Source organism: Mirounga leonina, unplaced genomic scaffold, assembly GCF_011800145.1.
Source record: "Mirounga leonina isolate KUSES-001 unplaced genomic scaffold, KU_Mleo_1.0 Mir_165, whole genome shotgun sequence".
NCBI lineage: Eukaryota > Metazoa > Chordata > Mammalia > Carnivora > Phocidae > Mirounga > Mirounga leonina.
Genome location: NW_023270415.1, coordinates 42073273 through 42217451, shown reverse-complemented (window position 1 = coordinate 42217451; position 144179 = coordinate 42073273). Strand labels below are relative to the sequence as shown.

Here is a 144179-nt window from a genome sequence, read left to right as displayed (position 1 = left end):
CCAAGATCATTAAAAAAGAACCAAGAAGTTCATCTAGCCCCAGTCAGACCGATATGTCAAAATTAAGCACAACTGATGGAAACCCAGAGGCACCGACAATATGGTGTGCAGAAGATTCAAGGGTCAGATCCTGACCCCCAACACTGGGTACAGGAGCAACAAGAAAACAAAGCACATGCTGCCTAGTGGCCTTTGGAAGTTCCTAGTCCACAACATCAAGAAACCTGAAGTGCTACTGATGTACAACAAATCTTACTGTGCAGAGATTGTAAGCAATGTCTCCTCCAAGAACCCCAAATCCATTTAGAAAAAGCAGCCCAACTGGCCATCAGAGTCACCAATCCCAATGCCAGGCTGTGCAACAAAGAAAATAGCTAATGTGCACATTATATTTGTGTTAATAAAATCATAAAACTACAAAAAAAAATTTGTTTATCACTCTCCACTAAAAGAAACCAGGGCTCCTTGGAGAAATGGCTAATTCCCAGACTGGTGCAGGGAAAGAACAGGATGAGCCTGAAATATTTGTCTTGTGAGTAAGGAAGTGCTCATAGCATGAAGGGGATATATCAAAAGGACACAGAAGCCAGTTTGAAAGGCCTCCTACTGGTAAAGTCTGGGACAATTTGAGCATCAAAATGATAGTAATGGATTAAGACCCACTGAACAAACTGGAATCCAGGAGTTCTCTCTTATCAGTTAAAAAAAAATAGGTGGAGGGAAAAGAAAGGTCTCCCTTACGGCAGAATGTCAACAAATACAGAAAGAATTATGAAACTACAAATCACAATCTGCAATCACCACCATAATAAACTGAGGCAAGAAATATCAGTACATTCTCAAACTAGTGGGTAGAAGTGGAAAGAGAAATGGGTTTTACAGAGTCTTAAAGTACCGGTCCACAAAATGCTTGTTAATTGCATTAATAAAGGGTGGGGGAAGGAAATTTATAGTGGAGAAACCTGGCAGACACCATCTTCACCAAGTAATCAAAATTAATAACCACCAGTAATTAGACAAGTCAACATGATAGGCCACACTATAGGTACAATATGAAGAACACAGATGCGCTGCTTCTGTAATGCTCCAACCAAAAATACACAACCTGGGTCTAGTCCCGAGGAAACATTAGAAAAACCCAAATTGAGTAATATTTTACAAAGTGACTGGCTTCTAATCTTTAAAAATATGGATATCATAAAAGTCATGGGAAGACTGAGGTACTATTCAGATTCAAGCACACTAGAGAGAGATGATCACTAAAAGCACACATGATTCGGACCTCGATCCTTTTGCTATAGAGAATGTTACCGGGACAAGTGGCAAATCTTGAGTAGGGTCTCTAGGTAAAGGATATATGGGAATTCTTTGTACTATTTTTGCAACTTTTCTGTAAGTTTAAAATAATCTCAAAAAATGTTTTATTAAAAGCTCCTTAATTTTTAAATATCTACAGGCTTAAAAGAAAAAAACTCAAAAGCAAAGTCAGAAGATAAATGACCAACTGAGGGTAGCAGAAAAAGAGAAAATAGACATTAGGAGGAAACACAACTGTTCCTAAGTATATTACTTGGGATCATCTGTTTGCATGGGAATACTATGTACGATGAACGAGGATTCTAACTCAGTGTGACTGTTGTCCCAAATTTAAAATGGACCATCTTTCCTGACACACAGGGCTCTAAAATTGTAAGTATCCCTGGTTCTAGAATCATCTTCAAAAGCTATGGAGTTCAGTCTTATTAATGCTCTACCACACTACTAACAGTTGTGGAACATAGCTCCATAATCTATGCCTCAGAAGTTTCATGGAATAACATATAATTTTAAAAGGGGAGAAAAAAAACTGAGATTTACACAGTGCACATTTGTAAAAGGACAGATATACAGGCCCCACTTTATGTACCTTCCAGATTTGCTTGCCCTCACACCATTCTCAAGCCCTCAAGCACCAGGGCCTCATCTCCTAGGGTCTCAGCCTCCCCAGGAGTGAGGACAAGGTTTTAATAAAGCCATCACAGGGTCCTTTGCAGAGGGTCCACAGGAGCTCCAGTGCCCAGATCTAACCAAGGGTCCAAGGCTGTGTTGCGGAGCAGAAGATCTGCCTTACCCAGCAACCACCCAAAGAGGCCAGCTAACACAACCCCTAAGTCCAGCAGCATTAACACTTCATGGGTAAACTTTCATGGAAAAGGACTCCAGATGATTCCAAAGTGTGGTGGTTCCACACAGCCTATCTGGAAGACACAGCTCTTGCCTGGTGATCATAAGGTGCTCTCTTATGAGGCTGTGACAAGCTGGGTAACACCAGCCAGCATTTGTTTTCCCCCTGTCCCACTAGGATTGCACCTCTGCTAAATCTTTAGGATGCAAACTCTGGCTCAGGCTCCATTTTCTAGAAAACATATTAAGACAGTACTTTTTTTAATTAAACAAGTTTCTTCACAGTACTTCTACAAGCCTTTGACATTCTGAGGTATGTCATGGGTCTCCAACAATGCCACATTGTGTGCTGCAACCCAGTCATACTTTAACAGAGAACCCTTTTTTGGAGAACATCTTGCAGAAATAGGGCCCTATGGAGTGAAAATCTGGGGAAAACCAGGGTTGTAGACTTCTTTTATTAAAAAACTCATTAAATGAATTTGATTGTGCCACAAATTTAATCTTGTCTTTCAAAATCTAGCAATAAAATGTGCAACTAACACTATTATTCCTGAACCCAGGTTGTAAAATCAATGACAAGATGAGGACTCTAGAGGGTCAGAGGATGTGAAAATACTTCATAAATGACAATTGCATACTTACAACATAGAAATTCCTACCATGTGACAGACAAAAGTCAGCCTTTACATACCATTCAGAGGTGGGCATTATCATCTCTATTATACAAATGAGGAAATGGAGGCACAGAGAAGTTTGTTAACTTGCCCAAGATGACAAAGCTAGGGAGTAGTAAGTACAGGATGTGAACCCAGAGCCTGCATGCTAATTACTATATCATCCCTACATTAGGATTAGTTCGTACATTGCACTCACTCCTCACAAGGAAACGACATAAATTTCTTTGTTCCCACTCAGCTCAATAGGATACAAATAAATCAGGCTGTTGAAAGAATCCCAAAGCTTTGATGCCCAAAATTGTTATTACCCTTATCTTTGACTAGTTCTGCCTTTACAGCAAGCTGGCACCAAAGAAGGGCATCCCTGTCTGGTAGGATTTGCTCCGGTAGGTGTGCCTCTCTAGGTCCTGCCCTGCCATGTGGCTTCCTGCAGCCTCTTTCCTACTCAGCTGGAATCTGCTCCTAAACCTCATATCCCTTCAGGTGTTCACCAGATGAACAGTTAAGGGGGCAGGAGGGAGTAAAAGGGACAGTGAAGAAAAGAACCAGAAGTGGAGGGAGTGTCTTACATCCAGCAGAAGATGGGGCTAAAATCCTGGCATGTAAGACTAAGAATATGAGGAGGACATAAGGGAAGTCTCCAAAGAAGTAGGTGTGTGATTTAAGGCAACCAGAAAAGCGCCTGGGTGGCTCAGTCCATTAAGCACCCAACATCTGATTCTTGATTTCAGCTCAGGTCGTGATTTCAGGGTTGTGAGATCAAGCCGTATGTTGGGCTCCCACTTAGTGGGGAGTCTGCCTGTCCCTCTCCCCGCCTCCCCCATTATGCTCCCTCAACCCCCTCCCTTACCCCCCCAAATAAGTAAATAAATAAATTTAAATAAATAATAAAATCTTAAGGTAACCAGAGAATAAGCAGGAGTTAGGGGGTAGAACAGAAGAGAAGAAAGTAGGGTCAGTCCCTCTGGCAATCAGGTGCCTCTGCCGTTTAACAAAAATGTTTTGGCACCTAGAAAACTCGTAAGTACATAGCAGGAGAATAACCAGGGCACAGTGCAGAGTCTTTCCCCATTTTTTTAAGCACAAGTGTGACTTATCTGTAATGTAGGAATGTTGCACGGGAGAAGCATAGGAACTGGAAAGCTCACTCGCTAAAAAAAAAAAAAAAAAGGACTTCGGACAAAGAGATCCAATCCTATCAGCCTCATCACTGTACAATTCTGAAATGACCTTGTTAAGTCATAACCTACACATATATCCATTTTCTGAAACTCTATGTATGTACTACCTTAACTATAATAGACAAAATAATTTGTGTTTCAATATGTAAATGCTTGTGCAGGATTATAGAAGAAAACAATGAAATAGTCTGATACATGTATTCGTTCCTTATGAATGTCTGCTTTTGAGAAAACATCAGAAGTCATTCTGTATGGGAAGGACAAGAAAATGAAAGAGAAGGTACTGGTGCATACCAAACCATTATACACTTACCTCTGCCAACTTCATATCTAAAGACAATAAGGAAAATGAGGGATTTACCTTGAAGATGAAGACATTCAAAAGTGTGGAAAATAGGATAGTATTTTATATGTGGAGCAATTCTACATATTCCAGGGACATCTTGCATTCTTGGACTCTGCCTACTATACACTAGTGGTGCTTCACAGTAATGCCCCACCCCCCAGATTTCAGAAATGTCCGCCATGAGAATCACTGATCTAAAAGTCTTTACCAGAATATAGGCTATCCTCTTGAATTTAAGTGTACATCCACCTTGACCATTGTGGAAGTTGGGTTCAACAGCAAGATTTCTGAGTTCTTTTGGGAGGGTATGTGGAAAAGGTTATTATAAATAAATCTATACAACAAATGCAAAATGAAAAGCTGTTGATTCTACACAGTCTACTACACGATCATTTATAAAACTGAAACAGCTTAGTAGTACCATTCTTTTACTAAATTATAAAAGATATGGTTTCTGCCTCCAAAAGGTCAAGATTTGCATATTCTGATTCAAATAAGCAGATAAATACAAGTCTTTCATGCTATTCAACATCTTGCACCTTGGACCTTTTATGCTAAGATTCTTGGGAAGTTCAAAATCTTAAGAGTCAGAATTCTTGTGTGGGAGAAATCATGGAACAGGAAAAGAAAGATACTGAGCTACTATTATGCACCAGTTGCTAAGTAGGTTGTTTTACATATAACTGAAAAGTTTACTTTGCTCATTTAATCTCACCACACACTATGAAGTGGGAAACCTCATCCTACAAACGAAGAACCTAAGGCTTAGTAAGGTTAAACAATTTGTCCAAGTCAAACAGATTACTTCACAGCAGAGCCAAGTTCCAGGTTACCATCCAGGTCAGACTCTAAACCAATGCTAACACCAACCATCACTAGCACAGAGAAATTGAAGGAAAATCACTATGGAAAACAATATTGAGCTTCCTCAAAAAATTAAAAATAGAACTATGATATGATTCAGCAATCCCACTTCTGGGAAATGAAAACAGGATCCCAAAGCAATATCTGCACCCCATGTTCATTATCATATTATTCACAATAGCCAAGGAATGGAGATAACCTGGTTGTCTGTCAATGGATGAATGGATAAAGAAAATGTGGTATATATAAAGAGTTGTATTCTATTCAACCATGATAAAGAAGGAAATCCTTCCATTTGCAACATGAATGGAACTTTAGGGCATTGTGCTGAGTGAAATAAATCAGATACAGAAAGGCAAATACTGTATGATATCACTGTGTGTGGAATCTTGAAAAGCTGAACTCCAAGAAACAGAATAGAATTAGTAGTTACCGGGGGCTGGGGGAGGGCAGTGTTGGCCAAAGAGTACAAACTTCCAACTATGAAATAAGTTCTGGGGACCAATGTACAGCATGATGATTATAGTTAATACTGTGTTATATACTTGAAAATTGCTAAAGGAGTAGGTCTTAAATTTTCTCACAACAAAAAAGAAATGGTGATTATGTGACACAGGTTAGCTAATGCTACTGATGGAAACATCTGCAGTATTTAAGCCTATCAAAATCAATATGGTGTACACCTTAAACTTACACAATGTTAAATGTCAATTATATCTCAAAGCTGAAAATTTTTAATAAAAAAAATTGAAGGGAAGAGAGGCTGACATTTTTATAAGGTCTCATCTATAAGCCATCTCCAGACTTGCATTTCTCAATCACCATCTTCTTGACCAAAGAGAGGTAGACAAGGTCATCGCCAAGATGAAGAACTCAGAAAGACAAACACTTGATCAGGGTCACATAGCAAGGGTGTATTAAAGGTGAGATTTTAAACTCAAATCGTGTGCTTTTTACTACATCATGTTGCTGTCTTTCAAGGAGTGTCACATCCATGGTCATTAACTAAGCTAGAAGTTGTTTTTAAGCCCTTGCCTGAACCTACGGTAGAGGTTAGAATAAAGAGCCACAGTCATTTCTTAGAAAATTTGTTAGATCACCTAAGATGACAAAACCATTTTATTATTCTCAAATAAAAAAGACCATTGTGGGGCGCCTGGGTGGCTCAGATGGTTAAGCATCTGCCTTCGGCTCAGGTCATGATCCCAGGGTCCTGGGATCGAGTCCCTCATCGGGCTCCCTGCTCCTTGGGAGTCTGCTTCTCCCTCTGCCTCTCTCTTTCTTTCATGAATAAATAAATAAAATCTTTAAAAAAAAAAAAAAGACCGTTGTTTGCACAAGACTATTATTTAAATAGGCTTATGGCTCCATGGTCTACAGACAGTCATTTGGTTCACCTTGGGTAATGTCCTGATGTTAAATGGTAAGAACTGGGATAAGATTTTCAAAGAGTGCATGGAGGTTTTGAGTCATACTGTTCCCTTTCTTAGGATGTGAATAATGTTGATTTTCCTGCAGTCTCTTGTAGTCTTTTGCAGCACAGAGATCTGATCAGTGTGAGCTTCTGACTGTTCAGTCCTTTGAGGTTTATCAAAACCCTACCACCCAGAGTCTCTGTGCAGGGCCCATGGCTAATACAAAAATATATGTGCCTGGTTGCCTACTGTCCTGTCCAAAGTCATGTCAGGGAGCAAGAGATGAAAATTACATGGACTGGAACTCTTCTACACAGTTGGTAAAAACATAAGCAGGTACAACCCACTAAACATTTTGCAGTTTAGTAGAAGGTCCTACTAAACCCAAACACATGTATGCCTATGACCTAGGACTCCTGAGTATATCTCCAACAAAAATGAGTGGGTCTGAACACTGAAGACTTGAATGTCATTAGCAGCTTTGTCACAGTATCTCAATACTGGAAACCAAAATATTCATCAAGACTAGAATAAGTAAGTTATGGTATATTTATATAATAAGATATGACAATAAAAAAACTAATACTTTCAACAATATGGAGAAATATCAGATATATTAAGTAGAAGAAGCTATACACAAAAGACTACACACTATAGGATTCCATATATGTTTAAAAATAGCCTAAGTGAGGGGCACCTGATTGGCTCAGTCGTTAAGTGTCTGCCTTCAGCTCAGGTCATGATCCCAAGGTCCTGGGATCCAGCCCTGCATCAGGCTCCCTGCTCAGCAGGAAGCCTGCTTCTCCCTCTCCCACTCCCCCTGCTTGTGTTCCCTCTCTCACTGTGTCTCTATCAAATAAATAAATACAATCTTTAAAAAAAAAAAATAGCCTAAGTGAATCCATGGTGATAAAAATCTAAACAGTGGCAGGGTGCCTGGGTGGCTCAGTCGGTCGAGCGGCTCCCTTAGATTCAGGTCATGATCTCAGGGTCCAGGGATCAAGCCCCGCATTTGGCTCAGCAGGGAGTCTGCTTCTTCCTTGCCCTCTCGCCCGCCCTCAAATAAATAAATAAGAATCATTAAAAAATCCAAATAGTGGCTACTTTATTACCAATGGGCACAGGGAATTTTCTGGAGTGTTAAAAATGATCTGAGTGGCCATTACATGGTTATATACACATGTAAAAATTAAATTTTAATTGACAGGAAATTTAAATGCTATGTACATATTACTATATGGAAATTACAGGGCAATTTAAAAAGTTCAATAGCTGTGTAAGATTTAGCTTAGAGCTGTCACAAGACAGTAAGAAGAGTTGCCAAGAACACTGTACAAATAAGCACTGTGAATACAAATGAGGCGAGGGCACTCCATGGCCAAGGTAGGACTTGAAGGCCTCCGTCTAAAAGGTAAACTTAAGCTAGTCTACATGAATAGGTACTGTTTGGACTGGTAGAAACACTCAGTATGGTTTAATTTTCACTAACCAGTAAAGGTTCATTGGCCCCACTATTGGATTCTTCCTTGGAAATCAGGGCTTAGTTAACATGGAAGGCTTGAAAGTCTACAAGGTCTTCTGATCCATCTGCCTACAGTTTCTCAAACTTCAGCATGCAATTCAGTTATGGGGTTGGGGGCAGGGTGGCAGAGATGTTAAAATGCTGATTCCCAGGCTCCCAGTTTTCTAATTTGATGACTCTGGCTGGGATGGACTCTGACTTTGCCTTTTTAACATGCCTATCTCAGACTTGCTGTAAGTCCTAATAAAATAAAAAGTAACACTGGCCACACTCTGAGGAATATTTTATGACTGCTGCGAACCAGCCCCACGCCATCTCGACCCAATTCTGAAAACTCTTACCGATCAGTTCTGATCTTTACTGAAATGAATGAACTAAAACTTATCTTTATGATGGTCTAATCAGAAGAAACAACACTTCTGGCCGTGTGCCAGGAGGAAAGACAAAACTGATGTTCTTGATTGAAAGTTACGGTTGGGATAGCTTGAAGACAGTTCCGCTGTTGCATGCGCAAAAATAGACAAAGGCTTGTCGGATGGCTACATCCATCTTGGCTATGCCTTTCACGCCCTTGTCATCCCCGCCCCGGCAGCACACTCTAAACTCTGTATAAAAAGGTGTGACTCATATAAGACCTATTTTTAGGATTATACCTAAACTGCCAACCACACCTGTTTTGTATCTTATCCCTCCTGTGCGTTCTTCTCCACCTGCCCTGCTCAGACATCTCTGGCTGTGTTCTTGTCAAAATACTTTGATATGAAACATCTTGTTGCTCCTGGCTCTGCCATTGGTCCTCATTCCTGCTGCATGTTTCCTGCTCCTCTCTGCCTGGGCATATTCATGACAACACCCAACACTCAACTTAGGACTTCTTTACAACAGGCTACCCCCAGGAGCAGCTCTACCTGGCTGGGACCAAATCTAGTTGGACTCCTTTGCATTTAGAGAAAATATTCTTAAAGATTTATGAACCCAAAATACATAGCTAAAGTGAAAACACGAACACACACAGGCAAGAGTAATCATCGGTATCCAATAAAAGTTGGTTTCACTTATTTCTTTGCTGAATATTCTAATCTCATTATGTGTCCTTTTCCAAGGCATTCATCAAGGATCTGTAGGTTTATAGCTACTATTGCTAGTTGCTGCATAAGAAGCCTTAACAGATACAATCTTTAACCTCAAGTTCTTATAATCTAGAATAGCCCACACCTAAGGGAACCAGCCTCAAGGAACATTAGGCACAGACCTTTTTTTCTTTAGCTGAAATCCTGTCAAACATTTCTATTAGACAAGAATGAGACGACCAGTAAGAAGATAGCCAAAGAGTGGTTGCCCATTCATTTCCTTCACAGTGAGATAGGAAGCTGGTACAATTTCTCAGAAACATACATATTAGTAAATAAAGTACTCTCAGTATGTGTGAGCCATGTGGCAAGCTCAGTTAGTGCTCTGTGAAGAAGAGGAAAGACCATGACTGAAGCAAGTTCATCTGGAGAACAAAACCCAGTAAAAAGATCAACTCCCTCTGAGAGAAGAAAGGATTCACTGAGAAAGTATTTTAATAGCTTCCTGAAGAAATACCTCTTACCAAGGAGATATTACAGGAGAGTTCCTCACTTTGCTAAGTTTGAACTATTTTAGCATCTCTAAGTATAAAATATTAAGTAATCGGGGCGCCTGGGTGGCTCAGATGGTTAAGCGTCTGCCTTCGGCTCAGGTCATGATCCCAGGGTCCTGGGATCGAGCCCCGCATCGAGCTCCCTGCTTGGCGGGGAGCCTGCTTCTCCCTCTCCCTCTACTGTTCCCCCTGCTTGTGCTCTCTCACTCTCTCTACCAAATAAATAAATAAAATCTTTAAAAAATATATTAAGTAATCATAAATACGGTTACACGCTTTAACCAAAAAAGATGATTGGTTGACATAATAATCAGCATAAAATCAAAGAAATGTCTTTGTTACTGTGCCTAAAGAACACACATCCAATTACACATAAAGAACCCAATTCCTATGTCAACTAGAGATGGTTACACTAATCTAAAGAGAAACACTGGGAGCGCCTGGGTGGCTCAGTCATTAAGCGTCTGCCTTCAGCTCAGGTCATGATCCCAGGGTCCTGGGATCAAGTCCCACGTCAGGCTCCCTGCCCAGCAGGGAATTGCTTCTCCCTCTCCTACTCCCCCTGCTTGTGTTCCCTCTCTTTCTGTGTCTCTGTCAAATAAATAAAATCTTTAAAAATACAAAGATAGAAAGATAGAAACACTGAAGGGCCTGGGTGGCTCAGTCAGTTAAGTGACTCTTGGTTTCAGCTCAAGTCATGATCTCAGGGTCCTGGGATTGAGCCCCAGGCTCCACACTCAATAGGGAGTCTACTTGAGAGAGATTCATTCATTCATTCTCTCCCCCACCCCCCCAACCCTTCCCCCTAGTTGCTCACTCCCCAAAATAAATAAACCAAAAATAAAGTGAGAAACACTGCACAGGACTGAGCTCAATATATCAAGTAGCTGGCTTAATAAGGAAGAGCCTAGCTGGCCACTCACATACAGGCAAGGCAACAATGCAGGTACCAGAAGACAAACAAAGGGCTCCTTTCTGGCCTATTCAGGCAGCTGTCCAAGCACTATGCTGGGTATCCCCAGCAGGATACGCTGCTGAGCTATATATGTTCTTATGGGGTTTCCAGAGGGCAGGGCAGCTAAGACCCCTCTAGGAGAGCTACAGAGCTGCAAGGAGAATGTGAGAAAAAGTAGAATTAAAAGGTTTGTATTTGTTTTATTATCCCCTGCCCCATGTAAGGCAGAATCATTAACCTCATTTCCAGCACACTTCTCTTGACCTACCTGTAGGATCAAGCAGATATGCAAAGAGGAGTAAGAAGGCCCAAGAACCAAAGATAATAATTCAGGCATAAAGAAAATGAAGCCACTATCAGCCAAGAATTTCACCAGAAGGAAAAAGTTCAATAACAAGTGTACTATACTTCCTTGGGCAACAATCTGGTGACAAAGACAAATATTTAACCAGGCATTTTGGGGAGATAGCAGGCCTTGAACAAGACAGTCCCCTGACCACCCTTGAGACTGCAATCTAACAGCAGATATATAAAATGCATAGTCTGTGTAAACATAGTTGATGAAAAAAATAATCTAAATTAAAAATATAGGTATATTAACATAGTGTATTAATTTCAGAGGTAGAATTCAATGATTCATCAGTCTTCTATAATAACCAGTGCTTATTACATCATGTGCCCTCCTTAATGTCCATCACTCAGTTACTCCATCCCCCCATCCCCCTCCCCTCCAGCAACCCTCAGTTTGTTCCCTATAGTTAAGAGTCTCTTATGTCTTATCTCCTTCTCTGATTTCGTCTGGTTTTATTTTTCCCTCCCTTCCCCTATGATCCTCTGTTTTGTTTAACCTCCACATGAGTGAGATCATATAACTGTCTTTCTCTGATTGACTTATTTTGCTTAGCATAACACCTTCTAGTTCCGTCCACGTTGTGGCAAACAGCAAGATCTCATTTTTTTTGATGGCTGAGTAGTATTCCATCATATATATATACACCACATCTTCTTTACCCATTCATCTTCAAAGGATATCTGGGCTCTTTCCATAGCTTGTCTATTGTGGACATTGCTGCTATAAACATTGGGGTATAGATGCCCCTTTGGATCACTACATTTGTATATTTGGGGTAAATACCCAGTAGTGCAATTGCTGGGTCGTAGGGTAGCTCTATTTTCAACTTTTCGAGGAACCTCCATACTGTTTTCCAGAGTGGCTGCACCAGCTTGCATTTCCACCAACAGTGTAAAAGGGTTCCTCTTTCTCTGCATCCTCGCCAACATCTGTCCTTTCCTGACTTGCTGTTTTTAGCCATTCTGACTGATGTGAGGTGGTATCTCATTGTGGTTTGGTTTGTATTGCCTGGATGCTGAGTGATGTTAAGCATCTTTTCATGTGGCTGTTGGCCATTTGTAGGTTTTCTTTTGAGAAATGTCTGTTCATGTCTTCTGTCCATTTCCTGATCGGATGTTTTGTTGTTTGGGTGTTGAGTTTGATAAGTTCTTTATAGATTTTGGATACTAGCCCTTTATCTGATGAGACATTTGCAAATATCTTCTCCCATTCCGTCAGTTGTCTTTTGGTTTTGTGGACTGTTTCCTTTGCTGTGCAAGAGATTTTTATCTTGATGAGGTCCCAAGAGTTCATTTTTGCCTTTGTTTGGAGATGTGTCTAGCAAGAAATTGCTGCAGCCGAGGTCAAAGAGGTTGCTGCCTGTGTTCTCCTTTAGGATTTTGATGGATTACTGTCTCACATTTAGGTCTTTCATCCATTTTGAGTCTATTTTTGTGTATGGTGTAAGGAAATGGTCCAGTTTCATTCTTTTGCATGTGGCTGTCCAATTTTCCCAACACCATTTGTTGAAGAGACTGTCTTTTTTCCATTGGACATTCTTTCCTGCTTTGTCGAAGATTAGTTGACCATAGAGTTGAGGGTCCATTTCTGAGTTCTCTATTCTGTTCCATTGATCTATGTGTCTGTTTTTGTGCCAGTACCATACCGTCTTGATGATTATAGCTTTGTAATAGAGTTTGAAGTCTGGAATTGTGATGCCACCAGCTTTGGTTTTCTTTTTCAATACTCCTTAGGCTATTCAAGGTCTTTTCTGGTCCCCTACAAATTTTAGGATTATTTGTTCCAGCTCTGTGAAAAAAGTTGATGGTATTTTCATAGGGACTGCTTTGAATGTGTAGATTGCTCTAGGTTGCATAGACATTTTCACAATATTTGTTCTTCCAATCCACGAACATGGAACGTTTTTCCATTTCTTTGTGCCTTTCTCAATTTCTTTCATGAGTATTTTATAGTTTTCTGAGTACAGATCCTTCGCCTCTTTGGTTAGGTTTATCCCTAGGTATCTTATGGGTTTTGCGTGCAATTGTAAATGGTATCGACTCCTTAATTTCTTTCTTCTGTCTCATTGTTAGTGTATAGAAATGCACTGTGCATTGATTTTATATCCTGACACTTTGCTGAATTCCTGTATGAGTTCTAGCAACTTTGGGGTAGAGTCTTTTGGGTTTTCCACATAGAGTATCAGGTCATCTGCAAAGAGGGGGAGTTTGACTTCTTTGCCAATTCAGATGCCTATACCTATATTTTTAATCACAAAAACTGAGAGGCCTGTTGAATGCCCCTTTCCATTGGATTGATTCCATCTAGAAAGACTTGACAAGAAAGGTCAAATTCATTTAACTGAAGAAACTCTGGCAGAATACATGAGTTTGCCATCAGAAGGGTAGATGGGGTAGGACGCCTGCGTGGCTCAGTTGGTTAAACTTCCAACTCTTGGTTTTGGCTCAGATCATGATCTCATGGGTTGTGAGATCAAGCCCCACAGTGGGCTCCACACTCAGCAGGGAGTCTGCTTAAAGATGGTCTCTCTCTGCCCCTCCCCCTACACGGTCTCGCACACACTTGCTTGCTCTTTCTTTCTCTTGCTCATAAATTTAAGAAAAAAAAAAAGAGTAGATGGATGCTGGTTTGGGCAAGGAATTAGAAGGTACAAAAGAAGAGTCAATAGGCTTACAATTAGGAAGGCACTCTAGTCTGGTCCTCAGCACTATTCTAAGAAAGGAACAGACTCAAAATGACGCTTGGAAGAGTCAAGTCTTACTTCTGAGAGCAGGACCAATTAGAATGGAGATAGCTAAGAGCAAGTTGGGCAAGAACGAATGTCAGGAGTATTACGGCTCCATGCTAACTGTTCTTGGTTACCTGTGAAGGGCACAAGATCCCCAGCCAATACCCCGCTACCCTCATTCCCTTCACGTCACTGCCCCAACTCAAGGATCTACTGGAGCTTCAGATTAGCTTTCCTAGGATATATAAATGCGCCCTCACTTCCCCACTACTAACGTATCCAACTTTGTCTCTCACTCCACCCTAAGGAGGGCTTCCCTTCCAGCCAGGGAAAGCTCTCCTAAGCAAGTCTTGATCATTTTCATTCCTTGGAGTCAAGTGGACTGGAATTTCATTATCAACTCCAATACATGCTTTTAAGTGACTTTAGCTTTAAATAAAGGCAAAAAAAAAGAAAAGCCTCTCACTTTGTAAATTAATAAAGATTAAATGCTTTAACTGTGTGTTGTTCAACATTTAACAGTGACTGTCCAACAATATTTAGTTTTCTTACCAACTGGCTTTTCCATGTACATCTCTTCTCAGCCATCTTCCTTCAGGCCTGGAATTACCACTTCCCACCATCTATTCCACAAAATCCACATAAAGCCTGAGCTCTCCTAAGAGATATGCCCTGGCAAAGCCTTTCTTCATTATACTGATTCTTCAACCTTCATCCCAGAACCCCAGAATGTACACACAGTGAGTTCTCAGTAACTGCTTGGGTGATTTTAATTGATGGATATGGGACAAACTGGTGAAAATGCTGCAGGATAGTAACAACTACCTGTTACACTAACTGTAAAAGAAGGATTTAGACATTTTAATAAATGATCTACACTTGGGTGACCTTTAGTCATGCTTTCCCAAATAACACAAGAGTGAAACACCCCTTTTGCTAAATTACAAGAGTAAAGAACTATTAGGATAATCATCCCATAACAAATGCCAGAAATAAGGTATTATCTTTATTTAATTTTATGGAATTTTCTGAAATATATATTCTAGCCTTGCAAAAACAAAAAAAAAGGTATTAATATTGCTTAGATTTTACTAATCCATGAACCCCTGGGAAAAAATCCCAAGTTTATCCTATAATGGCAAGTGGCCACCTTTTCTGTGAACATGAAAGAAATTCAATTTCTCTAGACACTTTTTTCCTCTGCTACCAGTGAGCTCCAGGGACTGGTAAACTCCTGAAGGAAAACCATAAAAAAACCATAATCCAGAGAAAACAAAATCCAGCTAGTTAAACTATCACCAATAAGAAGCATAAACAGGAACAATTTTCAATTGCTTGGAATCAAAAGCTCAATTTTAAAAAGCTTCAAAACAAGAGTTTACTGTTTCCTGGACATCTGCAGTTGAAAACACACACACACACACACACACACACACAGAGTCCTGGAAACTGCTGTGGTTTATTTCATACTGAGTGATTTCCAGGTATGAAGGGAGAAACTGGAGCAGAATAAAAAAATGAAATGAGCATAAACTAAAAGTTTTTCAGGGTCATATTTACAATACACCTTTCTGGTAACTCTGCACATAAATGTAGCATGTGGCACTATGTGCTACTTGTTTGAGAAAAGCCTTATGCTGGGGACAGCTTTGGCAGATTTACCTCTGATAAGTTCCATACAAGATTTATAGCTCAGAGACCCTTGGGAGAAGGGCCTGGCTTAATATTACTTGTCATTGTCCTTCTGTCTGGAGCAACAAGCAGAGTAAGAGCCTTTGATGGTGAGTGCCATAGCTTTAGGAGCAGAACTGCCAGGCAGCTGTGTGTGCTTCCCAGACTGTGGAACAAGCAATAAAAAGAAAAAAGCAAGAAGAGAATTGCCAACTTCTTGCAACATGGAGCCATAACTGTAAGAGCCAAGCTGGTCATTTTTCCACCCAGCCAGCCCCAAGGTTGGCGTCTGACATCAGTGTGGAGAATGACATCAGAGAGTCTCCAATCACCTGCTTGACTGACAGCCTCGCTCAAAAAAAATGCCAGGGAAGCCAGAGACCCAAGAAAAGAGGTAGGGGCTGGGGGAATTAATTTTGTTCAAAAGGCCCTCACTATTTGTCAAACAGACCACTAATTCAACCAACTGAATAAAGCCAGACTTGCAGAAAAAGATGAAAAAAAAGTATTTTCAGAAGAAAAAATAAGAGTAGCAAATTTAGGTTTAGGTGTATCTGCTAAAGTTCCTAATCTATAAGCCAGACAAACTGACTTTAGGTGGTGTTATAGATTAAATGTTTCTGGCCCTCCAAAATTCATATGTGGAAGTCCTAATCCCCAGTGTGTATGTATTTAAAGGAAGTAATTAAGGTTAAATGAGGTCATATGGGTAGAGCCCTGGTTCAATAAGATTAGTGTCTTTATAAGAAAAGACACCAGAGAGCAAGCTTGCACTTTCCCAGTGTGAAAATGCAGAGAAAAGACCCATGTGAAGCCAAAGCAACCATCTATAAGACAGGAAGAAAGTTCTTACCAAAAACCAAACCCTAACAGAACCTTGATCTTGGACTTCCCAGCCTCTAGAACTGTGAGAAAATAAATTTAAGCCACTCAGTTTGTAGCATTTTGTTATGGCAGTTCAAGCAGACAAACTCCAGCCAATGGAAACAACAGGCTCGCAGAAATGACTAGAAGATGGAGAACGAGCCCAGAAACTGGCAGGATCCAAGTCAGCTCCAGAGAATGAAGAATCAGGAATGGAGCACTGGTCAGGACACCACTGCTGAGATAAGGTATTCCAACTGTTCTAAGTGCCAGGAGGATGTATCCAATTATCTAAGCCTAAGTCATGTGTAGCTCCTGGTTATACCAAGAGGGAGAGAAAGTGTCTTGTCTTCCTCACTTCCATAATGGCCTGCTGACATGTATATCATCCCAAGACATCACAGTGGGGCCAGGTCTGGACTCAAAAGGAAATCAGGATGTTTCTATGAAGGGATAATGGATGCTGGGTAGTCGAAGAATTTTTAATGTCCACTAAATAACTTCACAAATTCCTGATGGGCTCACCATTCTAGTATGCACATCACATGTCTGAATGGGATTTCTATGGCTATAGATTCAGAGATAGTGACTCCTAGAAGAGCCCCTGCCCAGTGGTAGAGCTACAGGGTCAAACTTCTCTATAGGTCTATATGTTGCCTATCTCTAACTTTCTGATTGAAGACTACATGGTACTTGGAATCCTTGATCAAAATGTTGATGCTAAAGGGCACCTGGGTGGCTCAGTTGGTTAAGCGACTGCCTTCGGCTCAGGTCATGATCCTGGAGTCCCAGAATCGAGTCCCGTATCAGGCTCCCTGCTCGCAGGGAGTCTGCTTCTCCCTCTGACCCTCCTCCCTCTCGTGCTCTCATTCTCTCTGTCTCAAATAAATAAAATCTTTAAAAAAAAAAAAATGTTGATGCTAAGAAGAAATGTTATTGACTACTATATACTATCATTCACTCATCAGTTACATCAAAATACCTTCTGATTGCCCAATTACAATGTTTATTGAACAACAATGCATCAATGTTTTGCAAGTTTTATCCATAGGGCTTCTCCTCCCCTCACCCCCCCAAGAGATGGAGACAGAAAAAGACATAGACACAGGGCAATTATAAACAGTTCTATAGCTAGACAGAGACACAAAGAGAAGCAGAAAGAAACTGAAGGAGACAAAGAGAAAAGAGAGCCTGAGCAGATAAAATAACTGGAAGAGAACAAAAGTGGTTGAGATAGGCATCATAACAACTCACCTAGAAAGTTATGAGTGACTGTTTCCTTTGCTGTGCAAAAGCTTTTTACCTTAAGTCCCAAAAGTTCATTATTGGTTTTTTTTTTTTTTTTTGCACAGCAAAGGAAACAATCAACAAAACTAAGAGGCAATTCACGGAATGGAAGATATTTGCAAATGACATTTTGAATAAAGGGCTGATATCCAAGATCTATAAAGAACTTATCAAACTCAACACCCAAAAAAAAAAAAAAAAAAAAAAATCCAGTCAAGAAATGGGCAGAAGACATCAACAGACACTTCTCCAAAGAAGACATACAAATGGCTAGAAGACACATGAAAAAACGTTTGACATCATTAGGCATCAGAGAAATACAAATCAAAACCACAACAAGATACCACCTTACACCAGCTAGAATGGCCAAAATTTACAAGACAGGACACAACAAGTGTTGGCATGGTTGTAGAGAAAGGGGAACCTTCTTACACTGTTGGTGGGAATGCAAGCTGGTACAGCCACTCTGGAAAAGAGTATGGAGGTTCCTCAAGACATTAAAAATAGAGCTTCCCTATGACCCAGTGATTGCACTACTAAGTATTTACCCCAAAGATACAGATGTAGTAAAAAGAGGCACATGCACCCCAATGTTCATAGCAGCAATGCCCACAATAGCCAAATTGTGGAAGGAACCAAGATGCCCTTCAACAGATGAATGGATTAAGAAGATGTGGTCCATATATACAATGGAATATTACTCAGCCATCAGAAAGGATGAATACCCAACTTTTGCATCAACATGGATGGGTCTGGAGGAGATTATGCTAAGTGAAATAAATCAAGCAGAGAAAGACAATTATCATATGGTTTCACTCATGTGGAACATAAGGAACAGAGTGGAGCACCACAGGGGAAAGGAGGGAAACCTGAATGGGAAGAATTCAGAGAGGGAGACAAACCATGAGAGACTCTGGGAACCAAACTGAGGGTTACAGAAGGGAGGGGGGTGGGGGATGGGGTAACTGGGTAATGGGTGTTAAGAGCACGTGCTGGGATGAGCCCTGGGTCTTATATGCAACTAATGAATTGTTGAACACTACAACAAAAACTTATGATGTACGATATGCTGGCTAACCGAACATAATTTAAGAAAAGAAAGTTATAAGTAAACAATGCTTCTAGAAGACAAGGAGGGCTCTAGATGAATTTTCTCAGACACACGAGGCTCTGTGTCTCAAAAGTTTGAGTGATTTGAGCCATTATTTCCTCCACACTCCTCCCATAATCCCCATAGCCCCAAATTCCACTCAGCCAAGAGAATGGTAGTGGTGAGGAGACAGAAGCTCAAAGGCTTTGCTAAGTGATGCCCTGTATCAGACATCAAAATGTTTGATGGCCAGAGCCTGATTTTCTGCAATAAAAGAACACAAATAGACAAACCAGACTGGAATGTCAGGTTCTAACCCTCGCTGAACGAGTTCCTAAGAAACACTTTGTTCCAGGGTTTTTCTCCTAGATTATGTGGGTTGTTTTGTAGGGTCTTTCTGCCCAAAAATCACAGCTTATTTACTCTTCAAAATGGTCTGTGAAGTCAAAAGCTCAACAGTAAGAGACAAAGTAATAAAGTAGTGGAGATGGAGTTCCCATTCTTTAAAACCTTTGAAAACAGGAAAACCTACAAACTACGTAGGTTGAAAACAACCAGAGTGTAAATTAGCCACATGTGAGCAAGTAGAACATTAGTATGAACTAGCTGCACCAATATCCATGTACGTAGGAATGGCCTGGATAGAGGTCTTTTTTTTTTTTTAAAGATTTTATTTATTTATTTATTTGATAGAATGAGAGAGAGAGAGAGAGCATGAGATGGGGGAGGGTCAGAGGGAGAAGCAGACCCCCTGCTGAGCAAGGAGCCCAATATGGGACTCGATCCCGGGACTCCAGGATCATGACCTGAGCCGAAGGCAGTCGCTTAACCAACTGAGCCACCCAGGCACCCCTGGATAGAGGTCTTAAGTGTGCCACTTGTCCTCACCTGTTCCATCTGTTCAATCTATTGTGTTCAGCCTGTGCTTCACAGACTCCACAAATTTTATTACACACATTCAATAAACTCTCCTATGCCCACCTAGAAGCCAAATCCAGTTCTTATAGTTCCATTGAGAACTTACTTTGATTCTTCTGTTGCTTCATACCGCTGACCAGTCTGCCTTTCTTCAACTTTGTCCTTCCAAGACTCGACTCCCCTCTCCTCGTGCTCTTCAGGCTCTCTGCCTCTCCTCCTCAGACTCTCCAGCTGCTCCTTTTCTACCCCCACCTAATGCTAACAATTCCTGAGCTCTGTCCTTGGCTTTTTTCTTACTCTCCTACATGTTCTGACAATTTCATCCATACCTGTGGCTATAAATACCGACTATACAGTTTGTCAGCTTTATCTCTAATGGAGGTTCCATTCCCAAGTTTCAGATCCAGATAGCAACCATCTACTAGACAATATGTTCCTAAACGCCTCAATTGTAACGGGCTCAAAACTGAAGATCCCCACCCACAACCTTGCCCCTCCCCTAGTTCAGTGAATGATGGCACAACCTACTCAGGCATCTGCAAGTCATCAAAACCTCCCCCTTACATAATTGGTCTTTAAGTCCTGTCATCCCACCTCCAACATATCAAGTCCAGCCCCACCTTTTCATCCCCACTGCCATAACCCAGCATTGAGCCCTCAGTCTCTTCCTTCTTCTCCACTGCCCACCCTACCTCCTAACTCACCCATTCCAAACACACCAGAGTAATATTTCTAATATTTAATTATGATTCCCACCCACTCAATATTCTTCCTATGTCAAACACTGATAAAATCCAAACACCTTTGTATGGCAAACACCAAGCATAGTACTCCTGGTTACTAGACCACCGTACCTGCCTTCAGTTTGCATCACACTGTACTGTGGGTTGCGCTGCCTCATTGTGCCAATTTCATCTTTATGGGACCAGGGCTTAACACAAATGCCTGAACACAGGGTTCAAAAACACCAATGATTACCTCAATGGATGAATGAACCAATACCTCAAATTTCCCCTTCACAAAACTTCCCCTATACACAATATTTTTGTTGTCCATACCTTAATATCATGCTAAAAACAAGATGCTCAATTTTCTTTTACCTTAAGAGTTTTAAATCACGAAGACCTTAAGTGAGCACCTAAATCAGTGGTTCTCAACCATGGATGCACATTAGAATCACCTTAAGAGTTTTAAGTTGACTCTAATCCTGACCAATGAAATCCAAATTCAGCTTTTGTATTTACTGTGGCTATTTGAGTGTTTTCATTGGAAAGAAAAAAAGAGAGAGAGAGAGATCCAACATTCTTTGAAGAGATTCACATCATGCTTAGAGAACATTTTATACATGGTAGCTTATATATTCTAAAAACAACCCATGAAGTAGAATCCTCTATTTATAAGGCATCTGAAATGCAGAGAGATTAAGTTACTTGAATGGGTCACCCAACTAGTATGTGGTGGGTAGAGGACTGAAATCCAGAGTTGTTCCAAAGAACATGTGCTTTCCTCTAATAAGACCCCTTATTGGCAGTGTGCAATAGGACAGGACAGGGAGAAACAGAGGGAGGGTTGAGGGAGGGAGAGAAGGAAAGAAAAACTCTGACATTGGATTTGAATGTAAGGAACAACCCACAGTCATCCCGAGTCAAGTGTGTTAGACTGAACCACCCAACTGGACAAACTGCTTTGGAGTTTTAAAAACAAATGTGACCATTTGGCAAACGCATAAGTAATAACTGTTTCAAGCAAGAATTCTAGACAGATGCTTGTGAAGGTTAATTTTATATGTCAACTTCACCATACCATTAAGCCCAAATTAAAGATTATTTCTGGCTTTATCTGTAGGTTTCCAGAGGAGAGTAGCATTTTAACCAGTCGACTCAGTGAAACAGACTGCACTCCCCATATAGGTAGACATCATCCAATCCCTTGAGGGCCTGAATAGAACAAAAAAGGTAAAGAAAAGTAGAGATTTGCCACCTTTATCTTCCTGCCTGCCTACCCCCCTTTGCTGAGACATTGATCTTCTCCTGCTCTTGGACTGGGATTCACATCATTGGCTCCTCTGCTTCTCAGGCCTTTGTTACTCAGATTAGAATTATACTACCCACTTTCCTGGATCTTCAACTTAAAGATGGCAGATGATGGAACTTCTCAGCTTTCAAGATGTCAGTCAATTCCTCACAATATCTATAAATACATGCACACCCTATTGTTTCTGTGGAGAACTCTAATATAAAGCAAAAATTAGAATATGATGAGAAAGACATTTACATAGTCTCCAAGTATCTCCCCCAAGAGACTTATTACAAAGGGAAAAGTAGCAACTTGAGCAGAGAAGCCTAGCAGACACTACCTTAACCAAGTAAGCAAGTTAGTATCTCCAGTAATCAGCAATGAGACAATTATTATCATGTACCTCCTAATATAGTATGTACCAAGAAAGCAATCACATCAGGTCTATGGTATCCTTACCAAAAATGCACAACTTTCTGATGAAACATCAGAGAAACTAAATTGAGGGAGAATCAACAAGGTAACTGGGCAATCCTCATCAGAAGCATCAAGATCATAGAAGACAAAGACCAAGGAAATGTTCCAGGTTAAAAGAAACAAAGAAAATACAACTAAATGTAATGGTCCTTACCTGGATTCTGGACCAGAAAAAGGACATCAGGACGGTTTGTGAAATTTGAGTAGACGGTGTAATTACACATATTAATGTTAATTTCTTTTGATGATTACAGTTATAAACAGTGTTGATATTTGGTGAAATTGGATAAGGGTATGTGGAATCTATCTTTACAACCTGTGAAATTAAAATTTTAAGTTAAAAAATGTTTAATTTAAAAGCTTGAAAGTATGATATAAAGCTACAAGACAGGTTTTCACCCATGAATCTGAATTCTGAAAGGAGTACCAAATTATTTTGAGTAATATGGGTAACCTATGCCTCTCAAGGTAAATACATTTTACTGGGAAAAAAATACTCTTACATGTATAAGAAGTAACACTTGTTACATTACCAATCTTTTTATAATCCTTTATGGGTTTGTTTTTTTTTCTTAACACCCTACAGAGTTTCTCTCACATCCACTTCACTGGGTACCACTGACATATAAGAAGCTAAGTGACTCCCATGGCTCCCAGGGCCAGTAAACAGCAGAAGTGGAAGTGGAAACAGGTGTCTGCTCCTCATTCAGGGCTCCTTCCTCTAACCTGCACTGCCTCATGGGGTCTTCCCTCTGGAGAGCACCAAAGGCCCATATCCCAAGGAGTTTCAGAGATACCAAAGAAGCTGAAGTAAGAGGAAAGCATGACAGACACCACACTTGTGAATTACCATGATGGAAGGTTCACAAAAACCTTTCCATAATTAAGAGGTTATTTTTTAAGTAGCCAAACATTTTATGTTTTGGGAGAGGAAAGAAGTTAATCTATCCTTTCCCCAAGATCTTTAATGAGTGTGATAATAGTTAACATTTGTTGAGAAATTACTATTGCCAAACATTGCTCCAAGTTCTAATATGTTAGTTCATTTAATTCCTGAAACAACCCTACATTGTAAATATATTCTTCTTTCAGTTTTATAGATGAAGAAACAAATATTGAAGAGTTTAAGCAACTTTCCCACAATCACACAGCTGGGCAATGAAGACATAGCTCAGTTAAATCAAATTGATCCAGGATCTTTTTTTCCAGCATTTCTAGAAAGTTTTTGCCTCTTCCTACAGACACTCTCCAGTTTTTCTATCTCCCTTCCAAATTCCACATCCCCTTCATAAAACTGCCTTCCATCATCACAGCCTCTCTCCAGATTTTTGAGGAATTGTTTCAAATACTGAAAGCTAGAACATTGTTCTGTCCATCACACTTAAAAGACGTGCGCTCTGCCCAAAACCACACCAGAGGGCATAGGATGAGGGAGCAAGATAAAAATTATATATAATGTCCCTACACTTCTAGGTGCTTTAAGCTCTTCAAAGAGCTCCTTTTACAAATAAAGGGGGTTTTTTGTTGTTTTTTTTACTATCTTCAGGAGGAAGAAAGGAAGTTATTCTCTTTGTTCATAAGGATCTCTTGTGTGAATTATCCTTTATTAGCCACAATTGGATAGCAATCCTACATTGCCAATGGTCAGGATGTGTAATTGAACAGGGATCAGGTCAAAAAAATACTTGATTTGCTTGTTCACAATTATTATAACCATTCTAAGACATTTCTCAAATGAGACCATTAATAAACCACTTGACTAGCAGTGTCTCTTCAACAGGATTTCTCCTTGTTATACAGTGATATCCCTGACCAAATATTAGTAACAATTTTGAACCAGATTTTCAATGGTAGTGATAAGATTCTCATTGACCTTAGCCTTCTGTGACCAGTATCAGCAAGTTCATTCTGGGGTTGGCAAACCTCTTAATAATTCCTGAGGAGATCAGACCTAACTCTCAGCCTTGTCAGTTCTCTATGCCCAAGTTCAGAAGCTAATTAGTGAACTGATGACCTCTCAGAGCAGGTTCATCCTCTGCATTCTCCTGCTACCTGCCATTTGTCTATGCAAACTCATTTCAGTCAAAAGACTTCACAAGTTCCCTGCACTGTGGTAAAGCATTTCTTGGACAGGATGGCTTATAGACGACAGACTGTACAGAAAATAGATTTTGAATCCTACCACTCCATAAAATTTCCCAGATAGTTGCAGGAAAAAAAGAAATCCCAGTATTGCTCATAGTCCCACATGGTACTACAGGTCAAGACAAACAGTATGTGGACCATCAAGCTTTGTCATTATCCTTATATACTCAGGAAACTGAATAAAGTTTGAAGCAGTAACTTTTTGCCTGCTATGAGACACACACACACACACACACAAACACACACCCCTTGCACTTCCTGTTCCCTCTTCTTGACTTACATTAAATCCAGATAGAAAACTCAGCAAACCTTATAGGAAAGGGGAGGCAGCAGCAATGGTAGAATACCAACAATTAAGAGCCCACAGAACCCTGATTTTATCATTCTATATTATATTCACGTTTCATATTTTTTTAAAAAGATATTTAGCTTATCAGTGCTGGGAGTATTTCTTAACATGGATGTGGGGGATAATTTGTTGTGATTGAGGAGGGAAAATGAAGCTGCTCAGAGACTTTTAGACAGGACTCACAAGTCAAATCACTTTTCTGATTCCTCAGTTATCATTCCAAGCGCCAGGGCCACAAGCATTCACTCTGTAGTATTTTAAGGCTAAATCTCCACTGAATTCTGCCTGCCTCAGCCAAATTTCCCCAGGTAATGCAGACCCTCAGAGGACATTCATAAGAAGTGAATGGTGCCAAATCCCCAGGCAAGTACTGATGGTTCAATCTTCCTACACGACAAAAGACACATCCCCATCATGATTCTTCCTCAAGATGAAATAAGATGAAAATAGGTTTCCACGAGGCTATAAAACCACACCATGTTTAGAATCTTTCCAACTAAAAATCCAGAGATGAAGTTATTTATGTTGAAGAAAAACATCTAAATGTTACATTTTTTAAATCTCAACTAAACTGAAAGCATCTCGTAATCTCTCTGCAACCTGCGTAAAATCCTTTCCATCTCAGAGTCTCCCATATGCAGGAATCAGCTCACAAAAGGTAGAGTAGACCCCACTAACCCATGGGGAATACATTCCAAGACCCCCAGTGGATGCCTGAAACCACAGATCATACCAAACCCCATATGTTTTTTCCTCTACATACATATGTACAATAAAGTTTAATTTGTAAGTTAGGCAAAGAGATTAATAGAACAATTAAGATATACTGTAATAAGTTATATGAATGTGGTCACTCTCAAAATATGTTATTTTACAGTACTCACCCTTCTTGTGACGGTACATAAAATGCCTACATGAGGAGATAAAGGGAAGTGAATGACGTAGACACTGTGATGTAGAGTTAGGTTACTATTGACCTTCAGACGATTCATCAGAAAGACGATTATCGGCTTCAGACTGCAAATGACCACGGGGAACCTAAACTGCGGAATGCAAAACCACAGATGAGTGGGGACAACTGTACTTGCGGCTCAATGCCTCAAAAATCTAAAGTTCACATGAAGGTGTCTTTTTCCCCCTGGTTCTTACCTTTTCTTTATTTTCTTCCCACCCACCTGCCCACCATCACCACCCAGACACACTTCTCACATTCCAAGGCTCTGGCCTTTTCCCTCCTGGACAATCTAATCATCATGATTTATATAGAAGCTGGTGGATGGTAGAAACTCAAGAACCCTGTGCCCCTAGGAATCAAGTTAAGCTGACATCATTGTAATGTTATCATAGACATGAACAGAAAGACTTCAAGCTTGTGTCTTTTCATTTCCCATCTAATCCTCCATAGATCCCCCCAGCTTCTCAGAGGTACTTCAGCAGTTCCACAGAAAACGATTCACCGAGAAATAAGGAAACTATGAAGGCATACTGTCCCTTGCTTCTATCTGGAGTACTTATTAGGGTTTCTCCTACATTTCATCTGATGAAAAAAAAAAAAAAAGTACTATGACTTAAGAAAAAGTTTGAGAGGGCGCCTGGGTGGCTCAGTTGGTTAAGCGACTGCCTTCGGCTCAGGTCATGATCCTGGAGTCCCGGGATCGAGTCCCGCATTGGGCTCCCTGCTCGGTGGGGAGCCTGCTTCTGCCTCTGACCCTCCCCCCTCTCATGTGCTTTCTCTCTCTCGTTCTGTCTCAAATAAATAAATAAATAAAAATCTTTAAAAAAAAAAAAAAGAAAAAGAAAAAGTTTGAGAACATCTTATATGCCACGCCAGTTTTCTGATTTTACAGATGAATAAATGGAGGCCAGAGGAGAAAAAGAGGATTAAAAGTAGAAAGTTCTTGATATCTATAGAGGAAGGCCATATAAGTAAAGCCTTATAAAGATTATAAATGGTCTTGGGTTAGAGCTGATTTCATAGACCTTTACAGCCTTAAGGTGGTGGGTATATAAAGATCTTTGAGGGCCCTTGTCTCCCCCTGTGAATGTACTGCCTCCATGGTAGCCCCCTCAAAGCAGCCAGATACTGAATTGACTATTGTGGAGAGCCTTGGTAGGCTTCCCAGAGCTCCAGCTTCTTAAGGAAGTCCAACAAATCCTCATAATAGGGAAGGACTAAAAATGGATGATGGAATATTTTACAGTAATAAAAAGAATGAGGATAAAAAGACCTTCAGAAGGTAATGACTGTTGCTCTGGGCCTTGACTGGACTTCCCATCCTCACCCTGCCCAGGGATCTCCACTGCCCTCCACCCCCAGCAGTGACCTGGGCACAGGGACCTGGGGGGTATCTCTGGGTGAAATGACTTTCCTGCCCCCAGCCAGGCTTCAGTGTGTTGATCCAGCACCTGGCAGGCACGTGTGTGTGCAAACTGAGTCACAGGGCAGAATCCCTCTGAGGCTGGGTGACTCTACACTAGGCCAGAGAGTGTCTCTACATCCATGGAAGCGAGATATTAAAGAGCAAAGTAAACATTATAACAAGTCAAGAGAAAGACAACAGAAGGGAAACAGGTTATATTTTAGTACCTTTAACAGCACTTTTTTCCTTCTATCTGAACATGGGATGGGTTACGGGCTGAACTGTCCTCCCCAATTTATATGCTGAAGTCCTAACCCCAGTACCTTCAGACTGGGGCTATATTTTGAGAAAACTTCTTTAAAACAGGTAATTAAGTTAAAATCAAGTCCTTAAGGCGAGTACTAACCCAATATGACTGGTAGCTTTATAAGAGGACATTGGCCATACAGAGAGACATCAGGGGTATACACACACAGAAGACTGACCATATGAGGACAAAAGGGGAGAGAGGGAGGGAAAGAGAGAGAGAAGGCAACCATTTGCAAGCCAAGGAGGCCTTGATAGAAACCAACCCAGCTGACACCTTAATCTTGGGACTTCCAGTCTCCAGAATTATGGGGAAACAATTTGTTGTTTAAACCACCAGTCTGTGGTACTTTGTTATGGCAGCCCTTGCAAACTAATATAGGGCCCCACATTTTCATTGTGCACTAGTCCCTGAAAATTATGTAGCCAGTTCTGGCTTTTTAGTGGATAAATTAAACCCTGCTTTGGGACGATTTAACCCAGAACTATAGAGGGAAGGAGATTCTAAGGAATGTAACTCCTAGCTTATCCAAGCTGGCAACCTAGCACAGAAAAGCAGAAAGTTTCCTGGAAAGGCAAATACATATTCTTCTATGCCATGGCAACAGTATATGTGGAATGCTGATTGCACATTTAATACTTCCCTGGACAAAGAGGCAAGTATGCAAGTAGATCTATGTAGACATACGTATTGCTGAAATAAATTTCAGTTTACCTGTAGTTCAAGGTGTAGAATCTGGCAAAGAACCTGAGCACTGCCATAAGGACCTTTAACTGAAATTACGTCTTGAGATTTCCCAATTGAGTCTTACAAAAATAAAAAATAAAAATAAGGTTTCCTTGCTCTAAAACCATGAACCTTGTGAACCTACATACAGGACTTGACACATATGCTCCTTGTTACCAGGGCATATAAGTAGCCAGGACATCCTAGCTACAAATCATTCCTTTTATTTTACTGTTAAACTTTGTTTCCACATGCTCAACAAGATTGTATGTTCTATAGCTATGTTGTAAGTTTAGTTTCAGTTGTTGCCGGAAGCACTGTATTAGAAATTAAACATTTTTAGTACTTACAAATGAGGAAAAGAATTATCTCCAAGTTATAGTCCTACTAAAAACATTAAATCAGGATAATACATAATTTGTATATATACATGAAATATCTCTAGAAAGCCATGCAGAGGGGAAATTGGGGCCTGGTAGAAAGGGGTGGGAGACTTTGTCAACCTCTTTGTGCCTTTTGATTTGAATCACCTAAATGTATGCCCAGATTGAAAAATGATTTTGTTTAAAAGAGTCCCAGTTTCAAAATCTGCCTTCAATTTTTATTTTAATATCTGAAAAATCTATGATTTGTTTTCTCTTTACTCTCCGTGGGTACCTCAAATCCCCCTTCCTTGAGGAAAAGAACCATATGTCCCTCCATTTGATTTTATGATAAACTTGTTGCTGGCTTTAAGTTCAACTGCCTGAGTTCACAGTATCCAATAAAGTCGGGCAGAGAAGATAGCTGCTTCCTGAGCTTTTAAAACACTCCGCTTTCACATCTCTGGCTCCTTCACATCCTCTAACCTAAGGCTGCCAGATCCTTCTTTCAGTACCCTAGCCAAATGCATCATGGTCCCACAGTGGTCATGCAGGAACCATTCTTCCAGGGAAAATAATTAGGGCCCAGTGCTTCATGTCCTTCTGATGCCCAGTCAGGATGTATCCCAGGTCAAGCTAAGACTTCCTTCAGTTAATCACATCCCAAGAGCAACTGAGATCTAAAATTTATCACCTCTCAGCAAATATAGCAGCTAAAAGCATACTATTCTCACTTAAAATAGGTGTATTCAGTACTTTATGTTCTAATAACTTTTTGTGGGTAAGGAGGTGGGAGTAAGTGCTGGGAATCTCACCCTGCAGTGCCCCCTACTGGTCATGTTAAGAAGAGGTTGAGGGAACAGAGGGAATGGTAGTGACTTTCTAAATGTTGCTGAGAGAATGACCCTGTCGTAGGGTTGGGGTTTTTCTCCCCTCAACATACCCTACAAATTGGGTATCATTTCAGTACCTACACCATCCTGGTTACAAACTTATAGAAAATACCTATGGGTCACATTGGTGATGACCCAGTGTCAATAGAAAGGAGAGGAACTTTAAACTACAGCGAGAAAGTAGAAGAGAACCCCTCTAGTGAGGGTTACAGAGTGCCTCAAATCTTAAGAGCTGCCCCATCCTGGCTCCCAACCCAGACTGGGTGGCCACAGTAGGACATAATGTCGGTTTCATCTGCCAAGAACTCTATACTGAAATTCTTCTTGGATTTTGTTCCCCTCATGAATTTTCTTTCTCTTTCAACATGCAAACAACTCTGGGAAACTTAAATGCACTGGTTTTACATTTGCTTTAGTGTGATCTCCTTGAATCAGATTGGCTTTGACTAACAACTTGGTTTGGGGTTAAATGGGACTGAAGAGTTTTAAGACTTGCATTAAGGAGTCTGGAGCATGTTCAAGAAAAGACCCCAGAGGCCTGGGGTCCAGGAGCCTTTGGGTATCCAGGGGCGGCAGAAGGACCCTGGAGAAATTCTGTTTACAGCCCAGTCTTTGTGAAGACTTAAACCTACCCTGGTGAAGCAAGGTGTTCAGATGGGGCTACTCCCATCTCCAAGTGCAGGCTGTGCCCCAAAGCTTAGAAAATAGACACTAAGGCCAGCCCCACAGGATTGCAAGGGGGTGAGCAAAGAAATGGTTTTTCCAAAGGGAGCTCATCACCCACCTCTTGACAATATAAAATGCAACGTATTCATTAGGAGCGGATAAAGCTAGGAGGTAGTAGAGATTTTCTTTTAAGAGAGTTGGTACTCCAAGAGTCCTCATCATGGACAAGGAGGAGGTGGTGCCTCCCCTGAACCCCTCCCTTATGCCAAGTGAGGAATTCTTCAAATGAACTTAGAGTTTGTCATTTGTTCCCTGGAGACTACAGGCCTGACACCTCATCTGTCCCTCAAGTGTTAAAGGTAAGAGACTAGCTGGAATATCCTGCCCGGTGACAAGAAGAAGGACAACAAAGGGAAGAGCCACCTTTTTAGAGTTCCGTGTGGCAAAGATGTTCAGGGGTTTCCTGTTGGGCAGCCTTAAACATGCATGGAAGAGAAAAGACTTGGGTTATCTTAAATAGGTCCTCTAGATGATCCCACCAGAGGGACATCACAGGGAGTCAAGAGTTGAGGAGAGTCACAAACGTCCAGCTGCATGAGCCACTGCCCATAGCAAGGGATGACCAAATGCTGACTCGAATCCCCGAAAATTCACTGAAAGCCTCCCTCTCCCTAAGAGTCAGCATTAGCGCTGCAGCACCCAACCCACCCAAGCACCTCAATGCCAGATTACCACTGTTCTGTCAAATAAGACCTTCCAGCCCCTTCTCCTTCCCTCCTACTGCCACCCAGGGCAGTAGAGGAGGTGCTGAAGTAAAAGAACAAGGAGAGGAACAGAGGAGCCAGCCAAGCCCTCCCCTTCTCTCCACACAGGCTCCCAACCCAAAGAGCCTGAGGTGGAGGGAAGGAAAAACTTGGCTTTAACAGGACTTTGCAATAATCGCGATTATTCCTTTAGCTATTAATAGATAAGGAAGACACAGGTTCAGGTCCCAGAGGTTCCCCTGCACTTGGAATAACAACACTGGAATGCATTCTGTGTTTTTTCCCCTCCACTTAGAGGCATATAAACACCCGAGACCCCTCAGGGTATCTCATTTAATCTTCTCGTCTAAGAAATAAGACGGGAAGGATAACAACTAGTATTGAATAGCATTTTACAAACCACATTCACATACGTAAATACTCCATTTTAAAGAGGAGAAAACCGGGGCACCTGGGTGGCTCAGTTGGTTAAGCGACTGCCTTCGGCTCGGGTCATGATCCTGAAGTCCCGGGATCGAGTCCCGCATCGGGCTCCCTGCTCGGCGGGGAGCCTGCTTCTCCCTCTGACCCTCCCCCCTCTCATGTGCTCTATGTCTCTCTCATTCTCTCTGTCTCAAATAAATAAATAAAATCTTAAAAAAAAAAAGGGGGGGGGGGGAGAAAACCAAGGTTCTGAGAAATAACTTACCCTGGGAGCAAGCATACCATGAAGTGAATTTGAACCCAGCCTATCTGATTCCAGGATACTGACTCAGGGTACCATTTGTAAAACTCAGCTTTCAGCTTTTCTGGAAAAATTCTGGAAATTTCAGCGGATACAACGGATTTGGTGTTTTACTCCCTAGCTACTGATCTATAAATGTAATCGACTGGCTAAATACTAAAGGCCGAGCCTACCAGCCAATAAATGTCCCTTCAAGACGACCATAAAAATACTGATTTTCCTGTGCCTTCTTGAATTCCTTAAGACACTCCTGAGACTTGATCATCTTCAGTTCCTCACAGACAATTAGAAGGTCCCTTCTACTTTGTCAAGCTCTGGACCGCTACATCATATCATGGTTCCTCAGAGCCTGCTTCTCCATCTCCGGATCATTTCACTACAAAGACGCATAGGACTTCCAGTGTGCTGTATTCATCCCCAACCCACAGTAAGCTTTGATTGTTCCTCAAAGCTGAAATAGGGTTTTTTCACACTAACAAATCCCCACACATATTATTTCCATAACAAATACTTTAAAGCTACAAATGATTTTTAATTACTTAGGTCTAGGATACAGCATTCACATTTTCTCAAACAGCATGGCAGATTTTATTAATTCAGATTATTGGCCAGTTCCCCCTTCTCTTTCCTCAAAAAGATGAAGAGGAAGGAAAGGACAAAAAAGAAAGAAAGGCAGTAACAGCCTAGTGCAGTAATACAGAAAGATAAAAATTTCGAGTCAGGAAGGAGGTTTAACACTCATCCATTCTCCTGGGGTACCAAGCTCAGGTGGATGGAACAGCAGCTTCTCTCCTTGCCCTTCACACCTCACAAGAGAAACTAACCTTCACTTCCTGGCGGCCCCTTGCTTCATGGCCTGGAGCCTCACCTCTACCTATTCCCTTATCATGGCAACCACTCCAGATACAGCTACTTCCTTCTTACTTACACCAACCTCTTCTTAGCAGAGAACTGAAGACTCACAATGTGCTTACAGCCAATTTTTGGTCCAAGAGGGGAGCCCAGAAATCATCTGCAACTTTAAAAATGCCATGGGGTGGGGGAAATGGAGAGGCAGGATTCACTGATGTTGCCTCCACTCCTGCCTTCCCACCAGTGACCCTCAGAAAACAGACAAGAGTTCCATCCCTGGCTTTGCTTAGGACCTCAGAACAGCTCTGACACCAGGTAAGCCTCAGAAGGGCCAGAATTTGGGCTGGCGGGCTTGTCTGCCACATCCACATTCTGGAACCTGGGTCCAGGCATTTCCCTCCTGTTGGTTCCAAAAAGCAAACCCCAGACTCGCTCACTTTCTAGTCCTCCCACCTTTGTCCTGCCAGAGCCTGGTTTCTTTCCCTCAGCTTCAGGGTTTTGAACCTTAGCCCTATACTCCAGTAGGAGGCCCAAACTATTTTCTCTCACTCACTGTAAACCTTGCCTCTATCCCTGGCTTCTGCCCCTCCAAGTTGAGCACTCACCTATGCTCTCCTGGCATTCAAACCTCAGCCTCCCCAACCATGATCTCTCAGCTCCAGCAACACAGAAGAGCCTGTTTTATACATGTGAAAACCAGGTACAGCGAGCTTGAACTGCCTGCCCAAGAAGGAAGCCTGACTATCTAACCCAGAATCTCATCACCTGAACCAGTGGTTCTCAAACAATAGTGGGCATCAGAATCACCTGCAGGGAATCATGAGCTTGCTGGGGCCCAATCCCGGAGTTTCAGATTGAGCAGGCCTGGCGTGAGGGCTGATCGTTTGCATTTCTAACAAGTTCCCAAGTGATGCTGATGTCTTGGGACCACACTCTGAGAACCATGCATCTATACTCTTGCTTCTCTCCTGCTGTCTGCATTTAGCACAGGCCAATTAAATCATAATCATTAGAGGTTGAGACCAGACATTAGTATTTTTCAAAAGCCCTTCAGATGATTCTCATGTGTAGCCTGGGTTGAGAACTATAAACACACCCTTACCACTCAAATCACAGTCCGCCATCAGCACCAACGTCACCTGGGTCTACTCAGGCCTATTGACTCACAAGATCCCCAGGTGATTCATATCGCTTTAAAGTTGAAGGAACACGGATAAACACTTTACCGCCTCCCAGTTCCTCTCTAGCTGCTCAGCCATTGCCAGGGATCCTGGAAATCACCGTATCGATTTCAACCAGAGACAAAAATTGGTAAAAAGATATGAAGAGATGTATCGCAAGGAATTGGCTTCCAAGATTGTTGGGCTAATTAGGCAAGTCCTAAGCCCATAGGACAGGCCATCAGGAAGAGAAGGCTACACAGCTGAAGGTGCTGTCCCAGGCAAAATTTCTTCTCTTAGGGAAGCCTCAGCTTGGCCTTGAAGACCCTTCAATGGATTAAATCAGGCCCACTCAGATTATCTGGGATAATCTCCCTTAGAGTCAACTGACATGGGCTTTAATCCACAAAACACCTCCAGAGCAATACCGAGATTCAAGTTTGATACATAAATCACATAAAACTGACCACTGCAACCACTGAGGATGTTTGACTTAGTAACAGAGCCCAGAGCTCGCACCTTCCCTTTTATGTTCAACCGGAGCAAACAGATCGACATGTCTTTACCTAAGCGCTGATGACAATAGGGGTCAGTGTGACTAAGTCATAAAGTCCGCCTCCTACAACTTTCATCATTGTGTTTCCTTTCCCTAGGTGTTCATAAATCACCATAATAAGAAGGCATTAAGAATCTTCACCTTCTCTAAAAGGGGCTATCAGCTTATAAAAAGCTACAAAGGGTCCTTATCACTTGTGGGTCTGGACATTTTTTACATGTCTTCTAGTCTGTAAATTTTAAATAATTATTACCTCTATGAGCTGGACTCCGGACTTCAAATAATGCACCCTAAGATTGTGTGACATTTTTTAGCAGCCCTATCACATTATTTATTTTAAGCTTGAAGTGTACTCAATAATTCTCCATGTAAATTCCTAAAAGGCTGGATTTCCCCCAGTCCATACCTGTACAGTTAATTATTTGAGCCCAGTTTGAAACTTCCCATTTCTTCCTTTATTCATTATTTAATAGATATGCTAAGTGCAAGACATGCAGTCAAGGAACTTCCAGTCAGGTGGGTGAGCAAAACCATGTGAGAAATAATGTAATAGAGGTAAGTACAAAGTCAAAGTCCTTTTTGTTAATTTTGACTAATTCTTACAACCTACAAAAATTATAACTAGGGGAACTTCTGTTTTCAACTGTATAACTACCCACCCCAGCTTCATCTTAACCACAAATTTAATAAGCATGTTTTATATTGTTGTCCAAATCATTACTAATATTTTAATAGCATTGGTTGATACTTCAGAATCAATGCTCTTTGTGTTTAATTATCATAGCCAGTTGAATAGCAGTGCCCAAAAAGGTATGTCCCCATCCTAACCCCTGGAACATGTGCATGTGACCTTATTTGAAAAAAAGGGGCTTTGCAGATATAATTAATTTGTAAGGATCTCAAGATGAAATCATGATGGATTACCTGGGTGGAGGGGGCTCTATATTTAATGACAAGTGTCCTTATAAAAGACACCCAGGGGAGACAGAGAGAAGGGAGGGCCATGTGAAGACGGAGGCAGAGATTAGAGTAATGCAGCCAGAAGTCACAGAAAGCATGTAGCCACCAGAAACTGAAAGAGGGAAGGAAGGAGTCTACCCTAGAGCCTTCAGAGGGAATACAATCCTCCAGATACCTTAATTTTGAACCTCTGGCCTCCAGAACTGTGAAAGAATCCATCTGTTTTGTTATAAGCCACCAAGTTTGGGTGATTTGTTATAGCAGTCCTAGGAAATAATACTATATGTTTATCCACTACCTATTATGCATCTCCTTGTTATGTATGTTAATAGCAGTTAGATATTGTGTGAAGAGGGCCATCAAAGGAGCATACAGACCCCAGGGACACAAGGTAGGGAGTCAGGTTAAAGAGGAGAGCAATGAGTGACAGGAGTTTTGATTTGACTTGGTTCAATGGGCAGCCATAGGCTCTTGATTAACGCTGGGTTTTTTAAAGGTTAAACTGTAAATAATGGTGGTACCTATGGGTATGAAAGCAGAGAGGGGTTTCTGAAGTCAGAATACCATTAGACATACAGTTTCAAGAATCCAGACATTAGATGAAGGCAGTGTCAGAGGAAAAACCAATGGGAATTAATATACAAAACAGAGAATTTCAACCAGATATCAAAATCAGAGCAGGAAAAAAAAAGCCTCTGTCCAAACTGAGAACACCAGAAAGAAAAGCTAGCCTGATGGGTAGGTTTAGCCAATGTCCATTTGCATATCCCAGGCCTGCACCTTGTTGACACCTGAACAAATTGCCTGGATTTTCAATATCAGTGGGAGAAGTCAGGTATCTATCTCAGTAGATAAAGAATATCTTTGCCCTCCAACATAGTGATTTTCCATTCTGGTCTTTCACCTCTCCTCATTCCACCTCTCCTCATACCACCTTTCACCTTTGCAACTAGCAGTCACTCTCCCTGGGACACTCAATAACTATGAAATAACCCTAGTCCAGTCATGAAAACAAGTTCTGATCCATGTGTCCAGTGACTGGACGTGTGTCACCTTAACAGGAGCCATGCAGCAGGGATCATGAAACTCAAACAGTTGGAACTCAAAAACATGTAATTTGCTCCACCTCTCTGCTAATGAGATTGTTCATCCGAACTTATACGGTAGAGGAGCATGAGTGTCATGGAATTGGTAGATGTTTTAGCCCAGTGAAATGAAGAGCTGTGACAAGAAACAGGATAGCAGGCAGGTGAGAAGGGAGACGGGCAGGCATGAGCAGCGCCCATTAATATTTGTTGAGCACATTTACTCTAAGCTTAACAATTTTTAACTGCAATTTGGTTTAACATTTCTTTAATTTTATAAAAAATGTATTAAAATTTTGTTAAAAGTACGTGTAGTCCATAAGAGAAAAGAATCCATTAAAAGAGCATGCAGTAAAAGTTGTAGGATTGAATCAGACCCAAAATCAGGGTCAATCAACCAAGGTGCTGGGACAGAACTATATAGGGTTGAGGGAGGACCCCTCACTAAGAGCATTAGTAATAAGAATCAAGATAGAGTTAATTCATTTCAGAAATGTTTACTGGGTGCCTCCCATGGTAAAGAATTATTCGCACACAAAAATAAGTGCATGGAAAACTGGTAAAATCTGAAAAAGATCTGTGGATTGTACCAGTGTCAACTTCCTGGTTGATACCGTACTCTAGTTAGGTAAGATGTTACCATTGGGGAACACTGAGTGAAGGACCTCTCTGTACTATTTTTACAACTTCCTATGAATCTAAAATTATTTCAAAATAAAAAGTTTTTTGAAAAGGTATTTGAGAAAAGGAGTGTTACTGTGAGTCTGATCCACCCAAGATAGAAGGTGATCTGACTCTGGGAAAATCATCAGACTTCTAAGCATATCCCTAGAAGGAGGAAGGGTGATCCATGCAGCTTCCTCAGAGTCCTAGAAATCAAGTCTCCTCCTTGGCAGCTCCTTTAACTCTTCCCAGGATGCCCACACCAGTGGCACACATAAAAAGCCATGGCAAACACTGGACTCCGCCTAGGAAATTCTTCCAGAATCCCTCTGCATAGCCTGCTTGGAGCCTTCTCACACATCACACATGGTTCTCAGTTCTCTTGGCTTCTCACCTTGGCTCCCTCTTGTTTCCCAGGGTGCAGCTGGTAACAGTGCCCCAGACTCTTGGTACTGACCTAAGACTTTGTGGAACAAGACCCAGACATCACCTCTCAACAACAAACACTGATGTGTTTCTGAAAAAGAAGACTGAGGCCATATGACCTGGAGTCCAGAAGGACTTGTTCCCTATCCACCCAATCCAAATCATTTTTTTTAATGTTTTTGTTCTGGTTTTATGCTCACCCACCAACAACTGATCATGACGTGGACTTTCAAGTGGATTTTCTCGCTGGAAGGAAGTAACCAGAGAAAATAACCATTTATTATCACAGTTATTACATCTCTTTTTGCAAATACATCAATTTCCATTCTGGTTTCAGCAGGACTTAAGTCAGTCCCTCAGTATAGTACGTATGACCCCAGAGCCAGGCTGCTTGAGTTTAATACTGGCACTGCTCCCACCAGTTCGGAGACCTTGGATATTACCACATACTTGCTACGGGACCTCAGGCAAGGATCTCATTTCTCTGAAGCACTTTTTGTTTCCTCATCTGTAAAGTGGGCATAATAACAGAATTTACCTCATAGGGCTACTGAAAGCATTTAACAGAGGAACACATCTAAAGTACTTAGAGCTGTGCCCACACACAGGAAGGGTTATGTCGCCATTATTATTACTGCCTGGAAATTAAGAAAATAAATGTTGAGGCCCGTAAAACTAGAAGGCAGACCCTATAACCATAAGAACTGAGTTACCCCCAAACACTGATACAACAGCATCCCCAAGCTGAGAAATAAACCAGCTTCAGAGACTTCCCTTGCCCCCAAGTCCTTATAGAATTGGTAGTTGGTCTGCTTGGTGATAAAGACACAAACCAATGCTAAGTTTTGCCCTTCAAGGTCAAAAACCACTTGGCAAGTGATTCAAGGCAGAGAAATGATCTGGTAGTTCAGACAAATCTGTTATTCTGATGAACTGATTCACACACATAAGAAGAGTTCCAAGGACAATCCATGTAATAGTATCTGAGAATATCTCCCATAGCAGGGTTTTGAGAATAAATACTGCTTGAGAAAGAACTACAGTGAATCACTATTTGTGTTGACATGGGGCTAAGGGAAGTGACACTGTTGCAGGCTCTGTCTATATGATAACAGACCAACTATTCAAGAAAGTTGACTGAAGAAACTAATAAATCAATCATTCATCCAGTTAACTTGCCAATTTAGTAAAAGATTCAGTTAACTTCATGTTCAATTCAGTCAGAAGTATTCAACATGTTTTTCTATAACCACAGATTTTACCTGTTGCTCACTTGCCAAAAAAATTAAAATGGCAGTTCACCCAGGGAAAGATACAAAGGTTCAGTGATTACATCATTTCATAAAATTACCAATACAAACAAAAATTAGGTATGGAAAGAGCCTAGAAAGCCAAGTCAAGTTATAGCAGCTGCCATATCATTATTGCCCCCAAATGTGATTCTGGCTAAGTTGCATAAACAAAAGACATACCTTAGAGGCCAGTCACAGCATAATTAATAAATACCAAAGTAACAGCTGAGTCAGAGCAGATAATAGGGTAATTAGGCAGGGACACCTGGATGGGACTGATTCCCTTAAGTCAACTGGGAAAGTGGTACAGCTGCCTCCCTGGAGTGACACAGACATGGCTGAAAATCTCTTCTGTTTTCCCAACTGGGAGTCACAAATGCAAAAGTCCTATGTCCAGATCTAGAACCTCAGAAGTTGGCAAAAGAAAACCAGAGATAGAAAAAAAGAATACATTTCCAGGGATCAATGTGACCTAATAGAACTCATCCTAACTGTCCATTCATGAATGTGTCGGGGGTTTGAGGGGTAGGTTGGAGAATGGAGCTAGAACACAGAAGTGCCAAATAACAGCCAAGACATGCTGGATGCTTACTACGTGCCAGGCACTCTTAGACATTAACTGCTTTATTTCTCAGGAGAGTAGTGTAATCAGCTCCACTTTACAGATGAGGAAACTGAGGTATGGAAAGATTAAGTAACTTCCCCAAGATCCCCAGTGAATAAGCAGGAGAGCTGGGATATTTTATCTAGGCAGTATGGCATAGGAGTTTATTTACTTGAATACTATATTATAGGGCCAAACAAAAGAACCCCCTTAAACAATGCACTATGGGGTCAAATGAGAAACAAAGGAATCTATCAAGTCCCCTTTGCCTTTGAAGTGCCTCCAACAAGGAGGCCAGTGTTTGCAAAGAGGCAGTCATTTGGACCACTGGAGCAAACCCAATGACATCTTTAAAAGACTGGGAAGGGGGAAAGTTAGGAAGAAGTTGGTATTGTGAAAAAACACCACACATCACTCTCCCTTTCACAAACCTTGGCACAGCCTCCACAGGCTGACCACATCCACAGGGTTCCATGCCTCTGAGGCATGGCAGAGATTGTCAAGTAGCTTCCTGGCAGCGCAGAAGAAAGGTCAGACTTACAAATCAACAATAATGAAGGGCAACTGCCCGCCTGCAGCCCTGCCAGGCCCTGTGAACTGTTTGCAGCCCCTAGCACCTGTGGGGCCCAGGGCGAGGCGGGCAAGGCCCCCTTTCCTATTTCAGAGAGATTTTTGGAAGAGGTAAAGGGTGATAAAGCCTGTTGTGCATGGAAAAGATCTCATCACAAGGAAAAGCTATGTCCAACTGAAAGGGAAAAGTAATTAGTATAAGCAAATAATGGAATACTCTGGGAGCAGAGAAACAATGAGTACGTCCCTCAGGAACAGTCAAAAAAGAACCAAAATGGAGATAAGTGCAGTTATTTAGAAAGAGAAAAAAAAATCTATTTTAAAAAACCATCAGACCTATACCCAGTTGCATTTTAAAACAGCTGAAATCTGAAAGTGTATTTGCAAAAGCTATTGACTGGAAAACCAGAGAGGTGTCTGCTCAGAGTTCTCATTGGACCCCTGTAAGGAAGATGAAGGCCTATTCTGTCCTTTATCCTCAGAAGCAGAGTGTGCCGAGCAGGGAAAGGCAGCACCACCCAAACCACATGGGCCTTTTAATGGAAGAAGGAGGACAGTGACGGCAAACCAGCTGTTTCTCACTGGGTTAGAAAAACTTCCACAAAACCTTTTAAATGACAGAACCCACTGAACACACCAAAGAGAAAGGTCCCATTGCTGTGGGATTGGAGAGTATTTTCTCCTCTTCCTTGTAATGACTCAAACACTGAGGGATGCCATACAAAAATGAAGAAGCAGAGGGGGGCAGGGAGGATCCTGATGGAACTCATGTATGCAACATATGGAATAAGTTATTGAAGAAAGTGGCTCGAACAGAGTTTCTAAAAGTTGAGGAGGGGCGGCTATGCTTCTTTTGGAGACAGAGAAGATTGAGGGCGTGGTGAAAAAATAGCAAAACGGGATTAAGATAAACCAAAAGCAGAGGAGAAATATTGGGCCAGATGAACTTTCACCTTCCCTAAAATGATTTATGTACTTATGAATAGCTGCTAGACTAGACTTGATTTCTGGGGGTGAAAGTTGCTGGTGAACCTGCACGAATCCAGCATTTCTGTAGGAATTCTCGGCAGAGCTACAGTTCTACAGGCAGACCGAACATCAAACTTTCATGGTGATGAGCTTCAGGATTTATGGGGGACCAACCACTACTAAGTCTCAGACCTGAGCACCTCACTCTCAGGAGAGGAAAAGATGGAGGGGAGGGAGAAGTGGAAAGAGAGAGGTAGAGAGGCTGATTATACAGAAATCTGAGGAAAGAAGGGCTCCCTTTTTTTTTTTTTTTTGGATGCTCTGGTCTAGTCTTTTTCTCTGTTCTAGAAAAGAATAGTTTCTGTCTCATTTATGACTTCGAGGTATCAGAAGTCAAGAGAGACCCAACTAGATCTAACCAGTAGCTTCCATAATAGTTTGGGCCAGAGAGAGTTGGGCAGAATAAAGATTGTTAGCCCACTGGTGTGTTAAATGCCAGTGTATCTAACTAACGACTTGTCCACAGCGCAAAGTGGGAGCCAGGATGGCAAGGAAATACAATGTAAGATTGAGAAATTTGGTGTCAGGTGTCAGGTACTGGATGGGGAGATTGAGGGAATACAAACTTGTCAAGTTTAAGGCCCAAGGAGTCAAAGGTTTTGATCCTGAAAGATTTACTAAGGGTTGAGATCCATGGAAGGATTCATGAAATCAATGTAGTCCATTTTTCTCCAGAATTAAAAAAAATAATAAAACAGGATAGAAGAGAACAGGCTAAGATAGGATAAGATATAAAATAAACTACAGTAGACTATACTAAAAGAGTGAATTACATTCTGTACTAAGAATAAATATTGTGCAATGAAATTTTTAATTCAGGGGTGTTTGTATGTGTGTGCGCACATGCACCAGGTCTTTATATAAAATACCACATCTTACCATGTATATTTACCAAAAAACTTTGAAACCACTGGTAAGTAGAGGCTTCAGGGGAAATGGGGGAGGGGGGAGGAAAGAATTGTAAAATTCATGAAAACTAGAATTCTCTGCAAATGCCACAATAGTTCTAATGCCCTCCTTGAAGAATGGAAGCCCAAAGAAACAAAATAATGTGCCCCAAGTTCAGGGTTCATAACAATGCAGAAACTGGTATCTTCATGCCAGTATTTGTAAGTGCCTAACATTAAGTTTTTGATTGCCAAGGCATCCATTTCAAAAGACATCCATCTTAAATAAACATATTTTCAGCTGTGTGACAAAGCTACCAACAAAACAGCGAGATAAGGAATTAGGCTTCCCCCCCTCCCCGCCCGGCTTCAGAAAGCCCTGGGTAACCCAAATAACTGACCACCTGAGTGACCCTGCTTCTCCCTTCCCACACCCTAATTCCTGCTCTTATGCTTTAAATTAGCCAATAAAGAGTAAACTTGCAAACCTTAGACATCCTACCCTCAGTCCCTAATGAAAGCAGAATTCATTCTCTCCCTCCTCTCCCTCCCTCCCTCTCCTTCTCTCTCTCTCCACCTCACCCTTTTGATTTTGACTTCACTGTGTGGCCTTTGGGTGTGCCGTATACCCTTCAATAAACCCTGATCCTCAAAATTCCCTGACAGTTTTGCTAAAGTGGGTCCCACGATCAGAATAAAAACTACAAGGGCCAGTGCAGCCACGACATTGGCCCAGGCTGGGGAAATGTCTGCAGGGGCTCCCTACAAATAATACCAGCTGGGCCTGGCAGGTGCCACAAGCATTTTTAGCTGAGAGCATCACTGAATAGGCTGGGACGACACAACAATGCCAGTAAATGCTTTTTTTCCCCTAAACTGTAAGGGAAACAGGTTGAGAGAGGAGGCGAAGGAGGAAAGGGAGGCACTGCAGACAAACCTCTGCTTTGAGGACTATCTTGGGTTGGTTCGACCACTAAGGTGGACAACAGATTTGTAATGACAAGACTCTGTTCTACCACCCATCTAACTTGGACAGTCACTCAACTTCCATAACCCCCAGTATTTTTCCTCTGTAAATTGGCACCAAATAGTTGAACTAAACCCCACTGAGTGCTACCACCATCCATTTCCTTCTGCTTATTTCCTAACAGTAACCAGACTTTGTTCACCTCCTTCCTCTATGTGACCCAAGGGTAATGGACTCCACATCCAGCTCCAAGACTGGATCCTGACTGGTCTATGCCGATCATAGTAATCCCACCCTTCCTTGCCAGTAATTGGTTCAGGCACCCAAGCCAGTCACTGTAGGTCATCCCTCCATTCCCCTACTCTCTTATGCAATGGACACATTACCTACGCTGGCTAATCAGAAGAGAATGACTTCTCTTCCATGGTTGGGTGAGAGATTTTTCTTCTTTTCAGCTAGACATGAATAATGAAATGGGTAACTCCAGTTGCTACTGACAGAGTTCTTATTACCATGAGGAAAAGTAGCCTTGGCTGGAGCTAATGCCCTGGATGAAAGAGTGGAAAGAGAGAACTAAATGAATCCTCACCAACCTGATGGGGTAACAACCATGAGATCACCACACCTCTGGATTTACAGTTGAGACAATTATAACTTTCCTTATTGTTTTAATGCAGTTTGAGTCAGGCTTTCAGTTGCTTGCTGCTGACTAAACCATGATGTGGTAAGGCTAGAGTGAAGATTAAATTAGATATCTATGTAAAAACATGTTATAAACTGCAGAAAATGGCAGCCTTTCTCAAAATTATAAAGTTTCAACTAACCTAGATAGAGGGTTTTTTAGGAAAAGTCCTTAACTACTATAAGCCTCACCTCCTTTCTTTTGGGATATATTTGCCCTCTGTCTTGACCTCTGAACAGGAACTGTATTCTGTAACAACACCTAGTGCATTATCAACACTTAATAAATGCAAAATAATGTTGTGTTAACTACAAATTGCCAGCAGATGTTCTTAAGGCTTTGGAACCTTCAGGTGAAAATGATTGCACAAAATAGTAGTTTAATTATTACATCATCCATCTCAGTAATGGAGAGTGTCTGTCTGTCTCAGCACTGAGATCTCAGGTTAGACTGTTGCTGCAGGGTTTAAGACTTCGTGCTCAATGAGGTCCCTAAAGGCAGGTTTTGGGAAGAGCTAACAATCAGCTTCTCTGTACATTATCATCCTGAATTATTTTGTTCAAAGACAAAGCTCAGCATCCAAAACAAGATGTCAAACAAGAAGATGTCAAAAAAAAGTTTCTGGCTGAAATGAAGTTTAGGAAGACAAGTACTCCCAGCAGTGCAGACAAGTAACCAGAAGCATTACCCAATAAGTGGTTAATAAGAAGACAGAATGATAAGGTTCTTTAGAAGAGCTAGAAGGAATAATCTCAGGATTCCTGCACCCTCAGAAAATATTCCTCCCATCCAGTGGATTTTAATCCTGTCTGTAGATTAGAATCACATGGGGAGAGGTTTTTTGGGGGGTGATTAGTACCATATGTCCCTGAACCCTACCCCAGCTAATTAAATCAAAATTCCTGGGGGAACACCAACATCAATATCACCAATATCACCTAGGAACTCATTAGAAATGCAGAATTTCAAGCTCCACTCAAGCCCCATTCAAGACCCACTGAATCAGGATTTGCATCTCAACAAGATCCCCAAGTGATTCTTGTGCCCATTAAAGCTGAGAAATGCAAGTTCAAAAAACAAGGAAGCTTATTTTTACTCTCGTAACAGTTCCGGTGCTAACAGTGCAGAGTAGCAGGGAAGCCTAACTCCAGAGAGTCATTCAGTGACCCAGGTTCTTTCTTTTATCTTGCTCTGTCCTCCTAGGACATTGCTAACTACTGCCTGGATTACTACGGGTCCAAACGGCAGCAGGGGAAGAGAGCGCTGGAGGAGAACCTTTGATTGCCCTGAGGTCTAACACCAGTACTATGCAATATTGCTGCTCTGAAATTAGTCACAGGATCACATCTAACTCAAAGGATGTTGAGAAATCTAGTCTACTTACATGTCTAGGAAGGAGAAGAGGACAAGTTTTGGTGAACAAAGGTAAGTCTCCATGCTGGACACATAGTAAGTGCCCAATAAATGACAGCCATTATTACAGCTATTATCATTAACCAGGATGTATGTTTTACTAGCTTAGAATACAAACAGTGTTTCAGAGAGGAAGTGGAAGAAAGTTCTAGTGGGTTGAGGTATCGGTGGGAGCAGCCGGGTGGCGGGAGGAGCCGTTACAGGAGCTGGAGCTGTCGATTAAGCTGATCAAGATGACAACTTCCCAAAAGCACCGAGACTTCGTGGCAGAGCCCATGGGGGAAAAGCCAGTGGGGGAGCCTGGCCAGGATTGGTGAAGTCTTGGGCAAGAAGCTGGAGGAAAGGGGCTTTGACAAGGCCTATGTAGTCCTTGGCCAGTTTCTGGTGCTAAAGAAAGATGAAGATCTCTTCCGGGAATGGCTAAAGGACACATGTGGTGCCAATGCCAAGCAGTCCCGGGACTGCTCCGGGTGCCTTCAAGAGTGGTGCGACGCCTTCTTGTGAGGCTCTCTTGGGGAGCCCCCAGTCCCTAGCCCCAGCATTGAGTCTCCAGGGTTTGCAGCCGCACGGGGACTCCTCCCCTGTCCTCTACAAAGGAAGAGATTGCTGTTGTTGTACTCACTTCTGATGTACTTCAAGGTCTTTTGGGAGTTCTCTCCCCTCACCATTTCAACTTTTTTGAAATTCTCGCTCTTGCATGCATCTCCCTTCTTCCCCTCCCAGTTTCGTGTCAACAATTATCAGCTTTTCCAAGTGGATTACTGGCCCTTCCTTCACCCCCTGCCCCCACTGGTCTGTTTTATGCTATTTGGCTCCTTTTTTGGCAGAATAGTCACTGTCCTTGTAAAGTTTTTTAAATCAATAAAGTCAGTGGCCTTCAAAAAAAAAAAAAATACAAACAGTGTTTCATTTATTTTATTATTCTAGTGAATTGCTTGAGACCCAAAGACCTTACCAGCAGGAAGTCTGGAAAGCCTTCCTTAAGGCCTTTCCCATTCCTCCATCCCTATACAGTCCAACATCCTAGAGCCTTTTTCAGTTCTAACGGGTCAATCATACTTCCAAATGCCAGATGAGAGAAGTAACGAGAAAGTTTTATCAGCTCACCAGTACCATTGCTTTGGTGGTTACCTCATGGGCATAGCAAACACTGGCAAAATTACTGACTTCTACTCAAGACCAGTTCTATATATACCAAGGGCTATGGTCAAGGGGCTTCCTTTGTCAAACCATAAACAAAAATCCCTTGATAATATTACGCAGGGGCAAGAGGTGTCTACTGGCCTTACATTTTTACAACTCAGAGAGGCATTCATGTGACTTTTCCTATTATAATAAAAATCTGCTCCAAGGCTGCTGCTGGATGTTAAAGAGGCTGGTACCATTTTAAAAATCTCATCTCACCAGTTCTCAATAGCATTTAACATCTCCTCAAGGCAAGTGTCATGATTTCTGTTTATTGCTTTAGAAAGGGAAAATTTAAAAGACTCCTTAGTCTCAATGACCACAAAGCCAGCACTCAAAACCTAGTCTTTCTGGCAAATAATAATAATATCTGACATGCATTAAGCACTTTTTATTCACCATGTACTATTTAAGTTTTTTTAATTATGTTATGTTAATCACCATACATTACATCATTAGTTTTTGATGTAGTGTTCCACGATTCATTGTTTGCATATAACACCCAGTGCTCCATTTACTACGTGCCCTCTTTAATACCCATCACCAGGCTAATCCATCCCCACACCCCCCTCCCCTCTAGAACCCTCAGTTTGTTTCTCAGAGTCCATAGTCTCTCATGGTTCGTCTCCCCCTCCGATTTCCCCCTCTTCATTTTCCCCTTCCTGCTATCTTCTTTTTTTTTAACATGTATTATTTGTTTCAGAGGTACAGTCTGTGATTCATCAGTCTCACACAATTCACAGTGCTCACCATTGCACGTACCCTCCCCAATGTCTATCACCCAGCCACCCCAACCCTCCCACCCCCCACCACTCCAGCAACCCTCGGTTTGTTTCCTGAGATTAAGAATTCCTCATATCAGTGAGATCATATGATACATGTCTTTCTCTGTTTGACTTATTTCGCTCAGCATAATATCCTCCAGTTCCATCCATATCATTGCAAATAGCAAGATTTCATTCCTTTTGATGGCTGCATAATATTTCTTTGTGTGTGTGTGTGTGTATACCATATCTTCTTTATCCATTCATCTGTCGATGGACATCTTGGCTCTTTCCATAGTTTGGCTATTGTGGACATTGCTGCTATAAACATCGAGGTACACGTACCCCTTCGGATCCCTACATTTGTATCTTTGGGGTAAACACCCAGTAGTGCAATTGCTGGGTCATAGGGTAGCTCTATTTTCAACTTTTTGAGGAACCTCCGTACTATTTTCCAGAGTGGCTGTACCAGCTTGCATTCCCACCAACAGTGTAGGAGGGTTCCCCTTTCTCAGCATCCCCGCCAACATCTGTCGTTTCCTGATTTGTTAATTTTAGCCATTCTGACTGGTGTGAGGTGGTATCTCATTGAGGTTTTGATTTGGATTTCCCTGATGCCGAGCAATGTTGAGCACTTTTTCATGTGTCTGTTGGCCATTTGGATGTCTTCTTTGGAAAAATGTCTGTTCATATCTTCTGCCCATTTCTTGATTGGATCATTTGTTCTTTGGGTGTTGAGTTTGATAAGTTCTTTATAGATTTTGGATACTAGCCCTTTATCTGATATGTCATTTGCAAATATCTTCTCCCATTCTGTCGTTGTCTTTTGGTTTTGTGGACTGTTTCTTTTGCTGTGTAAAAGCTTTTTATCTTGATGAAATCCCAATAGTTCATTTTTGCCCTTGCTTCCCTTGCCTTTGGTGATGTTTCTAGGAAGAAGTTGCTGTGGCTGAGGTCGAAGAGGTTGCTGCCTGTGTTCTCCTTTAGGATTTTGATGGACTCCTGTCCCACATTTAGGTCTTTCAACCATTTTGAGTCTATTTTTGTGTGTGGTGTAAGGAAATGGTCCAGTTTCATTCTTCTGCATGTGGCTGTCCAATTTTCCCAACACCATTTGTTGAAGAGACTGTCTTTTTTCCGTTGGACATTCTTTCCTGCTTGGTCGAAGATTAGTTGATCATAGAGTTGAGGGTCCATTTTTGGGCTCTCTATTCTGTTCCATTGATCTATGTGTCTGTTTTTGTGCCAGTACCATACTGTCTTGATGATGACAGCTTTGCAATAGAGTTTGAAGTCCGGAATTGTGATGCCACCAGCTTTGCTTTTCTTTTTCAACATTCCTCTGGCTATTCGGGGTCTTTTCTGGTTCCATACAAATTTTAGGATTATTTGTTCCATTTCTTTGAAAAAAGTTGATGGTATTTTGATAGGGATTGCATTAAATGTGTCTCTCTCTGTCAAATAAATAAATAAAATCTTTAAAAATAAATAAATGTGTAGACTGCTCTAGGTAGCATTGACATCTTCACAATATTTGTTCTTCCAATCCATGAGCATGGAACGTTTTTCCATTTCCTTGTGTCTTCCTCAATTTCTTTCATGACTATTTTACAGTTTTCGGAGTACAGATTCTTTGCCTCTTTGGTTAGATTTATTCCTAGGTATCTTATGGAGCTGGTTCTTTGAAAGAATTAATAAGATTGATAAACCCCTGGCCAGACTTATCAAAAAGAAAAGAGAAATGACCCAAATAAATAAAATCATGAATGAAAGAGGAGAGATCATAACCAACACCAAAGAAATATAAACAATTATAAGAACATATTATGAGCAACTAGATGCCAGCAAATTAGATAATCTGGAAGAAATGGATGCATTCCTAGAGCTGTATAAACTACCAAAACTGAATCAGAAAGAAATACAAAACCTGAACAGACCTATCACCACTAAGGAAACTGAAGCAGTCATCAAAAATCTCCCAACAAACAAAAGCCCAGGGCCAGATGGCTTCCCAGGGGAATTCTACCAAACATTTCAAGAAGAATTAATACCTAGTCTTCTGAAACTGTTCCAAAAAATAGAAATGGAAGGAAAATTTCCAAACTCGTTTTATGAGGCCACCATTACCTTGATCCCAAAACCAGACAAAGACCCCATCAAAAAGGAGTATTATAGACGAATATCCTTGATGAACATGGATGCAAAAATTCTCACCAAAATACTAGCCAATAGGATCCAACAGTACATTAAAAGGATTATCCACCAAGACCAAGTGGGATTTATCCCTGGGCTGCAAGGTTGGTTCAACATCTGCAAATCAATCAATGTGATACAATACATTAATAAAAGAAAGAACAAGAATCATATGATCCTCTCAATAGATGCAGAAAAAGCATTTGACAAAGTACAGCATCCTTTCTTGATCAAAACTCTTCAGAGTATAGGCATAGAGGGTACATACCTCAATATCATAAAAGCCATCTATGAAAAACCCACAGCAAATATCATTCTCAATGGGGAAAAACTGAGAGCTTTCCCCCTAAGGTCAGGAACGCAGCAGGGATGTCCACTATCACCACTGCTATTCAACATAGTACTAGAAGTCCTAGCCACAGCAATCAGACAACAAAAATAAATAAAAGGCATCCAAATCGGCAAAGAAGAAGTCAAACTCTCACTCTTTGCAGATGATATGATACTTTATGTGGAAAACCCAAAAGACTCCACCCCAAAACTGCTAGAACTCATACAGGAATTCAGTAAAGTGGCAGGATATAAAATCAATGCACAGAAATCAGCGGCATTCCTATACACCAACAAGACAGAAGAAAGAGAAATTAAGGAGCCCATCCCATTTACAACTGCACCCAAAACCATAAGATACCTAGGAATAAATCTAACCAAAGAGGCAAAGGATCTGTACTCAAAAAACTATAAAATACTAATGAAAGAAAATGAGGAAGACACAAAGAAATGGAAAAACGTTCCATGCTCATGGATGGGAAGAACAAATATTGTGAAGATGTCAATGCTACCTTTGCTTTCATTCTAACACCTAGCTGCAATTCCTACTCCCCGTCCCACAGAGTTCTCATTATCGATCCTTTTTTCTTTCTCCTGAATCTAGATTAACTTTCTGAAGGTTGAAAATCATAAAGCAAAAACTAATATGAAACAAGGAGGGACGAGGGAGCTGTATTCCCAGAACTGTAGAATTGAAAGGCACATTTTAATGCTCAAGCCTCAAAAGAAAAGCTGGACTACTGAGTCTTCAGAGGCTTGATGGGTTTGAACCACATACATTAGCACTTGCCTCTTCAGGCCGATCTGTTTGTTGGTTGCTATATGGATGGTAATAAAATACCTTGCTGGGTGGGGCCAAAAATTGTATTACACTCTTAGAGCACATCTGTGAATACGGACCTCCTGAACAAATGACCACAGTTCACTAGGCTTCTGTGCTGTCAGAGGCTGCTTCCCAAATCCCAACTTTGAACCTAGCTCTTCCATATGGACACAAGGGGGTCAATGAAAAATAGTGTCCGAGGGGCCCCCAAGCATGAGAAGTTCTGGCAAAAAGTGACAGGTTTTATCCAGGCTGCTGAAGAGAAATGTACTGAGACTGGAAAGACTAAGGAGGTGGATGCCTTCGGAACGTGTCTGTGGATCAAAATACACCCTAACAGATTCTTGAGAGAGCCCCTGGCGGCCATGTTAACCTTGGCATTGTTATCATGAAAAGGTTATGCTCATTTCTGGCACCTAACATCGGACACATTGACAGCAACGGGGTTGATGGAAGAGGAAAGAATCTGTTTTGCAGTAAAAAAAAAAAGATTTAAAAAAAAAAAAGCAGTTCTCAGATTTCTCAGGCCATTTGAAATCACGCCAGAGAAATACTTGATTTCAGCATTCTTAAGCTCTCTGCAATGATGCTGCAAGTGGTGTCCCCCACGTGTGATGATGTATTTTGGGGCCAGAGTTTTCTCAAGACGTTCCAAGCCTGCAGGCTCCTGATCCTTTTTCAAATTACAAAGATGATAGTATCCCAGGGAGGGTTGTGATTAGTCTAAACTCTCCACAGCTGTGAGAGATGAATGCACAAATTCCAATAAAGATTCTGCATGTTCTGGACTGAGTTTACCTACATGACATCGAGGCCTAACTGAGGAACCACTTAAAAGAACCGGAGCTGCCTCAGTGCTATTCTGTTTCTGCCACAGCATCAGCTGCTGGGGGGCTGGCAATTGTTCTGGAAGGATGCCTCCCCTCACACCACCATCACTGCCCAGCAGTGGATGTTCATTTTAGAAGGTCTGGGATGCGTGGGAGTAAAGCAGGGCTGGGAAAATTGAACCCAAGTACATGGGAATTTAAAGAGGCCTTGCAATTCATTATGTGAATAGCCAGGAGGATTATAAAACACCTTGTAACTGAAAGGGTTGGCCTGGAGCTGTGCGGGACAACAAAACCAGCCGTATCACCACCCCTAACTCATTTAGAATGGTGCTAGCAAGAAGGCAGGCTCAGCGCTTTCTGCAGTTACTTGGAAAAGCCAACAGGGCTTTATTTTCTTATTCTGGACACTTTTTCCTAAAATACTTCCTTAGAATACAAAGTAACATAATAATACACAGCATGCTCCTTTACCATGTTTAATAATTGTCTCATCTGAAAACACTTGGCTATTCTCCTTTATGAAACAACTGACACTAGGCATGCTTTCCAAAACTGTGAAAGACTTAGGGGGACAAGGAATTTACTACACTGTCTACACATATTCGCAACTATAGAGATAATAAATAAGATTCCTCACCTTGGAAAACAAAAAGAAAATACCAAAGGAATATTTAATAGTATTTTTTTTTAAATCTTCTGTGATCTGCAGGAATGTATACACAGTCATTATGTACATATGTGATATGTGACATTTCTCCTTGTAGACACTGAACTTGTTTTCTCTCTCTAAGGCAAACCAGAAAGACAACACCACTAATGTCAAGAGGCCCAATGAAGAGTTGAATGAGCTGTAAGCAAAATTCTCAAAGCACCAACCCCTGGATGATCTATCTATACATGGTATTTTATTAAAATGAGGATGGGAGTGGAAGAAGAAGGAAACAAGCTCCAAAATTTTCTTATAATCATACAAACAAAACACAACTACAAGCATTTCCACTTTTAACTTTTCAGTCCTTCATGCAAATCCTCTACATGCGAATAGATTCTCTCAACTACTAGCCATATCACCTCAGATTTCACCATTTCTAGAGAAAAATCAAATTATTAATTTAAGCCTGTTAAACTGGATGGTAACTATGCATTACTCCCCCTGGAACCCATGTTGCAAGGGCAACTTCAATATCAAATGGCTTATTCCTGTCTTTCTGCTGGAGGTCAGTTCAAAGTACAATCACCCAGCAAGGCAACTTGGAGGGGAAAAATAGTATCTTTTAAAAATTGAGTAGGAAATCAGACAGTATGTCAGCATTCATATGGCTAAAACGAAGCTGCAGGCTAAAACAGAACAGCCCTACGGATAAGAGGAGTGTTGCCTTCCTGAGAATATTCAAGGTTGGTCTAATAGTAACATTAGCGGTTGCTGGTAGATGCTTGACAACCAGCTCATATGGAGAAAAAACCATGTTTTGTAGCATTTGCAATGTCCCTGGTGTAAATACACCCAGGAAGGCTGACTTCAAACTACCCAGTGACATCCCTGAATGGGAAGTTAAGAAGAGATTCACAGTAACAACCCATTCTATAGTATTTCAGACACAATAGATTATAACTAATCTCAACTGCATAAATTATAATAAAATGTGGGGAAATCACTAGACTACGGTGAATTTTGAGTATTACTTTTGTTTTTAATGTCATTAGTTTAATTGTAAGTTTATATAATTTAGTCTTAATTAATGGTTGCATTTAACAATTGGCTTCCAAAATGCATAAAAATGTAAAGGTGGGCTCTAGTGAGCAGGTATCATTGGTTCCAGCACACCACTGCTCTTTGCTCTTCAGGGACATTAAAGACATTTTGAACACGCAACAAACCAAATAAACGAAGCTACTAAATCACTTGGATCAAACTATTTTCAGGGTTTCCAGGGCGGCCAACCTCTTCACTACCCCACTTTAGAAATACTCAAAGTTCAGGTTACACGGTTTGTAGTATTTACAGGAATATCATTAAATAACAACACCTTGCATTTGTATCACACATTACACTTTTCAAAGTAGGGCTTTAGAGCACGATGGGACAGTCTGATCCTGCCTAGTCAATTTAAATCGGCGGGTAATAATAGCATTTTAGTGCCTTGTCCATGAAAAGAGAGTCCTGGGAGCTGTTTGTCCAAGAGAGAGGCGGAGGGATGGAACTGAGAGCCAGGCAAGGAAGCCTAGAGCTGGCCAGACACCCCTACGTTCCAGATTCCCTCCTGGAAATGGCTCCATTACTGAGAAAGCAAGTGTGCGGTAGTACCAGGCTTTCCTTCCTCCCTCCTGTTTTCTGACTCTAACTAGAAATCTGACTAGAACTGTTTTTCCTGATAGAAAAGAAAAGGATTGGCTTGGACGGTATATGCTCAGAGAGTATCTGGAATAGCTAAAATTATTAGAGTCGTAACATTCAAATATGCTCTTAACTGACCGAACAGCTTTATAATGTTTTTCTCCTCCTCAAAACATACCTGTTACACCGTAGACACTTGTGTGAAGAGTCTACATAGATCTCACTGCCAAAATTAACAGCAGCAGTAGTCGTGGCCGAGTGGTTAAGGCGATGGACTAGAAATCCATTGGGGTCTCCCCGCGCAGGTTCGAATCCTGCCGACTACGGGAAGGTTAGCTTTTGCGGTCGATACTTGCTTTCCTTTTGGAGAGCTCTCCCCAGCTTTTCCCGCAGATTATTTAAAGAATTTATGAACGCTTGGAATACAACGGGGACCCCAAGGGGGCCATAAAAGGAGCGAACGAGGGAGCTACGGTGTCGTGTGATTGTGGTTACAACCTGGGCCCAGGAGGGGGAGATGGGACAAAACACGCCAATCTGCAACGAAAAAAAGCAAAGCGTCGCGAGGTCACGCAGAAAGGGACAGCTCCGACCTCTGGCCCCAGGGGTAGCCCAGCGCCACCAGAAGTCGCGGACCCACGGCGTCCTTCTGCTCGAGCGCGTTAACCCCAAAGGTCGCGAACGCCTGGGCCGTCTTGGGACGGCGAACGCATGCGCGGGCGCGGGCGCGGGCGCGGGCACGCTCGGCGGGTCCTCGCGTTGCCCCTGGAAACCAACCGGCGCTGCCGCGACGGGAACGGGGGAAAGACGTAACGTTTCAAGATGGCGGAGGACTTGGACGAGCTCTTGGATGAGGTCGAGTCCAAATTTTGCAGACCCGACCCACCGAGACTGGGCATAGTGCAGCGGCCCAGAGGCTGCGGCGGCGGCATCCTCAGCAACGACCGGAACCGAGCCGAGGCGAAAGAGAATCTCAGGTTAACAGGCGGGAAGGGTGAGCTGTCCTGGTAAAGCCTGCTCCACGCCCTGAAGCCGCCCTCTGCCCACGATCTCCAGCTTCTGTCCCTAGTCGGGCCCAGATCCTCAGCTCCCCACCCCCGGGATAGCACACAGGAGGACTTGAGCGTCTCTTACCAAGGCCCAATTCGGCAACCCGGGCAAGCCCCAGTGAGCTAGCCCCGCCCGTGAGAGACCTCACCCAGTCTCTTTCACCCAGACGGAGCCCCGGGGGACCTAATGGAGGTGGGGGGAGAGAGGTGCAGCTTAGGGGCCCTCCCCTGAGCCCCGAGAGGGCCTCTCTGACCAGCTCTGTCAGCCTGAGCGGTTCTCATTCCAGCCCCCCCACCCCCGTCAGGTGTTCGTTCCCAAAGAGAACCTCAGCCTATCGCCTCTGACCCAATTCCCAAGCAGAATAATCCTTGGGCCGGTTGTTGGAGAAAACGATTCCGTTCTCTTCTGTGTCATCATTAGCTTTTTTTTTTTTTTTTAACTCAGAGAATTGAATAAGATTACATTTATGATAAATGGTTAATTATTGTGAACACTGTATTAATCCAACCACCCCCAGTTAAGGTCCCAGGGAATCTCGCATCCAAATTGAAATTTGAGATTTCTTAAATATTCTGGTTTTTGATCCAAAAAACTACCTTTCAAATTTGTTAATCTCTTTGATTCCGTATAATCATAAAAGGACTTCCTTTTTCCTCTCATTTTCTCCTCAATCCCAAAAGGTCAAAATTGTTGCATCAGAATGCATATTGTCCTTCAAAGTGATGACTTGGGAGCCTCTGCAGTAACTCTGTTGGAAATGTTTGTGGAATTACACAAAGGCAGCTTTGGAACAACCCAAGAAAGTCATTCTTGTCAATTTATGCCTGCATCTGTGGTTTGGTTTTGTTTGGTCTTGGTGTTCGTGGGCATGATTTCCCAGAAGTCTTTACCAACAACATTGGTACCCAGTTTATCAGATATAACCGCTAATGGCATTGTTTATAAAAATGAACCCTTGGAAGATAAAAACATTGAGAAGATTCTGAAGTTCAGAAATGGAAGTTCTAAAAATTAGTTGAGTACGGGGCAGCATTCTAAAAATCAAGTGTAGAGCCAACTAAAATGACTACTTTGAAGGGGCTAATGCTTTCTTGACTGAATGTTTGTGCAAATATCACTCTCATTAATTTGTATGTTATTGTCTGGTATGCTGGAGGTCCTTATGTACTCATTCCCAGTACATCCACCATCCCCATCCCACAAGCAGTGTTACTTTGCAATTTCTTTTGTTCTTTTTATTCATTCCTTTTGGGATGGAGAGAATTTATCTAAGAGCCTTCCAAAGCCTGTTCATCTTAGGAAAACTAGTGTGCAGAGGGATAGGATGTCTTGGAGCAGGCTCCTCAAAATGGAAACGGCTGCTAAGGTGGATCCTTTTCAAGAACAGGTCCTTTTATGCCTCTCTCCATAGCCACTTATTGCACTACTGAAATCCATCCATAATGTTTCTAGCATCTCACCTCACCTTACTACATCAGATTTTTCAGTAATACATTTATAAAAGCGGTAGCAAGCCAGTACTGTTGTTATTCATGTGTTAAAACTTTTCATTTGGTAATGTAATTGTAAATTATGCAAAAAAAAACAGCAACGGCCCTAAACCTAATACCCAAATACAATCCCTACGTGGTATATAATGTCAAATATAAAAATTTTATCATGAGCCAGAATTGATATTTAAAAATTAGGAATCGATTTATATTATGAATTTATTAACAGGAGACTATCTACCAACTGTAAAGCAATGCAGCTGTTATCTCTTTCCCTTATAAGAGTTAAAATACTGAAGTCTATTAAATGATAGGTCTGCAAATAATAAAATAAATGACCATGCAACATCTGGATACCAGGAACGACTGCTAATGTAAGAGATCAAAACATATACAAGTTGTTGAAGTGTTCAAAATGATAAAGAGAAGTACATGATTAGTTTAAAAAAAAAATGCTGTGAGTTGAACTGCATAGGACTAAAGTGGTTCAGGATGATACAGATGGGAATATTTACAGATAATATCATAATCTCCTAGATAATAGTTATAATAATAGCCAACATTTATTGAGTCCTTTCTATATGCTAAGTGCTCTGTATGTGTTATTTCATTTACTCTCCCCAACCCTATGACGTGAATCATATTATCTCCCTTTCACTGACCAAACTAAGACTTAGTAAAAGAGTTACTTGCCCAAGGTCATATTTCCAAGTCTACCAGGATATTGTAGATCTAGATTTAAGCTTTTATATATACCTTTCACATTTAATTGTAGGTTTCAACTGTTTAATTTTTTTTATTTAGAGTATACCTTTTATTTTTGACAAAAACTATATTTTTAATCAAGATTACAATAAAAGAAGCGAAGTTGAGGGGGAAACCAATAAATGTTTATTAACCTTTGATTAAGGTTACTGTATTATAAGGACACCTGGCTGGCTTAGTTGGAAAAGCATGTGACTCTTGATCTCGAGGTCATGAGTTTGAGCCCCACGTTTGGTGTAGAGATTACTAAAAAAATAAATAAACTTTAAAAAAAGATTACTGTATTATAGCATCAAAAGATTAAAAGAGGGACGCCTGGGTGGCTCAGTCGTTAAGCGTCTGCCTTCAGCTCAGGTCATGATCCCAGGGTCCTGGGATTGAGCCCGCATCAGGCTCTCTGCTTAGTGGGAAGCCTGCTTCTCCCTCTCCTACTCCCCCTGCTTGTGTTCCCTCTCTCGCTGTCTCTCTCAAATAAATAAATAAAATCTTTAAAAAAAAGATTAAAAGGAAGTATTATACAGTCCTTTAAAATTTGTATGCAGGGGGTGGCTGGGTGGCTCAGTCGTTTAGCGTCTGCCTTCGGCTCAGGTCCTGATCCCAGGGTCCTGGGATCGAGCCCCACATCGGGCTCCCTGCTCGGCGGGAAGCTTGCTTCTCCCTCTCCCACTCCCCCTGCTTGTGTTCCCCTCTCACTATGTACCTCTCTGTCAAATAAATAAAATCTTTAAAAAAATAAAATAAAATTTGTATGCAGTCTCATTGAAATGATGGCATTTCTACAATAAAGCATAGGCAGTTGTATGCATCATGAAATTGTGTAACAGACCAGAATCTTAATAAATTTGGATCCCTAATAGTATTTATTGGTTTGATAAAGTTTGAGTGTATCTGATTCTTGAAATTGTGAAACTGCGTGAGGGACTAGAACCCAAAGAGTATGTTGTGAAAACTAAAGGAGGGGAGAATTTCAAGAGGACAACTTAGCAACCTGCTGTCATAAAAGAAATTGAAGGAATTGGTACCTAACAGTGTCAGGTGTTTCTGAAAGGTTAAAGAGGATTGGAACTGAAAAGGGCCATTGAATTTAGTGATGTGGGCAGTATTGACCTTTGAGAGAAGAGTTTTACTGTAGTTGAGGGTTATAGGGGCCAGAGATAGAATATTACACCTGGAAGAAGTTATAAATAGTTGTCTAGATCTCCTTTTTACATTTAAAATATCTGAGGTTCAGAGAGATTAAGGAGTTTAAAGTAGGTCAGTAGTTCTCAACCAGTGAGGATTTTACCACTCAAGGGGCATTTGGCAATGTCTTGGCATTTTTAATTGTCACAACCGGGGAAGGGTATATATGCATCTACTGGCATCTAGTGGGTAGAAGTTAGGGATACTGGAAAACATCGTACAATGGACAACAGCCCTACTTCTTCCACCATACACACACTAAAGAATGGTGTGGCCCCAAATGTCAGTGGTTGAGAAACCCTCATCCAGATCACCATCCAATACACTTGTAAGGCAGTAGATCGACTTCAGTAGTAAGGGGGAGCAGCTCAATAGAGTTTTTTGGAGTGGTTTTTTTTTTTTTTTTTTAAGATTTTATTTATTTATTAGAGAATGAGAGCACGAGAGGGAAGAGGGTCAGAGGAAGAAGCAGACTCCCTGCTGAGCAGGAAGCCCGATGCGGGACTCGATCCAGGGACTCGATCCAGGGACTCGATCCAGGGACTCCAGGATCATGACCTGAGCCAAAGGCAGTCGCTTAACCAACTGAGCCACCCAGGCGCTCCTGGAGTGTTTCTTAAAAGAGTAAGTCTTGGGGTGCCTGGGTGGCTCAGTCGTTAAGCGTCTGCCTTCGGCTCAGGTCATGATCCCAGGGTCCTGGGATTGAGCCCCACATCGGGCTCCCTGCTCTGCGGGAAGCCTGCTTCTCCCTCTCCCACTCCCCCTGCTTGTGTTCCCTCTCTCGCTGTGTCTCTCTCTGTCAAAAAATAAATAAAATCTTTAATAAAAATAAATAAAAATAAGTCTTGTGCATACTTGTAAGTCAAGAGAACAAGCCAGTACTGGGTGGAAGACTTTAAGGATAAAAGTTAGGGAGGGAACAACTGAAGAGGCAAGCCTGGAGGTAGATGGAATCAGACATTCGGTATTAAGCAGCACTATCTGGTTTTTCTTACATTGGGTTAATTACTCCAAGCAGTAACAAAGAAGGAGTATAATCCTCAAGAATTTTCAGAGTAAATACATTTCTAAAGTTAGAATCTGACTAAAAAACTTGTCTTCTAAAACAAATATTTTAATGGTCTAATGAAGTTATAAAGTTGATGTGAAGCATCTGTAACATATAAACTCTAAAAAGAGTTCATCTTGTTTAGTGTTAGGTGTCCGGACTGCCCTAGATTGAATTCCAAGCGTCTCCTCCCACTAGTTGTATGACCTTGGGCGAGTTTCTGAATCTCTCAGTCCCTGCTTCTTCACCTATATTGTAAGTATTCAGTAAATGTTAGCTATTAAATAGAGGTTTTGCAGAGTAACGGTTTGTATCAATAATTCTGTGATGGCTTTCCCTGCACAAAATAGAAAGGTAGTTGAGATACTCTATCAGGTGAATATTGCTCTTTTTTTTTATATTGATCATTTGATTATATAACCTCCAGCTTCTGTAGTAAAAAGGTACAATTATTTGACTTACAGTGGAACTCTTAGGGAAAAAATTAGAAAAAAACTCATTAAAATTATCTTTGTTTATAATTCTCAGGTTCTACTTAAAATGGTACATATTTTGTGTTCTTTAAATAAGTCCATAATTTATAAAGTGCATGCCCAGCTTTCTCTTGAATATAACGTATAGCTTTAAATGTCTTTTTTTTTAAAGATTTTATTTATTTGACACAGAGAGAGAGACAGCTAGAGGGGGAATACAAGCAGGGGGAGCAGGAGAGGGAGAGGCAGGCTCCTGGCTGAGCAGGGGGCCCGATGTGGGGCTCGATCCCAGGACCGTGGGATCATGACCTGAGCCGAAGGCAGACGCTTAACCACTGAGCCACCCAGGTGCCCCCTTAAATGTCTTATTTTAAGTGTGAAATAGTAACGTATGTATGTGAATTTGTACCTGATAAACTACATCTTTGTCTCAACAGTCTTCAACTATGTCCATAGAGGGAAAATAATTAACATCACAATTATCCTTCTGTTATCAACTGTAATAATAGACTATTTAAGCAAAATTCTTCTGATACTGACTTTATCTGTACTTAAGCTTCAGCTGTTTTGTTTTCAGATCAGCAGAAACATTTGAGGAAGAAGATGATCTTGACAGTCTTATTAATGAAATATTTGAAGAACCCAACTTTGACAAAAAAACCTTTGTAAGTTAAGTATTATAAGTGTGCAGTAATTCTTTTCATTATTTCAAAACAAGTTTAAAATAGTCTGAAAATGTATAGAATACACAAGTATCTAGTCCTTTGAATTCTGAAAAATACAATTGTTTTAAGGGAATTATTCCACTTAGAGTTGTAGAAGAAATAAAATATTAAAAACTCTCATGTAATTTGCTGTTCGTTTCTTAGCAAGAACGAAAAATTAGAAAAGCTGTTAGAGCAGAAGTCAGCTCACAGATGAAGTTGGTTATTTTATTTATATATTCTAAGAACACTTTTCTAAAAGACCAAAAACAGCTTTTATTATAGGAATGTGCTTGATATCTCAGATGCAATGCCATTGCTGTTACCCATGAACCAGTGAGTAAATTGTTAGTATTTTAATGTTTAAATGCTTTTGTATCTATCAACTTTATAAAAAGCTCATAAAACAGTGTAACAGCCAACTATGTATTTACCACCCATAGTGAACATATCTTAATGTTTTGTCATATTTGCTTCTCTGGATTTTTCCTTTAAAGAAATAGAAATTATAGATATAGTTTAAGAACTCTCCAAATCCTACTCTACTGCCTTCATTCCCAGAGGTAACCTGTCCTTTCCATCCATACTTTTATTTTTTAATTATACTTGTATAATCATAAACCATTTTAACTGACAATAGTCCATTATGTGACTTACCACAGTTTATTTATCCACTTCCCTGGTAATAGACATTTAGATTGTACCCAGTTGTTGCTTTTTTTTTTTTTTTTTTAGATTTTATTTATTTATTTGACAGCACAACAGGGAGAGTGGCAGGCAGAGGGAGAGGGAGAAGCAGGCTCCCCACAGAGCAAGGGAGGCCCGATGTGGGACTCAATCCCAGGACCCCCGGGATCATGACCTGAGCAAAAGGCAGTCGCTTAACCAACTGAGCCACCTAGATGCCTCCCAGTTGTTGCTTTTAAAACAGTGTTTCATCGGATATTTTCCCATGTGTTCTTTTACCTACATACAGGAGTTTCTCTAGGATGTGCAAACCTAGGGGAGGAATTGCTAGGTCATTAAGTGTGCTTTATCTTCCACTTTTCTACCCATTGCCAAAATGTTTTCCAGAGTGACTATATCATTTCTATTCTTCTCACCAGCAGTAGATGAAAATCTGTATACTTTAATTTTTTACCAGTGTGGTGGGTGTAAAATATATTTGTGAGATTTAAGAAGAGACCAAATGGAAGTCTATATTACAGAGACCACAAAGAAGAAAAAAAAATCTAAGAATAAATATAATACCAAAGAGGTTTTTTTTAAAGGGGGAAGATTAAAGCTAGATAGACTAAAAATCACTAGGCGGTGATGGTGGTAAGGATATGCATATGAGCCACTTTTATTTTTGTCAGCCAGACTAAAAATCAAATGACTGATACAGAGCTTAAGGTCTTTATTTCTCTAAATTTAACATTTTCAGTTCATAAGCAGGTGGTAAATTAATAAGCTGTGTGATTAACACATCAACATAGTAATAATGGTGTTGAATACTCTGCAAACAAGAATGCATCATAAATGCTAAATAGCAATGCTAATTTAATTAATAGAGAAGACTACATGATGTTCTTGTTATTCATGGATCATCTGAACAATTCATTATTAAGTACTACAGGATGTGTATCTATATATGAGGCACTGTCTCTTTAGTTCAAGACATTTCAGAAGGAGAAGGAAATATTTCTCTGCTTTAGCTTTAAAATACACTAATTTGAAATAAGAATAATTCCTACAATCATGAAGAGGTAAACGTCTATGTACTTCTGTATGCTCCCTTTTTTTAGTTACTATATCCATTCTCCAGACTGCAAGGGAAAAAACAACCTGAATAAATTTCTGGAGAAGAGCAGGTCTGTTTCAAACATGGACTGGGTGAGGAAAAGAGGTGTCTGTGAAGAGGTGTGCATGCCCACCTTGTCCAGACCAGATTATGCTCTTGAGAGTACTGCTTCCTCCCCCATCACTCACGCATTCATTCTGTTGAGTTTCTGAACTGCTCTCAGACCCACACAAGAAAGCCCAAGAATGACAACAAATGCCGCAGTGTGCCAGCTTCGAGCCATAAGTGGATGGCACATGAAATACTCTTCTCAAAAAAAAGATGCACATTATTTTTTCAGACCTGCACCAAAAATTTTTCCAGTTCTAACATCAAATAAGAAAGTTAAGAGAAATTGTAAAATGAAATATTTTTGCCTCCATTAAATTTCCTCACCTACAAGGTAAGATGAAGGCATGTCTCTGCATAGTTTAAATTGCCTTTTCTCCAACTTCCTTTCCTTGGCGGTGGTCCTAGTATGTGGTTGGTTTATGCTGTTTGGTACCATACGCCAGTTAACACTTAATAAATGCTTACTAATGATGATGATGTTATGTAACCATATAGGAACTACTGTGTAGTTGTGACTAGGTAGGTCTACAATTTCCTTGAATGTCTATTGGTTGATACCATTTTATTTGATCAAAATTAATATTCCTGAAGTTACCCAGCAGTTTGGTTAGTTTATTTTTAGTTCAGGTGAGTACCATTCACAGCCTTTAAAAATGAGTCCGAGGTTTTTTTCCTCAATTGAATTTTTCCAGGATGAAGTTTTAAATAGCAGATCCTTCATATTAAATCACTGAACTTGGTATTAACTGAAGAGTTATAAAGTGACTCTAAATCTTAGCATGCTAATAATGGCAGTATATCAATTTCCTAGACTAAAAGTTAGCCGAGTAATTTACTAATTCCTCAGGGAGGTCTACTTCCCTTTTGCCTTTAAAAGGTTTTGATCATTGTTTTTATTTCAGAAACCTTAAAATGATACAGAATTTTTATTTAAGTCATTTAAAAAATATTCTTGTTATAAAATAAAGAATATTAGTTTTTATGTTAGAATTCTCTAAGTTACCCTTGGCCTTTTATTGTTTTGTTTTGTTTTGTTTTTTAACAGAAATTAAAATCTAAATCTTCAGTTAACACATCTGTCAGAGCTTCCATTCAAGGCCTTGGTAAAAGGTAAGTTGAGATGGCTTTAGTGAATTACACACACTAGTGAGCAAACACCATGAGCAAAGCCTTATAGATTTTGTTACCATTTAAACAACAGTGACATTGAACAACAAAGCACTGGTTGGCTTTCAGGAGAAAGACCAATAGCAGTATCTTCAGTGTTCTTATGGTCTGTGACCCCTTGGTGTAAAAGAACTTGAATGGAAGATTATTGCTATTGTAAATAATTTTCTGCCGTATGAAAAAAAAATAAGTGTGAACAGTTTCTCAAAATTAATGTTCTGTTATACTCTTCAGTCTTTACTTTGTCCCTTATATTGTTTGGCAAACACATTTTTTGGTGACTCATTTTAACTCCTTGAGTGCTCCTGAATGTATAGGTTATATCCAATAATGCAGGGATCCTGGAATAAACGCCTCTTCTTTGAAATAATTGGCCTGCTCAGGAAAATATACAATTTGATTACAAGAATATAGAGTCAATGAGGCCAAATTAACTTCTCATATTTTTCTGTTGTAATTTTTTCCTTCCATCTATCGAACCTGTCTAGTTGCAGCCCAGTGTACCTCGGTGGAAGCACTGCTCCGTGCGGAATCGGGACACGTACTTCACAGAGGTAGGATGTCAGAAATAGATTTTCTTGAGGCGCCTGGCCAGCTCAATTAGTTAAGTGTCCAACTTGATTTTCGGCTCAGGTCATGATCTCAGGGTTGTGAGATCTGAGCCCCATGGCAGGCTCCCGTCTCAGCAGGGGTTCTGCTTGGGATTCTCTTTCTCTCTCTCTTCCTCTCCCTCTGCCCCTCCCCCTGCTTGTGCGTGTGCGCATACACATTCTCTCTTTCTCTCTCAGATAAATAAATCTTTTTAAAAAAAAGAAATAGATTATCTTTTTTATTAGGTTTTTCACAGTTGATAACCCTGTTGTTAAAATGTAGTTCTTGGCATCCATCTATGTCAAAATCAGACGTGTGTTTTATTAGCCAGTCTAAGAACACTGTACTGAAATGTTTGTTATTCTGGGCAATAGCTTTTGAAAGCTGTGATATTGGGTATATGGTATATACCCATTGTGTTGATGCCCATTTCTGAGCCCCACTTGAAATGCTTGGGTCACTCCAGTGCCAGCCTGCTTTCCACAGGACACCAAGAGAGTGAGCTTCTGCCTTGCCATTTTTGCCTTCTGGGCAGTAGAAGCCAGTGGAGAAGACAGGCGAAGCAATGTGGCCATGCGGACACGTGATGCATTACCCACCATCTCGGCCAGCATGAGAAAGCTGGGTCTTCAGTACTCAGAAAGTTCTCAAGCATAGTCGCTTGATTTTACGTATTTAAAATGCAGAAATCCTCCTTTCTTTGTCACTTCCCCATCCCATACACCCACTATCTCACTCCTCACCCCTTTCAGGGCAGTCTTGTGGTCACGATACCACCTACTCCATACTGCTAGCATATTCCATTATCATTGTCATAATGTAGGGAAACAGATTGGTTTTAAGCATATCTTTCTGTTGTCCTGATACTGTTGATTCTATTTTTGCAGAGGCCTGTTTGCCTAGATTATTATATTTTGTCTAGTTATTTCTAAAACACTTTTTTATTTTCTGTTAATTTTTTAAGAAAGAGAAGAATGAGATACATGATTGCATGTTGACCATGTTTTAGGAGGAATAACGGTTATATTGAATAATAGAAGTAGGATCTGAAAAGACGTTGGGGTTGTGGTGGTGCTGGCCTAGATCCTAGGAAACCTAGGAAGAAAGACTATGGGACCAAAGGAAACTTGAGAGTCTGGGGAAGCCTGTATCGGAAACAGCAGGCAGCAGACAGGCTAACAGAAGCCCACTAGGGTGCTGCCTGCTGTAAGGGCTGTAAGTAACAATTGACAGCACTTGAATTATTGTGTGTTGAGGGCTAGCTATACAAAGAATCAGAGACACAAACTGGCCCTTAGAGAAGAGTATAGTCAGGTTGCTGTCAATCCTGACTTACCGGGTGGAGTCACTGGGACTTTTCTCCGTTTTTCCAGACCATACCCCCTCCAGTCCCAGGTTCTTTCCAATCACCTAGGAACTGCAGCAGCTTCCCTGTTACCATCCACTTCCTCTCTCGCTTCACTCACATACAGCATGAAGGATAATATCCCTAACTTATTCTTCTGAGCACATCTCCCCTGTTCAGAGGGAAAATGAGAGTTGCTGTTTGTCTCACATTAACTCTAGGGTTATTTGCTTTACCAAATTGTGTTCTTTCTCTTCTTGGTCCCTTCACCTCCAGTGAGAACCCAGGTCAGATAGTCCACTTCCAACTAGAACATTTGTTATCCCCTGCTTTCCACTTACATCTTTCTGCTTCTGAGTATTTTTACATTTATTCCCTGTCTGGAATGACCCTCCTCTCTAATGTATGTCCTCACTGTCTTATCTGCTTATCTACAAATTTATTTCGTCATTCTATTTGAGCTTCTTTTTTCTTTTCTTTTTATAATATTCATTGAATGCCCAGCATGTCCTAGGCCCTGCGCTAAATACTAGATACCAAAAGTAAATAAATGAATAAATAAAACCCTAGCCAGGAGAGGAAGTGGTAAAGAGGTGAATGATGACACCCTAGAGCATGAAGAGAAAGCGTTCTGATGGCAGAATGCCCAAGTTCAGATCTTTCATTGTGCCCCTTATGAGGAGATGTGAAACCTTTAGAGAAGGTATGTGTCTTCTGAAACTGGTTTCCTCACCCGTAAAAACTGAACACACTCCACGGAGATACTGGGAGGATTAAATGGAATAATACATTATAGTATGCCTGTGGTGCAAAAGACAGCGAAGATAGTTTGAGTAATAGTTTGCAGTTATTCGTTTGTCTTTTCTCATCTGTCAGTGCTGCCTTCTCACTGTGTTCTCCCTCGGTGCCCAGAATCCTATATTCTCCTACTACTTTTCCATTTTATCTCAGGAAATATGTATCAGTGTTTACTTACAGAGGTCTTCTAATTTTTAAAATGGTCTCAGGGCGCCTGGGTGGCGCAGTCAGGTAAGCATCTGACTCTTGATTTCTGCTTAGGTCATGATCTCAGGGTCGTGAGATTGAGCCCTGCATTGGGCTCCATGCTGGGCCAAGGAGCCTGCTTAAGATCTCTCCCTCTCCCTCTGCTCCCCCGCCACGTGCGCTCACTCTCTCTCAGTCTCTCTCTCAAAAAATAAAAATAATAAATAAATAAAAATGGTCTCTAAGACGATCCATTCTGGTTTACTTTCAAAGAGTAAATATTTCATGAGGATTTTCTTTTATATAGTATTTTTTACATGTACTTTGATTTGGTTCTAGCACAGAAGAATCTTGCTCCAGATGGAATTTAAGTGGACAGAAGAATGGCCTATTTTTGTTTTTTTATTATTTTTTTTTTAAGATTTTATTTATTCATCAGAGACAGAGAGGCAGAGGGTGAGGCAGGCTCCTGGCTGAGCAGGGAGCCCGATGCGGGACTCGATCCCAGGACCCTGGGATCATGACCTGAGCCAAAGGCAGACGCTTAACCGTCTGAGCCACCCAGGCACCCAAAAATGACTTATTTTTATAGCGTGAGGGTCCTTTCACACAATATTGATCCATGAGCATGCCAGTATCCATCAAACTCCTTCCTACTTTCTGCACAGCTACAAGATGAAAAAACACATACTGTTTGCATATATATGCATAGGTAACTGTGTATATTCACAGGTCTTTTCTTCCACCCCATTACAAAGATACCCTTATGGACCAACCTCTTCCTAACACAGATCTGCACCCACAGAAAGATAAGCCTATACTTGTTCACGTGCACGTAAAACATTTTATGTGTGAAGTACTTTATACTGTCCAGAGCACTTTTTTATAGATGCTTATTGGTTTAGCTCCACAGGGAAAAAAAAAAAAAAAAAAAAAGATGCAAATAGAGCAAGACTTTTTTTTTTTAAGATTTTATTTATTTATTTGGGGGCGCCTGGGTGGCTCAGTTGGTTAAGCGACTGCCTTCAGCTCAGGTCATGATCCTGGAGTCCTGGGATCGAGTCCCGCATCGGGCTCCCGGATCGGCGAGGAGCCTGCTTCTCCCTCTAACCCTCCCCCCTCTCATGTACTCTCTCTCTCTTTCATTCTTGCTCTCTCAAATAAATAAATAAATCTTTTAAAAAAAAAAGATTTTATTTATTTATTTGATAGAGAGAGACAGTGAGAGAGGGAATACAAGCAGGGGGAGTGGGAGAGGGAGAAGCAGGCCTCCCACTGAGGAGGGAGCCCGATGTGGGGCTTGATCCCAGGACTCTGGGATCATGACCTGAGCCGAAGGCATACGCTTAATGACTGAGCCACCCAGGTGCCCCTTGGAGCAAGACTTTTTAACCCCATTTGATAAATGAGGAAATTGAGACACTGGTGTTAAATTCACTGAACACATATTAATTAACCACCTGCTTGCTAGGTCCTACATAATACATAATGTGAAGGGAAAGTGCAGGGTACAATAAGCATAGATAATTAGCACCCCAGCTAATATGAAGGGCTAGAGAATGCTTTCCCAACCAAATAACATTTAATCAGATTACAGTATGAAAAATAAGTTAGCAAAGAGAGGAGACCATTAGAGCCAGAGGGCACACAGTGTTAGATGATCCCTGAGCTGGAGTAGCAGAGGGCAGCCAGATGAGCTGCAACATAGTGAGTGGGGGAAAGAATGGCTCTTGATGGGGCTGGAGAGGTAGTCGAGGCACATTTGGTTTGGGGTCCTGTAGTCCTCTGGAGGATTTTAGGAAAAGTGTGTCATATGCAGTGGAAGCCTTTAATTGTTTTGGGGGGTGTGTTTTGGTTTTTGTTTTTGGCAGATGGGGTGACAATCGTATTTGTGTTTCTAAAGAAAGTCATTTTGGCTGCTGAATGGAAAATGGTTTGGAAGTTGGAGGGGCAAGACAGGAGAGGACACAGGGAGAACAGTCAGCAGGTAGTAGTTACAGTGCTCCAGGAAAGAGACGGGGATGGTAGCTCTGACCTGAGTAGTGACAGTAGCTGTAGGGAAAAGGTGTCATATTTGTGCCATTTAGAATCTAGAATTGACAGAACTCAGTGTTTAAATGGCTATGGGAAGTAAAAGAGAATGTTCTCAAGAATGACTTCCAAGTAATGTGCCTTACCAAGATCACAGAAGTTATTACAAACCAAGGACTCAAATATGTAACTTGTTCCTGGTCCATTATCCTTTCTAGTATACCAATTTACAGAAGGCCATGTAACGTATGCAAGAGGGAAGAAACTTAGCTGTTTTTGCTATTGTGGCTACTGTTATTTTCCAGCTGTCCAAACAGCAAGGCTTCCTAGACCACTGTGTAGATCTGACAGGATTTAACTGAGAACCAGAGTCTGGGCAGAAGACTGTATTGGGCTGTATTTTGGGCATTCCCATCAGGAACACCTTAAAAATAGTAAAAAGTTGTTATGTATTAGGTGGACAAAAGGACAGAGCTGTTGGTGACACCTTTATATTTGTATTCCTCCACATTTTGGAAGAAGAATCCTGACAATTTATCTTTCATTAGAATCATGCCCTTTTTTAGACATCCTCTTATATGTATATAGTTATGGAAGAGAAATATATTTAAGCCCTGAAAATAAGCACTAATTTACATGCCCAGGGCATAAAGGAAATTGAGTCTATTCTGCCTATTTTCCATGTGTTTTATTTGTTTGATTTCTAGATAAAGCTCTGGTTTGGGAGTACTGCTGAATGATTTTAGAGTGTAAAGATTTGAGTCTTTTACCCAGTTGGTGGAAAGGAGAAAGAGTAGTAGCAGGAAGCATGGTGGCATTAATAAGGTATAGATAAAATCAAGGCATTATTTTCAAGCCAAATCGAATTTTACTCTCCTATTTTTTAAACTACTTGTAAGACTGGATTATTCCATAGACTGCTACTAATTATGATCCAATAGAGTGAATCGTAGCAGCAGAATGATTTCTTAGCTGCAAGTTAGTTTTATTTTTCTCACAGGGCAGTGTTTGTAGGAAAATGTGGTAGTGTGAATAGATTTGAATAAACTACTAAATTTTAAATTAAATTAAAAAGCTGTATTTAACATTACGGTTGAGATTTTACACATACACAACGTCAGGAAATTCTAAATTATAGTTCCCACAACAGCAATAATTTAGCCAAATTGCACATATGTATTAAGGCATTAAAGTTAACACTCTGTGCAATCATGTAATAAACTACATATGCATAAGAAAGCAAGTTATGGCAGCTTTGGGAACCATCATTTTGCATTTCCTGACTTGTACATTCAAAATCCAATTTCAAATGTGTACAAATGTAATTGTGTTGAATTGCCATATGTACAAATACAACTCTATAAATTGCTAACAGTTTGAAAGAAAATATGGAATTGTTTATGAAACTGGTATAGATTTTGAGTGCTTAGTTATTTTTATGATTAATAATAACTTTTAAAATAAAAAGCATTTATTTTCAAAGAAATTTTCAGGCCAAAAAATATTTGCAATTTTGAAGTTACCATATCTGAATTTTAGAGGGAAATAAGTGGAAAACCATCTAATGATGGGGCTTTTAAATTATTTTTTATTGCAGAAGTATTGAATGCTTATTTTAAAAATAAAACAATTTAAAAATGTATAAAGAAAAAGATAATAATCTTCTCTCTCCTCCATTCCCACTACCCCTGAGGCAGCCAGTGTTAACTGTATAGTATATAACCTTCCACATTTTTCCCCATGTTCTTACAAACTTACAAACACCTATACAGGAAATTTTTTTGGTTGTTTTTAACAAAAATAGGCTCCTGCTATATATGTTAACTGTGTACCTTGCTTTGGACATCCCTCTAGGTCAGTAGATAAATCTAATTCTCTTTATTGGCTACCTAATATTCTATATGTATTGCATATTATTCAGTCTTTTCCCTTTATAATAGGTATCCAAATGGTATCCTGGTTTTTGCCACCTTAGCAATTTTGCAGTGCAGTAAAAATTCTTGAGATAAATGGCTTATAGACTGATGTGTTTGGGTTTTTTTTTAAGATTTTATTTATTTATTCACATGAGAGACACAGAGAGAGACAGACAGACAGAGGGAGAAGCAGGCTCCCAAGGAGCAGGGAGCCCAATGCAGGACTCGATCCCAAGATCCTGGGATCATGACCTGAGCCGAAGGCAGACGCTTAACCATCTGAGCCACCCAGGTGCCCTGATGTTTTCATTTATATGTAATAGGTTCCCAAAAATGGGGTTGCTAGAGCAACAGCTAAGGATAATTTTAATTTTAAAATAGTGCTAAGGTTTTTCCCAAAAGGTTATAGGAATTCACATACCCACCAGGAATGTCTGAGAGTGCTAACTTTTGCTATCTTAATTGGTTAAAACATTTATTTCGTGGTTGCTTTAAATTTTAATTATGTTTTATTTTAACTAACAAACCCTGTGCCAGGCATTGTTACAAGCACTTTACCAATGTTAACTTATTAGTTCTGCATAACAATTCTATGAGGTATATAAGTATTATTATTACCCATTTTACAGATGGGGAAAATGAGTCACAGCAAAGTTATTTGACTATAGTTACACAGCTGGTAAATAGTTGGAATACATTTGAACCTAGGCAATCTGTCTCCACAGTATGTGCTCTTAACTAGTATTCTGTGATGCCTGTATTAGAGAGATCTAATATATTTTTAAGTTTTGTTGTTATTTGTAAGCACTCCTTGTATAGTGTAAGTATTTGACCATGTGTTGAAAATATTTTCTTCCACTCTATCACTGACTGGTCATTTCTCTTTATTTTTGGTATCTTAAAATCTCTTTTTTTTTTTTAAGATTTTATTTATTTGACAGAGAGAGAGACAGCGAGAGAGGGAACACAAGCAGGGGGAGTGAAAGAGGGAGAAGCAGGCTTCCCGCCGAGCAGGGAGCCCGATGCGGGGCTCGATCCCAGGACCCTGGATCATGACCTGAGCCGAAAGCAGACGCTTAACGACTGAGCCACCCAGGCGCCCCAGTATCTTAAAATCTCTTATTGGGGCGGCTGGGTGGCTCAGTTAAGCATCTGACTCTTCGTTTCAGCTCAGGTCATGATTTCATGGTTCGTGAAATTGAGCGCCACATCAGGCTGTGCGCTCAGTGGGAGTCTGCTTGAAGGTTTTCTGCCCCTACTACCCGTACATGTGCGCGTGCACAGGTGCACAACTCCCTCTGAAATAAATCTTTAAAAAAAAGTCCCTTCTTCCTTTTAATTTTTAGATAGTCAAGTGTGTATCTATATTGATTCTAGTTTTTAAATACTTCAGACAATGGAAGAAGTTTCTTGTTTTTAAAGTAAATCACATTGTATAAATCAAATTGTTTGCAACAGCAGTTCATAAGTATTTCCATATATTGTTATTTTACTCCTAAATTTACTATGTAGCATATGAGTTTTAAGAATTGCGTTGCATTTCATTTCCTCACATATTCAGTAAGGACCTATTACGTGCTAAGTGTCATTCCAGTACTTCTACCCCTTTCTCCTGTATCATCAGTGTTTTACTTTTCACTGCAGCTTTGCCATCAACATAAAAATGTGCTTTTTTCCCCTCCCTTCTTAAATATAATCTTCTCTTAACCCCTGTTCTTAACCACCTCTCACTCCACTTAAAGAATCTGCTCAGATGTATGTACCTTCTCAGTGAGGCCTGTGCAGACTACTCTACCTAATGAATTACAATCCACTCTTTCCTGATACTCCCAATTTTATTTACTCTACTTATCATTTCAAAAATTGGAAGCACTTTTCACCTTCTTTTTTTTAAAGATTTTATTTATTTGAGAGAGAGAGAGTGAGCAGAAGGAGGGGGAGCAGCAGGCCGAGGGAGAGGAAGAAGCAGGCTCCCCGCTGAGCAGGGAGCCCGATGCGGGGCTCGATCCCAGGATCCTGGGATCATGACCTGAGCCGAAGGCAGACGCTTAACCAACTGAGCCACCCAGGCGCCCCACTTTTCACTTTTTTTTTTTTTTAAGATTTTATTTATTTATTTGACAGAGAGAGACACAGTGAGAGAGGGAACACAAGCAGGGGGAGTAGGAGAGGGAGAAGCAGGCCTCCCGCTGAGCAGGGAGCCCAATGTGGGACTCGATCCCAGGACCCTGGGATCATGACCTGAGCCGAAGGCAGACGCTTAACGCCTGAGCAACCCAGGCACCCCACACTTTTCACCTTCTAACAAACTATATAACTTAGTTATTATGAGGATTATTTCTTATACTCATTAGAGTATAAGCTCCATGAGGACAGAAACTCACCAGCACATAGTATGCTTTCAGGAAATATCTTTTAAGTGAGTGAATGAATGCATTAATGCCATATATTGGGGAAGCAGAAGCAAATAAGATATTGTCCCAGTATTTAAGTAGCTTATGCAGAAACAGTTTGATTTCCATATGATGTGGCAAATTCTGTGATAGAGGCACCCCTCAAATTTTCAATAGGAAGTGAAGCAACTTAAAGAAGTTATCTTAAGTGAACATCTCCCTCAGACCCAATTTGAAAACCATTGAACTAAAAGATCTGCACATCCCTTTGTTTTATATCTATACGATATGCATGTGTGCATATGTGTATATATACATATCAGTGTGTAAAATCTTAGTAAAATAGGAAGCTTTATACAAAAATTTAACCTGAAAGTTTGTGCAGAAATTTAACCTGAAAATTTTTACCTAAAGGTATATAATCCTTTCTTTTTTTTTTTTTTTTTTTAAAGATTTTATTTATTTGACAGAGAGAGAGAGCACAAGTAGGCAGAGCAGCAGGCAGAGGGAGAGGAAGAAGCAGGCTCCCCACTGAGCAGGGAGTCTGATGCGGGGCTCTATCCCAGGACCCTGGGATCATGACCTGACCCGAAGGCAGATGCCCAATGACTGAGCCACCCAGGCGCCCTGATATATAATCCTTTCATACAAAAATTTTTAATCACATTAATCCTTACTTTTCTGTCGTTTATTCAGTAATCTGTAATATGTGGTGTATCCTATGAATAAATCACCAGATTTCCATATTTAAACATACCAGTAATCTTTAATGTACTGTTGTTTTTCTCTGAACAGAGCATGTGATCATCTGCGTTGTATAGCATGTGATTTCTGGGTAGTAAGCTACGACGACTATATGTGGGACAAATCATGCGATTATCTGTTTTTCAGGTATGTTTCCAAAGAACTTCACCCTGTGAAAAAACGTACCAAGCAATAACTTTATATTTCTTATTTTGCTATAACATCTCTTGGTGGACTTGGCAAGATCATGTGGCCTCCACCTCTTGCATATTTCTGTCATCTCCTCTTCTCCATCTGTCTGCTGTCAGCCTGTGAGGATATGTGACTTCCAGACAGGAGTATAGGAATAGCCTTCTCACTGATTTTTTGCCTACAGTCACTTCTTTCAGACCACCCTTTCCTTGCTGAGAATTAACGCATAACTCTGTGTGTGCCATGCTCTTGCCCAAAACTCTTCTGCATGTGGAGTCGTGTCCAAGTTCCTTAGTGCAGCATTCAAGACCCTTCACCATCCAGCCCCCATCTGTCTGTCACCCAGCATGTCCTTCTGCAGTTTACTTTTTTTTTTAATGTTATGTTAGTCACCATACATTACATCATTAGTTCTTGATGTAGTGTTCCATGATTCACTGTTTGCGTATAACACCCAGTGCTCCATGCAGTACGTGCCCTCTTTAATACCCATCACCAGGATAACCCATCCCCCCACCCCCCTCCCCTCTAGAACCCTCAGTTTGTTTCTCAGAGTCCATAGTCTGTCATGGTTCGCCTCCCCCTCCGATTCCCCCCCTTCATTCATCTTCACAAGATTATAGCTGCATCCGAGTACTCAGTACTGCCGCCATTCCCTGTGATAATGCAGGCTCTTCCCTTCCTGGTGCAGCCTTCCCACCATCCCACCCTTTATTTACCTAAACCTGACCTGTCCCTAAGGGTACAGTTCATTGCACATCCTTCATGATTCCCTCACCACTCCGTCAACTTGGAAGTAAATCCATCTTTTCCTATGTGTCCACAGCACTTCGTACCTATTCTAGCACTCCCTGGAATAGAAGATTGAAAATCTTCGGTTGGTATACGTCTGCCTCCCTCCTTGGGGTCAGGATAGTGTCTGACTCATGTTTCTGCAGTTTATACATTCTTATACACTTAAGCCATAACTAATGTTTTTAAGATATTGTAAGTTATAAAAATGTATCTGAATTATACATCACGTGGGGCACCTGGGTGGCTCAGTTGGTTAAGCATCTGACCCTTGATTTCAGCTCAGATCTTGATTTCAGGGTCCTAAGTTCAAGCCCCACGTTGGGCTCTGTGCTGGGCGTGGAGCCTGCTTAACTAACTAACTAACTAACTAACTAACTAACTAAATAAATAAATAAATAAATAAATAAATAAATAAAATTAGGCTGTGAATTATACATTACATTTTCAAATAAAAATTAAGCGCTAAAAATTAATGAAGTGCATACATCATGCATTTCTATCCCCCACCCCAAACCTTTGCCTAAACAAGAGTTATATTTTCTGACACAAGTAATCAGAATATATTCTATCTCTCTCTAATAGATAAAGAAAAAGGTGAGAGTCTTTCTTCCACACCTCTTCTGGCAGCCATTCTCCTGTAAATCCATAGGAGTCTCCTTTACTTGAATTGTTTTTTAAACTCTTCCATATCAAACCACTGTGAAAATCTTATGAAAACTTTGAATCCTCTCTACACATACACAAAAATTCAAATACACAAATTCATAGAAAAATTACAATTTGAGAGGTTTCACATTTCCCAACCCAAATGAAGCCTAGTGCAGTCCCAAAATCCCTGATCAGGTTAGCCCACTTTTAATCCCAGAGTTGGAAAAGTTAACTTTTAATTTCAGGTCTGTTTTGCCATTTCTGACTTTTCTCAGTCCTCTGCTCTGATTAATGTAATGAGTGGTCAGTAACCCCCTATGTCACCAATATGAACCATCAATTTTTAGAAAACTAGTATAGTTTTTATAGAATGCATGTAATGTCAATGCTGTAGTGAGCTCTCTGTGACTGGGTTGAAGGAGGTAAAATAGTGATGTATTCAGGGGAAAGCTAGGAAATGGAAGATTTTCACATCTGATAGCATGGCTGTGTGAATTAGGATGTGAGCTGCTGAAAGTACAGGAGTGGGGAGAAGATGAAACACTTGAGGAGGGTGGGGAGTAATAGCCGAAGGAAAGTACAAGTAGGTGGTCACCAAAGAAGGCAAGTCAGAAGACTTGCAGGGTGCCATTGATTGCCTGGCAGAACATGGGGAGCCATTTATTTTTAGTGGTATCAGTCTGCACATTGGCTTGTTTTATTGTCCTTATCTTATAAATGAGGGAAATGTGTATCCTAGCTTTGACAAGTTCTAGAATTTTCAAAAAGAAGTATAAGCTATACTTGATCATCCTGGCATAGTAGCTAAATAAGATGCTTTTATTTTCCTACTAAATCATTTTGTTTATGGAAAATTATTTTTCTAAGCTTTTAAGATATGTGCTTCCTAAAAACAATTCAAAATGCATTAATTAGTTTCCTGGCTATTCATGATTCCTACTCATAAAATCTCTAAGGATTCAGTCAAGTATCAAATGTTAAATTTGTCACAATATATTGCAGATTGAATAAAGAACATTTAGTATTCATTTTGTGGAGTTTTTTTCTTTCTGATAAAGCTTAGATGATCCATCTCTTCCCCCTAGTTTACTGAAATCAAACAGTTGGCCTGGAAAATCTAGGTTTTGTTAGGCTCAAACCTAAACTATGCCTTATTTTGTACAATCCAGTACTGAGTGTGGTGCCCGTTGGCCACCAGAGGGCACTTTGTAGCCTGCCTTCTGTTGCAGTGACAGCACTTTGTGTCTCTTTTTTTAATATTCATACTGTATTTCATCACATTACTTTGTATTTTTTCATCATTTCATTTTGAATTTTTCACTTTTTTTCCTGTCACAGAATAGTTACATAAATTCAGTACATGGATTATCATGAAAATCATAATTGATTTTCAGTTCATTAAACTTAAATTAACTTCTCTAGTCTTTTTTTATAGTAGCATCAAGTCAGATGGTTATCATTTTTTATGATGTCCTGCCCATTGATTTAATTATTTTAACATTATTGACATTTAACGCAGGATAGACGTTTATTCTGTTGCTAATAGTATATCTTGCCGATAAGTATATCATTGAAACAAATGAAAGATACAATATTAGTTCAACAAATGGAAATAACAGGCACTTTTTCTCTAATGAAAAATGCTATAGTTAACCCATCAGAAGCCTATTTATGCCTCTTATACGCCCTCCATTGGCCATATTGCGGGCTTTTAGAATATGGTGTAGGTGAGTATCTGAGGTAGGAAATGTACCACCATATCTCTCACTCTCTCCTCATATCGTGTCATCTCTGACAGGACAAATCAGTAATTCTTCATTCAGCCTTTTAGTTCATTGTGTTCTATTACGACAGCTTTAATAAACAGGCCTAGAGGATTGCCATTCAAAAGCACTGGATACCAAGGAAATACCATCAGAAAGAACACAGAAGCCTATCTTCTGTTGTTTGGGTGAGAAGACCAAGGTTGTTTAGTGTTCAGATGTTGTAAAGATAGGAAAATAAAGCAATGAGAACTTTTTTTTTTTTAAGTCATTCAGCTCTGAGCAAAGCCACTGTGCTAAAATCTTCATTTTTTATTGATAGGAACAACATGCCAGAGTTCCACAAGTTAAGAACAAAGTTGGTAAAGAAGAAAGGAACACGGGCATATGCCTGCCAATGTAGCTGGAGAACTATTGAAGATCTGACTGACCTTCAGACCGATCATCAGCTTCGTTGGGTTTGTGGTAAACATTAAGAATGCAGACTTTTCGTATTCAGACAAATGTATACAATGAGAGCAGTCTCCAGTAATTATCAACATATTTAGAAAGAGGTACGAAGCAGTATCATGCCCTTTGGAAAAAGACAGGAAATTTCATTTAATGACTATATAGTATAGATTTTCAAAGACCTAATGGACTTGAGAAGATAATGTGCTTTAACATTTTGGAATTATCTCTTTTTGATGTATGGGCATTTCACTTAGTAAGTAAGGTAGCAAGTTATCCTAGTTCTTTGCTAGCCTATCTCCTGTTAAATGGAAGTTTTATTATGGAGTTTCATACAAATATATAGCCATTCATTAGCAACTGCAGTATTAGTCACTGCTAATACACTTAGCTAAATATTCCTTATTTACAACATTTAAAGGGGATAAAGCCAGCCAGTGCAGAGAGGTCACTGGGGGGTGTACATAGCATCTCCTCTGGTCAGATCTGTTGTTGCCAAAGATCAGAATTTAGACATGGCAGAAACCATGTGATCAGTGGCTAACTGAAGGATTTTGGGGAGCACAGGTTTATTGTAAATGAAAACACTGCCTATATTGACCTTACCTCAGTAACTCCAAATGATATTATGCACAATAATGATAAGTATATATTCTAGTTTTAGCTTATTTCTTCTCCTTATGTTCATTTAGATATCAAAAGTTAGTTTGCTAGTTAGTAAATATTCATTTATATATAAAAAAATGTGTTGGTGTACCTATAATCATAAGGAAAAATCTTAATATAGATAGATCATTATTGGATTTTTTCCAAGTAGTTCTGTAGCCTTCAGTGCCTAAAATCCCATCAAGTGAACAGTAAGTAAAATACTTTCTCAGGCAGCCTGTTGATTTTCTGGTAGGATCAGGTTGACATGTTGATTGTTAGATGAGTGCATGAGAAAAGAAATAAAACATAGTGGAACCAACAGGTAATCTGTTGTGCTCCTCCTTGACATCTCTGAGGCTGGAGGAACCCTACAATAGCAGCACATTCAGGAAATCAGTTATCTCAAAATTATCAGTTCCCAGCACCATGGAAAAATTCTGGGGGCTTTCCAATCTGCCATAAGCTCTTTATTGCATGTGTCTAAGATATAGTTCAAATGTATGACACAAGGCATGCTGAAAGGGAGTAATTGAAGTGAAGTTGTGATTGCTTAGTCTTATGCTGAATCCATTCCAGTCACACCACTCAAGTAAGAAGAAAGACCGGCCATTAAAATCCTTTTCCTAGGTGTGACACATTTGCTTACCTGTAAAACTGACTCTAGTAAGTCTAGCATTGCAACAAAACCCATAGTGAACTCACAGTGGCAGATGCTTACATTTTTGTATTGACAATGTTTACAGATTTTATCTTTGAATAAAGATTTTTTACTCCCTAAAATTTTATCTCTGTGTAATTGTATGAGAAACAAGGGGATTTGATTGAGAAACCACTAGTCACAATGGTGATGTTTTCTCTTTATTCAAATGAGCAAATCTACTAAATCATTAATTTGAAAATATGTTTTTCTCTTTTATTATTTCATTACTATCCTATATCTTGGATACATTGCTCATGTTTGGCATTCCATAACATAATTCCCCAGTGTCAGAAATGTATTTATGAGTTCACATTTTTGTTAGCAATTTATTTTATAAGCTTTTTAATATTGTATAATTTTTAATCTAAAATGTAGAAAGAATATTATGTTTATATACAAATGGATAAATTATTACCAGTGGAAATTTAAGCCACAATGCAACTATTTTAGTAACAATGCAGAAGAAAATCATAGTTTCTGATGAACTATAATTTTAAAATGTAAAGTCTATAAAACTTTCAAGATGTTTTGCCTATTTGTTTTTAATATTTATAATAATTTTCTACTTTAGCAATTATCTATTTTTTGTCAAGCCAGGTAGCTACTTTCTTTGAACTGTATTATACTCTCAGACCCTTATCCTGCCTAGAAATGAATAAATAATAAATAGCTTTATTCTGTATTCAGTTACTTTTTTATTTTTATAGTAAAATATTCTTATGGGGATTAGTTTGAAATAATTTTGGTAATTTCTTTTAAAATGTCAACAAAAGAGTTTCAGACCATCCAGTTGAACACAGAATTTATTTATTTACATTGGAGAGGAGAAACATGCCATAAGTTTAAGTGTGTGTGTACATGCATGTATAAAAGAGCATTGGTATTTTTTTCCAAATGTATGAAGAGTTTTATTTCGCAAGACCAATTTTCTTCTGTTTCATATATCAATAATCTCCACATTTTGACTATGAGAACTTCTGCTTCTTTATCAAGTACCATGGCAACCTCATCTAAAATAATTTGAAGTGAACTGTGAGCGATAATCTTAGAACACATGAAATCAACGAATGTAGCTCCTTTTTCACCTGTGTATTCTATGATTTTCTTACTAATCCATGGTCTAGTTCGTCATTCTGTCAATAGACCAATCCAGGAGATAAGCAAAGAGCTTGGGTTTGGCTGTAGGGATTTTCTCAATGAGACTCTTAACGTGTTTATGCTTCTCTTCAGTGTTTACAGTGCCTTTGGCAGCGTTTTTATCATCCTCACAGTAATCCAGGGGAATCAGTTTCCTCTTTCATGGTGTATCATCACTGCTTCATCCTCATATTTGTTAAAAACACTCTCTACCGGAAGTTTCTTTCCCTTCACAGAATGAGGCTGACCCCATTTAAGACTTAGTGCTATTTTTGGTCTCTGTGCTTCAGGTTGTTGTTGGTCTGGAGACTTTTCATGAGGAATAATAATACCACAGGGAGACTCCTCCCCAAGAACGTTGGGGGTTGCATTGCCACCGGCAGAGGACACGGATGGGGCAGAGCCGATGGCCTCAGAGTTGGTTTGAGACAGGCCTTCGCTCTGGCTCTTCCTCTTCCATGGGTTCCTCTCATTTTTCTTGCTCTTCTTCTTCCTCATCCTCTGGTTCTGGTTCTTGCTTTACATGTACTTGTCCGCATCCTCTCAGCCTCTTGTTCCAGCCTCTGGAGCTCTGCATCTGGATCCAGAAGTGCTACCTGATCTCTAGTTCTTCCTTCTCTCTCCTTGGTCCCATTCATCTGCTTCCATTTCCTTTTCCCTGCCGTGCCCCCTTCGCTGAAGAACACTTCCTCTGTGATATTTGGGGTCATCTATGTCTTCATAATCTAAGAATTATTTTAGTTCTTTAGCTTCTTTTGCCATTTCTCTTCTCTCTTCTCTTTCAGCCTCTTTCTCATGCTCCCAGGTTTTCTTCTGGTCTCTGCTTTCCCAGTTCTGAAGGCACTCTTGGTAAGAAGCTTCTTTCTGAGAGAACTCAGACTTTTTGTTCAGGTTTTCTTTGTTCATCTTCATCTTCTTCATCCTCTTCATAGTCCTGCTTCTTGTCTTCTCTGGCCCCCATTCACATTCTTTCTTGTCCTCATTCCCTTTCATGATCTCTGCTCTTTCCTCTCGATCAACTGCCATCCTTATTCCGATTTGAGCTCCTTTCCCAATAGCAGTCATGATCCCTGTCCCATTGTCCTTCTTGCTCCCATTCCTTCTTTGGTTCACGTTCTCTCCCTTTCCCATTCCCATTCTCACCTTTCTTGTTCCCGTTTACATCCCTTCTCTCTTCCTCTCTGTCCTTTATCAGTATCCTGTCTCTTTTAACATTTCCTTGTTGCCTTTCTCCCAGTTTCTTGTGTGTGTCTCTGAATTTCCTGATTTCTCGGGATATCAGGTCTCTTTTGTCTTCTTCCATTTCTATAGCCATTATATCCTCCTTAGTGGTAAGTGGATAATTGATCAGTGGAGCCACTAGAAGTGTGTGGAAACTGTCCTCCTCCTTTTCTTCTTCTTCCTGGGGTGAGAGTCAGATTCTTGTGGGGGGGGCATTGAGTTCACTGGAGTATTCACGTATTAAAATTTCAAAGGCACCTTTGATCATCTGGTCTCTTTTGTTTCTTCCTCAGAGACTTCTTATCATTAGTGACAGTTCCTGGCCTGGCATTCCCATTAGAAGCTTTCTTCTTTTCTTTCCAAATTCACCCAGTTGTGCCTTTGTCCTTGCATCAACTTTAACAAGTAGCTTCTGCTCTCCAATCTTCAGGTCATGCCATAACCTGAGTGCACAGGGGTAGATTCAGGCTCCTTGTACCCATAGAATCCGAAGGCTTGAAGTTTTCCAGATGCACCTTGTACTCTTCCAGCTCAAAACCAAGCCACATTTAGCAAGGAGTTATCTTATAAGCATGTCTGAAGCTTTCTCAGAAATGTCACCAACAAAAGTTGTAGTGTTAGGACCACAATTTTCATCATTTTCCTTAGTCTTTAAGGCTGGATGATTCTTTCATGTTCCCAGATGCTTTCCAGCCATAGACACAGTGGCTGCTAAGACGGGTGGAGCGGCAGCCGTAATGCTCCTTGGTACAGGAGTCACTGAGGCCCCTACAGGCACAGGTGAGGCGAGTCAGGAAACCATGGGGGTCAGATCCCTGATGGGTGTGCTGGGATTCCCGTGGGAGACGGCTTCAAATGAGGGAGGAAAGACATTCATGGGCAGCAGTCTGCCACCGAGGCAATGGTACCGTCTCCACAGCTTCTGGGCTCCGGGTTATGAGTGGGCTCCCCGGTTCCAGGTTTCTGCGTGCGGCTTACCAGGGGACTAGTTCCAAAGTGCCTCCTCACGCAGGCTACAAACACAAGCACACTGTGCGGGGGGCTTCTGGAGCATTGCTGTTCAAAGGAGCCGGCCCAAGTGCAGGAAGAATGAGCCGTGGAGATATGGCGGTTTACATCCAGACCCTGTATATTGATGTCAGTGAACTTGGCACCTTGTTTCTCTTGGGTCAGAGAAGATGCCATCAGACTATGATTTTGAATTGCTTTCCCTCCTTTTCTTCATAATCTGGTATTTTAAAATATGCAGTAAAAAGGTGTTTATATCCAATAAGTACTGTGATGAGCTTAGCAGTAACATTCAAATGCTGACTTTTCTTAGTTGTTACATTTTTTTTTTTTTTTAAAGATTTTATTTTTAAGTAATCTCTGCATCCAACGTGGAGCTCAAACTCACAACCCAGAGATCAGGAGTCGCATGCTCTACCAACTGAGCCAGCCAGGCATCCTTCAGTTGTTATATTTTAACAAAATTCTGTCAGTCAACATACTACTAGTAATCAGCTTTACATACTGTTTAAAATAGTCCTTGAAGGAAACAAAAAAATCAAAATATGCAGTCTCTTTTTAGAGATTTAATATACTTATTTGGGTTTGTGGCAATATTTTGTGCCCTATTTTAAAAGATTGCTAGGATATATGGATATATAGATATATATGCGGTTGATAATTAAATTTGTTTTCAGACTTTCCCCCAAATGCCTTGAGATAATAGGTGACAATATGAAATGTTACCAAATCAGAGTTCAGTCATGTCCCTTGGAAAGTTACTTAACTTTTTGGGCTTCATTTGCCTCATTTGTATGAATGGTGATATCTCTTTTATAAGCTTGTATAAGGATTACATTATATGAAAAGTGACTAGCATAGTGTTTAGTTCACAGTAAATGCTTAATAAATGTTCTCATTCTTCTTCCTTCTGAAAATAATACTGTCTAAATCAAATAGTGCAGCATGTTTGGTACAACAAAGCATTTGACCACATGTTTATTTTTTCATTCCCTAAACATTACTTATGAGGAAAGCAGCTATGCTCTCATTTTTATTTTATAACTAGTAAATGTAAACATGGCCAGCTTTATTTTTATATAACTTGAAACTAAAGCTTTCAAAAACTGAAAACAAGACAAAAAACCACTCACCCTAGCTTCCTCTTCCTGTCTGGTTTAAACCTAATTGATGTTCATGACGGCATCTGGGCCTTTCCAGGTATCTTCTCAGCTTATCTGCCTCTGCTTCCCTCCTCTTCCAACCAGACGTATATCCTACCCATTGTTCCTTAGATACACCTCACGTTTTACTGCCTTCTTGATGTTCCTACTCTCCCTCATCTTAGCCTATCAAAATCTGACTCATTTTTAAAGCCTGTACCTTGGATAGTTGTCAGAGCGTTGTCCACTCTCAGGGGAGTCCCCACAAAAGAGGGTCCACATGGTCAAACCTATGTGCATAACGCTAAGACATCAACTTCCTTTTTCACTGTGTTGACATTGATTCTGACAGTGCAAATGTGGATCCACCTGCTGGCACCTTACTGAACATGATTCGAAGTAGTAGCATGGGCACTTGGCAGTAGAAAAAGCCACTTTTACTTAAGAATGTCCTTGAAAAAGACAGTAGAAATTACTATTAATCAGGGCCTTCAAGAACATATCTTTTTCGTATGCTGTGTGGCTAAATGGGGACTACACAAAAAGCACTTGTGCAGTGGAGTTGTGAGCTGAACAAACCACTTTTTTCATGGAGTTCATTTTTGCATGAAAGAAGAACAAACTGTACATATTCAGACTTGAATATTTGGCATCCATTTTCTCAAAAATTAACTAAGTGAGTCACATCCAGGAAAATAACTGACAGTGTTTTTGCCAATGATAAAAATTCAAGTCTTCAAGCAAAAATAAGAATTCTGGAAAATGTATCAACCACTTTGAGTCTAACATCCTCCCCAGTACTTAAAAGAGTTTCCTGACGAGACCAGTGGTGATATGAACCAGTGATTTTTTTTCCATTCTATTATATAGTGAAATGTGAAAATATTTGGAAGATCTGTATAATTCAACAGATCAGCATTGCTAAATGACCAATGCATGATATTACAAAACTATGCGTTTAAAATGCAAGATAGACCAATGGATTTTAATGAAACAGAATACTAATGTTCATTGATATGATTTCAGTTTCCACAGTGCAACTAACTTTTAAGAAACTAGCACTTTCCAAGTTTTGATGTAGTATTGAAGAAGAGCCACAGGTATCTGCAAAGACTATTAAAATACTCTTCCCTTTCCCAACTACATGTCTGCATGAGGCTGAATTTTCTTCTAAGGCTTCACCCAAAACGAGATCTGAAGAGTGAATACAGCAGTAGTATAAGAATCTAGATATCTTCTGTTAAGTCAGAGATTAAAGAGATTGGCAGAAACATAAAATGCCACTCTTCCCACTACCTTTGTTTTGGAAAATAATCATTTTTATAAAAATGTGACAACATGTAATGGGTTTATTATTTTTAATAGTCTTAAATAATGTTCTCTGTTTTAATTTCTAATATGATAAGTATCAATAGATAGAACTGCAAAAATCAAGCTCTTTGGGGTTCACATAATTTTTAAGAGTGTAAAAGGGTCTTGAGACCACAAAGGTCGAGAACTGTTATGCAAATCCTTTGTACCTTCCCTACACACATGCCACCCTGGCCTGAAGATGTGATTTTCCCCCTTTCATCTGATTTCAAACTTTCTACTTCTCATAGAATACCTTGTATTACAATTATTTGTGTGTTTAGTATATTCATCTTGAAGCTTAGATTTCAAGCTCTAAAGTCTTGAATGATCTCTCCGTGGTTTAGGGGGAACTGTCTGGGACAGCTGTGGCACTAACTTCCTCAGACACTATGGGTAAGCCACTGTGTCTTTGGGCCCATGTATAAAATGAGAGTTGGATTTAATCACATGTTTCCCTCTAACTAGGATATGGTATTTTTTTTTTAAGATTTTATTATGTATTTGACATAGAGAGACACAGCAAGAGAGGGAAACACAAGCAGAGGAAGAGGGAGAAGCAGGCTTCCCACTGAGCAGGGAGCCCGATGTGGGGCTCAGTGCGGGGTTTGATCCCAGGACCCTGGGACTATGACCTGAGCCAAAGGCAGACACTTAACAACTGAGCCACCCAAGCACCCCAGAAATGGTATGAAATACTGTTCCTCTTAAAAGAACTTGTGGACCCAGTGTTGTACATCCATACACTGAGAGGTAAGGTACTTGTCATGGGGAAGAGCCCAGATTTTGGGGTCAGAGAGACCTGGGTTTCAAAAAGACAATATCTGCATCCTCTTAGAGCTTTCAGTCAGTGGGGGAAAGAAGTGAAACACTACTGCGACCATGAGTGCTCTCAGAAGTAAACAAGGTCCTTACAGGGGACAGGCATCTAAATCAGGTTGCGAGAGAAGAGGGTTCTTCCTCCTTGTAGAAGATGATTCTTAAGTTGTCTTAATGTTTTAGAAGAATGACAAGTAAATTGATCTGGCTTGCTTTTCTATAGTAAGTGTGGAGGAATGGAGTGGTAAGATATGAGGATGCCCAGGCAAGTAGGGTTGAATTAGGAAACCCGTCCCATATATCCCTTAGAATAGAAATTGAGCAAACAGGAAGAAGCAGTTGAGAGAGAAGGCTGACAAACACTTTCTCTGAGTGACATGAATGTGTGTAATGCTACTGTTCACAATTACTTTCTCCTCCCTCCAGGAGGACCGAATATCCTCACCTGTTGAACTCAGGGGACTAAGAATGACATCCCACACTCTGAGAATGAAAGGACCTCAAGGAGGCATTCCCAAGAAAGCCATGTTCAGTTAAGGCAGAGGGAGGGCATGTGGAGTTCACCATAGAACAGGTATTCCAGAAGGCATGGTGAACAAAGTTGGCCAAGAGAGAAGATGGGGAAGCAGGAGATGGCAAGAGATGGGTAAGAAGAATGGAGCAGTATTGAGATGAGAGCTTGGAAGGAACTTATATTTCAACCAAAAAACAATAGGGATCAGAGCTCTGGGGGATTGGATCTAACTGAAACTCTGGTTCCAACTAGAAACAAGGTGGTTTCCATGCATGACATAGTCTCATGGCCCTGAGTGGTGACCCAGGCTGTTGGACTCTTTGCTGCATCTGGGTCAGCAGTCTACACCCTTTGCTCTCAGTTTTGAATAGAATTGATTTTTTTTTTTTTTTTAAGATTTTATTTATTTATTTGACACAGAGAGACACAGCGAGAGAGGGAACACAAGCAGGGGGAGTGGGAGAGGGAGAAGCAGGCTCCCCGCAGAGCAGGGAGCCCAATGTGGGACTCGATCCCAGGACCCTGGGATCATGACCTGAGCTGAAGGCAGTCGCTTAACCAACTGAGCCACCCAGGCGCCCAAATAGAATTGATTCTAATAAAATCCAGATTGTTAGGAAACTTCAAAGCTTATCTCTGGCTAGGGAAGTACAAAGTACCCAAGAAAAAAATGTGTTGAAACGTAGTCATTGTCTTCAGAAGGCCATTATAGGCCCTCTGAATACTAGTGAGTAAGACCTAAGGACCAACCCTTTCTATCAAGAATTTGTTCATTAGGGCACCTGGGGGGCTCAGTTGGTTGGGCGTCTGCGTTTGGCTCAGGTCATGATCCCAGGGTCCTGGGATCGAGCCCTGCATGGGGCTCCCTGCTCAGCGGGGAGCCTGCCTCTCCCTCTCCCTCTGCCTGCCTCTCCTCCTGCTTGTGCACATGTTCTCTCTCTGTGTCAAATAAAATCTTTAAAAAAGAAAAAAAAAAGAATTTGTTCATTAGAACAAGTTATCAGAGAGCCAAGAGGATTCAGACAGATAAAGAAGGCTTCAGTTTGCTAGAGATCAATACCAGAAGAAAGGCAAGAAGAATGAACACATGAGATAGTTTCATCATTATTCTTACTTACAGCTAAGGAAACTGAGGCACAAGGAACTTGTCCAAAGTCACATAGGTTGTAAATAGCAGATTAGGATGCAAACTTAGATCAACCCAACTGCATCTGTGTAGAGGGAAAGGAGAAGTTGCTTTCCACAGGATGAGCTAGAGCAGAACCTCAGTTGAGTAATCCAGGGCTTTCACCCCGGTATTCCCCAGTAGAGCCCTAATGGACTAAGAGATGAAAACCAGACTATGAGAATGTATGATTCCAGTTTTACCAGAATAATACTTTCAGATATTTTCTATAATTTTGTTTAGAGGAAGCAAGGTACAGTGAGTGCCCAGGTATAGCTAAGTTTCAGGTTGTCACCCAATGCTGATGGACAGGTGGTAGCTTCCAGGAACAATATGAGGAGGAGGCCAGGTTAGGCACAACAGGAAAGCATTCCATAATCTACTAGTCAAGTCTGCCATGGGCTCAGGGATGAGGAATGAGAGACTACGGTGGATTTGATGACCCAAGACAAGATATCTAACTCAGTGGTTCTCAACTCCAGCTTCAGAACGAGTCACCTGGGAGCTTTAAAAAGTGCTAGTACCCAGGCCCAAGGCCAGAAATTCTGATTAGTCCATCTGCGATGTGGCCCGAGCATCAATATTTTTTAAAAACTCAGTTATTCCAGGGGCACCTGGGTGACTCAGTCGTTGAGCGCCTGCCTTCGGCTCAGGTCATAATCCCAGTGTCCTGGGATCGAGCCCCGCATCGGGCTCCCTGCTCAGCGGGAAGCCTGCTTCTCCCTCTTCCACTCCCCCTGCTTGTGTTCCTCTCTCACTGTGTCTCTCTCTGTCAAATAAATAAATAAAATCTTTAAAAAAAAAAACAAAAACTCAGTTATTCCAAACAAACAGGATTTTAGAGGGGAGGGGGGATGGGTTAGCCTGGTGATGGGTATTAAGGAGGGTACGTACTGCATGGAGCACTGGGTGTTATAGGAAAACAATGAATCATGGAACACTACATCAAAAACTAATGATGTATTGTATGGTGACTAACAACATAATAAAATTTAAAAAATAAAAAATAAAACAACAAAAAAAACCTCAGTTATTTCAGTGTGCAGTCAGGATCGATATCTACTAGTAGCAATAGGATCTTGGGCACATCACATTCCTCTTTGGGCTTATTGTCCTCATCTGTTTCAAAAAAGAAATAGTTATTTGTTAAAAGCTCTTACTGCCAGTATAAAAATATGAGCTTACAATTGGTGATGTTTAATGTCCCTTCTAGGATTAAACACTTGCATGAGTCTTTTTCATGATGTAATCATTCTAAAATGAGTATTTCATTTAGGGTTCAGAATATATCATTAGTGTTTCTCTTAGTGTCGATGCTGGTGTTAAGGTTTGAGTCCCATCATAACCTACTCACCTTACATGGGAAAGAATTGCAACCTCCAAATGTAAACGATGCAAATCCTTCCCACTAGAAGAAGCATCTCAGAGCATGTGGCTCTCCACAAAGTACTGGCACCATCTTCCACTGCAAAGAGAAGCACTTACTAATAATATCAAGTAGAAATCAGAAAGTAGATTGAAAACAATACTAAGTCAATAGAGATATTGTACATTACTTAGGAGCCATTTAAGTTCTTATATTAAAGATTTTTTTAAAGATTTATTTATTTAAGGGGGGGCAGCAGAGGGAGAGAATCTTCAAGGAGATACCCCTCTGAGTGGGGAGCTCAACGTGGCACTCAATCTCACAACCCATGAGATCATGATCTGCGCCAAAACCAAGAGTCAGACGCTTAACTGACTGAGCCCCCTAGGCGCCACAAAGATTTTTAATTGACATCCACAAGATGTGTAGGGAAAATTATAAAAGATTTGCTCTCAAAGAATTTAATGCTTTTTTTTTTTACATTTTTTATTGAGGGATGGGAGATTAAACAAGATTTTTCCCCAGCAGATTGAGGCATATCATATTACAATCGTCTTCCCCCTCAACATCTGGTGCCTGGAAGGACCCAGCAACGCCTCCCAAGTTCCTTCTATCTGGCCTAGGTTTCCTTCCGCCGCTCACTATGCACTCAAGACTACTGGGGCTTCTCTGCACTCAGCTTTTATGGAAGAACATTGGATATTTAATCAAATTACCAGCTCTAGTGATAAACCCAGGGACTAAGAAGGAAGGGATTTTCATGACCCCACCTGCAAAGCATAGATGTGTACACTAATGAAGCTCAGCACCGCGTCCTCAGGGAAGGAGCCCCACACCTCTCATTGCTTTTGCTCCTGATGATCAGCAAGGTTGAGCCCTAAATAAGGTGAGGTTAGGAGCACAGACCTGGAGTCAGACTGCCTGGATTTGAATCCTGACCCTACCACTTGAGGGCACGTGATGTTCCACAGGTCACTTCTCTTACCTGAGCCTCTTCTCGCCCACCAGTGGAACAGAGATTGTAAGAACGCCTACTTCACAGAATTGGTGGGAGGAAACAAATGAAATAATCCATGGAAAGCATTTAGCACGATACCTGGCTCATAGTACCTACTTAGGAAGTGTGAATTCTCTGCTAAGTTCTGTCAATATAAAAGTGCATACCTTAAAGACAACTTCCTGCCACAATCCTAGATCGGTTTTCTCCTTTGGCATTCTTCCTGTTTTGCCTTAAACGTATTTCACCACCACTAAGCTTCATGTTATATGCAGACCCAAAATGAGCCATTTAAAGGGCACTTCAAATCTCAGGTGTATTTCACTTAAAGTGCCTGCCTGGCCTTGCTCCATGTGTGGCCAGTAGGCGCAGAGTCGCTGGTCATCACACAGGAGTAGAGTTGATAAAACGTGGGTTATTTCTTAAGGAACTATAATAATAATCAGTCTTTTACATGATGTGTCTGAGTCTGGTGAATACCAAACGTCAAAATACAGACATCTACAGGCAGAATCAGTACATTTAGGCTCTTCACAACCCAGTGAAATTCAACACAGGACACCCCACATTTGCTCATCTTTGGTTATAACGTGACCAAAATGGAAACTGCTCATCTTATGTGTCGGTATTTGCGCTAGAAACATATACTTCTCCCAGACAGAGAGTAAGGAAAGGATTTTGCCTAAACTTCCCCTTCTACAGTTTAAAAATTCTTACTGTAATTTCAGGTCAGCTGTTGAGTCATCCAGTCACATTCTGAGCCCAACTCCACCATCCCTGAGGCCTGAAGGACTCTTCACAGAGCTACAGCTAATTAGAGTGAAGAAGAATTGCCCTGAGGGCTTAGGGATTTAAAAAGACCCATTGTCAAAAATAAATAAATTAACTAAAATAAAATAAAAATAAACAAAAAAAAGACCCATCATTCTGAGCCCTACCAGACTTGACGAAACTAATAAATTGAGAATCTGGCCCATAGGGGGCAGACCCGCACTGAGGACCGGATAAAATGTCTTTGTTGGGCTGTGGTCTGGGAACAGCACGCATAACACTGTTGTAAAACATCATCCGTTTCCATTTTCTGTCAGTCCGCCTCCTGTTGTTAACGACATCCTGCAGTGGTGGAATTCCGTGTTTCTTCTCCGGCCAAAAATAGAAACCCTCCGTAGTCTAAACCATATGTCTGTTTTTAGGAGAAAAGCAGAGGCACCAAGCACTAGATCCGGTTTACCAGGGACACGGAACAACCCTCTCCACGCGGAGGCCCTTGTCATCTGGAGCTTGTGGCCCCGCCTCTGGAAGAAAATCGCAACAATTTCAATAACTCCCTTCCAAAAATTGACTCCTCAAGTACTTCAGGGAATCTAAGTGGACCTAAAGCCATGAAAGGACTCCTCACCTCCTACAAAAGATGGGAAATCAGGGTGCCGGGCTTGGCAGAGGCAATTGGTGAAGCCACAGGGGTGAGTGAGTTTGTGCTGACAGGCTTTCTGAGACCGGGAAACCGTATCTCCATGACCTTCGAGCATGATTAGTCAGCACAAATATTCCCAGAATACAGTGATTGGGTTTTATTTTTAATTTTGTTTATTTAAAGGTGCAGAAAAACACAAAAGAAAAAAATCATTTCATAACTCTCCTTTTTTTGTGCATTGAAACACCACGATCTATAAAAAGGCAGAAGTCCTTCTACTATCCCAAGAGGCAAACACTGTTCATTTGGCGCCCATCCTTCGGGATGGGTGAATGAGACATTTACTGATTTTTTTTTTTTTTCTTAACAAAGAAAAAGATGGAGTCCTGCCGGCTGCCTGGGCAACCTCAAGCCCAGCATCTGCAGAGGCCTCCGAGGGGCCAGCGATCTCCTCACAGGGCCTGCTGGCAAAGAAGAGCCAGCCCGGCCTCCATCCCCATGGGCTGTGCCTCACAGTTAGTCAGAAAATGAACGCTCATAACATGATCACCAAAATTCTCATAGCATTTAAACTATTACATTGAGCAAATTACTATATGAACAGAAAAGTATAAGCCACATAAGATTACAGAATTTAATTACATACATACGATATGTAATACATATATGTAATGTGTAATATATATATTGTATGTATATATGTGTATATTTTTACAGTGTATTATAAGCACTGTAGGTTCTATAAATTGTATGTATATATATACACATACATATGTATATATATATATTTAAACAGGGCATTATAAGCAGTAGGTTCTACAGGGCTTGAAGAGCATCTTTAGCCCCGCGCTGTTCTACCTGTGAGCTGCTGCCACTGTTTTTAACCTACCATAAGAACTGCAGGCCAGGAGCTGCCAGTTTTAAGGGACAGGGCGCCTTTCAGTCCTGTCCCTGTATTCCTGTGCCTATATTTATTGCTATAATATCAAAATCTAAACCTGAGCCCTTGGTAAATGTTCCCCCTGGGCTTCCTGTCTTCCCATCCCTTAGCTGACCCTGTGCCCAAGGGTCTACGTCCATCATCCAGCCCCACACATTAGCCTGGGTGCTCCACCATCACCCCACATCAGGTCTGTGTTCTTCCAGTCATCCCCAAATGCTACCTGTACCCCCTTTGCTGCCCCCTGGCCACGGACATAACCACAGAAACTACCACGACTATGCTCCTAAGGTGAGGGCCTTCCCTGTTCTCTCAGAGGTGAAGGACTGCAGCCTCCCTAGGGTCATGGTCACCAGCACAGGTTTTCAGCTCTGCAGGTGGCACCGGCCATGAAGGACTCTGCTGCATCGGGAGGGCATGAGAGGGTCTGCCAGGGAGCCCCAGAAGTGCAGAGTGAGCGTGGCAGGAAGCGTGTCACAGCACAGTTAGCTAAATCGTCACGTGCTGGCTCGTCCACTTAACCTCCCTGAGCAACAGCGACATACAGGAAGGACCTGTGACTGTCCTTGCTAGATACTCTAAATCCCAAGCTCTCTTCAGTGGTTAATGTCCTGAAGGTACATGTATTGTTCCCTGGTTATTATAACCTGTGTCTTTTCTGGACAGGGGCAGGGCTTTAGGACAGGTTGCAAGGAGAGAAGACAGCATCTTAAAATGAGAGCATCCGAATTGGAAAGAACATCAGACAAGATCATTAATCCAGCCCCTTCATTTTATAGATTAAGTCAACAGGCTCAGAAAGTTGACATGCCTACAGACACACAGATAATGGGTTTCAGGAACTTTTTTAGATGAGAGGAGTCTTGGAAAGACAGGCAGATGGGCCCCTAGGAAAGAGTATCTTCGATGCCCTACCCCTGCCTTTGGCCTAATTCTCTTAACTCTCACCTTGTCAGATGTGTGACCTGCCCGGGCCGGACCTCTCCAGATGGCCCCCTCTTTCCACCTCCCCTCCCTCAACCAAGACAAACCACTCCTGTCCACACTCTCATGGACTCCCCCACTGAAACCAGCTCCCCAGGTTGAAAAACAAGCTGATAAATAATCCCCCCCCACCCCAGCTGTTAAAAGCTGATAATGGTTCCTAGTGGTTCTGCACTCATGGATATTCTTTTTTTAACTTAATTTTTGAAAAGGCTCAATTCATATGGCTCAAAATTCAAACAATATAAAAATCCTCATTCCTCCACCTGCCTTTCATTGAACCAATCCCCATCCCAACTCCACAGGTAATCATTTTTATTAGTTTCTCGTATATCTTTTTAGAGTTTCTTTATACTCACATAAGCAGATACAGATATATATATATTCACAGAGAATTCTTAAGAGTTCTCAGAACTGTAAGCCAAAGAAATCTTTTTAAAAAAAAATTTTTTTTTATTTATTTGAGAGAGGGAGCACAAGAGGTGGTAGGGTCAGAGGGAGAAGCAGACTCCCCACTGAGCAGGGAGCCCAATGCTGGACTTGACCCCGGGACTCCAGGATCATGACCTGAGCCAAAGACAGTCGCTTAACCAACTGAGCCACCCAGGCACCCAAGAAATCTTGACAGTAGAACTCAGGCACTCTAAAAATCTCATTGGGTAACAGGTCTTTCCCAGAGCCCCTTTTGGCAATGACTTGTAAGGGGCTGGTTTCTTGTAGTCTGAGTTCCCTGCTCTAATGAAAATTAATTCCAATGGGACTCTGTAACAAGAACCGCAACCCACTGCCTCATTTTCAAGTCTGAAAGGATGAAGGGGTGGGGTTGGAGAAGCTCTGAGACCCCTTTCTTCATGTCTTGATTCATTTGTTAAACATTCCTATGGGCCAGGCACTGAACCAGGCTCTGGGGACACAGACATAGTCCCTGCCTTCATGGCAAAAGGAAGACAACATAGACCAAGGTTATCATTTATATTATTGCAACTGCAACTGACAGCAAATCCAACCCAAACAGGTCTATGTTTAAAAAGAGAATTGACTGCACAAACAATGAATCATGGAACACTATATCAAAAACTAATGATGTAATGTATGGTGATTAACATAACAATAAAAAAATTTTTAAAAAGAGAATTGAGGGTGCCTGGGTGGCTCAGTCAGTCGAGCGTCTGCCTTCAGCTCAGGTCAAGATCCCAGGGTCCTGGGATGGAGTCTGGAATCGGGCAGCTCCCCCTGCTTGTGCATGCCCCCCCCATCAAATAATAAATAAAGTCTTTAAATAAATAAAAAATAAAAAGAGAATTGACTGGCTCCTATAACTGCAGCCTGCAAGGATAGAGTTGGCTTTAGGAACAGCTTGATTCAAAGCTTAAATGCTGTCACTAGGAACCATCTCTTCCTTTGCTCCCTCTTGGTTCAATTTTCAGGCAAGTCATGGTGACCCAGGCAGCCTACAGTTCATATCATCACCAGCTTAGGCCATTAGAAGTGAGTCAATGATCCCAAAAACTCAAACAAATATTCACAGATTGAGTGCCCTTAGCCCTGATTGGCTTATTTAGACCACCTGCCCATTCCTGAGCCAATCACTGAAGCCAAGGGGGATGGACTCGAGTGATTAGTGTAGACTAGGTCACATGCTCCTCCAGGATAGGGGTCAACTTTACCCACAGCACATAGGTTGAGAGTGAAGGAGGGGTTGTACCCCAAAATAAAACATAGGTACAGTAGCTATACATACAAAATAGGCTCCTAGGCCACAAAAATAGGGACTATCCGCCCCATCCATGTAATTACAAGTAAGGAGAATATTTCAAAGGGGAACTACAAGGGGCCATCAGTCACCTGCCCCGGGGGAGGCAGCGGGGACGTGCTCCCTAAGGAAGGAGCAGGCATCAGCCAAGTGGAGGTTGTGGGTTCATAATCCTAGAAGGGAAAACTCACGGGAAGGCCCAGAGACAGGAGAGAACAAGCCCTTTGGAGGAACTTAAAGATCTGCAGTGTGACTGGAGCTCAGAGAGCAGGCCTGAGGAATGGCAGAGACCAAAGGAGTGTTGAGTATCACCTGCCACAGTAGCTGGGGACCCAGCGCTAGGTGAGGACAAGGATCAAATCTGACCAGGTCCCTTCCCTGCTTAAAACACAGAGTCCCAGTTTCAACATGGCCTTCAGAGCCCTGTCCACTCTCCAGCCTCCTGTCTCTCCCACCCTTGGCTTGTCCCTGCACGGCTGGTGCCACACCCCCCACTCAGATGAGCATTCGGAGGGGAATGGGTCCATGTGCTGACACCAGCCAAAGACCTGTCCTCGGCCCCTGCTGTGGGGGCAGCACCTGGCCTCCCCGTACTCGCCACAGCTGTCTCTCCACTGGACACCCACCTTGTGAGCTGAGGCCAGGACAGAGGCTTTCACAGGGTCTGGGGTCAAGAACAAACATGGGGGCTGAGCAGTGACCTCTCAGGGCAAGGAGCGCACAGCAGGGGGCCACAGGCTCAAAAAGGATGGTTCCCGGGCTCTGAAAGCTGCTGAGAGCTGATCCAGACTCCAGCTTTGAACCCCTTGAGAAATTTTTCGTTAACTTCTTTCGGGAGGGAGCCATAGAAAATGCAACTTCTTCAGGGTCACATGTACGGGAAGGTGGAGAAAATAAGACAAGGGAGGGTCAGGATTACATTTAATGCCTAATACCTCTTACCTTAAGTTCTGGGCAGAATTTTCTCCCTGCTTCCTCTCCGGCTTTTGACCTTTCTGACTTATGTCTAAGCTGCCCAGTTTATATATGTGTTTTTTGGGGGGGTTTTTTTTAAAGATTTTATTTATTTGACAGAGAGAGACACAGCGAGAGAGGGGAACACAAGCAGGGGGAGTGGGAGAGGGAGAAGCAGGCTCCTGGCCGAGCAGGGAGCCCGATGCGGGGCTCGATCCCAGGACCCTGGGATCATGACCTGAGCCGAAGGCAGACGCTTAACGACTGAGCCACCCAGGCGCCCTATATATGTTTTTAATTGTAAGTTGCCTCCATTACTTTCTGGAAGTAGTTTGGTTTTTTTTTTAAGATTTTATTTATTTATTTGACAGAGAGAGAGGGAACACAAGCAGGGGGAGCAGGAGAGGGAGAAGCAGGCTTCCCGCTGAGCAGGGAGCCTGATTCGGGGCTCGATCCCAGGACCCTGGGACCGTGACCCGAGCCGAAGGCAGACGCTTACCGACTGAGCCACCCAGGCGCCCCTGGAAGTAGATTAATAAATAAATGAAAGAAGAATATTGGGAAAGTGTTGTTTTTTTTTAATTCCACAGAGTCACCATAGGTTTCAAGTAATTTGCTAGATTAACTCCGGGCCCTCCCATGTTTGAAAGCATTTCCTTAACGTATGTCTAGGCCGTCAAAGTGGTGGGCGGCCAGCTTCCCCTGTTCGGTCCGTCGCTCACCCCTGCACAGCACACAGTTTCTTCCTGCCGGCCGGACAAGTCTAGCTTCAGCTGTAAGCGCCCATCTATGTTTAGCTAACACACCCGCCAGGCTCACGCCAATCATCTCTTGTATGCAAGGAGACCAAAAACGTGCATAAAGCCTCAAGGGGCCCCAATGTCCTGAATGCGGCTTATGTACCATAATTGCCAACTGCATTTTCTCATTCGTCAGCTAGAAAATTGTGTTTCTCCGGATCTGCTCTTAGAATCTGACCTTACAGATCAACCCCTCCAACCCCTGGGGGCAGAATCTTTGGCTACAACTCCAGACTCCCCCAGGCGCACAAACAGCGACTCCTTCAGTCTTGTCCAATTTACTAAATCTCAATTTTCTATTTCTTGACATTAGAACCACGTGAAGGCAGCACGATTCTTGTTGGCGGACACTACGGCTGTCAGAGAACGAGGGAAGTCTTCTCCACTGAAGGGAAGATTCGTGTGGGGTCCAGCCCCTGGCGATGCTGGGAGCCACTCAACTGGGACACCTACCCTATCCCCCAGCACCCGTCTGCCCACTTTCCCCTTTTCTCCAGAGTATCTCCAAGCACATTAGGGAGATGGCCACCAGCTCTTTCAAGAAGGAATTGAACATATGCACAGGGATCTGTTTTCTCCACCTTCCCGTACATGTGACCCTGAAGAAGTTGCATTTTCTATGGCTCCCTCCCGAAATTGTGTGTGAATCCCTGTGCATATGTTCCTAAAAGGCTGACAGACTAAACCAAGCCTTCCCCTCTTCCCCCCAGACACTGGAGCTGAGCAGAGAGGGGGCAAAAAGGATTGGCTCTGGGCCTTTCATCTGGCCTCCTTCCCAGAGCAGGTGCTCCTCACTGCCAGTCGGCCGGCGATTCCAGGCACCTGCTAAGACTTTTCCCACCCGAGAAATTTTTCCCCTCAGGGCGAGGAACCCTGAGGGAGGCGAGGAGGAGAAGCACCTGCAGCCGCGCGGCCCATGTGTGGTGGTAACAGGTGGTGGTAACAGGATGGTGCAGGCGTCAGCTCAGCTCGGGGTTTGTTGGGAATGCGGACTCGCAGCCGCCACCCCAGGCCTGCTGGGTCGGAATCTATCCTGCAGATCCCTGAGCAATGCAAATGTTTGGGAAGCACTGATTTCCGGGCAACTCCAAGACTGATTAAATCAGAGGTGAGTCTCTAGTTCATTTCTTTCCCTCTCCCGCACGACACCTGAGAATAATAAACATTAGGTATGAAGGTCTTGATGCAAAGAAAGAAAACACACTTTTTCCTACTTCATTCTGGTAACAATCGCGGGAGCTTGGTGATGCTCTGTCCATTTTAGAGACGAACGATCTAGGTTTAAGGAAGTGAGACCACTTTGCTCAAGGCTACGGACTCCAAGAGCTGGGATTTCACCCCAGGCTGAAACCTGCCTCTTGAGGCAGGAATTCTTTGCTTTGGGGGCTGCATCTAGAACAAAGCCCCAAGCCAAAAACTCCCCTCTGTAAATCCAGGCTGGAACCCACTTCAGGAATCTGGGCTGAGGCTCCTGGGGCTTGCCTGCAGGGGTGGAGGGAATGGGAGGGGCCCAGCAGGGCAGGGCTTTGAGCTGCTCCCATGAAATAACTGGGCACAAAGTCCCAGTACCCAGGCCCTGTCCAGGCCTGTCCTCAGCCACAAGCTCCTTCGGAACAAAACAGAGCCCTTTGGGCCTCGGTCTGACTCAGCAGCTTCAGAGGCAGGCTGGGGACACATTACCCTAGATCTCATTGCTGTTCCTGTGAGCTCACTTCTCCCCTGGATGCTGCCTTGCCTGAGGCATCACAGGGTTACAGACCCCCCCCAGAGAGATTTCTCTCCAGAAATGCCATTTAGAGCCCCTGTCTCTGAATCTCGAGCTAGTGTCCCTCCTCCATGTAATCTGCCCAACTGCCCCAGGCAAAATTAAAGGCCCTAGGCTCCCACACGATGCAGCACAGACAGTTCTGCAAACTTGAATCGGGCATATATTATGTGCCCAGTAACCACGCCAGATGCTTTTGCATACTTCATCTCCTTTTATCGTTAACGTATTGAGACAGGTACTGCTCCTCCCATTTCACAGCTGTGAAAATGAGGATAGTGGGTTGCGGAGCTAGGATTTACACCTGGGTCCTAACTCCAGATCCAGGACTTAACCACCTAAGAGCTGCATCTTTTGTAGATCTAGTTGTAGAATTTAGCATATTATTTGAGAATTATTTAATTGCAATTGTGCATGCCTTTTCCACTAGACCATACACATCCAGCGGTCCCCATCTTATTCATTCTTGTATCTCAGTGCTTAGAGTGCCCAGTACGTAATCTATGCTGAATACACTATGCTGAACTAGATTATTCAGCAAACTTTTACCAAGCAAAATACTATGTGTCAGACCTGGTGTTAAGAACAAGAGCTACAAAGATGAAAAACAGGTAACAAAGAAAACAAAACAAACAAACAAAAAAACCCAGCATTAAACATACTGGCATTGCAGTAGAATTAGGGACTTGGAAAGATGGAAGGATAAACAAAGTATGGTGGAGACATGAGGAAGGAGCCCAGGAGTCGGCCTGGAGAAAGGGGTTGTTGTGTCCACCACAGCTCATGCAGAACCTGAGATTGGACACAAGAAAGAAATTCACTACAATGGCTACGACCTTTCAGGGATGAAAGAGCAGAAGCTGAAGCATGAGGGTTTGAAAGAGGCCCCGTTTTGCAAGAGTTTTAGCGGAATAATAAATAGCACTCTGGAGGGAGTGGGCTTTCGAAGAGTCCCCCATAAATTGAATTCCTCTCGCCCAAAACCACAGACCTCTCCCTTCCCAGAGCAAAGCCCACCCCAGTCAACAAACATTGGAAAACAGTCCCATATGCATCTTTCTGCAGGACAGGAAGAGGAAGATACCTGGCTGAAAGTGCTGTTTTTTTCTCCGAAGTCAACAAATAGCCCACCCCAGCCCCAGGGGAGCAGAGGGAGGAGCTTTTTCCTCTATACTCTTCCCTCTGGGGAGTCTGAAATTCCCTCCAGTCTAAAGAAACAGAAGACCTTGGGAATAACTGCCCCCCACCCCAGCCCACCCCAGCCCCACAGCGCTCAGAGTGGCTGCCACAGGAAGTGCTACAGAGGGGGGTGCCTGAGGCTGAACGGGTGGGCACGTAGCCTGGGGCCACACACAAGGTCTCGATGCTGTGCAGTGGGGGAGGGCTTTCTTCCTGAAGGTGATGGGGAGCCATTGAAGACTGGTGAGCAGGATGGTGATAGCACCAGGAAGGCCACTCTGGGAGCTGTGGGGGTGAAGAGGATGGGAGGGTAACCTGCAAGGGGTCACCCCAGAACTCTGCCTGGGCAGCAAGGATGGAAAAAAAGGAATCAAGAGGTGTTTGGGAGGTGGCACATTGAGCCAGATGATTAAGTGGGTGTGACAGACAAAAGGAAGGAGGGAGTCAAGTTTCACTCCAGGGTTCTGGCCAGCAGCTCGCTGGGTGATGGTATTGTTCTGGAGGCTGAGAGGAGGGAGAGAGGTTGGCAGGGGAGGAAGAGCTCACTGTGGGGACATGTTGGGCTTGCAATCTTGGATATCAGAAGATGCCCAGGAGGTATGGATATCAGGAGGGAAAGCTAGCTTGGAGGGAGAGACCAGGAGTCAGCCAACTAGGAGAAGGCACATTTCCCAGACAACAGGAGCCTGGTGTGGAAAATAGCATGACAGTGAGTCACCCAGGATGATCTTTCTCTGCCTGGATCTCCTCCTGCTCCTAGGAAACTCCAGCGCCTCTCACACACATCCCAGGGAAATCCCCTGGGCAGGGGTGTGGGGGGGGGTACCTTATATGAACTTACTTCATGAACTAGACCTCTGCTGCCACATGGTATCCATGGCTTCCCCCTCCCCGTTCTGCTCACTGTGGGCCCCCTGGGCTCAGCCATGCCTGGGGCCCTCCAATAGCCATGACACCAGCCCTGACCCACTGGGGCCAGTACCCGCCAGCAAGGGCACTCATGTCTGCATTGAAAAGAGCAAATGTGCAACAAGCAAATGAGGCATGACCTAGATGAGAAGTGGTTTCTCTGAAAACCAACAGAACCCAGCTATACCCTACTCCCTTAGCAGGCCAAGCCTGCCTAGGTCGGGGCTAACTCACAGGGCCCACACTGCTGCCAACACCAAGACCACCACCACCATCACTAGGAATGTCCCTAGCATCTCCGCACCCTGACCCCAGTCCAAGCCTGCCTGCCTTCCTGCCCCAGGATTAGCATCTTTCTACAATGACTGATGTTGGAACCATCAATCTGCTTCAGGGGAGAAAAAAAAAAACCTAACCCCATCCGTGTGGTGCAATCTGAAGGCATAGCCCATGTAGGCAAGAATCAGTACCCAGAGTCTGGATCGTTCACCCTTAAATAATATCATCTCTGGGTCCACCATTAGCAAATTCTGTTGGCACTATCCTCAAAATCCATGCAAATTCTAACCACTTACCACCTCCGTTGTTCCCAGCCCAGCCCCAGCCACCATTATATCTTGCCTGGATTAGCGCAACAGCCTCCTAACTAGTCTTCCTGTTTCTGCCCTTTAGCCTATTCTTATTAACACAGCAGCCTGAGTGAACCTTTAAAATCCGCCAGATCATGTCACTCCTCTGCTCAAAACCTTGCCCTGTCCTCCCACCTCACAATTAAACCCAAGTCTTTACAAAGCCCTGTGCTATCAGCCTTAACACAATCACCCCCCACATACACACATACCCCCCCCCCACACACACACACCCCTCATGATGCTCTGACCTTATCTCTAGGCTGCTGTTCCTCATTCACTCGGCTCCCTTCAGTCCTCAAGCAAAGGACCTTTTCTGTCCTCTCAGGACCTTTGCACTTGCTGCCCCCTCCACCTGGAGTACTTGCCCCTACACACGGCCGCACATCACCCTTCAGTCTCAGCACACCATCTCAGTGATTATGCCTCCTCAAATGTCAACAGCCTCACACACTTCCTATCCCTTCACCCTGCGTAATTTTTCTCCTTAGCACTTCTCACAACGTATCTTCCTGATTTTGCTGTTTCTGCCTGTCTCCATGAAGACAGGATTTTGTCTTTTTTCTTCCCTGCTGACCCCCACCTCCCAGTGCCAGAATGCTTGTTAATGTTGTTGGATTAACTCTGCTCAGTCGGTTGATCTGCGATGGAGGGAATATGAAACAACAGCCATGTTCTTCCCCAGGAGACATCTGGTCCACTCGTAAACAGACCCGAGCGGATCCCAAGCAGCGGGCCCCCAGACATGCCCAAACATGCCTGAGAACTGGGCGACTTAGCTCAGTTCAAACCAGAGAGTCCAGCCGGGACATAGGGAGGAGTCGGAACCCCGAGTATGAAAGAGATCCCCGGGTGTTAGAGGATTTTTTTTTTTTCCTTCCGGGCCCATTCTTGGTCACACTGCTTTGAAGACTGAAGAGGTAGGCCAGAGGAAGAGTGGTGGGCAGCAAAGCAAAGTTTATTGAGCGATAGTAAAAAGCTCCCAAAGAGTGGGGGGACCCGAGAGGGTTGCCACCAGAGTTTCTAAGTCTAGGGGTTTTTATGAGCTTGTTAGTGGGCTGTTTTAATCTGATTAACCCTCCCTGCACCTGTCACCCCATCAGGTTTTTGTCATCTATCACATGGGAAAGGGTGGAGGGCTCCTTCCAGGGTGGTGTAAAATCCTTTCAAGGGTGGTTTCTCAGGGCAGGGGGGCCCCTTGTCCCTGCCTGCCTTTCTTCCAACTCTCCTTCATCATGGGATATGGACCCTGAGAAGAGCAGTGGGGCTGAGGAGCGCTGGGAGAACCCAACGTTCTCAAGATGCTGTCAAGTGACAAAAATAAAACAATTGGTAAGGAGCTTGATGTGCTTTGTTCAAGGGAAAACAATCCCCGGATTGGGGAACTCAGTACCTCTCGAGCAGCAGAGCACTCTCCGGAGGAAGTGTGCGTTATACCAGCTTTAGAGGCAAGAACTGGGGGCGTGGCTGGCTGGAAGGTCAGGGCTTTCCTTAGAAGGCCAGCAGGTCCTGTTTTCTAGGGAAAGGTAAGCGAAAGCTGAGTTTGCATGTTGCATTTCCCTGACAGTGAGGCGTTTCCGTAAGTTCAGCTGATGTAGACTTGTGATGTGGCCCAGGCCATGGGGGCAGCCTCCATTTCCTGGAATGGACGAATTGCCCGTATCAAGGCCCAGAGGCAAAGGAGCTGGCACAGGAGACCGTGAAGGGGCGACCAGAGAAAGGGTGGTGCCCAGAAAGCCGAGAGCGGAGGGAGAATTTCTGAGGAGGGAGGGAGGGGCTGATAGTGAGTCCTGCCCCAGGGAAGCCACCAAGGAGAGGCCCGAAAAAGCCTTGTCAGTGGGCACCTTGGCCCAGTTTCCAGGAAATAGTAAGAGCAGGAGCCAGATAGGAAAGGGGGGAAGTCTGAGGGGAGTGAGGAAGTGGAGAAAGGGAGGGTAGGCAACTTATCCACAAACTGGGCTGCAGAAGGATCTCTATAGGACAGTAGAGTGAGATAAACCAGGGCTTTTTCAGTTTGGAAGAGAGCCTCATATTTCTATTCAGGGAGGAAGAAGCCAAGGAAGACAAAGAGATTGAAGGTACAAGAAATGGAGGGGCTACTCAAAGGAAGATGAGAAGTATAACTGCCCGTAGCTGGTTCAGCCTCGGCTCGGTGAGGAGACCCCTCCTCCCTGGAGATGGGAGCAGAAGGAAAAGCTGGATTGAAAACAAAGCTTGCAGGTGGTGGGGGCAGAGGGGGGAATGGAGGAGACCATACCTGAGGACCCCTTTTCTAAAAGATAGGAAGCAGCGGGGCACCTGGATGGCTCAGTCAGTCAAATGTTCAACTCTTGATTTTGGCGCAGGTCATGATCTTAGGGTTGTGAGATCAAGCCCCGCGTTGGGCTCCACACTCAGCTAGAAGTCTGCTTCAGATTCTCTCTCTCCCTCTGCCCCTACCAACTACCCCCAACCTCTCAAATAAAATCTTTAAAAAAATAAAAGAGAAGAAGCAGGGTCATTCCTAGGATGGGGGTGCGGGGAAGGGAGGGCTTAAGGGAGTCATTAGGGTTTGAAATCTCCGCAAAGGGAATTGGGAGAAGGAACTGACAAAGTCCATGGCAGAGGCTTTGCAAGCAGTGTGCGGAGGCAGCTGCCGTTGGCCATCATGAGTCTGGACTGTGTAGTGTCTGTAGGAGCAGGCTCTGCAGACAGAGGCAGGGGCTGGGTTCGTCAGGGAGGGAGGGAGCTGGGAGTGTGGGCAAGAGAAAGGCTGGACACCATGTGGCCCTGGGGAGTAAGTTGAGGATGCTAAATGCAGAGTCAGGGAACTCAAGATCCTAATGAGGTCCCAGAATAGAATTGGTGGGAGGGAGGAGAGAGCTCAAAGGGTAAGAGGTTGTGGTCAGAGGACACCGAACCCTTCCCTGAGGTGGACCGACAAGCTCCATGCTGTGGCCATGAGGATGGGAGGCTGGAGGGAGGTCACGACTGTTGGCATGGGAAGGTCACAGAGTGGGTCAGGGGTGCTGAGGACTCCCCAGATGATGCAAGCGCTAAATTCCTCAGAGCTTGTGAAGAAGAACCAAGCTGTAGGTGGAGAGCACAACAGACTGGCAGAGAAGGGCACAGAAGAGACGGAAAGTTGCTGCCAAATACCCACCTGCCCCTTCTTCCTCTGCAATAAGGAATTTGATTTTTTAGCTGGAACCACTGTCACCCAGGCTTTTTAAACACATTGCCCAGCCTAGCTGGCAGCTCGGGTGGCCATGTGACTGCTCTCTGGTACTTCTGGAAGCCTTCTTGTCTCCTTCCATCTATGGCCGACCTGAAGGTCCCATGTAATGACTGAAGCTTGAGCTGCATCTTGGGCCATGAGGATGAGGGTCACAACCTAGCAATGGCAGAGAAGTGAGCAGAAGGAAGCCTGGGTGCCTGAGGATCTCACAAAGCCAACTCACTTGCCTGGACTGTCTACCTCTGAGACTTCTTGGACTTAAAAAATAAAAATCTTGTGTGGTTGAGACTCTGTTACTTTAGGTTTTCTGTCAGTAGAGGAACTAAGCCTCAATATTACAGATGGTGTAGGAGGATGGCACAGATTTCAAAGGAGGGTGAGCACGTATTTACCTATAAACAGCAAGAAGAAGCTACAAGAATGTCAACAGTGGCTTCTAGGCCTAAGGTAAACTGGAGGTGTAAGAACAAACAGCCTCCACTCACAAGGGCTCTAGGCAGTTGTGGGGGAGGGTGTCAGTACCGGAAGTGTTTCTAAAAAGTCAAACCTGAAAGCCTTGAGAGGGGAAAGCTCAGCAGCGAGAAGATGTCCTGGGAGCCTGCGGGTCTGAGCATCCTGTGCTGGACCATGGGAGGGGTCCGTATTCAGGTCAGAGGTTAACAGTGAGAGTCAAGGGTCTCACATTTTTCAATCGACTTTAGCCAATGTCCTGCTGAACTTGTGAGGTTTGGGGAGGCAACGGTTCCCTGCAGCAGCTGCCTCCTAATGGCGGGGGGAGGGGGGGCAGGAAGCCAGCCCGAGTTTGGGAGGGCAGGGCACGGAGGCTGCAGGCAGGGCCAGCCCAGCCTTGGGGATGCGGTGGGAAGAGGAGCCGCCCTCAGGCCCCAGCAGAGAGGTCCTGAGGGTGGGCCATCATCTTCTCAGGCTCATTTCCCACTTTGTCTTCTTGAGTATTTTAATTGCGTGTTTCCAACCTAATTTCCATATTAACTTCAGAGGACTCTACATCTCTATTTTTGGAGGGCAGACTGATAAACAATTGAAAGTGTAAATCCTGGGCAAGTGTGTGGGTCTTTAAGAGGACCATTTAATAGGCAGCAGCCTGCCAGGACTCGAAAGAAAGCCAGTGCAAAACTAGACAGAGGGAGCCACGCGGGAATGGTGGCAGGATAGGGATTTGGGACGGTTATTATAAAGGAGCAGTTCTGGGCTCAAAGACTGACGAGAGACTCACCCCTTTCTAAGTGAAATGCAGGAGCTACACATGTATACGGGAGCAGCGTTCCTAATGAGAACTTTGCAAGAAGCTGGGCAGATGCAGAGTCACCTTGGCCAGGTTTACAAGGGCCAACCCAGAGCCAAGTCCAGAAGCTGGTTATAGGAACTTAGCACTGGGTTAGATGGGTTAACAATCAAGAATTCTTGCTGTTGGGCGCCTGGGTGGCTCAGTTGGTTAAGCGACTGCCTTCGGCTCAGGTCATGATCCTGGAGTCCCGGGATCGAGTCCCTCATCGGGCTCCCTGCTCGGCAGGGAGTCTGCTTCTCCCTCTGACCCTACTCCCTCTGACCCTACTCCCTCTTAATGCTCTCTGTCTCTCATTCTCTCTCAAATAAATAAATAAAATCTTTAAAAAAAAAAAAAGAATTCTTGCTGTTGACACACACTCTTGAGCTGAAGAGTTGCCCGCCCCCCACCCTGCCCCACCCAGCCCCACCCGGGGCGAAACTTGGGCCGAGGGCTTGGAGTGGGTGGGGCTGGACTTGGCAGTGAGATCATGGTCTCCAGCTGTGGGGAGGGGAGGCTAACAAAGGCCTGACAAATCCTGCAGAGGCCTGCAGCCAGGGCCACTGTCCTGAAACTTCTGTTCTTCTTCCCTATATTAACCCCAAGTGGAGGAATTTAGCCATGCTGTCAGAAACAGCTACTCAAGTCATGGGTGTGGCGCCAGCCAGGAGTGAACAGCCTTGATCTTGTAGACCTTGGACTCTGGAGATAGGTTCTCATTAGAATCACCTGGTGTGCTATAACCAAAACCAAAAAAAGCCTGATGCTCAGGCCACACCCCAAATCAATAAAATTAGAATCTCCAGGGGCAGGAACCAGGCACCAGTAGATTATAAAGCTCTCCAGATGTTTCCCATGTGCAACCAAAGTTAGAACCTGAGGTTGAACTGTGGCCAGCCACTTAGCAGCTTGAGTGACTCTGGGCAATTTCCGGACACCGTGCTTCAGTTTTCTCCTGTGTGAAATGCAGATCCAGCTAGCACTACCTTATAGGGTTCAATGCCTGGCCTGTAGTAACTCTTCACTGAGTGCCGGTTGGTAGTAGTAGTAGTCAGGATTCAGCTTGTAAACCCAAACCTGAAAAGTCATGGTTAGCCTTTTGGCTGTTTTGGGATTTGTCAAATCTCACCCTCTTAAATAGTGACATGGTTTGTGGAGGTGGGCATGGGTCAGGTTCTACGGTGCTGATAGATGACACAGGCTGGTATTTCTAAATAGGATAGGATGGGAGAGAAACCAAGCCTCACATAGGCTGGTCATTATGTCTTAAAATGAGAAACTGCCTTTCCAGGAAATTATCTACTCCTCACTATTTAATTCTTTGTTGGGGGGTGAGAGGGTAGCAGTTTTATTGAGGTATAATTCACATACCACATAATTCACCCATTTACAGTGTACAACTCGATGGCTTTTAGTACATTCACAGAGCCGCATATTCTCATTTTTGTTGTTTTGTTCTCCTAAACCATTTTCCAGGCCATGTCTGGTGGTTCTTGGTCTGGTCTATTAATCTAGCACTGGCTCATCCCAAACTTCAACACGCCTGGTATGGATGGTCCCTCAAATGGGACTAGTTGAGCATAATATGTTCAAAATACTATTTTCAAGTTCCCGTTAAGAGGGATAATCTACTGGTGCCTGGTTCCTGTTCAGATACCAGCAGCATGGGCTTCAGCAAGCAAAGCCATCCCCTTGGCAGCCGGCCCCAGGGAGGAGACAAACAGGAGAGTCTAGACTGGTGAGAGTCTTCTCTAGAAAGAGGTGGGTGTGGAGTGCTCGGATCCGTTGGGAACTAGCAACACAGGCGGTGAGAGAATTCACCCATGGCAGAACAAAAGAGATAGATGTTTACCGAATCCATGGCCAGGGAGCTGCGGGCAGGACAGCAAAGGAGAGATTGTGTGCCATGACGTGGTGCTGAGGGGTCATAGTGAGGGAGTATGGGGATGTATGGAATTTTCCCTATTTTGGTAATCTTAGGATTACCAGTTATAAGTAGCCTGTTGGTTAGTTAGGGCCTATGGTTATTTAGAAGTCGGTTGCTCAGTGAGCCTGTTTGCATTCAGCTCAGTGGTCACTGTGGTCCCTTTTGCCTTGCTCTGGATTCTGTTGCTCAAGCCTGTTACCTAAGAGTGGCCTCTACGATGGGGAGGCAGGGAGCGAGAGCCTGAGCCTCTCCTGGCTCCTATCTCACTGAGGTTGGCTAAGAGGGCCTTTCCCTGTTCCACCATTAGTAGTAGGTCAGGTTCTAGCATTTTCTAGCATAAAGCACATAGGTGTTAGCCCTCCCAGAGTTCCCAGGAGGAAACAGTCAGTGAAGCTGCACCATCCTGGAAGGTGACAGAGGTGGAGACGGTTGGGTTTCAGTGGCAAGACCCTCCATTCAGGACTGAGACCCAAATTCTCCCCAACTATCCATGGGAATATCCCTGCTTCCTTTTGTTTCTAAAATTAGAGATAATATTGCTCTGAGCACAGTCTGTGCGCCCAAATTCAATGATTTTAGCCAATTCCTTTTTCTACCGTCATCTTAGGTAGTTTTCAAAAGGGTGTTTGCGCACGGATTTGTACAAACACATATGCACACTGACTAAGGTTTTCTGCTTTGTAACCTCCAGACAACTCTTCCGTCTCCCTGCCATGACCACTTTCCAGAGTCCTGGCTGGGGGAAGGACAATCACAAAGAAGCGTGGGTAGTCAAGGAGGAGGCTTCTGACTAGTCAGATGACGCCAAAAGTCTCTGCTACAGAAGGTCAAACTTGCTTTCAACCAGTGCTTCCCTAACTTCTCTAAAGAAGCCCCTGTTTAAAAATGCGAATTCCAGCACCCATCCCCAATGCCCTGAAACAAAATTTCCAGGAGAGGTCAGGAAAGATGTAACTTCAACAAGTGCCCTCACTTGATTCTTATCATAGGAAAGCGTTCTCCTTCTTCCTATCCATCTATCTATCTGTCTGTCTATCTATTTATCTATTTATTTTCTTTTTAAGTAGGCTCCACGCCCAGCGAGGAGCCCAACTCTGGGCTCAAACTCACGACACTGAGATCAAGACCTGAGCTGAGATCAAGAGTCAGTTAACGGACTGAGCCATCCAGGCGCCCCTCTTTTTCTTTTTTTAAATGCAAATGCCTCCTCACTAGAGATTACAGTTCAACAGGATGGGTGTGGCAGGGCCAAGTCTAGACTGCTGTTTTTGAACACAGCGGGTCTGACGTGCAGTCTATTGAGAATCATTGCTTACTCTCAGGCATACCTGACCCTATTTTCACCAATTTGATCATTAACTCCTCAACAGTTAAGTTTCAACTAGGCTTTGTAATGATGATTTCAATCAAGTTTTCTCTCTTCTAGATAAGACATAACTTACTTTTCTTCATCACCATTGTTTAAAAACAAGCACAAACAAAACTGCTCTATTAAACTGCACATAGTAGGTGAGGCACTTTACGTACACGCCCTCATTTGTCCTCTCAACAGCCCTTGGAGGTTGGTTCTATGGGTAGCCCCACTTTACAGATGTGAAAACTGAGATAGAAGTGAACCCGTTTGCTTAAGACCACCCAGGTAATAAGTAGCAAGGCCTTTTTCACTGAATCCTAGGCTAGCCACTAAGTGCTACACCCCTGCCCAGACTGGCCCACAGCTCAGGGTTGTTCTGAACCAAGGGGCCTCCATATCCCATGACCAGTTTCCCAAGAAGAGAATGGGACTCGGCCCAAAGGCCCACACACCTGCTTTGTATCAATCCAGCAACGGTGGGCTGAGTTGGAAGTACCTTTAGGTCAATAATTCCCAGCTGATGGTGCATCAGAATAATCTGCAAAGAGGGTTAAAAATGCAGATGCCTAAGATCTTTAAGTCCTATCCTTAGAGATTCGAACTCTTTTTTCTTTTTCTTTTTTTTGGTAAGATTTTACTTATTTATTTGACAGAGAGAGACACAGCGAGAGAGGGAACACAAGCAGAGAGAGTGGGAGAGGGAGAAGCAGGCTTCCCGCTGAGCAGGGAGCCCGATGTGGGGCTCGATCCCAGGACTCTGGGATCATGACCTGAGCCGAAGGCAGATGCTTAACGACTGAGCCACCCAGGTGCCCTGAGATTTGAACTCTTAATGTCTGGGATGCAGCCCAGGAATCTCCATTTTCATAAATATAGCTAGTGATTCTGATGAAAGTAATGCTTCATCAATATGCTGAAAAAAAGGAGGAGGAAGGGGAGAAAGGAAAGAAGGAGGGAGAAGGAAGGAAGGGTGGAAGGGAGGGAGGGAGGAAGGAAGGTGCCCTGAGTGAGCAATCAGCCTTTGACAGGATAAGAAATGCCCCCATGGTGGGTAGGGAAGGTTGCATCCTCCATGATGTCTTGTACCCTTCTCCATACCTAGATCAATTTCTACTCCTCCTTCAAGACCCAGCTCCCAGGTCATGCTTCCTCTGTGCTGTCTCTCTCTGTGGCTCCAGACCGAGTTAAGGAGGCTTCCTTGGGAATTTCATAGCCCTTAAATCTCGGCACTGGTGCATTTTATTTATCGTATCGGCCCAAGGGTGGTTTTCACTGCTGAATGCTTGGTGGATGACTTATTCACCTTGCGGGGGGTAAGCCACCGCTCCTAGGCTGCCGTCTGCTGAGCTGCGCTGGACAGCCAGGGGGCTGGAGGAGGCCCAGCTGCTGAGCAGAGACCAGGTGGGCCTGAGCAGATGTGCAAACACTAACAAGAGCTGTTAATGCTGCAGGGACGATACCCCCACCCCCCTACCCCCCCCGCACCCCACACCCCGCACCGGTGAAGACTCCGAGCCCCTTGAGAACAGGCCCTTTCCTGAACTGCCAGTGTCTCACCCAGTGGTAGGCACCAAATCAAGGATGCCAACAGGTCTCGTGGGGCTTGCCAGTTCCAGTCACGGGGTCGCAGCTGGACGGGATGGGGTGGTGTCAGCTGCCATGGGAAAGAATGCTGAGAGTGACTATTGATGTCTGCCTCGGGCATGGGGGGGCACTTGCCTGCCCCGTGTCTGAGGCTGTCTTACTTTCCTGGGGCTACTACAACCAATGACCACAAACTGGGTGGCTTACAACAACAGAAATTTATTCTCTCACGGTTCTGGAAGCCAGAAGTCTGTAAGTAGTCTCACTGGGTCAAAGTCAAGGTGTTGGTAGGGCCATGCTCCCTCCAAATGCTCTTGGAAGAATCCTTCCTCATCTGCTGCGGCTTGCGGTGGCCCCGGCAGACCTCCACTCTCTGCCTCCAGCTTCCCATGGCCCTCTTCATGTGTGTTAGATCCCCTCCCCTTTCTTTTATGAGGACACCAGTCCGTGGATTTAGTATCCACCCTGAATCCAGTATGATCTCATCTCAAGCTCAGTAACTTAATTAGATCTGCCAAGACCCTTTTTCCAAAGAAGGACACATTCACAGGTACCAGGGGTTAGGACTTGGACATATTTATGGGGGCTGGGGGACACAACTCAACCCACGACACCAGCCTTGTACTAAATAATGTCAGTGATTAAATACCTCCTCCCACTTTGTTCCCCACCTCCCACCCCCTTGTGCAAACCTTTTCAAACCTAGTGCTAGGGAACGCCTCCTCCCACCAGAGGCAGGCCTGCCCTGGTGTCAGTTCGGGCTCATTGCAGCCTCCCCTCCAGCAGCCAGGATGGCAGGGGTGTGGAGGCCTGAGAGGCAGAAAGCCTTCTGCTCCAGCAAGGATAATAAAATGAGTGCCAAACCGGCGAAGGTTACCAGATCACTGTGCTGAGTCTTCCCCGGGGCATGCTTGATGCAGAACCCAGTACATGAACGTGAGTCAAGGCCGGGATCAGGTTGCCGTCATCCCACCTACTCATGCAATCCGTTGTGGGCACCACGTTCCACCCCAACCTAAGCACCTCCCACTCCAAGTTCACCCACAGCATGAAAAGCAGTTGTGATAAACACCAGGCTGCAGAAGACCTGCTCCAAATCCCCTCTGCTACCTTCTGTGTTGTCTGATCTTGAGCCGCTCATCGCCCTTCCCCGCACCTCTCTGTAAAATCAAACTGCTACCAGTACCCCAAGACTTAAATCCTCGCTCCAGCTAGGCCAGGGAGCAGTACACAAATCCTTCCTTGCAGGCTTATGCAGAGGGCTAAAAGAGCAAATAAGAAGTTTCCAGGCCCACAGTGGGCATGCCATAAGCTTTTTTTAAATAGAATGTGCATCATTCAGTGTTCACCAGGTTTAAACACACCCCTCTCTTCAACCAGCATCTGCGCACTGGTACCTCCCCCCTTTCTTCCCCCCCTCCTCCCCTTGACTTCCTCCTGTGTATCTGACTGCCTGCCCCTATCTCAAAGCGGCCTCGGTCAAACCACATCGTCCACTCCTCACCTGCTCCTCCTCCTGTAATTTCATCTCTGTGAGCAGCCACCCCATCCAAATATCTACAGGCACCACTCCTTTTCCCCACACAAGTCACCAAATGCTAGAGGTGCTTCTTTCTTGATATCCCCCAGATCTCTCTCGGCCTCTCTATGTCTACCTCGTCCGCACACATTGAAAGCCACATTGTGTCTCACCTGAAGTAATGCAACAGCTTCCTTCCTCAGTCTCTTCCTTCCCCAGTTCATGTTGACAAGGCTGGTGTTTCTAAGAGCTAATCACGGGCAGGACTGCACAGAGCCTTTGGGCCTGAGACCCACCTGCTCAGCATGGCTGCAAGGCACCAGCTGCTTCCCCAGCCCAACACCCCTGGTTCCCTGAGCCAGAGCCCCATGGAGCTACTTGCAGTTCCCCAACCACATCTGCCCCACCTGCTCTCATTTCTCCATGCCTTTGCATAAGCTGTTCCCTTTGCTGGGAACATTCTTTTATTCATTCCTCGCATTACCAATCTTCGAGACTCAGCCCCTTCAGAGGCCCCTTCAGCCTTCTCTCTCTCGGGCTCCCATACCGTCTTGTCCTGTGCCTCTTGCAACATTTGCAGATTATATCATAAATACCTATTATTTATCTATCTACTCCACACGCCACACAGCCCTGCACCCTGCCCCAGACTGTGAGCTCCCTGAAATTGGGGACTGTGTCTCTTCTCTGTATTTCCAGCACCTGGCACCATACCTGCCAAGAGCGCCTTAATAAGCATTTGTTGAAGTGTCAAATGCCAAGGACAGAACAGCATGATATTAAGAGACATATCCGGTTGATGATTTTTTTTCATGATTTTTGTGTGTTTGCTTTTGGCATTTCATATTGGAAGGAGGGTATCTATGCATGGAAAAAAATCCTTTGTTTAGTAAATCACACAAAAATCCAGAAATCATGAAAACTCTGAAAGGCAGCATGGCCATTTTGGGAAAGCAAGACAAAAAACAAGGTTTGAGCTAAAACAATAACATCATTATTAAAATACATGTATTCCAACACCAAAACCAAGACAAAAGCTCAACAAGAAATCCCAAATATGGTCAGTATGTACATAGGGTCTCTAGAAATACATTTAAATTTATGTTTTTCCAGTTCTGTTGAGCTATGATTGACATATAACTGGTTGATTCCCATACAAAGAAAAAGACCATATTATACAATGAACAAGACAGTGGGGAACATCCTTAATGTTTTATTGAAATATACCTAAGTGTCCTTCATGTGGCCATTTCTTCCAAGGGCTTAACACAAAATCCAACACAGTAAAGGTATTGTGCTAGGCGACTGGGCTAATTAGTTCTTCACAGAACTTGTATTAAATAGGGATCAGCATCTAATATAATTACTGCTAAAAGAAGCACAACCTTGGTCAGCCAAGATTTGTTTTTTAAGTATGTATGTATGTATTTATAAAGATTTTTTTTTTTATTTTAGAGAGAAAGAGAGAGACTGTAAGAGAGAGAAAAGAGAGCACAAGCAGGGGGAAGGTCAGAGGGAGAAGCAGACCAGCAAGAAGCCCGATTGTGGGACTGGAACCCAGGACCCCTGGATCATGACTTGAGCCAAAGGCAGATGCTTAACCAACTGAGCCACCCAGGCACCTTTATTTATCTGAGAGAGAGAGCGCGCGTGCGCGTGCACGAGCTCACATGGATGGGGGGAGGGGCAGAGGGAGAGAGAGTCTTAAGCCGACTCCACCAAGCATGGAGCCGCGCCCATCTCACGACCCTGAGATCATGACCTGAGCCAAAATCAAGAGTCAGACACTTAACTGACTGAGCCATCCAGGTGCCCCATTGATAGGATCTAGATCACTATCAGTTCAAGATTAAATTTCCTGAGTCGGGCCAAAAGTGCACACATCCTGTGTGGTTGATCAAAGAAGATTCGTTTTTGGATAGCAGGGGACAGGGGTCACCTTCTATGGGAAGACTGAGCAGCCTGTTAAAGGGATGAACCTGCCCCAGCTCCACCCACAGGTGGGCCATCACCTCTTCTACCTAAACCCCACACTCCAGTTATGCTTGCTACTCACTTGTCCCATATCCATCCTGCACCTTCCCACACTCCTGCCATCTTCTCTGCCTGGAATACCACCCCCCTCTAATTTCTACCCAACATATCCTATCTATATGCCAAGGCCCACGCTATTGTGATAGAGATTATCCTCCTATTGTCCCTTTCTTCCACATTACACTTTGGGCTGTCTACCTGGCTATAGACTACATTTCCCAGCATCCTTTGTAACTAGATGCGACCAAATGACCACGTTGTGGCCACCAGGATATGTGAGCTACTTCTGGGTCTATGCTTCAAAGCATCTGTTGCATGTTCTTCCATCCTCTCTTTGCCCTTCCCACAAGCTGGAACATTCACGTGGCAATGAACGACCAAGCTTTAACCATATAGTTGAAGACAATACCCAACAGGACAGTGGAGCAAAGCAATGGGATAGAGCAGAACTGGGTCCCTGAATGACCTTGTGGAGCTGAGCTGTCCCTCCAGCCTAGACTGCCACGTACATCTGCACTGTTGTAGGAGAGAGAAAAAATTACATCTTCAGATTGACCTGTATAAGTGACAGTGTCTTTGGATCTCTGCACCGTGACTTGTTTATGTACTGTCTCCTCCGTGGAAGCTTCCCTGAGAGCTCTGTCCAATGTCCTGCCGTGACTTTGGAGGCCATGCCTGTACAACATCCACATGCCATTATTGGGACCCCGTGCATGTTATGTTGTTGCGAGTGGACTGTAAGATTCTTGAGGGCAAAGGCCACACTGATCTCATCTTTGATGTCCCTGAGCAACCACCACGGTGTCCCGTACACAGAAATCATGTTTGTTGAAGTGACTGAATGTACTGTGCTTCCCACACAAATGCTGTTTTTAGAAGAGATGCTAAGTTAGCAGCAGCAGAGCTGATTCACAACACACTTACACAGAAACCAGAAGGAATGTGGCTGACAAATAAGAGTCAGCCAAGCTTGGTGGGCCAAGCTGGGAATAGTAACTCTCCAAAAATAAATGTATTGTGATGACAAAGCCTGAAGAAACCTTGCTGAAAAACACAGCTGGTTACTGAAGGCTTGGAGCAGCCCCTGCCTTCCTCCCAGTGACCCCCCCACATCCCTCACAAGGCCAAGGTGGAGATGGCCACATGCCCTCAGGCATTGGACAATCACTTCTGCAGACGGGGTCACCTCTCCCTGGGCATTTGTCCACAGAGCCAGGCCTGTATATAGAGTTCGTTAGGGCTCCCAAGAGAGGGGCACCACCAGTGTTCTCCCAGGCCATTGAAGTGTAGGAAAGGAAGAGTGTTTCCCAGGCCATCAGGAAAACACTCACTCATCAGGGTGTGAGGTCAGGACCAGACTGCTGGGTGTGAATCCCAGCTCAGCTCCTCACCAGCTGTGCAACCTTAGACAAGTAGCTTAACCTCTCTGTACTTCCATTTTCTCGCCTGTGAAGCAGAGATAATGATAGTACATACCATAAGGTTGTGGTAGAATTAAGTGACTTTACAATCAGAGAAAGACAATTATCATATGATCTCACTGATACGAGGAATTTGAGAAACAAGACAAGATCATAGGGGAAGGGAGGGAAAAATGAAACAAGATGAAACCAGAGAGGGAGACAAACCATAAGAGACTCTTAATCTCAGGAAACAAACTGAGGGTGGCTGGAGTGGAGCTGGGTGGGAGGGATGAGGTGGCTGGGTGATGGACATTGGGGAGGGTACGTACTACGATGAGCACTGTGAATTGTGTAAGACTGTTGAATCACAGACCTGTACCTCTGAAACAAATAATACATTATATGTTAATAATAAAAACAAAACAAAAACAAAAAAAGAATTAAGTGACTTTATACATGAAGGCACCTGTGATAATAAAATACCCATTTTCCGGATTAAAAATACTGAGGCTCCAAGGGATTATGTGACTTGCCAGAGGTCACCAGAGGTCTGGTATCCCAGCTCTAAGTCATATGCTAATGTGAAGCTCTGCAGCCTTCACGTAGGTGCTCTTCTGCTGTCCTGGGGGAGCAGCCCCAGGAGGCTAAGAGCTGAGGGGAGGCTGTATTCTCTTCCTCCTATTTGAGTGGCTTCTCAAGAGTCAAGGTGAGGAGCCAGACCTCTCTGGATGTGCCTGCTTGCAGCCTACCCTGCAGTAGGCTCCTGACCTAACCTGGGCCCCAGGGAGCTGAGACTTCTCTGCCGGGCTGGTCCAGGCCAAAGGGTTGGGGATTGGGGGACACCAGGAAGATGTCTGGCTGTTTGCTGATAGAAACAGATGAAGATATGTGAGGGGACCCAGAAAGTCACAGATGACATTGTGAGCAAGTATTCATAAAGGAAAGGATGAATGAGGAAGTATAAATGAGGGGAAAAGAAATGTGCTTGGGCCAAGTCAGAACACAGGTGCTTCCTGTCACGTCCTGGCTCTTCAGCCGAAGAGATGCGGATCGAGCCAGGGTGTGGGTGGGGGCGTGGGGGGGGCGTGTGTCACAGAGGCAGACACCAGTAGTGGACAGACAGAGATCCAGGAAGAGTCAAGGAGACCTACAGAGACAAAACAAGGGATGGAGAGAGAAAAGAGCAGCCAGGACCTGAGATGGGAAGGGAAGACAGAGAAATGGAGAAAGGAGAGAGACAGCGACAGAAGTGCCACCGTCTTCACCATGTCAGATTCCCAAAGTGCCCTGCCCCCTCAAAAAAATGAATGGAATACTGACTTCTCCCTCTGAGGTGGGTCATCCTCTTTTCAGGAAATGCTGGAATGTTCTGGTTGCCGGGTGCTGACCAGCATCCCCAGCTCCCATTCCTGGCTAACTTCCTTAGGTCATTCTCTCCCTGACTTGACAGGACCACTCCCTCTTCCCTGAACTCTGTCTCTTCCATAAAGTTGAAGAAAAGATGCCATGGCCCCCTATCAGCTGACTCAGCGAGTCAGGCAGGTACTGCTCTGTGGTTCAGTGTGCCCAGGGATGGCCTCACATACGTCCCCATTGCCCGGGTGGAGTGTCACATGAAAACCGAGGTCCAGAAGCCCTCAGGCCCAAGGTCAGGGTTGCCCAGAGTCCCACCAGCAGTAGAAAGGCCGGAGGCCCCTCTGTCCTCCAGGGACATCCATCCCTTCCTTCAGGCCAACCAGGCGCAAAAGGGCCTGCAAACCACAGTTCCCATTGAGCCCTACCTCTGCCCCTGGAGAGAGCTGCTGTAAGCTCCTGTGGCTGGCAGCCCTCTGGACCGGGCTGCAGGCCTCCCAGGTCCCCCAGGGTTCGGCAGCTCCACACTTCACCCCATGAACTTCCTTGCAGGTCCGGCAGGACTCGACCACCCTGGTCCTGACTCCTGGAGAAACCTGCGCCAAACGTGTCCTTGGGACCAGCACCCTCCTCACATCTGCTTCGGGGTGGAGGACATTTCAGATGTCAGTCCCTTCCGGCCCAGGCGCCTGACTGCTCAGCAAGGTCAGCAGGATGGGCCTGGGAAGTCCCGTGCTCCAACAGCTCCAGCCCGCAGCCCAGCCTCGGGACAGAGCAGCCTCAGCCTGGACAACAGGAATCCATCCACACCCACTTCCAAGTCTTATTATATCTGTATTCCCAGCAGGTCTGCCACATAGCAGGTGCATAACAAGGATTCCTGGGTGTCTCTAGACCATTTCCTACAGCTCTTCTTTCAGTCCAACACCAGTGCAGCTCAGCTTCTTCCTCCAGTCCTGCCATGGGCACAGGGGCCCATAGGAACCCCTTCTTAACCTCCCAGTTGGGAAAGGTCAGAGGACTGCAGACTGAGGTGTTCCTGGGCCAGCCCCGAAACCTGGTGTATCAGTTCCCTGTGGCACCCATAATAAATTACCATAAATTGGCTCACTACAAACGACAAAAATTTATTCTCTCACAGTTCTGGAAGCCAGAAGTCTGAAATCAGTATCTCTAGGCTGAAATTAAGGAATTGGGAGGGTCACACACCCTCCAGAGGCTCTCGGGAAGGGAAGAATACATTCTTTGCCTCCTCCAACTTCTGGTGGCTAGGGGCATTCCTTGGCTTGTGGCCACATCACTCCAGTATCTGTACCTGTGGTCATATTGCCTTCTCCTCTTCTGTTTTTTTTAATTAATTTTTTTAAAAGTAGACACCACACCCAAAGCGGGCCTTGAACTCATGACCCTGAGATCAAGTGTTGCATGCTCTACCGACTGAGCCAGCCAGGCACCCCCTCTTTTCCCTGTATTCAGTCTTTCTCTGTCTCTCTAAGAATACGTGTGATTGCATTTAGGACCCACTAGGATAATCCAGGATAACCTTTCCATCTTGAGATCCTTAACCACATCTGGATTAAATTTAACTTAATCTCGTCTGGGTGATAGCAACGTCCTTTTTTTTTTTTTTTTTGCCACATAAGGTGACCATCAGAGGTTCCAGGGATTTAAGAACTAGATATATTTGACGGTCCAGTCTGTGACCAGTCTGGCCAATGGACTCAGAGCCAAAGTGCCAAGTGTCACTAGGAGGATAAGGCAGGGAAGAACCTCTGCAAGTTTCCTTAGCTCCCCCTTCACTTGCCATGGTGACCGTGAAGGTCTCACACTGAGATGACATAACCACAATACAAAACAACCCAGATCCCTGAGTCATCGCTATAAAGGAGCCGTCTGATCCTCAGAGGACTGCATCTGAGTGAGAAAACAAAAACAAAATATAAAACTTGTGTATGTTTTTTTTTTTTAAAGATTTTATTTATTTATTTGAGACAGAGAGAATGAGAATGACAGAGAGCACATGAGATGGGGGAGGGTCAGAGGGAGAAGCAGGCTCCCTGCCGAGCAGGGAGCCCGATGCGGGACTCGATCCAGGGACTCCAGGATCATGACCTGAGCCGAAGGCAGTCGCTTAACCAACTGAGCCACCCAGGCGCCCCAAAACTTGTGTATGTTGAGCCACTGAGATTTGGTGTCTGTTTGTTAGCACAGCAAAGTCAGTTAACTGACTGAACATCAAGGTCTTCTGACTAGGTGTTTTTCCATTATCCTTTCTCAACCAAGCTTCTTAAAAGAATTGTCTGCACTTCTGGTCTTTACTTCCGCACATCACATTCACCCTCAGTCTCTTCAGTCAGCCTTCTAGCCCATCTCTCTACTGAATGTGCCCTGTGACCACCATATTGCCAAATCCAATCAACACTATTAGATTTTTTTCATAACGGAATTTCTGAGGAGTGTGACTCCGCTGAAAAATTTTCTTTCCTTGGCTACTCTAATAGAAGGTAACAGAAAACCTGATCCAAACTGGCTAAAGCAAAAATACATTTCATTATAATCACGTAGGAAAGGGCTCAGTGGAGGAGTAGAATCCAGGGATGGTTGCTACAAGTAGACCAATGTCATCAAAGACCCCAATTCTTTCTATTTCTCCTCTCTGTCAGCTTTGGTGTGTTGACTTGATCCCTAGACTGCTTTTCCTTATGGTCATAAGAGAACTGCAACTGTGCCAGGTATCACCTGCAGACTCAACAAAGTTCAAAGGTAAAAGAGAACCATCTCATCCTTGCTTCTGTCTTAAGAATATAAGTTTTTCCAGAAACCCTTTAGAACTCTTCCACTCACGTTTCATTGGTCAGAATGGATCACATGTTGATTCCTAAGCTAATCACTGATGAGGGGAATGTGGTTACCACTCCTGGCTTCCACCATCATGATCCAGTCTCTGGAGCAGGAAGGCCCACGTGCTTATGTCAAGGAGGATAGAGGGACTTGTGTTGCTTAGACAATCCAGAGTCCTTGCAGAAGTTTCCACGACACTCCCTCTGCTGTTTCTCCTGCTCTTCTGCCACTCTTTCTTGGTGTCCTCTCCCGGGTCCCCTTTCTGAAGGCCCCTTGAATTTTTACTTCCCTGAGGGTTGTATGTCCAGACTTCTTCTGGTTCTACTCCACACCCTCTCTCCAGCAGTCTTGTTCATCTTTATGATCTCAACTTTCACACAAATGTCCAGGAACCCAAGCCTATACCTCCTGCTCTGAATTATCTCTTGAGCTCTAGACCCTAACAGAAAACTGTTTGCTCCCTGAAGTCCCAAGGGATCCTCAAACTGAACGTGTTTAAAGGAGAACCGATCTAGATCTTCTCGTCTGACTTCTTCAAAGTTGTTCTTCTTCTCATGTTTGTGGTTTGAATTAGGGGACTCATCTACTGCTCTCCACTCCTCCTTCTACCACATCAAATTAGTCATCGAGCCCTGGCACTCCAGCCTAAAATCTCAAATGCATTCATCCTCCGCATCCTCACAGCTACTGCTCGGGTTCAGACCTCATTGTGTCTCTCCTGGTATGCCACGATACAACCTCCTGGCCCCGGTCTGGAAGTCTTCAATCCACCGCACACAGCAATCACATTCTCCCCCTTCTTATCCATGTCCCCCAGCTTCTGAATAGACCTTCTGGGCCTTCCAGGAGCCAGGCCTCTGCTGCACCATCATCTCACCCATTCCCTCTTCACTCTACATCCCAACAATTTCACTGGGCCTTTGTGCATGCTGTTCCCACTGCAACCCAGCAAACTCCTTCCTTAAACCCCTGCTTACTCATCCCCTTCTCCAGAAAGCCGTCCCTGATTCCTTTCTAATAAAAGTAACCAGTGCCTCTTCTAGGCAACAGGTTTCTTCAATGGTCCAATCAATATTTACTGAGCACTTACAAGGTGCCAGGCACTGGGGTACCGCAAGGAACACAACTGACAAGTCACGGCCCTGCAGGAGGGAGAGGAAAGGAAACAAAGCTTTGAGATGTCAAAAGGAACTGAAAAAATGAGGGAAAGGGCCTCAGGGAAGATTTTCGTGCGCACCTGAAAGGAAGTAGGAGCTCACCAGGTGAAGGAGAAAGAGTAATTCGGGCAGAGGAAACAGCACATGTCAAGACCTGGAGGTAAGAAGGAATCTGGCACATCAAAAATATTGAGATGTCAAGTCTAAATCTTGTACAAGCTTCTCTTGCTGGACCCCCCCACACCAGGCTCACCGGCTGGTCTTCCCTATGGGGAAAAGCACAGAGAGGGCAGGCTCCAGGTCTGACCTTCACCTCTTACTTCTGCAGGACACAGCACCCAGGGGGCGCTCAGGAGATTTCAGGCCGATGGAGAGAGAATGGATGTAATGAATGTGTCCTGTGTAAAGTGGGAGACTCTTTGTCCAGGCAAGCTTATCCCCAAGGAAGGGGTTGGGGGGTGGAAGTACCCACCTCGTACCCATCCTCTTGTCCACGCCCAGACTTGCCAGCAAGTTGCTGGCTCCGTGGGCAACAGGAGTGATGCTGACGTAACTATCCCCCAAGAACAGTGCTCTGTGTCCCCCCCTCCCCGCCCCCGGCCCCCTGCTTGGAGGTGGGGCCTGGGGGAGGTGTTTAGGTTTAGATGAGGTCATGAGGGTGGAGCCCCCATGAATGGGATCAGTGCTCTTCTAGGAAGAGACAGGCAGAAGCGATGATCTCTCTGCACCATGTGAGGACCCAGAGAAAAGGAGACCGTCTGTGAGCCAGGAAGGCGGCCCTTACCGCAACCTGACCGTGTGTGGACACTGCCGTCCCAGACTTGTAGGCCTCAGGAACTGTGAGAAACCGCTTTCTTTCGTTTAGGTGCCCCCATTCTGTGGGCTTTTGTTACAGTAGCCACTTCCTGGCCTATCCCTTCAGGCTTTTCTCCCTGGCAGATCCACCCAGCAAGGCTGTGCAGAAAGGGAGGATGCGGGCAGCTTCTCACCATGCCTCCTTCCTCAGCTCCACCACCCGGCCTGGCCCCACTGAGTGCACCCAGAGAGCCTGGCCCCCCTGCTTGAAAATACCAGGCCTAGGCCGGTCCTGGAACGAATTAACACCATGGCTACAAATTCAGACAGACACAGAACCCTGTGCCACGAAACGGGCTCCCCCCTCCTCTTCAAAGAAGGCTACAGATACGGACGGAAGAAAACCTGGACTCCAAGATCCAGGCTGGGTCCTGGAGCCAATCCTAACCCCACGGAGGCTGGGTAGTACCACTGGGAAGCTCTCAGTGATCAGCCTGGCTCACACTGTCCCATTTTGGAACAGCAGACAAGGCCCAGAGCCTGTCTGCAAGAACTCAAGCATCCAGAGCAGAAGTCTGCCTGAGTTCACCTGATTCTCCTCTCAGGACTCTGCCTGCCTCCCACAGTGGCTCTTGGTGCCCCCGGGGGATAAATCAGATAAAAGGCAGTGATATAAAAAGATGGATGGAGACTCTGCCCTGGGCTCATCAGGGGCAAAGCCCCCAGGCTCCCAGAGAGGGTGGCCCATCCAGGCGGAGGACAGCGGAGCCCTGCAGGAAGGAAAATGTGAGTCTTTGCCCACATTATCCCTCCCTCCAGCTCCCTGTGGCTGGGTGCTAGAAGGGACCTGAGCAGAGCGATCCTGGAGTGATGCTCTGCCTCCTTCCCACCTTTACTTGGGGGTTCACTCTGGGAGGTCTGGCAAAGCAACAGTAAGATGAAGGCAATTTTAGAGAAAATCTGGAGAATGGAGACTAGTAGATCCCAATGTTGTGGGTCCCTAGAACAATAGGTTGGAGAATTACTCAGAACCACTAGGGGGCAGGGACATCCGGTAGGAGGGTGATGTAGAGTGGGGTGAGCACAGACAAACCTGCTAAATTCTGGCAACCAGCCCCCTTCTAGTTTCTCCCAGTCTGTCTTTTTCACAATCTGTCTGGGGAGAGAGGGTGGCAGGCAACAGCCTCTGCAGATCCCAAAGAGCATGTAAAGCAAAACTCTCCGGGTTTAGCCAGCCAGCCTGAGGTAGGGTCCTCCTTATCTGACCCTTCTTTATCTGGGCTTCCCAAATTATTAACCACGCTCTTCATCTGCTTCTTCCACCCACTCATAGGACTGAGGAGCCTTGGGGTTGTGGCCAGGAGGAAGAGTGACCCCCTATGGGTACCAGGAAGAGATGCGTCCCCCATGGGAACCCCCCAGGGAGCCCTAGGACCAGGGCCCTCCTGAGCGTGGCCTGTGGGAAGGGTTTCCTCTCCTGCTTCTGCAGAAACGTGCCATTGCTGCAGGAGGGTCAAGTTCGGGGAAGGTGTGCTGGGAGGGCCAGTGTGGGTCTGCTGAGGGCTCAGACTCTCAGAGCGAAAAAAGTACAGTTTTCCCTGTTCGCACCTTTTCCGTAGTAATATAGGTCCCTAAAACTATGTGCATGAGGCTTTCCACGAACCAGACTCCTCTGTTGGCCCTTTGTCTGAATTAGCGGCCTTTAGGAGCATGTCCCCCTCCCTGCCATCAGACACCTCGATGCGGAACTGCCCAAACTTCTCCATGCTTCTCTCCCCTTTGTGAGTGTGGTAGGCTGAACAATGGCCCCCAAAACATTTCTACTTCCTAATCCTGGAACCCATGGGTGCTACCTTATACAAAGAAGGGTGGGTGGGGGGGACATCTGGGTGGCTCAGTTGTTAAGCGTCTGCCTCCAGCTCAGGTCATGATCCCAGGGTCCTGGGATCCAGCCCCGCATCAGGCTCCCTGCTCAGCCAGGAACCTGCTTCTCCCTCTCCCACTCCCCCTGCTTGTATTCCTTCTCTCACTGTGTCTCTGTCTGTCAAATAAATCAATAAAATCTTTAAAAAAAAAAAAAAAAGGAATGGGTGGGGGGAGGAAGTTTGCAGGTGTGATTAAGGATCTTGAGATGGGCAGATTATCCCGGATTTCCTGGCGGACCCCAAATGCAATCACATGGATCCTTATAAGAGGGAGGGAGAGGGACATTTGACCCACACAGAAGAGAAGGTGAGGTGACCACAGAGACAGAGACTGGAATAATGTGGCCACAAGCCGAGGAATGCAGCAGCTGCCAGAGTCTTGAAGAAATAAGGAGCAAATTCTCCCCTCAAGCCTCCAGAGGGAGTGGGGCCCTGCTGACACCTTGATTGTGGCCCAGTGAGACTCACGTAGCCCTCCCAGCCCCCAGAAGTGGGATAGAACACATTTCTGCTATGTGAAGCCACCCAGTTTCTGGTGATTTGCTACAGGAACCACAGGAAATGCATACAGTGAGTGGCCTCATAGGATTCATTTCTATTATTCATTCAACGCTTACCAAACGCCAACCATAGGCCGAGCACCAGCGTAGGTACCAAAATGCAGCTGTGAACAGGCCCGAGCAGGCCTGGCCCCACAGAGCTGCAGTCCAGCTGCGTGGGGAGGGCCCAAAGGCATGGAGTGACCGTCCGACAGAGCTGCCTACAAATTATGGCAGCCTTCCAGATGAGGAAAGAATGGGCATTTTAAATGATCCTTTCTAAAGGTGACCTAAAAGAGAAAACACATGGGCCTCCATAAAATAGTAGCGATTACTTGACAAATTATATACAAGTATACTTGTAAGCACAGATGTGCTCTTCAGGAAAAACACAAAGCTCTCCAGATCCCAACTGCACCCCAGAAAGCCTTCGGGCCTTATGGGGACAAAGCTGGTCAGAGGAGGCCCACGCTCACAGCGCTCCCTGCTTTAGAGAATGAAGGCTCCTGCCCAGCGGACAGCCCACAGAAATGGTCTAACCCAGGGAAGATACCATGGAAAGGGCCCTGAAAGAATGGCTTTTCAGTGTTAACACAGATTGACTGCATGTAATTTACCCCAAACTTCAGGGTGAGGTCACAACTCTGGGCTTGCTTTAGATGAGTCAAAACACGTTGGGCCTAGGAGACTCCGCGCTCTGGCAAACTCGTGCTTTCCCACGTATAAGCTGGCTTCATCAGGCAGGCAGTGACCTCATGTAATCACCCTGTTGCGGTAAACTCCAGAACAGGCCACCTCCAAAACTGGTTATGCTCCTTGCACCACCCCGGCATTACCAGATACCTGATGCTGCAGAATATCTGCTGATCTTCTTGGCCGCAGGGCTCTGTCTGAACAACCCGAGAGGAGGCAATGGGCAGTGCAGGGCAAGGGAGGAGGCCAAGACAGTCCTCATTCCGCCCCAACCTCCTGAGCCTCCTACATCTCAGACGCTTAACAACCCCCCTTCTTTCCACCTCTTTTGAGGATTAAACGAGACAACAGATGGAAGTACACTTGGACAAGAATTAGGTGTGGAAGACCAAGTGATGTTTTTAATCATTGGCATTATTCGGTCTCCTCTGGAAACAATGAATTCTACATCAACTTTGCAGGGTCCCACCACCTCCACCCTGAAAAACCTTCCTCTAAATTTTGTTTCAGTAGCTACAACTATGGGTTAGCTGATGCCCCACCCCCTTCCTTGTTACCTGCCTCCATGCTTGCAGCTCCAGAGCGGAGCTACCTGAGTGGAGTGCTGACTGGTAAAGAATCAACCTTACCCAAAGAGAAGTCCAGCCTCTGTCCTCAGCTCCTTTGAGGTATCTCTAAGCCCTTGGAATGTCCTGCCTAATAGGAGTTTACCTGGGGGCTTTGGGCCACACAATGTGATTTATGGTGGGGTCTCCAGAATGGCTAGAGATTAAAGGTCAGCCAAGTGGGTGGTCCACGATGACCACCTGACTGAGCTCCAATAAAAACTCTGGACACCAAATTTCGGGTGAGTTTCCCTGGTTGGCAATCCTCCACGTGTGTTGTCACACGTTGTTGCCAGGAAAAATTGGTGCTGTCCATGATTCCACTGGGAAAGGAGAGCCAGAAGCTCCACTCTTGGAACTTTCTGCTCTGCATGTCTCTTCCCTTGGCCCATTGCTTTCATTGTAATACACTGTAACCATAAGAGCTTTTAGTAAATTCTGTAGGTCTTCCTAGTAATTTATCAAAACTGAGGGTGGACTTGGGGACCCTTAGACTTGCAATTGACATCAGAAGTGAGGGTGGTCTTAGGGGGCTGCCTCCACATTCTAAGTTCGTACCCATTTTTGTGCCATGGACTGACTCCCCTGGCAGTCTGGTGAAGCCTATGTACCTTTTCCAAGATAATGTTCTTAAATGCATAAAATGAAATATAAAGTATTCAAAGTATAAAATATATAAAATATAAAGAATTCAAAGTATTCAGTAACCAGTCACATTGAAATCTAAGTATCAAACATGTGCTTCTTTATTGACACATTAAATAACAAGTTCTAGGGGCACCTGGGTGGCTCAGTCAGTTAAGTGTCTGCCTTCAGCTCAGGTCATGATCCCAGAGTCCTCAGATCGAGTCCCGCATTGGGCTCCTTGCTCAGCAGGGAGCCTACTTCTCCCTCTCCTTCTCCCTGCTGCTCCCCCTGCTTGTGCACTCTGTCAAATAAATAAATAAAATCTTTAAATAAACAAACAAGTTCTAGTAGCAGATTTAATACCTAGCTTAGAAGTAGTGACAAGCATAGCCGATCTTTCAAGTTATCTGCAACAACTATAAAGAAATGTGGACTTGTGTTGGTGTCAAAGTCAGAAGTATTGTTCCCACTGGTGTGTTTTGTTGCCTACATTCATAACTGGAGGAGATTATAAATTTTAATTAGAGGTTAGTGAAAATAGAAGGTCAAAATTTTTTCCTAGCCAAGGTCACAGACCCCATGAATTCTACCTACAGACCATCAAGGGGCCCAGGGGCCCCACATTAAGAAGCCAATCAAAGGCTTGGATGACAATCTTACCTTTCACAGCTGCTGAGATAGAACTGCTGCTGTGAATGATAGAAATGATAATAATAGCTAATACTCACTGAGCATTTGCTCTGTGCGAGGCATGATAAATGTGAAAGTGTCACACAAATTGACATTATATCACCTTAAATTATTTTTATACTATATCACTTAACAAAGATGAACTTTCTGGCTAAGAAAAGAATGGCTACTGCTTTGGGCATGTTTACTCTGAGCAAAGCCCACTCCGAGTGCTTTCTTTCTTTTTTTTTTTTTTTTTTAAGATTTTATTTATTTATTCATGAGAGACAGAGAGAGAGGCAGAGGGAGAAGCAGGCTCCCAAGGAGCAGGAAGCCCGATGCGGGACTCGATCCCAGGACCCTGAGATCATGACCTGAGCCGAAGGCAGACGCTTAACCATCTGAGCCACCCAGGCGCCCCCCCGAGTGCTTTCAATACATTGTTCCCTTCGGCCTCAGGACAAGCTGCTCAGGTGGGTCTGTTACTCCCATTTTATAAACAAGGATAGTGAGGCTTAGAGAATTTAAGCAACTTATTCAAATTATAATGCTAGTAATTGCTAGAAAGAGGAATTCAAACTCAGATCACTTTGGCTTAAGACAGCGCAGCTCACGAAAACTGACAGAAAGGCACATTTGCAAACAAAGGTGCAAACAGAGAGGCACCAGATGATCACATCACAATGGAAATAGACATAACTCAGCACAAGGTTCTGCATGGATTAACGAATCAATGATTGTCAAGGCAAGGCCATGAGGAAGTTCCTATGTTAATCATTAGTGTTTGGATTCCAGAACCATGGGGATCACAGAAGACTAATTGGTGAAGAGCTTCCTGGTTTCTCTAAGAACACTCTTGTTCTGCACACAGAGGTACCTACAGATGCCCCAATGGGCTAGAAGCATTCTCAATACCACGCCACCTGGACTTTGCTGTCTCCAAAGAAAATAATCTTGGAAGGTTCCTATTTGGAATGGACTCCAGATTCCTTCCTATTGGCAGGAAAACCCATCCAAGAACAAGGATGCTTTGCAGAAGCAAAGGCTGGAAGGACTGAGACAGAGGTAGGGAAAAAAACTTGAAGTAAGAGAAGTCACAGAACAGGAAACTATCTGGCACCCAGGCCACCACTCCCTATTTCCTCACTCATGGCGGACCTTGCTAATGGGACGTTTATAATTCCCCCTTGCTGAGATAGGATGCAGCCTCAGATTCCTTCCCGAGTGAATTTGACACACAGGTTGAAACTTCTTTTCCATCAGAACCAGGCACGCCAAAAAAAAAGGGAAATGTGCTACTCTTGAGATAACGACACAAAACCAAAATAACTCACACTTCTTGAGTCTTTATCTTGAGTCTTTATCTTGTGCCCGCAGTCCCTATTCTAAGCATTTTACATGTATTAACTGATTTTTCCTCCTTCGCAACAACCCCATGAGGCTGATACTGTGATAAGCCCCATTTTCCTTAGGAGAAAACTGAGGCACAGACAGGTTACATTACTTGCCCAAAGTCACCCAGCAAGTAAGGGATAAAGTTAGGATTTGAATCCAAGCAGTCTGGATCTAAAACTCGCGTATTTAAATAACCATTACACTGTGTTCATACTGTCCATGTGCCAGGGGTATTTTCAGCTAATGTTCATGGCAAAGGACAAAGATAAGAACAACTTTACAGTTTTGCATGTTGGACACCAGCGAAGGTGCTTATCCATCCTGGACGACTCTCCGAAGTCCGTAGAGCGATGCTTTTGTCTGTGAATGCACCTTGCTCTGGTCCTGCTTCTCAGCGCAGCTGACTTCCTCATTTCCCACCCACCCCAGAACAGCTCATCTGCAGGTCCAGGCTGGCCACAGCTGGGACGGGTAGCAGAGCCCAGCAGGAAGTGTGTCTGAGACTTCTGGCTGAAGCCGGGCCTCCCCTTCCCCCTCCTCACCTGCGCCCTCCAGGGCCTGTGTATTCTGTATATCCCGGCATTCTGCCAACACCGGGCATTGAGAACAGATGCAGAGGAGGCCAGCTCCACCCCTGCCTGGGGTCCCAACGGGAACAAGTATGATCTCCAAGGAAACGAGCTAGAGTCAAACCACCTGACTCAGCCACCATACCACAAAGATGGAGCCTAAGGGAACTTTAGGAGAGAATAAACAACCCTTCTCCTCTGCATCAGAAAAGGCTCACACGTGCCCTTGTAGGTAGCTGCTCTCAGCAGCAGGAACAAGCACGTCATCCGAGCCGAACCCGAGGCCACCACCCACATCTCCCCAAAGTTTCCACGTTCAGTGACTGCCGAGGCAGCGGGCAGGTGGCTGTGGCAGAACCCCGCGAGGTGCTGTCGGCTTTACGGCCTTCCCACCAGTGCCAGAGCGCTCCCTCCTCCCGGTCTGGGGGCACCGAGAGGGAAATAGAGACTTTCTCAGGAGCACTAGACCAGCAACTCTCAGTATTACTAGTGGCAGTTCTAGTTATTACCCAGAGTGACGTGGGACCCACTGGGTTCCCACACTAAAACCCTGACAGGGAGTCGGGTCGGAGAGAGTCTGGGCCGACTGGAGGGTCCCAGGACCGGTCCAACCATGTTGGCATCAGCCATCACTGAGAATTAACTCAGACTCCCCTTTCCCTTCTACCCACGAAAAAGGCACATTTTCAGAAACCCCATTTAAAGCTCTTCAAATGCTTTCAGTAAATTTTGTAGAGCACTTTATCACATAGAGTAGTACAAAACACCATTTCACAGGTACTATTTTTTTACTCTTCCATGAAATCTGAGAGGCATGGAAGGTAGATCCCTATACCCATTTGTTAGGCGAGGAAACAGGTTCTAGAAGATGGAGTGAAAGCCAACATCACATGGCAAGTAAAATGGCAGAAAGAAACCCAAACCCAGGTCTGAATCCAAAGTCCCAGCTCTTCCCACTTTACCAAGTCAACACCCTGTTGTGCTAATACCACAGTGGGGGCCCACTCACCCTTAAGCGGTTCCTGGGGCACCATGAGGCAGAGGCAGAATTCCAAATGAATCTCTGGAGCCCTCGCAGCCTCCCCCAGCCTGCTGCTCTGGCACCTGGCGTATCCTTCCCCCACTCCCTATCTCCTCCCTCACCCCCACCTTCCTGGTAATTACTGCTAGAGCAGATAGCTTGGGCCATTAGACTCTCCCCAACTTTCGGTCAGCATCCACTTACCACCAGCAGGATAGGGAGCAGCTAAAATGAGAGGGTTAGATAATCTTGTCTATACTGGGATTATAAATGTATAATTCTCAGCTCTTACCTCCAGCTTTTTGTAAAGAAAGCTTTTCAGAAATAGGTCAAGCTAAGGGTGAGTCAGACAGAAGCCCCTCACATCTGCTTAAGTCAAGAAAACCCAGATGTAGAGAAATGTCCTAAGTAGTTCCCTGTAGCCAATGCTTTTCTGGTCACATGGAATTCTGGCGAGATCCCTGCTTTGGGAAATTTTCACAGGCCCTGTCCAGAAAATGCAGGCACATAAACCCACAACTTCACCATATTTTCCCTTTTGAGGGTAGGATTTGGGCTCCTGTCTCACGAGGTAGTCAGGTCCTGAGAGATCAGGTCCACACAGGGTCCTCCTTGTTCTGAGGTCCCCTCTGCAACTTCTGCCCTCACCCTGTCCTCTCACTGTGGTGCCCTGTCCTCTTTCTTGGCACAGGAAGGAAAGCAATCGGTCAAATTACAGCCTGGTGAGATGTGGGTGTCACTCTTCCCAGAATCAAGTGCAATTCGGCAGAGAGAGCAGTGATTGGGCAAAGGGATCAGAACCGGGCTGTTGACTAGGCCCAACTCATTGAGCAGGTGGGCATCACCTTCACTTTTCTTTCCACCCCTCACTTTCGAATCTGTGCTCTTGGTTCCCTCTTCCCCACCTGGGACTGTATCTGAGGAAGATCCTAAAACATTTTGGTCATTTTCAGATATTAACTGATGATCTTTATTTTCAGATCTTAAAAGTGCCAGGCCAATCTCAGTGAGACCTTGCAGGTCTCAGCCAGCTTATTCTTTCACCTTCATCTCCCACCCGACCTTCGACCCCCATGCCTGACCCAGATGCAGACACCTGCCATGAGGTGAGTCACCGTCTCTTCTTTTTCTCTTCTCTGAGCATTTCTCCTCCTCCATCCACATTCACCACCTGCTTCAGGCTCTCTGGGTTTAGGGCAGGGAGGAGAAATGAGAAGCAAAAGGGCAAAGTGTCCTTTTAATTAGCTAATGCGATTTCTACCCCTCTCTGGCCAGATTCAGCAAAAAAAACAACAAAAAAAACCAGGATGCTCAGTTAAATGTGAATGTCAGATAAACAAGGAATAATTTTTTGGTAGAAGAAAGTGGCATGCCACATTTGAGCATCTTGTGTTTCATTTGGAAACTATACTCTGGCTGCCGAATGTCGTGACTCTATAACTTCCTATACCACAGACATCAGCCATGTTTACTGACATCTCAGCTCATGTTAAATGCCCTCGCTATGTTTGGGATAATTTCAGCCCTGTGCATCCCACCTCTACAATGTAAAACTCAAATCAAATTCCAGCCTTTCTTGCAACAGATGAAGGCATGTGTCTCAGATTCTGCCAATCAGACACAACCCTATAATTTTTTTTCCTCTGCAATATTTTTTCTTTTTTTAATTTTTTTTTCATCATGATAAGTGTACTCTTTAGTTCCCACCCTCTATTCCCCCCACACCCCCATCCCCTCCCCTATGGTAACCAGAAGTTGGTTCTCTATAGTTAAGAGTCTGTTTCTTGGTTTGTCTCTCTCTCTTTTTTCCCTTTGCTCATTTGTTTTGTTTCTTAAGTTCCACATAGGAGTGAGATCATATGGTATTTGTCTTTCTCTGACTCACTTATTTTGTTTAGGATTATACTCTCTAGCTCCATCCACGTCATTGCAAATGGCAAGATTTCATTCTTTTTTATTGCTGAATAATATTCCATTGTATATATTTACCATATCTTCTTTATCCATTCATCTGTGATGGACACTCGGGCTGCTTCCCTAGTTTGGCTATTGTAAATAATGCTGCAATAAACATAGGGGTGCATGTATCCCTTTGAATTAGTTATTTTTTGTATTTTGGGGGTAAATATCCAGTAGTGTGATTACTGGATTGTAGGGTAGTTCTATTTTTAACTTTTTTTTTTTAAAGATTTTATTTATTTATTTGACAGAGAGAGACACAGTGAGAGAGGGAACACGAGCAGAGGGAGTGGGAAAGGGAGAAACAGGCTTCCCACTGAGCAGGGAACCCGATGTGGGGCTCGATCCCAGGACCCTGGGATCATGACCTGAGCCGAAGGCAGACGCTTAACGACTGAGCCACCCAGGCGCCCCTATTTTTAACTTTTTGAGGAAACTTTATACTGTCTTCCACAGTAGCTGCACCAGTTTGCATTCCTACCAACCGTACATGAGGGTTCCTTTCTCTCCACATCCTCGCCAACACTTGTTTCTTGTGTTTTTGATTGTAACCATTCTGACAGGTGTGAGGTGATATCTCGTTGTAGTTTTGTTTTGTTTTTTTTTTTTAAGATTTTATTTATTTATTTGACAGAGAGAGAGACAGAGAGAGAGGGAACACAAGCAGGGGGAGTGGGAGAGGGAAAAGCAGGCATCCTGCTGAGCAGGTAGCCCGATGTGGGGCTCAATCCCAGGACTCTGGGATCATGACCCGAGCCGAAGGCAGACGCTTAACCGACTGAGCCACCCAGGCGCCCCTCTCGTTGTAGTTTTGATTTACATTTCCCTGATGATGAGTGATATTGAGCATCTTTTCATGTGTCTGTTGGCCATCTGGATGTCTTCCTTGGAGAAATGTCTGTTCATGTCCTCTGCCCATTTTTAATTGGATTATTTGTCTTTGGGGTATTGAGTTGTATCGGTTCTTCATATATTTTGGATATTAACCCTTTATCAGAGATGTCATTTGCAAATATCTTCTCCCATTCAGTGGGTTGCCTTTTAGTTTTATTGATTGCTTCCTTTGCCATGCAGAAACTTTTTATTTTGATGTAGTTTCAATAGCTTATTTTTGCTTTTATTTCTCTTGCTTCAAGAGACATATCTAGAAAAATGTTGCTATGGCTGATAGAGAAATGACCACCTGTGCTCACTTCAAGGATTTTTATGGTTGCGGGTCTCACATTCGGCTCTTTAATTCATTTCCAGTTTATTTTTGTGTATGGTAAAAGAAAATGGTCCAGTGTCATTCTTTTGCATATGGCTGTCCAGTTTTCCCAACAGCATCTGTTGAAGAGACTTTTTCCTGTTGTATATTCATTCCTCCTTTTTGAAGATTAATTGACCAAATAATTGTGGGTTTATTTCTGGGTTTTCTGTTCTATTCTATTGATATATGTGTCTATTTTTATGTCAGTACTATACTGTTTTAATTACTACCACTTTGTGATGTAACTTGAAACCAGAAATTGTGATACCTTTTTTTTCTGTATTTTTTTATTATGTTCAGTTAGCCACTGTATAATACATCCTTAGTTTTTGATGTAGTGTTCAACGATTCATTAGTTGCGTATAACACCCAGTGCTCATCACATCACATGCCCTTCTTAATACCCATCACCCAGTTACCCCATCCCCCACCCCCTCCCTTCTGCAACCCTCAGTTTGTTTCCCAGAGTCCAGAGTTTCTCATGGTTTTTCTCCCTCTCTGATTTCTTCCCATTCAATTTCCCCTCCCTTCCCCTGTGGTCCTCTACGCTATTCCTTATATTCCACACATGAGGGAAACCATATGATAATTGTCTCTCTCTGTTTGACTTATTTCACTTAGCATAATACTCTCCAGTTCTATCCATGTCGATGCAAATGGTGGGGATTCATCCTTTCTGATGGCTGATGCTTTTCTTTTTCAACATTGCTTTAGCCATTTGAGGTCTTTTGTAGTTCCATACAAATTTTAGGATTGTTCTAGTTCTGTGAAAAATGCCATTGGTATTTTGGTAGGTATTGCATTAAATGTGTAGATTGCTTTGGATAGTATCAACATTTTAACAAGATTTATTCTTCTAACCCATGTGCATGGAATGTTTTTCCATTTCTTTGTGTCATCTTTAATTTCTTTTATCAGTGTTTTATAGTTTTTAGAGTACAGGTCTTTCACCTCTTTGGTTGAGTTTATTCTTAGGTATTTTGTTGTTTTGGTGCAATTGTAAATGGGATTGTTTTCTTAATTTCACTTTCTGCTGCTTCATTATTAATGTATAAGAATGCAACAGAGGGCGCCTGGGTGGCTCAGTTGGTTAAGCGACTGCCTTCGGCTCAGGTCATGATCCTGGAGTCCCTGGACCGAGTCCCGCATCGGGCTCCCTGCTTAGCAGGGAGTCTGCTTCTCTCTCTGACCCTCCCCCCTCTCATGTGCTCTCTCTCATTCTCTCTCTCTCTCAAATAAATAAATAAAATCTTTAAAAAAAGAATGCAAGATTTCTGCACACTGATTATGTATCCTGTGACTTTACTGAATTCATTTATCAGTTCTAGTAGTTTTTGGTGAAGTCTTTAGGGTTTTCTATATATGGTATCATGTCATTTGTAAATAGAGTTTCACTTCTTCCTTACCAATTTGGATGCCTTTTGTTTTTTTATGTTGTCTAATCGCTGTGACTAGGATTTCCCATACTATATTGAATAAAAGTGGTCAGAGTGGACATCCTTATCTTGTTCCTCACCTTAAGGGAAAAACTTTCACTTTTTCACCACTGAGGATGCTGTTGGCTATGGGTTTTTCATATAAGGCCTTTATTATGTTAAGTATATTTCCTCTAGACCTACTTTGTTGAGGATTTTTATCACGAATGGATGTTGTATTTTGTCAAATGCTTTTTCTGTATCTATTGAAATTATCACGCGGTATTGTTTTGTGAATATTGAACCCCTCTTGCATCCCGGGAATAAATCCCACTTGATTGTGGTGTATGATTTTTTTTGATGTATTGTTGGATTCGTTTGGCTAATACATTGTTGAGGATTTTTGCATGTATATTCATGAGAGATATTGGCCTGTAGTTCTCTTACAATTCTCTTTTTTTGGTGGTGTCTTTATCTGGTTTAAGTATCAGGGTGATACTGGCCTCATAGAATAAATTTGGAAGTTTCCTTCCTTTTGTATGTTAGCAGGCTCTTTGAAGATCCCCAGCTGGGGATCTCCAGTGCCATTTTCTGATCCAGGCAACATGGGTGATACCCAATCCAGCTAACTTTCTATAAAAGTTCCTCAACTCCTGCTTCTTCACATAGCTCACAGAGATGCTTTCTGCTGGGGTCTCCCCTCCTGAGCAGGCAGAAATCTTGGGTGGGGTACTTTCAAGACACTCAAGCCTGGCTACCTTCCAAGGTGACCTGACACCTGGCCATGTAAACATCCCAGCCCTGGCCCCAACAAATTTTAGAAGTGTATGCCACTTCCAATAAACAGTTTAATGGAGCCCTATCGAGTGGCCTGCCTTCTTTCTGAATAAAGAAATTCTTGACTCTCTCAGCAATCTTTAGCCTTTTCTTAGATCTAGGCTAGGCTGGACATGGGTGATGTGCCAAGACCAGAAGTTGCAGGACCAGTTTGGATACTTCTGAGCAAGCTCCTCATGGATGGCCTAGCACCTCTCTTAAAAATACATGTGTGTTGGGGGGCGCCTGGGTGGCTCAGTCATTAAGCGTCTGCCTTCGGCTCAGGTGATGATATCAGGGTCCTGGGATCGAGCCCCGCATCGGGCTTCCTGCTCCTCGGGAAGCCTGCTTCTCCCTCTCCCACTCCCCCTGCTTGTGTTCCCTCTCTCGCTGTGCCTCTCTCTGTCAAATACATAAATAAAATCTTTAAAAAATTTTTTTCTAAAAAAAAAAAAATACATGTGTGTTGGTAGAGGTGAAAGTCATAGGGGTGGGAGATCACCTATTATTCTCAGCCTCGGGGTTTAACCAATATCCCACAGAGTTGGAAAAGCCTAGCCTATCCCTCTGGACAAAGAAAAAAGTGAGCCAGAGTATAAATTCACAGTAAAGTACAGGTGTCACCTAATCCCAGAGGTACTCACATTTTTTGTTTTTGTAATTTATTTTTTTAAGATTTTATTTATTTATTTGAGAGAGCGAGAGAGAGCATGAGTGGGGGGAGGGGCAGAGGGAGAAGCAGACTCCCCATCCCAGGACCCTGAGATCATGACCTGAGCTGAAGGCAGACGCTTAACTGACTGAGCCACCCAGGGGCCCCAGGACTCCTGTTTTAACAGAGGAGAGGGCAATGATCGACTTGAAAGTATGCATTGCTAATAAAACAAAATGCCCCAAATCAAAGATAAACCTTCACAGGAGGTCTGTTATACACCTGGTGCTGCCTATCTGAGTCCAGCACCAGTATTCTGCAGGGGGAGCTGGGTCCTAAGATTCACCTGAGCTGGCAAAAAGAGCTTGTAATGGCCCATTGGAAGGCAGCTTGAACAGTGCTGGGCTGGCCCGCCGGCTTGGTCCCCATGCCCACCCTGCAGGTAAGTAGCTGCCCACTGTATTTGGAAGAGTGCTGAGGGTGCCCTGGATTCAGTGGGAGAATGTGCTATCAACTTAGTGGGTGTGAATGCGGGCTTCCCACTTACCCATTATGTGACATTGCTGCTTAACCCCTGGACGCCCACTTCTATAAACTGATAAGGCCTGTTTATGATATATTCTTCTGAAGATTAAATGAAATGGTATTTGCAGAGCACCTAGCACCCAGTTGCACCCAATAGGTGTTACCTTCCTTCTTTCCACCTCTAAGATCCCTCATATCAGCATCTCAGCATACCTTTCTTCATGTCTATATATTGGTGAGTGTAGAAACTATATATTGGTGAGCAGTATTTACCATTTAGTCCCTGCATCACACAGATGCAAACCGACCCAGACTAAGGACAGAGACATCGTTACATTCTTCAGTGGTCCATCCTGGGTGTGACAAAATTCCTTTGGCATTGTCTTTCAGGTGTGCCTCCTGGTTGGTATTCTGAAGGGACAGGTTTTCAGTTTATAAAGATTACATGGTTTTGCAGTGAGATCATCACCCTTCCACATTCCACACAGACACACACGTGTGCACCCTTTCTGGGAGGCAGTGGGAGGGAGGGGAAGAACCTGCCATCCACCCGCAGAAAGCAAGGTATCATGGAAATCTTTTCAGCTGACTCAGGGGAACCCACTTAAACTCAAATTCAGAGTTGCTTTTCCTTGTCTTTTTAACATGAGGTGCCAGACTAAGGCATTTTGGTTGCATCTTTCCCTTATGTCTCACAGCAACCCTGTGAGTTTGGCAGTTCCTTGTACCTAATTTGCAGAGGGAACTGGGCAAAAAGAAGCGCTAATCTGAGGTTCGGGTGTATGCACAAGAGCTCAACCCAGGTCTACGGGGCTTCTGTTCTCCCGTTGGGTGAGAGCTGCTGCACCTGTAAGTCACCTGAGCCAGTATAAGTTTATACGAACCTTTCAGCTTGGTACACTCTCACCCTCCCTAACATGACTGACAGCTTTGCCTTACCCCCACCCCAAGCACCCCCAAAAAGGCAGGAGGAAAGTCCGCTGCACTTACCTGCTCCCTGTCCTCTGACTCCAGTAGGTGGGTCATCACTTTACCTACCCCACAGCGACCTGGCCACATGGTGAGGCATGGGCTCTGCTGTCCCTGTCCCTGCTCAGGAGATGTAGCCGACACAGCACCCAGGGGACATCTGAAGGTTTGGCCCAGGGCAGCCGTCTGCTCCTTCACTTTATCGTCTGAAGACCTCAGAAAGCAATCTCTACCATGGGGCAGGCGGGAGGGCTCATGTCTTCAGGGAGCCTAGAATAAAGTGCTGACTCATGGACAGGTGTGAGCAGAGTTAGGGAGGGGTTGCTGGAGGGGGCAGCTTTGAGAGCCTGGAGGTGCTAATCCCATCTTTTCCCCTGATCCGCATGTGACCGTGCCCTTCCTCTGCACTGAGGCTTCCTAGGGAACCGTGGAGGGCGGTGACAGATACCACATTAAGTTCCTGAAAGAGATCAAATGCCATTCTTTGAGTTTTTGGTTTAAAGGGAGGCCTGCAAAAAATGAATGGCCCTCCACAGCTCATGTTTGAACTGCACTTAAACTTTTTCAGGGCATTTCATAATGCCCAAGCCAGAAATCTGGTTAATCTATAGTCCTCTGCCTTCATGAACCTTCCGTACCAGCCCAACGAGCCTTTGTTGGTTGAATCCATTCATGGGAATTAATGAGATCCTCACAGTGACCTGGGAGGTGGCCAAGGTTATTACAAAATCACGCTTACAGATGGTAAGAAGAGGAAGGAACCAACATCTGTTAGGGGTCAGGGTGCCAGATTTAGCAAATCAAAGCATGGGATTCCCAGTTAAATTTGAATTTCAGATAAATGGCCAATCCTTTTTTTAGCGTAAGTATGCCCTATGAATATTTGGGATATACTTACACTAAAAAAATTCGTTGTTGTTTGTCTGAAATTCACATGTAACTGGGTGTCCTGTATTTTATCAGGTGACCCTAGTTGGAGGCCTACTGTGCGCCTGAGGTCATCTCTCCTTTCTCTCATTCCATCCTCATTCAGCCCTGAGAGGGAGCCAGGATTAAGTTATATTGACCTGACCGTACAGATGAGAAAAAAGGATACTTTGGTAAGTAACCTGATTTGCTTCATGTACCACAGCTCGAGGAAAAAGCGGTGGGGACTGGAACCTCGAGCCCCTGACCTCCCACCCTACTTTTTAGTGGGTTGGAGCTCACAGGGTAAGGAAGGCCTATGGCTGGTGGAGCCACGGGGGATCCCACATCACTGTGGTCAGAGAAGGCAGGTCCTAGTCCAGAGACTCAGCTCTTCGAGTGGAGCCCAGGCATGTAGACCAAGTTCACCTGGGTTCCTCTGGGCAACACTACACAGGCAGGCAGGGACAGCCTCGGGGCACCTGCCCACGGCTCATGACGAATGCCTTTGCACGCAAGTGGTTTGAGATCCCATGTGGAATGCTTGAATGCTACACAAATAATAACAATGCAGTGACAACAGTAACAGTAGTGTTAATTAGTATGTACTAACATACTAGGGTATTTGTGTACTGGTACAAGTATGTGCCAGGGATTGTGATAACTCTTTATCCCATTACTTCTTTTAACACCCCCCCCCCAAAACCCCCCAGTAATTGTATTATTATTCCCGATTGCCACCATTTCTTTTTTTTTTTTAAAGATTTTATTTATTTATTTGACAGATAGATAGAGAGCACAAGTAGGCAGAGAGGCAGGCAGAGGGGGAGGGAGAAGCAGGCTCTCCACTGAGCAGGGAACCGGATGCGGGGCTCGATCCCAGGACCCCGGGATCATGACCTGAGCCGAAGGCAGCCACTTAACCGACTGAGCCACCCAGGTGCCCCGCCACCATTTCTTGAGTGTTACCATGTGCTGGGCCTATACACATAATTTATGTCCTTATCTCATTTAACACAAACAAGCACCCTGTCAGGTGAGTATCATTATCCACATTTCAGATGAGGATCAGAGAATTAAGAAAGGGCCCAAGATCACAGAGCTGTCAGAACTCAAACCCGGATCTGCACCCCCACCTCCCGTGTGCATTCCACGCTGCACATGGCCCCTCCTCCCTGAGGAAGGTCAGATGCAGAACAACCCAATGCCAGTTCCAGCTAGCTCTTCCACACCCCTTCATGCACACGAAGGAAACTCACTTCCCCTTGGGTAAATCTGTCCTGGGATAAAAACTTAAAAACGATGTCCAGGCCCCCATAATGTTTCTGGTTGGTAAATTTCCTCAGGGAGTGCCTCTGTAATCCCCACAATTTCTGGCCACTTCCTTAGGTAAACCAGAGTTAGGGAATGCCTGTTGTGGTGTGGTGCCCCCCTTTCAGCTGAGTTCACTTCCCAGCTCCTTGCCCTTTGGTTTGGTTTGGTTTGATTAATGAGCAAAACAATATGGCTGCGAGACCCACCAGATTCCTAGAAACGAGAAACAAATGTGTCAATCTTCCCCAAATTAATTTATGGCTTCGTTATTTACATTCAAAATTCTAAAGGGACTTCTTTGGTGAAACCTCACTAATTTGGAAAAATCAACAGGCCAGGGAAAACCAATACATTTACAGTGAAAAAAAAAAAACAGTAATAACTGGGGACTGGTGTTTCTTGATTTTAACACTTATTAAATTAAAAAAGCAAGTATATGCAAGTTATGGGCAAACACATTAACAGAGCAAAATTAAAAATTCAGAAATGTACCTTCTACAAAGAACCTGACACGTGATAAAAGATGCACCTCAAATAAAGGGTGAGGGGATGGATTACTTAACAAGAGACTGTGAGGAGCAATACAATGGAGAAAAGGTAGTCTTTTCAACAAATGGTGTTAGACCAACGGGACATCCATATACAAAATAGTAATAATAATCTGGACACACAGATCTTACTCTCTTCACAACAAAATGGATCATAGACCTAAATGTCAAATGCAAAACTATAAAATTCTTTTTTTTTTTAAGATTTTATTTATTTATTTGAGAGAGTGAGAATGAGAGACAGCACGAGAGGGAAGAGGGCAGAGGGAGAAGCAGACCCCCTGCTGAGCAGGGAGCCCGATGTGGGACTCGATCCCGGGACTCCAGGATCATGACCTGAGCTGAAGGCAGTCGCTTAACCAACTGAGCCACCCAGGCGCCCAAAACTATAAAATTCTTAGAAGATAACATAGGAAAACAACAAGGTGACCTTGGGTGTGGGGATGACGTTTTAGGTACAACACCAAAGAGCTAACTGACAAACTGGACTTCACTAAAATTAAAAACTACTCTGTGAAAGACACTGTCAAGAGAATGAAAACACAAGCCACAGGGCAAAAGAAAATATCTGCCAAAGACTCATCTAATCAAGGATTGTTATCCTGTCAATCTTTGCAATTGCCACTCATCTGTCAACAAAATACAAGCTATCTTTATTGTTTTGATGGACATTCTTTTAATGATGACTGAGAATTAACGTATTTTCATATATTTATTTCTCATTTGCTTTTTATCTTTTGTGAACTGCTATTTATATCCTTTGCTCACTTTTTAAAGGCCTTGCCTTTTAAAAATTAATTTGTAAATGTCCTGTGCATATTAGAGATATTAACTCAGTGTTATATATGTTGCAAACGTATTTCCCGGTTTGTTATTTGTGTTTCAACTTTATTACTCTTAACATGCCAGGTGGTTTCTTTTTTTAACTGCATGTTTTTTAATCTACGAAATACTCCATTATAGTTTCCTTTTGACATCACACCTTCCGCACTTCAAGACAATAAAAATATTTACCCATATTTAGTATTTTATGGTTCACTTCTAATATTTGAATTTCTTATTTCTTACAATTTATTTTGGTATTAAAATGAGATTAGGATCAAGCTTTATGGTTTTCCTGTTAGAGAGTTGTCTCAGAGATTTGAAATGGCATTTTTATCATACACAGATGCTCAATTCTGATATATATTTATATACACATGCTGTGTTGGTTTGCTGGGGCTTCCATAACAAAGAACCGCAGACCAGATGGCTTAACCAACAGAAACTTGCTTTCACACCATTTTGAAGCTGGAAGTCCAAGGTCAAGTTATCAGTAGGGTCAATTTCTCCTAAGGCCTCTGTCCTTGGCTTGTACATGGCTGTTTTCTGCCTGTGTCCTCACATGATCTTCCCTCTGTGCATGTCTGTGTCCTATAAGACACAAAACGTAGTGGATTAAAGCCCAATCTAATGACCTCATTTAGCTTAAATACCTCTTTAAACACCCTGGCTCCAATTAAAGGCACATTCTGAGGTACTGGGGGTTAGAACTTCAATATATGAATTTGTGGGGAATACCATTCAGCCCATAATTCACAACATACACACACTGGATTCACTTGGGTCTGCGCTACTGTGTTACATTGATCTGTCTGTACCTGCAATAGTATCATATACAGTTATTGGAACTTTGTAACACATTTTAATATTTAGCAGGGCAAAACCTATCTCTCTGTGACTTGCCTTTTTCAGACTTCTCCTAGCTATTTTCACATTGCTCACTCTCCCTGTGAGTTTCAGGATTCATTTGGAATCCTTTGGGGATTTTTATTGAGATTAAATAGGAATTATAGATTAGTTTGAGAACGTGCTTCTTTTTAATATTGGGTCTTCCCATCTGTTACATGTTGAAATGTGTTTCCCCCAAAGACATGTTAAAATCCTCACCTCTGGTGCCTGTGAGTATGACTTTATTTGGAAAAATAGGGTCTTTGCAGATGTAGTCAAGTTAAGATGAGGTCATTAGGATAGGCTGTAATCCAATACGACTGAAGTGTTTATGAGAAATGGAGCAGGGGCATAGAGACAGAAATACAAGGAAAACGCTATGTGATGACAGAGGCAGAGACTGGAACGACATGTGTACAAGCCAAGGAACACCAGGGGTTCTAGTAACACCAGAAGCCAAGGCATTGCACAGAGCCTTCAGAGGGAGTCTGCTAACACCCTGATGTCAGAATTCCAGCCCCCAAGGACACCTGGGTGGCTCAGTTGGTTGGGCGTCCACCTTCTGCTCAGGTCATGATCCCAGGGTCCTGGGATGGAGTTCCACATCCAGCTCCCTGTTCAGCGGAGAGTCTGCTTCTTCCTCTCCCCCACCCCCACTCATGCTCTCTCTTGCTATCTCTGTCGCTATCTCAGTCTCTCTCTCTCTCTCAAATAAATAAATAAATAAATAAATAAATAAATAAATAAATAAAATAATAAAAAATAAATAAAATCTTAAAAAATAAAAAAAAGAATTCCAACCCCCAGAACTGTGAGAGCAAATTTCTTGGCCACTCAGTGTGTGGTCATTCATTATGGCAACCCTAGGAAACTAATACACCATCCAATAATAAGATTTGTCTTTCTGTGTATTCAAACCTTACCAGTCCCAGGAGAGTTTCACAGAGATGCTGTTCTATTTTGTTCTGTATTTGTTTCTGTTACATGTGTTTCTAGGTGTTTTATTTTCCTGATGTTAATTATGAGTGGAATTGCCTTTCCATTATATTTTCTAAAGGATTGTTGCTGACATATAAGAAACTATAAATTTTATATATATATTTATTTTGTCCTTACACACTATATTGAACTCCTTTACTTCCAAGAAAATATTTTATTTATTTTTTATTTTTTATTTTTTTAAAGATTTTATTTATTTGACAGAGAGAGACACAGCGAGAGAGGGAACACAAGCAGGGGTAGTGGGAGAGGGAGAAGCAGGCTTCCCGCGGAGCAGGGAGCCCGATGTGGGGCTGGAACCCGATGCGGGGCTCGATCCCAGGACCCTGAGATCATGACCTGAGCCACCCAGGCACCCCCCAAGAAAATATTTTAATGATCCTCTCAGTAGGCAATCACATCTTCAAATGGAGATGATTTTGCCTCCTTACCTCCTAGTTAGACATCTTATTTAATAGTCCTGCTCATCGTATTGACAAGTGCTTTTTAACAAGGAGATAACAGTGACACCTGTCTTTCTCGGACTTTAACAGGACTATGTCTGAGCATAATTCTGTTAGTTTGAGACTTTTTTAAAAAATCACATTGTAGGGGCACCTGGGTGGCTCAGTCTTTAAGCTTCTGCCTTCAGCTGGCTCAGGTCATGATCCCAGGGTTCTGGGATCAAGCCCCGCATCGGGCTCCCTGCTCAGCGGGCAGCCTGCTTCTCCCTCTCCCATTCCCCCGCTTGTGTTCCCTCTCTCGCTGTGCCTCTCTCTGTCAAATAAATAAATAAAATCTCAAAAATAAATAAATAGGGCGCCTGGGTGGCTCAGTCGGTTAAGCATCTGCCTTCGGCTCAGGTCATGATCCCAGAGTCCTGGGATCGAGCCCCGCATCGGGCTCCTGCTTGTCAGGAAGCCTGCTTCTCCCTCTCCCACTCCCCCTGCTTGTGTTCCCTCTCTCCCTGTGCCTCTCTCTGTCAAATAAATAAATAAAATCTTTTAAAAAATTAAAATTAAAAAAATAAACTTAAAAAATCACATTGTAAAGTTTTATATGGCTTTTCAGTGTCAAAATGGTCATAAGAAGTGTTCATATAAGATTGATTATGTTAATAGATCTCCTAATATTTTGTTATCTCTGCATTCCTAGATGAACTTCACCCAGTCATAGTCCATTTCTTAAATTATGTTGCTGAGTTCTATTCCTACTCTTCTATTTGATATTTTTCATCAATGTTTATAAATAAGTTTGAAATGTGGGATATGTGTGCACACTCTGTGTGCAATCATTTCTGTCTTGTACAATTAAAGTTTGTGCTATGTTTTTGTTTGGGAAAATGCATAAGGAGTAATGCAGATTCAGTGTTTGTCTTTATATGCAGGGCAAAAAAAAAACAAAGGACATCTTAACGGTAACATTGGTTATCTAAATGCCGGGATTACAGGCTTTTTCCCTTTGTTTTCTATGCTAATTGAGTATTATTCTAATAACAAAACGTTCTAAATACATGTGATTAAAAGACATTGAATTGCATTATGCCAGCAGTTATCTCTAGAAGGGGGAATGAGATATGATTTTTATCTTCTCTATCCTGCTCTGAATCTCTCCAGCCATCAGCACCTCCCCCTTTCTGTCCATGCCTCCATCAGAAAATACAAATCCACGTTACATAATTACTTTCTAAGATTTATTTATTTATTTGAGAGAGTGTGTGTGTGAGTGAGCATGAGCAGGGGGAGGGGCAGAGGGAGGTAGAAAATCTTCAATCAGACTCCCTGCTGAGCATTGAGCCCAACGTGGAGCTCAGTCCCCGACCGTCAGGTCATGACCTGAACCGAAATCAAGAGTCAGTCGCTCAACCCACTGAGCCACCCAGGCAGCCCTACATAATTACTTTTTTTTTTCTTTCATAATTACTTTTTTAAAATGCTACAAACTTGTGGGGTGCATGGGTGGTGCAGTCAGATAAGGCTCCAACTCTCGGTTTCAGGGTCATGATCTCAGGGTCATGGTCTCAGGATTGCGATCTCAGGGTTGTTAGATGGAGTCTGGCGTGGAGCTCTTCACTCAGGCTCTGTGCTTGGGCTCTGTGCTCAGCAGGGAGTCTGCTTGAGAGTCTCTCCCCCTCTCCCTCTGCCCTGCCCACTTGTGCTCTCTCTCTCTCTCTCTCTCTCTCTCAAATAAATAAATAAATCTTTAAATGCTACAAAGTCAGGACTTCTCAAATTATAATAAGCCAGTATAAACAGATCTAAACTATTGTCAGGATAAGATGAACAGGAAATTCTCAGGCTATTTAGTGGCGGGTTGGAGAGGGCTATCAGCTCAGAACGTCACATTTTGGAAAATGAAGTCATGTGTAAGTTATGCCTTTTTATATGAATCAGATGATTTGTCTAGGGATCTGAACAGAATTTGGAAGCCCTGCTTCCTTTAGAAAGTTAGCATCTTAGCTTTAATGGGACAAGAGGGATTTTGAACAGCTTGCAGCCTTATACAACGCCCCTGCAGCCCTACCCTATACACCACATGAAGGCATCTTC

At 43.2% G+C, this 144179-nt stretch overlaps 1 protein-coding gene, 1 long non-coding RNA gene, 1 other non-coding gene and 1 pseudogene across 6 annotated transcripts; 3 read left to right on the top strand and 1 right to left on the bottom strand.

The window, feature by feature from the left end:
* The first annotated feature begins 44566 nt into the window (after nucleotides 1-44566).
* On the top strand, nucleotides 44567-45474 carry LOC118014753 (annotated as a pseudogene). The gene has a single exon (XR_004680370.1). The product of XR_004680370.1 is annotated as a barrier-to-autointegration factor-like (transcript).
* A 7828-nt stretch (nucleotides 45475-53302) lies between these two features.
* On the top strand, nucleotides 53303-53384 carry TRNAS-AGA. The gene has a single exon. It is a non-coding gene; the product is annotated as a tRNA-Ser (tRNA).
* Nucleotides 53385-53828: 444 nt separating this feature from the next.
* On the top strand, nucleotides 53829-78713 carry CUNH8orf37 (chromosome unknown C8orf37 homolog). 3 transcript variants are annotated; one of them, XM_035011562.1, is made up of 7 exons: nucleotides 53870-54035; nucleotides 58739-58848; nucleotides 59644-59731; nucleotides 62710-62774; nucleotides 63320-63385; nucleotides 72887-72982; nucleotides 76556-78713. In XM_035011562.1, the coding sequence occupies exons 2-7, from the start codon at nucleotides 58796-58798 to the stop codon at nucleotides 76707-76709; spliced, it is 522 nt and encodes a 173-aa protein (XP_034867453.1). In that variant the 5' UTR covers nucleotides 53870-54035; nucleotides 58739-58795; the 3' UTR covers nucleotides 76710-78713. The 3 variants fall into 3 exon arrangements, with proteins under 3 accessions (XP_034867451.1, XP_034867453.1, XP_034867452.1); XM_035011560.1 differs by lacking the exon at nucleotides 58739-58848 and having other exon boundaries at nucleotides 53829-54035; XM_035011561.1 differs by lacking the exon at nucleotides 53870-54035 and having other exon boundaries at nucleotides 58369-58848.
* On the bottom strand, nucleotides 71744-136432 carry LOC118015040. Its single transcript, XR_004680509.1, has 4 exons — nucleotides 136196-136432; nucleotides 87742-87852; nucleotides 87370-87506; nucleotides 71744-71775 (listed from the first exon to the last, which is right to left on the bottom strand). It is a non-coding gene; the product is annotated as an uncharacterized LOC118015040 (long non-coding RNA).
* Between the last annotated feature and the right edge of the window lie 7747 nt (nucleotides 136433-144179).

What these genes read in the sequence shown, in the direction of transcription:
- CUNH8orf37 (XM_035011560.1), top strand. Translation starts at nt 53,881, where the DNA reads ATGGCGGAGGACTTGGACGAGCTCTTGGATGAGGTCGAGTCCAAATTT. An exon ending in ATTCAAGGCCTTGGTAAAAG is followed by an intron (nt 62,775 to 63,319) that starts GTAAGTTGAGAT and finishes GAACCTGTCTAG; the next exon opens with TTGCAGCCCAGTGTACCTCG. An exon ending in GGGACACGTACTTCACAGAG is followed by an intron (nt 63,386 to 72,886) that starts GTAGGATGTCAG and finishes TTCTCTGAACAG; the next exon opens with AGCATGTGATCATCTGCGTT.